Consider the following 102,177-nt stretch of genomic DNA (forward strand, 5'->3'; position numbering starts at 1 on the left):
CCCTCGGCCCTGCGGCGGTGTGGGGGCGCTCCAAACTTGGCGTCACGAACAGGATTTACTTAAGCCTGAAAAATCAGGTCATGTGTGCCTTGGAACTGTGATTTATTGTGCTTGGACTGTACTTTATTGAAAAGACTGTGCTGTGCCATTTGCCGCCAAAATTCGCCATTGCCGCGCGCGGAGGGAGGAGCCTTAGCTACGTGGGCGGGATCGGCCAAAAGAAGCGCGGAACGGAAAGCGCGGTGAGGCGCCCATTCCGGAAGAGGAACTCCGACCTCCAGCAGGTTAGTGGGAGGAAGGGACGGCCATGTCCGAGTCGGGAGGAGAGGAGGTGGCGGTCGCAGCCGCGGACGCAGGGGCAGCTCCGGTCCCCGCAGCGGGCGAAGCCGCGGCCCTAATACCACCACCGGCTGCCGCAGAACCCGCTGCTCCCATCAGCCAGTCGGACACTGCCGCTAATGCAAAAGCCATAATGCCCTTCTCCATGCCCTACCTGCCCGGAGCGGCCTGGCTCCCACGATACTCTGGGGAGGCGCATACGTTCACTGACTTTAAAGAAGGACTCTGCAGCCTGCTCGAGTTCTATCCCCTAACCGAGCCCCAGAAGGTCCATATGATAACCGGCCAACTCTTTGGGGCGGCTCTGAGAGAAGTGAAATCCTGGCCCGATGAGGATAAAGGAACTGCACAACAGATTTTTGCCAAGCTTAAAGCCACCTTTGATACCCGCACTGCTACAGAAATTAAACTGACTTTTTATGGATGCAAACAAAGGTCACAGGAGAGCTTGCGGGACTATGCTCTTAATCTCCAGGAGGCGATGCGGGCCATTAAGCAGAGTGACCCCGGCAGCATGCAGGATGAAGATAAAATCCTGAAGGAGCGGTTCATTGAGGGGCTCCTGTGCAGTCACCAGCGGGGCCAATTGCACTTCCTGGCCATGCAAAATCCAGACTTGACTTTTGCGCAGTTTAAAGATAAAGCTATCCAGGCATTGCAGGAGCGACAGCCCAGCCGCGCAGTACCACCCAGGCGCCCCGCTCTCACCTACCACCAGGAGGTGGCATCGGATACCCCAGTTGCCGCGGAGGCCGACGCCCAGAGCTTCGAGGACGACTCCCCTGCAGGACTCCGTCTCCAGATGCAAGAGCTAACCAAGAGCGTTGCTGCCCTGGCCCGGACGGTGCAGTCCCTGCAGGAGGCCCTCAAAGAGAAGATCCAGTTGGCTTCCAGCCCGGAGGATGTCCCTTGGATGCGACGGAGGAGGACTCCGCCGACCAGGAGCCGGCCCGACGATCGCTTCCACCAGGATGGACGACCCATCTGCCGCCGCTGTCACCAGGTGGGCCATCTTGCAAGGTACTGTCCTTTAAACGAGCAACCCCTGGGGCAAAGGGCCAACCCCCAGGAGTAGGACGGTCAGGCCCGCAGCATTGGAGAACCAAGTATATTGGAGGACGACCAGTTCTCCCTGTAGTGATTGATGGAATCCCCTTGAATGCTTTGCTGGACACCGGTTCTCAGGTGACGACTATACCTCACGTGCTCTACAAACGGTATTGGGAGGACGCTGATATTACTCGTGGCCCTGACGATGATTTCACCATAATCGCCAGTAATGGTCAGCCGTTGCCACAAGTGGGGTATAAGGAGGTCACCATCAAAGTGGGGCGGGTGGAATTGAAAGCCCAAGGGATTGTGATTGTAGATATTGATCGTCGAGAATGTAATCCCATGATGACTCTTGGTACTAATGTTATAGAAAATTGTCTTGCAGAAGTGATTGTTTTGTTGCAACAGGTGGCAGAAAACGCTGGCCACAGTGAGCAACGTGCCCTGCAGAAGGAAATCAGGGCTCTGATGCAGAGACAGCAGGTAGAGCTGACTGGTGGCGAGATTGGTCGTGTCACTGTAAGTGATTCAAACCCCATCGCGATACCTCCCAAGAGTGAAATGTTAATATGGTGTCGAGCAGCCATAGGCCTCAGGGGTAGGGACTACCAGGCCTTGGTAGAACCTGTATATTCAGACAATAGGCCTACTGTTCTGACAGCCCGGGGGGTGGTCGACGTCCGACAGGGGAGAGTGCCCGTACGTGTCCTTAATTGTGGGGAGGAAGAGGTCCACCTAACCAAGTATACCACGCTCGCCAAACTGTTCACTGTCAATAATAGTGTAATACAGACACCTGGACCCTTGGTCCCGTCAAACGTGGCGGAGAACAAAGGTTCTGCAGAGCACTCGAAAGACTGGTGTCGGGAATTGCATGTGGGCACTGACTCTACCCCATCTCATCAAATACAGGGGGCTTACAGGGTAGTACACGAGTACGAGCAGGTATTCAGCAAACACCCCTCAGATTTTGGGCAGGTGAAAGGGATCCAACATCACATCCCCACGGGAGATCACCGACCCATAAAAGAGAGATATCGCCCTGTACCCCCAGCTCATTACCAGTGTGCCAAGGACATGTTGCGGGAAATGAAGGAGGCTGGGGTGGTGAGAGACAGCTGTAGCCCCTGGGCAGCTCCGTTAGTCCTCGTTAAAAAGAAAGATGGTACAATGAGGATGTGTGTTGATTATAGGCAGTTGAATCGCATTACACATAAGGACGCATACCCACTGCCCAGGATAGAGGAATCTCTGGCTGCTTTAAAATCTGCTAACTACTTCTCTACCCTAGATCTCACCAGTGGGTACTGGCAGGTTCCTGTGGCGGAGGCGGACAAAGAGAAGACGGCCTTCACGACGCCAATGGGCCTCTGTGAGTTCAACTACATGCCCTTCGGATTGTGCAATGCTCCCGGAACGTTCCAGAGGATGATGGAGAGCTGCCTGGGACACCTGAACTTTGAAACCGTACTGCTATATCTGGATGACGTCATAGTCTTCTCTAAAACCTACGAAGACCATCTGAAGCACCTGGCCGAGGTGTTCGAAGCCTTGTCCAACTTCGGCCTAAAAGTGAAACCGTCCAAGTGTCATCTGCTGAAACCTAAAGTGCAGTACCTGGGCCATGTGGTGAGCGCTGAAGGAGTGGCCCCAGACTCCGACAAGGTCACAGTGATCAAGGACTGGCCAAAGCCCAGTGACCTCCACGAAGTCCGGCAGTTCCTCGGGTTGGTAGGTTACTATCGGAGATTCATTAAGGATTTCACCAAGAAGGCCGCACCCTTGCAAAATCTGCTGGTGGGCCAACCAAAGAAGACCAAGGGGAGGAAAACCCCCTTTGATTGGAACGAAGAGCTGGAGGAATCCTTCACCTGCTTGAAGTCGGCACTGACGGGAGAAGAGATACTGGCTTACCCCGAATACGATCAACCGTTTGTGCTGTACACAGATGCCAGTAATGTGGGATTAGGAGCCGTGCTGTCCCAGGTTCAGAACGGCAAAGAAAGGGTGATCGCTTACGCCAGCAGGAAACTCCGTCCCACGGAAAGGAACCCTGACAACTACAGTTCCTTCAAACTGGAATTCCTTGCCCTTGTCTGGGCAGTGACAGAGAGATTTAAGCATTACCTGGCCTCTGCGAAATTCACCGTCTTCACGGACAACAATCCGCTAACGCATCTGGATACTGCCAAACTCGGGGCTTTGGAACAGCGGTGGATGGCCCGGCTGTCCAACTATGATTTCACCATCAAATATCGGGCAGGACACCAGAATGCCAATGCTGATGCTCTGTCCCGAATGCCCAATCTACCAGAAGTGGGAGAAGACCCGGAGGCACTTGTTGAGGTGGAGCTGCCTGCCTTCCATCGCCCCAAAGCCACTCAGAGCTCTCACCATGTGAAGAACAGGCACAAGAACCAACCGGATGCCACGCTGAATCCCCTGCCCCACCACGGATGGGCAGAAACCCAGGATAGTGACCCCGCGGTCCGTCAGGTGAAGGAGCTCTTGACGCAGGCTGGGTTGCACCCTGGCCCAGATGATCCACAAGAAACCCAACAGCTGTGGAAGGGGAGAAGCAAGCTGTTTATCCATGATGGCAAGCTGTGCAGGAGGAGCATCGACCCACGTACTCATGAATTGGTGTGGCAGATAGTGGTGCCAAGGCGAGATGCGCCCATGGTTCTGGGAGCCTACCATGATGGAGCCGGACACTTCGGATGGAAGAAGCTAGAGAAGCTACTCCGAGGGAGGTTCTATTGGATTGGCATGAAGAGAACCATTGAGAAGTGGTGTCGGGAGTGTGGTCCATGTAGTCTGCGCAGAAAGGACCGTGACAGCCAACGGGCCCCCCTGCGGCCTATCATCACCAAACGGCCGCTTGAACTGGTCGCGCTGGATCATGTGAAGCTGACACCTAGCCGGTCGGGCTATATCTACGCCCTTACCATCGTGGACCACTACTCCAGGTTTCTGGTGGTTGTGCCTGTTAAAGATCTAACGGCCAGGACTGCCGCCAGGGCCTTCCAGCAGCACTTTTGTAGACCCCATGGCTACCCAGAGAAGGTACTGACCGACCAGGGGCCTGCCTTTGAAGCAGAAGTATTCCAAGAATTCTGCCAGTTGTACGGGTGTAAGAAGATCAGAACCACACCGTACCACCCTCAAACCAACGGGATGTGCGAGAAGATGAACCAGGTAGTAATCGATTTATTGAAGACCTTGCCTGTGGAAGAACGGAATCTGTGGCCGACAAAGTTGCCTGACTTGGTGGATATGTACAACCACATCCCAGTAAGTTCCACCAACTGTACTCCAGCGTACCTGATGCGAGGAAGGTCTAGTCGGTTACCCGTTGATCTGGACATGGGGGTCCTAGTACCTGAAGATACCTCGCCGGATGCGGATTGGGATGAAGAAAGGCAGCGAAGGTACCGCGAAGTGCAAGAGTGTGTGGAGAGAAGTCTCGCCCAGGCTAGGCAGAAGCAAGAAAGGGACTACAACCAACGCGCTCCTGCGATTCCCCTGTCACCTGGTGAGCAAGTGCTTAAACGGAAGAGGAGGTTACACAAGCTCGATGACCAATGGGAAGCGGAACCGTATACCATCTTGCCATCCGACTTCGACAACACTAAGGTCTGTCTCATCAGCAAGGACAAAGGGGAGACCTCGACAGCGGTATCCAGGGATCACCTTAAGGTCTGCCCCGATAAATTGAAAGAGAGGGGCACGGCCCCAGAGATCTCCCCGCCGGTGGAAAAGGAGAAAATGTTCCATACTGTCCTTGGTGACTTTCCCCAGTCCTGGACGCTGATAAACCAAGCCGTTGCGGTACCTGTTGTAATGTTTGAACAGCCGGACCCGCCAGAAACAATGGTGGTACCAGATCATCTGGCTCCACTACCTCAACAAGCCTTGCCTGAAGATGCCATGCCAACCATTGAACCGGCAAATCCTCCCTCTGCTATCAGTGAATCTGCTGTACCCACTGTTGATAATTGCAGCTCTGAGAGCCCTAACCTGCCAGTGCTACCCAGACTCACTAGAAGTGTAGTTAGAAGACAGCGCACTACACCAGCGGTAGCAAGCATAGCGGGCCCTGTTAGGCCAATAGCAACCCCTGCGCTGCGAAGGTCCACACGCAGCACTCAAAATCAAACTCCCCTCCGCTACAAACTTTGGAGGTATTAATAAGGGCTGCTATTTAATTGAAAATGTTGTATATATATCTTTTTGTTACAGGTTTTTAAATGGACAATAGAGTAATGGACGGTGAATTGCTCAAAAACTTTCAAAAGGGGGGCCCCTTTGTTTACTCGGGGTCCCCGCTGTTTCAATCACAGAACTGAGAGTCATAAACTGTGCATGACCTAACTTTTGCAACGTTCAAGAATCCTCACCTCCCGTAAAGGGAAGCCTTGTTATGTTCAATTGTTATGCTATTTCAAAAGTTTGTGTGTTTCCTGTTAACATGTATTATTGTTCTTGTTTTCCCAGTCCCGGAGTACTGGATTTAACCGGTGGGGAGTGCAGCACCCCAGAGTCCTGGTTGTTGCAGTACTGTGGCTCCGCCACTATGGGGAGCTGTGGTACGTCTGATTGCACCAAAGGAGTTTCTCTGACCAGGTACACTCACACCACACTTCACACTCCGGCCACCAGGGGGGGTGGTCCTATCTAGTAGGCCACTCCTCACAACTCTGGTAAAACTGGGGGTTGGACAGGAAGACAGGGAGAAGTAGCTGGGAAGAGCTAGTGAGAGGACCTGTCAGGGATGGGGATCCTGGCAGACTCCTCAGAGCAGAACTAACCAGTAAACAACGGGAATACAGAAAAAGGAGAAATACCAGAAGGGGTCTTGCTGTTAGACCGAGGCAACATCCTTCTGAGGCGCAAACAATCGGTGGCCGGAACGCCGAGCAAGTAAGAGACTTTAAGTACATTGCAAACCACGGCAGGACAGCTAATTACAGGTTGGCTGTCTCACTCAACACCTAAGCAGACAACGGAGGCAGCTGTGGGAGAGGGGCGACTCTAGAGTCCCGGAAGAACTCCAGGCCTACCCCGTCATACGGGTGCGTCCTACCATATCACCTGGAGGACGGAGAAAGAACAGTAGAGACAGAAAGAAACAGTTGTGAGGACTATCCCGGGAGCTCAGCAGGGAAGAACTACAACACCCAGCGCTAGAAGGTAGATACTGATTCCCACCTGTGAGGAGAACTCCTGATGTGTCGTTGGACCGGCCGGTCTCTGAAAACCCAGTTAACAGCGCTCTGGACTGAGGTCTCCAACATCTTCAGTAAAGAGGTAAAGAGACTGCAACCTGGTGTCTTCATTATTTACCGCGACCTGCACCGTTACAACACCGCTTATTGCACCGGACGTCCCCCACTGACGGACAGGGCCACGGACCGGGTCTAGCCACCGTGACAACCCCGAGACTGAGAACTAGAGGCCCGGCTCCGGGTACCCCTCGGCCCTGCGGCGGTGTGGGGGCGCTCCAGATCTGTACCCTGAGAGGGCAATGTGGTGGTCTGAGTCAAAGGAGCAGCATAGTACTCTGGCTGTGGCTGTGCATCAGTGCACTCCATGTCAGAATATACTTGTAATGGGCATGGCCTGTTAAATGTTTCACTTTCTAAGCCAGGGACGGTATGTGTAAAGAGCTCCATGGAGTGACCCGTTGTGTCGCCTGCTGCATCCTTCTCTCTTGTTGTAGTTTTTGCTGAGGAGGACAAGGAAGCGACTTGTCCCTGACCGTGAACATCCACAAGCGACGCGCTGCTTTTACATTTACCAGTTTCGGAAGAGGAGGCAAAAGAGCTAGAGACTGAGTCTGCAATGTAAGCCAAAACTTGCTGTTGCTGCTCCGCCTTTAAAAGCGGTTTTCCTACTCCCAGAAAAGAGAGCGTTCGAGGCCTTGTGTAGCCTGACGACGAAACTGGCTCCACAGCTCCAGACTTAGGTGGAATATTTTTATCCCCACGACCACCTGATGCTCCACTACCACTACCATCATTACCAGCTGACAATGAACGCCCACGACGACCTCTTGCACCAGACTTCCTCATTGTTTTAAAATCTTAACCAAAGTAACTTTATTTGTTGCTGTCAAACAACTTACACGGTGAGCTATAACTTCAGTATGATTTCAATATCCCTTAACAGGTTGGTGAGACCACAAGGAAAATCAGGCACAATGTTACACACTCTGTTTTCTGTGGCACAAAATCACAGAGATGACACACACGCAGGACTGTCACTCAAGCACTAATGTCAATATTAATCTCCCACCTAATTTATTTATTTATTTTTCTCAGGGAGACTTTAGAAACCAAATAATATTAAAAAAAAAAAAAAAAAAAAAGGCTTTCTATGGCCCACAATTAGAGAGAGAGAGGTGGCACACCCAGGAGTCAAGACTGGCGCACAAGCTGAAAGGGCAATATTACTCTCCCACTGTTTTTTTAAGTTTTTTTTTTATTTCAGGGAGACTTTAGAAACCAAATAATATAAAAAAAAAAAAAAATAGGCTTTCTATAGCCCACTGAATGAGAGAGAGAGGTGGCACACCCAGGAGTCAAGACTGGCACACAAGCTGAAAGGGCAATATTACTCTCCCACTGTTTTTTTATTTATTTATTTTTTTTTTTCAGGGAGACTTTAGAAACCAAATAATAAGAAAAAAAAATAAATAAATAAATAGGCTTTCTATAGCCCACTGAATGAGAGATAGCACACACAGCAGTGGCACACAAGCCCTGACTGAGGCCAATATTTTTCTCCCACTGATTGATGTAGTGTTTTTGTGTTGAGGTAGATTTTAGAACACAAATCAAGGAAAAAAAAAAAAATGCTTTCTATGGCCCACTGAATGAGAGAGAGGTGGCACACCCAGGAGTCAAGACTGGCACACAAGCTGAAAGGGCAATATTACTCTCCCACTGTTTTTTTATGTATTTTTTGTTTTTTAAGGGAGACTTTAGAAACCCAATAATATTTAAAAAAAAAAATAAATAGGCTTTCTATGGCCCACTAAATGAGAGGGAGAGAGGTGGCACACCCAGGAGTCAAGACTGGCACACAAGCTGAAAGGGCAATATTACTCTCCCACTGTTTTTTTATGTTTTTTTTTTTTTTCAGGGAGACTTTAGAAACCAAATAATATTAAAAAAACCAAAAAAAAAATAGCCTTTCTATGGCCCACTGAATGAGAGAGAGAGGTGGCACACCCAGGAGTCAAGACTGGCACACAAGCTGAAAGGGCAATATTACTCTCCCACTGTTTTTTTATGTTTTTTTTTTTTTTTCAGGGAGACTTTAGAAACCAAATAATATTAAAAAAAACAAAAAAAAAATAGCCTTTCTATGGCCCACTGAATGAGAGGGAGAGAGGTGGCACACCCAGGAGTCAAGACTGGCACACAAGCTGAAAGGGCAATATTACTCTCCCACTGTTTTTTTATGTATTTTTTGTTTTTTAAGGGAGACTTTAGAAACCCAATAATATTTAAAAAAATAAATAAATAGGCTTTCTATGGCCCACTGAATGAGAGGGAGAAAGGTGGCACACCCAGGAGTCAAGACTGGCACACAAGCTGAAAGGGCAATATTACTCTCCCACTGTTTTTTTATGTTTTTTTTTTTTTTTCAGGGAGACTTTAGAAACCAAATAATATTAAAAAAAACCCAAAAAAAAATAGCCTTTCTATGGCCCACTGAATGAGAGAGAGAGGTGGCACACCCAGGAGTCAAGACTGGCACACAAGCTGAAAGGGCAATATTACTCTCCCACTGTTTTTTTATGTATTTTTTGTTTTTTAAGGGAGACTTTAGAAACCCAATAATATTTAAAAAAAAAAATAAATAGGCTTTCTATGGCCCACTGAATGAGAGGGAGAGAAGTGGCACACCCAGGAGTCAAGACTGGCACACAAGCTGAAAGGGCAATATTACTCTCCCACTGTTTTTTTATGTTTTTTTTTTTTTTTTCAGGGAGACTTTAGAAACCAAATAATATTAAAAAAACAAAAAAAAAAAATAGCCTTTCTATGGCCCACTGAATGAGAGAGAGAGGTGGCACACCCAGGAGTCAAGACTGGCACACAAGCTGAAAGGGCAATATTACTCTCCCACTGTTTTTTTATGTATTTTTTGTTTTTTAAGGGAGACTTTAGAAACCCAATAATATTTAAAAAAAAAAATAAATAGGCTTTCTATGGCCCACTGAATGAGAGGGAGAGAGGTGGCACACCCAGGAGTCAAGACTGGCACACAAGCTGAAAGGGCAATATTACTCTCCCACTGTTTTTTTATGGTTTTTTTTTTTTTTTCAGGGAGACTTTAGAAACCAAATAATATTAAAAAAACCAAAAAAAAAAATAGCCTTTCTATGGCCCACTGAATGAGAGAGAGAGGTGGCACACCCAGGAGTCAAGACTGGCACACAAGCTGAAAGGGCAATATTACTCTCCCACTGTTTTTTTATGTATTTTTTGTTTTTTAAGGGAGACTTTAGAAACCCAATAATATTTAAAAAAATAAATAAATAGGCTTTCTATGGCCCACTGAATGAAAGGGAGAGAGGTGGCACACCCAGGAGTCAAGACTGGCACACAAGCTGAAAGGGCAATATTACTCTCCCACTGTTTTTTTATGTTTTTTTTTTTTTTTTCAGGGAGACTTTAGAAACCAAATAATATTAAAAAAACCAAAAAAAAAATAGCCTTTCTATGGCCCACTGAATGAGAGAGAGAGGTGGCACACCCAGGAGTCAAGACTGGCACACAAGCTGAAAGGGCAATATTACTCTCCCACTGTTTTTTTATGTATTTTTTGTTTTTTAAGGGAGACTTTAGAAACCCAATAATATTTAAAAAAAAAAATAAATAGGCTTTCTATGGCCCACTGAATGAGAGGGAGAGAGGTGGCACACCCAGGAGTCAAGACTGGCACACAAGCTGAAAGGGCAATATTACTCTCCCACTGTTTTTTTTTTTTTTTTTTTTTTTTCAGGGAGACTTTAGAAACCAAATAATAAGAAAAAAAATAAATAAATAAATAGGCTTTCTATAGCCCACTGAATGAGAGATAGCACACACAGCAGTGGCACACAAGCCCTGACTGAGGCCAATATTTTTCTCCCACTGATTGATGTAGTGTTTTTGTGTTGAGGTAGATTTTAGAACACAAATCAAGGAAAAAAAAAAAAATGCTTTCTATGGCCCACTGAATGAGAGAGAGGTGGCACACCCAGGAGTCAAGACTGGCACACAAGCTGAAAGGGCAATATTACTCTCCCACTGTTTTTTTATGTATTTTTTGTTTTTTAAGGGAGACTTTAGAAACCCAATAATATTTAAAAAAATAAATAAATAGGCTTTCTATGGCCCACTGAATGAGAGGGAGAGAGGTGGCACACCCAGGAGTCAAGCCTGGCACACAAGCTGAAAGGGCAATATTACTCTCCCACTGTTTTTTTATGTATTTTTTGTTTTTTAAGGGAGACTTTAGAAACCCAATAATATTTAAAAAAAAAATAAAAATAGGCTTTCTATGGCCCACTGAATGAGAGGGAGAGAGGTGGCACACCCAGGAGTCAAGACTGGCACACAAGCTGAAAGGGCAATATTACTCTCCCACTGTTTTTTTATGTTTTTTTTTTTTTTTTCAGGGAGACTTTAGAAACCAAATAATATTAAAAAAAAAAAAAAAAAAAAATAGCCTTTCTATGGCCCACTGAATGAGAGAGAGAGGTGGCACACCCAGGAGTCAAGACTGGCACACAAGCTGAAAGGGCAATATTACTCTCCCACTGTTTTTTTAGGTTTTTTTTTTTTTTCAGGGAGACTTTAGAAACCAAATAATATTAAAAAAAAAAAAAAAAAAAAAAAATAGGCTTTCTATAGCCCACTGAATGAGAGATGGCACACACAGCAGTGGCACACAAGCCCTGACTGAGGCCAATATTTTTCTCCCACTGATTGATGTAGTGTTTTTGTGTTGAGGTAGAATTTAGAACACAAATCACGGAAAAAATAAATAGGCTTTCTATGGCCCACTCAGTGAGAGATGGCACACACAGGGATGGCACTGTAGCAGAAATGCCAATCTTAATCTCCCACAAAAAAAACAAAAAAAAAACAGGGACTGTCCTACAATTACTATCTCCCTGCAGTAATGTAAGCCAGGTATGGCAGGCAGCAATAGGAGTGGACTGATGCACAAATTAAATAAAAAGTGTGGACAAACAAAAAAGATAGCTGTGCAGAAAGGAAGGAACAAGAGGATATGTGCTTTGAAAAAAGCAGTTGGTTTCCACAGTGGCGTACACACAGCAATACAGCTATCACGGAGCCTTCTAGGGCAGCCCAATGAGCTACAGCGCTGAGGGGAAAAAAAAAAAAAATAGCTTCCACAGTCCCTGCACACCGAAGGTGGTATTGGACAGTGGAAATCGCTGCAGCACAAGCGGTTTGGTGGTTAGTGGACCCTGCCTAACGCTCTCCCTGCTTCTGACGAAGCGGCAGCAACCTGTCCCTAAGCTCAGATCAGCAGCAGTAAGATGGCGGTCGGCGGGAACGCCCCTTTATAGCCCCTGTGACGCCGCAGACAGCAAGCCAATCACTGCAATGCCCTTCTCTAAGATGGTGGGGACCAGGATCTATGTCATCACGCTGCCCACACTCTGCGTTCACCTTCATTGGCTGAGAAATGGCGCTTTTCGCGTCATTGAAACGCGACTTTGGCGCGAAAGTCGCGTACCGCATGGCCGACAAGCACAGGGGTCGGATCGGGTTTCATGAGACGCCGACTTAGCCAAAAGTCGGCGACTTTTGAAAATGATCGACCCGTTTCGCTCAACCCTACTAGCCATTGCTGTATTTTATTCATCTGGTTCTCGGGCCCTTATATGTGAGGCCCATTACTGAGAATATTGTTTTGTGGATGTTTACGTTAGGACGGTTTTGTTTATTCCCCTTATGGTAACTATAATATCCCTCTTGTAGGATTTAATATGGTTTCTTATTCCTATTGTTAAAGTATGATGTATCCGTACTTAAATATACATCGATTCTATGAATGTGCATGAATTTGACGTGGGTTGCAATTGATAGCATAAGCTAATTAACCGGCCGGCTCATTTCAATAATGCATGTGCATCAATATGAAATCTTAAAAGTTTTATGGCCGTCAGGGATATAGTGACATCACCGGCTCAGTCGCATATTGGCTCTATAATGACGCATGCGCAGCTATATCTAACTTTAAAAACCTGGCGGTTGCTAGGGATATGGTGACGCAACCAGCTGGTTTACCGGCTTCTAACGACGCGTGCGCAGTTATATCTAACTTTGAAAGCCTGGTGGCTGTTTGAGATACTGCGACGCCACCAGAAGGTGGGCGTGTACCGGCCCCTGAAGCGCCGCATGCGCAGTAGCAAGCAACTTGGGGGCCTGAACCGGAAATGTGTCCCGACGGCCTCTTGTGCTGGAGCTGGACCGGACATGCGCAGTAGAAGGGTGATCCGGATACCGGAAGTACATACGCAAAGAGAATGGCGGTATGTAATCCACAGTGCCAAATAATGGCGCCGGTATACACATACAACATGTGTTTAACGGAAATGAGGTAGGACGCTGAACAATTAATCATATGAGCAGGAAATTATTTAAGGGGATTTACTTCCGTCCGTCGTCTCACCTTACCATAGTCCATACCCGAAATCAGGTGCACTGGACACATAGGAACCACCTCCCGACGGAGGGGCTCTAGCTTTAAAATAGAATATCCCACAATTTATATCTATATGTTCCCCTGATGAGTCTCCCTGATGGGAGAGGAAACGCGTAGGGAAGTTTACCTAGTTTGTGGTGGGTACAATTATTGAGCCTGACTTGGGGACTGCCCTTGTCAGGGCGGGAGCAACACAGGGGCACGACCGGGGTAGGATAGTAAACATTTCCCTTCCCCTGTGTACAAATGAAAGCTCCTGATAAGAGAGAACAAAAAGCGACTGATTTGGTGAGATAAAACCATTTTTTACTCAGCACTGGTATTTTGAGCACTGTTTGCACTTTATCACATTTATCGTCCATAAAACGGTTTTTATATTATTACCATTAAAGGCTATGTTTTATTTATATATAGGAGATTCCCCTGGCTATCTTGATTGTTTATATTAAAGGAGTATTTGGGGTATCTGTATCTGATACACCCTAGAGTTTTTGGGTTTTGCTATTTGCATGATAATTTAATCACCTGCACAGAATGATTCCAGCACCTTGTGGAATGCTAAGGAAATCTTGAAAACATGACCTGTTGGCGGCTCTCGAGGAATGCAGTATGACACCTCTGATCTAGAGGGCACATGGTACCACACAGAAGGTTCAGTAAGAGGGACACACACGACAGCAGTGGCTCAGCATTGAGGTATCAGCAGGAAAAGGAGTTTGTGCAGGTTGGGAATAGATAGGGACAATGCTGAAGATATGAGACATCAAATGTGCCTGTGTTGTAATCTCCCATTATTCTGTATGGAGCATTATATTGGACCAATATACTCTATGGAGCATTATATTGGACCAATATACTCTATGGAACATTATATGGGGCCCATTATACTGTATGGAGCAATATATGGGCCCCATAATACGTATGGGTCAATATATGGGGTCCATAATACCGTATGGAGCAATATACGGGGCTCATAATAATGTATGGAGCAATATAAAGAGCACATTATACTGTATTTAGGACTATGTGATGCCCATTATACTGTATGAAGCAATATCCCATAAGGGTAATATTAGTATTGTGTTTTTTATTAATGATCAGAATTGTAGTATTTGGTCACTATGTGGTGGTAATATGTGGTCGGGTCATGGTGTGGTGATATTTGTCCCCTGTATGGGGTATTATTCGGTCACTATGTGATGGTAATATGTGGCCTGGTCATGGTGTGATTATTTGTCCCTTGTATGTGGTATTATTTGATAACAAAGTGGTGGTAATATGTGGTCCGGTCAAGGTGTGGTGGTATTTGTCCCTTGTATGTGGTATTATTGGTCATATTAAAAAGGTATGTGACACATTCCCTTAAAGAAAAATAAATAAAACTATACCTAAATCGAGTTTTGGATATTTTAAGAAATGTTTAATAGGTTAGAGTAGAGTAGGGTCCGGCCAAAAGCGTCTATTTTGTCGTAGTGGCGGCTTAAATAATCTTTTGGCCTAAACAAAAGCTGATGGCTATGTATGTGATATGGTGTTCAATGGGAACTGATAATGTGTCATTGGTAAGAACATGGTGCAGAAGTGGAGTTTTTCCATTAGTGGGCAGTGTGACTGGAAGGTTCAAAGGGTGGAGGTGAAGCTGGGATGTAGCCTGGGCAGAGTCTCAAGGAGACCCGAAAATTTTGCCAGTATGGGGACCTGAAATTCCTGCTGGCAGCTCTGGGTATAACAACCCATTGATGCCCACCCAATCACGTGACAGAGGCGCCGATGGGTGGGATGTGTGACGCGCTGCCAGCAGGTTTGTTGTTAAATCCCATTGTCAGAGATTAACTGCAGGAATTAACTGGTTAGCAGCCGCAGGTGGAGCTCCGATCCCAGGGAAATATGCAAACTCAGTCCCAGAACCAGCATCAGAGTTGGGGTTAGGATTACCTTTACGATTGGGTTAGGGGTGTGTCAGGGTTAGGGGTGTGGTTAGAGTTATGGTTAGGGTTGTGATTAGGGTTAGGGGTGTGTTGGGGTTGGGATCAGGGGTGTGTTGGAGTTAGGGGTGTGGTTAGGGTTGGGATTAGGGTTAGGGGTGTGTTGGGGTTGGGATTAGGGATGTGTTGGAGTTAGGGGTGTGGTTAGGGTTGGGATTAGGGTTAGGGGTGTGTTAGCGTTACGGTTGTGTTGGGGTTAGGGGTGTGGTTAGGGTTGGGATTAGGGTTAGGGGTGGGTTGGGGTTAGAGTTGGAGTTAAAATTGGGGGTTTGCTGTTGTGAATTCTGTTCTCGGACTCCCTCCTGTGGTCATGAATGGTACTTTGGTTGGTTCTGCTCTTGGACTCCCTCTGGTGGCTTCGAGCGGAACTTCTGGTCACTGAGGTTGGCTTTATCAGCTGCTCTCGTTTATTGCTATGCTGCTTCCCTATTTAACTCCACTCAGATCGTTACTTCATGCCAGCTGTCATTGTTTCAGTATTGGTTCAGATCTCTCTTGGACTTCTCTGAGGACCTGTCTACTCCAGCAGAAGCTAAGTCTTTGCTAGTTCATTTGTTATTACTGCTAATTTCTAGTCCAGCTTGCTATCATGATGTTCCCTTGCTAGCTGGAAGCTCTGGGGTGCAGAGTGGCACCTCCACACCGTGAGTCGGTGTGGGGAGTCTTTTTGCTTACTCTGCGTGTTTTTTTGTAGTCTTTTGTGCTGACCGCATAGATCCCTTTTCTATCCTCTGACTATTTAGTGAAATCTGGCCTCCTTTGCTAAAACCTGTTTCATTCCTGTGTTTGTGACTTTCCTCTTAACTCACAGTCAATATATGTGGGGGTCTGCCTTTACCTTTGGGGAATTTCTCTGAGGCAAGGTAAGGCTTCTATTTCTATCTTTAGGTGTAGTTAGCTCTTAGGTTGTGAAGAGGCGTCTAGGGAGAGTTAGGTACGCTCCACGGCTATTTCTAGTTGTGTGTGATAGGAGTAGGGTTGCGGTCAGCAGAGTTCCCACTTACCCAGAGCTAGTCCTGATTTTGAATTTACTCATCAGGTCATTCCGGGTGCTCCTAACCACCAGGACCATAACAGTTTGCACTGTTTAGGCACAACAGGGGCTCTGCAAACGTAACGTGACGCCCGCAGACCATTCCATCAGAGTCTGCATTCCAAAACGTCACTACTTCCCTTCCGAGCCCCGATGTGCACCCAAACAGTGGTTTAACCCCACATATGGGGTATCAGCGTACTCAGGACAAATTGGACAACAACTTTTGTGGTCCAATTTCTCCTGTTACCCTTGTGAAAATAAAAAATTGTGGGCTAAAAAATAATTTTTGTGGAAAAAAAAGGATTTTTTATTTTCACGGCTCTGAAAATAAACTTTAGTGAAACACTTGGGAGTTCAAAGTTCTCACAACACATCTAGATAAGTTCCTTTGGGGGTCTAGTTTCCAATATGGTGTCACTTGTGGACGTTTTCTACTGTTTAGGTACATCAGGGACTCTGCATACCCAACGTGACGTCTGATCTCAATTCCAGCCAATTCTGCGCTGAAAAAGTCAAACGGTGCTCCTTCCCTTCCGAGCTCTGCCATGCACCCAAACAGTGGTTTACCCCCACATATTGGATATCAGCAGCATTCAGGACAGATTGGAGAGGGGAGAGTTTGGTAAGAGGGAGGTCAATTAAGAGAGAGTTACAATAGTCCAGACGAGAATGAATGAGTGAAACAGTAAGAGTTTTTTCAGTGTCGAAAGTAAGAAAAGGGCGAATTCTATAAATGTTTTTGAGATGCAGATAAGAAGAGCGAGCCAATGATTGGATGTGGGGGGTGAATGAAAGCTCGGAATCAAGGATGACCCCAAGGCAGCGGGCATGTTGCTTGGGAGTAATGGTGGAACCACAAACGGAGTTGGCAATGTCAGGCGAAGGTAGGTTATTAGAGGGAGAGAACACGAGGAGTTCAGTTTTTGACAGGTTCAGTTTCAGATAGAGGGAGGACATGATGTTAGAGACAGCGGTAAGACAATCACTGGTGTTTTCTAAAAAGGCAGGCGTGACGTCAGGAGAAGAAGTGTATAATTGGGTGTCATCAGCATAAAGATGGTACTGGAAACCAAATCTACTGATTGTCCAATAGGGGCAGTATACAAAGAGAAGAGGAGGGGGCCTAGGACTGATCCTTGAGGAACCCCAACAGTAAGGGGCAGGTGAGAGGAGGAGGAACCAGCAAAAGATACAGTGAAGGAGTGGTCGGAGAGATTGGAGAACCAGGAGAGAACAGTGTCCTTGAGGCCGATGTAGCGGAGCATGGTGAAGAGGAGCTGATGATCCACAGTATCGAATGCTGAGAGATCCAAGAGAATTAGCATGGAGTAGTGACCATTAGATTTAGCTGTTAGTAGATCATTAGAGACTTTAGTGAGAGCAGTTTCAGTAGAGTGTAAAGAGCGGAAACCAGATTGAAGAGGGTCGCGAAGAGAGTTATCTGAGAGATAGCGGATAAGACGGGAGTGGACCAGGCGTTTGAGGAGTTTAGAGAGGAAGGGAAGATTAGAGACAGGTCTATAATTTGCGGCACAGTTTTGATCGAGGGATGGTTTTTAAAGTAATGAGTGTATGATGGCATGCTTAAATGAGGAGGAAAAAATGCTGGAAGAGTGCATTAGACTATATGGGGTCCTATGGGGAGTACATTATACTATATAGAGACCTATGGGGAGTACATTATACTATATTGAGGACTATCTGGTACATTATACTATATGGAGGCTATCTAGCGGACCATCATATAGTATGGAGATTAGTGAGTGGGTCATCATACAGTGTTCGAGCCATCAAAACGTTTGGGAGTTATTAAAGGGTCAGTATACTGTGTGAATGGTACTATACAGTGAGGGTGCATTATACTGTGTATAAGAGAGCATCATACTGTGTATAGGGGAGCTGTAGGGGGGAGACTCGGGACATTATTAAATGTAAAGTGGGCACTTATTGTTGTAGGGGAACTCAGGTTAATGTGCCTGTCAAAAGGACACACAGGGCATTATTACTTTATAGGGGGCAAAATGTGGGCACTGTTTTCTAGGGCACTTGCACAGGGCAATACTATAGTATAGAGGTTTATTTTACCATCTAGAGCAGAGGTGTCAAACTGCATTCCTCGAGGGCCGCCAACAGGTCATGTTTTCAGGATTTCCTTGTATTGCACAGGTGATAATTTAATCACCTGCACAGAATGATTCCAGCACCTTGTGGAATGCTAAGGAAATCCTGAAAACATGACCTGTTGGCGGCTCTCGAGGAATGCAGTATGACACCTCTGATCTAGAGGGCACATGGTACCACACAGAAGGTTCAGTAAGAGGGACACACATGACAGCAGTGGCTCAGCATTGAGGTATCAGCAGGAAAAGGAGTTTGTGCAGGTTGGGAATAGATGGGGACAGTGCTGAAGATATGAGACATCAAATGTGCCTGTGTTGTAATCTCCCATTATTCTGTATGGAGCATTATATTGGACCAATATACTCTATGGAACATTATATGGGGCCCATTATACTTTATGGAGCAATATATGGGCCCCATAATACGTATGGGTCAATATATAGGGTCCATAATATGTATGGGTCTATATATGGGGTCCATAATACCGTATGGAGCAATATACGGGGCTCATAATAATGTATGGAGCAATATAAAGAGCACATTATACTGTATTTAGGACTATGTGATGCCCATTATACTGTATGAAGCAATATCCCATAAGGGTAATATTAGTATTGTGTTTTTTATTAATGATCAGTATTATAGTATTTGGTCACTATGTGGTGGTAATATGTGGTCGGGTCATGGTGTGGTGATATTTGTCCCCTGTATGGGGTATTATTCGGTCACTATGTGATGGTAATATGTGGCCTGGTCATGGTGTGATTATTTGTCCCTTGTATGTGGTATTATTTGATAACAAAGTGGTGGTAATATGTGTTCCGGTCAAGGTGTGGTGGTATTTGTCCCTTGTATGTGGTATTATTGGTCATTTTAAAAAGGTATGTGACACATTCCCTTAAAGAAAAATAAATAAAACTATACCTAAATCGAGTTTTGGATATTTTAAGAAATGTTTAATAGGTTAGAGTAGAGTAGGGTCCGGCCAAAAGCGTCTATTTTGTCGTAGTGGCGGCTTAAATAATCTTTTGGCCTAAACAAAAGCTGATGGCTATGTATGTGATATGGTGTTGCAGCGCCCCAGAGTCCTGGTCGTTGCAGTACTGTGGGTCCACCGCTAAGGGGGGCTATGGTACGTCTGATGGCACTGAAGGAGTTCATCTGACCAGGTATCACAGACACCAATACACTTCACAGTCTGGCCTCCAGGGGGAGCTAAGGGTTCTATTCATTAGGCCACTCCTCACAATCTGGAAAAACTGGGGGTTAGGCAGGAAGTTAGGGGAGAAAGCTGACTGGGTTGGAACCAGGCAACACCTTGTGGCAGAGGGTGTTGTAGGGGGAAGATTCAGAGGGGTCCCTGTCAGGGGTGGGATCCTGACAGAGGCCTAGCAACCAGAGAGAACGTTACGGGACCGCGCCTGCACGATATAGCGGCGGTACCCTAAGAAAGGACAAGAAGCGAGGTTTACTGTGCTGAGTGAGAAACGAGATCAACGCAACAAGGAGAATACCAGTAGGAGTCGTGCTGTAAGACAAGGCAACATCCTATTGAGGTGCATAACCGGTGGCCGGAACGCCGAGGAAGTATAGAGCTCCAAGCCAAGCTTCAAACCTACGGCAGGACAGTCAGTTACAGGCGGGCTGTCTCACCCAGACCCAGGAAGACACAGGGGGGTAACAACAGGAGTGGGGCGACGCTGGAGTCCCGGAAAAGCTCCGAGCCTCCCCGTCATATGGGTGCATCCTAACCGTAAGATCAGGGGGACGTAGAGGGAGAACATCAGAATCGAGTTGTGAGGGAACACGAGAAACAGACACAACAGTTGTGGGTGCTATCCCGTAAGCACAGCAGGGGAGGACCACAACACACAAGTGCAGGAAGGTAGGCACAGATTTCCACCTGCAAAGGGAACTCTGGAGGTGCCATCGGACCGGCCGGACTTGCGCAGCCCTGTTAACCGTATTCCGGATTGAGGACTCAGAAGCCTTCAGTAAAGAGGTAAAGAGACTGCAACCTGGTGTCCTCGTTATTGACCGCGACCGGCACTACACCGCACCATAACATCAGCACCATACCACCACCTTTCATTGTGCGCCCCTCAGCAGGGTCACGGACCGGGTCTAGCCACCGTGACAACCCCAGAGCAGAGACTCAGAGGCCCGGTACCGGGTACCCCTCGGCCCTGCGGCAGTTGGGGCGCTACAGTGTTCAATGGGAACTGATAATGTGTCATTGGTAAGAACATGGTGCAGAAGTGGAGTTTTTCCATTAGTGGGCAGTGTGACTGGAAGGTTCAAAGGGTGGAGGTGAAGCTGGGATGTAGCCTGGGCAGAGTCTCAAGGAGACCCGAAAATTTTGCCAGTATGGGGACCTGAAATTCCTGGTGGCAGCTCTGGGTATAACAACCCATTGATGCCCACCCAAACACGTGACAGAGGCGCCGATGGGTGGGATGTGTGACGCGCTGCCAGCAGGTTTGTTGTTAAATCCCATTGTCAGAGATTAACTGCAGGAATTAACTGGTTAGCAGCCGCAGGTGGAGCTCCGATCCCAGGGAAATATGCAAACTCAGTCCCAGAACCAGCATCAGAGTTGGGGTTAGGATTACCTTTACGATTGGGTTAGGGGTGTGTCAGGGTTAGGGGTGTGGTTAGAGTTATGGTTACGGTTGTGATTAGGGTTAGGGGTGTGTTGGGGTTAGGGGTGTGTTGGGGTTGGGATCAGGGGTGTGTTGGAGTTAGGGGTGTGGTTAGGGTTGGGACTAGGGTTAGGGGTGTGTTGGGGTTGGGATTAGGGATGTGTTGGAGTTAGGGGTGTGGTTAGGGTTGGGATTAGGGTTAGGGGTGTGTTAGCGTTACGGTTGTGTTGGGGTTAGGGGTGTGGTTAGGGTTGGGATTAGGGTTAGGGGTGGGTTGGGGTTAGAGTTGGAGTTAAAATTGGGGGTTTGCACTGTTTAAGCACAACAGGGGCTCTGCAAACGTAACGTGACGCCCGCAGACCATTCCATCAGAGTCTGCATTCCAAAACGTCACTACTTCCCTTCCGAGCCCCGATGTGCACCCAAACAGTGGTTTAACCCCACATATGGGGTATCAGCGTACTCAGGACAAATTGGACAACAACTTTTGTGGTCCAATTTCTCCTGTTACCCTTGTGAAAATAAAAAATTGTGGGCTAAAAAATAATTTTTGTGGAAAAAAAAAGATTTTTTATTTTCACGGCTCTGAAAATAAACTTTAGTGAAACACTTGGGAGTTCAAAGTTCTCACAACACATCTAGATAAGTTCCTTTGGGGGTCTAGTTTCCAATATGGTGTCACTTGTGGACGTTTTCTACTGTTTAGGTACATCAGGGACTCTGCAAACGCAACGCGACGTCTGATCTCAATTCCAGCCAATTCTGCGCTGAATAAGTCAAACAGTGCTCCTTCCCTTCCGAGCTCTGCCATGCGCCCAAACAGTGGTTTACCCCCACATATCGGATATCAGCGTGCTCAGGACAAATTGCACAACAACTTTTGAGGTCCACTTTCTCCTGTTACCCTTGGGAAAATACAAAATTGGGGGGGGGAGTGTAAATATCATTTTTGTGAAAAAAGTATATTTTTTTATTTTTACGGCTCTACATTATAAACTTCTGTGGGGGTTCAAAGTGGCCACCATCCACCTAGATAAGTTCCTTAGAGGGTCTACTTTCCAAAATGGTGTTACTTGTGCGGAGTTTCCACTGTTTAGGCACATCAGGGGCTCTCCAAACACGACATGGCGTCCTATCTCAATTCCAGCCAATTTTTCATTGAAAAGTCAAATGTAGCTCCTTCCCTTCGGAGCTCTGCCGTGCGCCCAAACAGTGGTTTACCCCCACATACGGGGTATCAGCGTACTCAGGATAAATTGTACAGCAACTTTTGGGGTCCATTTCTCCTGTTACCCTTGGCAAAATAAAACAAATTGGATCTGAAGTAATTTTTTTTTAAAATAGTTAAATGTTCTTTTTTTTTTTAAACATTCCAAAAATTTAGAATTTTAGAAAAAAAAGGATTAATAAACTTTTTAAATGTTGTTTTGAGCACCTTGAGGGGTGCAGTTTTTAGAATGGTGTCACTTTTTGCAATTTTCTATCATATAGACCCTTCAAAGTGACTTCAAATGTGATGTGGTCCCTAAAAAAAATGGTGTTGTAAAAATGAGAAATCGCTGGTCAACTTTTAACCCTTGTAACTCCCTAACAAAAAAAAATTTGGTTCCAAAATTGTGCTGATGTAAAGTAGACATGTGGGAAATGTTACGTATTAAGTATTTTGTGTAACATATCTCTGTGATTTAAGGGCATAAAAATTCAAAGTTGGAAAATTGCAAAATTTTTGCGAAATTTCCGTTTTTTTCACAAATAAACGCAAGTAATATCAAATAAATTTTACCACTATCATGAAGTACAATATGTCATGAGAAAACAATGTCAGAATCACCGGGATCCGTTGAAGCATTCCAGAGTTATAACCTCATTAAAGGACAGTGGTCAGAATTGTAAAAATTGGCCCGGTCATTAACGTGCAAACCACCCTTGTGGGTAAAGGGGTTAAACGGGTTGAAAACAATCTATCCAGAGATAGGTGGTAGCCGTTGGGACCGGCTACCAAAGAGCAGAGCAGCAGTACACATGCTCCACCACCACTACATTCACTCCCTATGGAGCTGCTGAGCGCTTCGCTGAGCTTTTTCCAGGAACCTCATGAAAAATAAATGGAGAGGCAGTTGAGATTCCAACCTGCAGCTTCATTTTATAATGGGGATAAAAGTGACATGTCAGGAATCTGTACGAGTCCCAGCGTTCAGACCCCCACCGATCAGAAAGTAATTCCTTATCCCGTTGATAGGTGATAACTCATTTAAACTCATCCAGTGTTGGAGTGGTGCTTTAAATGTAAGTCCCCTGCCACCGGTCATATACTTACCCTTCAGAGTCTTCACCGTTTTTCGGCGCCGATCCGGTCCCGTCGTGCAATCTTGTGCCTGTATCTTCCGATTGGCCGCAAGTCAGAAGCTACGACACAAACTCTCAATGCAAGTCTATAAGGGTCAGAATGAGGCTCTGATAGGCTTACATTGGTTAGTGACCTCCAGCGTGCACCATGAAACTGTGAAGGTTAAACTACGATCAAACCTAAAGGCTTCATTTTTTTTGCTTCTAACTCTGTCTTGTTTCTCATGAAGATAAAATTTTGTTACTTAATTAGGCTATGGTTCATAATTGGTATAAAGACCTTAAGTGTTCTGACTCGAGCCAGGGAGGGGACTCGGGGGTGTATCGCTACATAAGACTCTGAGGCACCTGTTAGTATGTTTTTTTATGCCAAAAAGACACATCCATATATGTAGTTTCCGGATTTTCTGTATCCTCATAGGTTAAGTTTTTCCTGCATTTTTATAGGTTGAGTGCTGAAAGTGTGTTTTTATACTATTGGTTGAAGTAGAATTTGCTAACATGATAAAAATGCAACACAATAAACGGGGCTTAAGAATCTCCTTTGATTCTCCCAAACAGAGATATGTCTCCGTCTGGTCATTCTCAGTTGCCCTGTTAATTAATTTGAAAATCATTAAGGTCAACCGTGAAGGGTCACTTTGGATCCTCCCTCAACAAAACAGTGGAGCAGCTGGCAGGTCACAAACAGCAGGAGACAGAACCGCAGAGGCGGTGAAAACAAATGAAAATGCGGAAGGTGAATGTCAAACAGGGGACAGGGGACTTGGATTTTCAGCACCACTCCAGCAGCAAAATAAAAAAAATACACTAGAGTGGTGCTTTACGTACGATCATAAAGTATTACCACTTTCTGCAAAATCAGGACTATCCAGCTAACCGTTGTAAAGTCCAGGTGCAGCGTAGCAATAAAGCTAAGGAAGGATTAGCCCAGCTCCATGAACAATCTTTTATTAGTGCAGGTACAACCTCTTCATCAATCTGCGGTGTCTTGACGAGTGGCGTGCGCCTCCCTGCACAAAGCTAGGAATCTCAATCCAGTTGGGTATTGCAGTGAGATTTCTGGCGTAGGAAACGCCACAGCTCGTCGTGACTTAGAGGCCCCCCCGTCCCGTCACAGTTTTGCCCAATTTGGCAGAGCTGGGAAAAGCCAATAACAGTTGCAAAATTTAGGCATAACTTTTGCGACTTTTCAAAGCTTTTTACGTCAGAATTCTGGTGTGAAAGCTTTGATGAGTTGGTCCATGTTTTTTCCCACTTTCTGGCACCCACACACTCATACCTTCTCTGGCCCTACAATAACTGAGCAGGCGACTCCGGTAATATCAGCAAACACAGGTCATTCCTAACAACTCTGGCACCCAACTGTTCAATCTGGATCCTTTAGGCTGCGGTCACACATTCAGTATTTGGTCAGTATTTTACATCAGTATTTGTAAGCCAAAACCAGGAGTGGGTGATAAATACAGAAGTGGTGCATATGTTTCTATTATACTTTTCCTCTGATTATTCCACTCCTGGTTTTGGCTTACAAATAACTGATGTAAAATACTGACCAAATACTCAACATGTAAACGTGGCCCTAGGAGAAGATACCAGCTTGGTTTCTTTACTCCCCCTTCACTACATTTTTTCTCTTCTACATTTGTTTGATGGCACTAGTATACTTTGTAGTGGTTATTATCCTCTTTGTATTTGTAAACATTAATAATTTTTTTTTATAAATTATAACAAAAAATACACAATGAATCCACTCAATCTCAAACCGTATCTTTATTGCACTGGCTTACAATTTAAATGTCTAAATATAAATATTTTTACATTTAAAGGGTAGGTAGCAAGATTAAACGCTACCCCTTATTCAAAGGATATGGGATAACGTCTCGATCACCTGGGGTCCAAACTAATCCCGATAATGGAGCTCTGAACTGTCCCATGAGAATGGATGCTAAGCATGCGCACCTCCGCTTCATTCATTCCTACTGAGACTGCCCAAGACATTTCAGGAAATCGGTGGGGACTCTTGTGATCATGAAAGTTATCCCCTAACCTATGAATCGGGGTTTACTTCTAATCTTGGTACATTCCCTTTAATACATTATAAGTGTGAAGGTTATATTGCATAGTGAAGAAATTCAAGGTATGTTTCCTGAATACATCTCCTGAAGGTCAAGATTCTATGAAGTTTTCCATTGTTTTCCTGGGAATATTTGGTCTTTTCTAAGGTTGTCCAGATTTAGTTTCGCCACAATCTCATGCTATCTGACCAGTTTGTGCATCCTCTGGTGTGCAGTAAGAGAAGCCTTGTACTCAAACTGCTTTATACAGTCAGTAGTGATGAGCGAGTGTACTCGTTGCTCGGGTTTTCCCGAGCACGCTCGGGTGACCTCCGAGTATTTGTTAGTGTTCGGAGATTAAGTTTTCATCGCGGCAGCTGAATGATTTACAGCTACTAGACAGCTTGATTACATGTGAGGATTCCCTAGCAACCCCCACATGTTCTCAGCCTGGCTAGTAGCTGTAAATCATTCAGCTGAGGCGATGAAAACTTAATCTCCGAACACTAACAAATACTCAGAGGTCACCCGAGCAACCAGTACACTCGCTCATCACTAACAGTCAGGACATATGTGAGGTGTCTCGGCCCTATGAACCTTCTGATGTATACTTAGACTATAAACTTCAGAGAAACCATCACCACAGTCCGAGCATCGGTGAGGCTTTTCCCCTCTATGTGTCCTTGTATGAACTATGAGACCAGACCTGTATGTAAACCGTAACCCGCACTTGTAACACCGATGCGGCTTCAGTCCACTATGAATTTGTTGGTGCACTAGAAGACATTGAAAATCAAATTTTTTTCCCAGAAACATCACACTGATAGAGTTACTTTTCACTGTAAGTCCTTTTGTGTGCAATGAGCCGGTATTTGTAGTTGTAGAAGATCCCACAGTCCAAACACCAATAATAGGTTTTGCCAGTATGACACCTCTGGTGTGCAAGACCACGAGATTTAGGCTATGTTCACACAGTGCAGATTATTTGCGGTTTTTTAGCGTTTTTGCGCTATAAAAACGCTATAAAACCGCAAATAATCTGCATACATTAAGCATCCTATCATTTTTAATGAAATCCGCACTTTCTGTGCACATGATGTGCGTTTTTCCGCATGAAAAACGCATTGCGGTAAAAAACCGGACATGCTCATTAATTTTGCGGTTTTTTCGCGGTTTTCCCACTGTCTAATGCATTTGGGAAATGTTTGGGAAAAACCGCGTCAAAAACGCGTCAAAACCGCGTCAAAAACGCGCAAAAAACGCGCAAAAAAACGCATGCGGTTTTTATGCGGAAATCTGGCAGAAATGTCCGGATTTTCACAGGAATTTTCTGCATCAATTCCTGAACGTGTGTATGGGGCCTTACAAGCAAATTGTTTTCCACATTCGTTGCAACTGAAAGACATCTCTCCCATGTGTCTTATCTTATGTTCCCCGAGGTGAGACATAAAACACTGTCCACAATGCTCGCACACATGAGCCTTCTGTGAGATTTCCACACCATTCAGAGTTATTTCTTTTGGTGCCCAAGAATTGTTATGCTTTTTCTTTTGAGTTGGAGGCTTTTTCTTAGATGCATCCCTATTTATCACATTGTTATTTACTGTTCAGATTTCACATTTCTTCTGAGGACGAAAAGATGCATGGCTTCCCTCTTCACACACCGATGAAGCAATAGAAGAGTTTCCTCTTCAATATTGATGAGACACACTGACATCATCTTCCATAGTCCTGCCTTGTGAACCTATATTGGAGTCTTCTGCCAGACCCTTGGACCCCAATTCATCTGTCAGAAATTAAAAGATAAATGGCACGTTAAAACATTACTCATGGGTATGAAAAGCACTATCTATTAGAAGGACCATAATACCAGATCACAAAACCTCATGTACAAAGATTCTGAAAAGTGCTGATAATATCACAGAGAAATGTGTGGCTTAATATCCCCAGAAGTTCTCCGAACTGGAGCATCTACTACGCATTTATGGCACTCACTGTGGATATGCCATAAATGTACTAAATGGAAATACCCCTTTACGGCAAACAAAATGTGCTTAGGCTTAAAGTGGTATTGCAATCTGATTAATCAGGTCTGCTATACCATTTAAAAAGCTAAAGCTAGAAATGGGAAATATTGACCCAATATTCAAGGTGCTTCAGCCTGCTCTGTAGCTTGTAAGCGCTGCACTGAAGCTGGCCAAGATTAGGAGGTAACCAGCGATCCTGGTTAGCTTCAAAACAATACTCATGAGCTCAATAGACAAAAAGCTTGTAAGTACTGCACAAGTTCTACTGTTTAGCAGTGGTGGTCGGTCTCTAAGACAATGAGTTGTAAACAAAAGAAAAGTCTTAATATTGCAAGAATGGCTGAACATTTTAATATGCAACAAATTGCAAAAATGCTTGTATTTGCAAGCACTATCTGACAATATTCATCTATGAAGATGGGAATAACCCTTTAAAATATGGCTGATCCTCAGAATAAGCGGCAGGCCTGTTCTTTCAGCACCGCTCCTTTCACTGTGTAGTGGCCTTTCCAAGTTAATGTAGGATATCTTTAAGTCTCTGATGGATTGAAATAAATTACACCCAGTATATAATATCAAGTAATCCCAATCTTGATCTCATAACCACTGACCAGCACATACAAGAGTTGAAGATTTTCCAAGGCACGGACGACATTGTTACCTGAACACCTGTCCAGTGAGAGCCCTTCTTCCAGACCCATATTCTGACAACAGTCCTTATGTTCTTCAATATAGTCCCATTCATCCATGGAGAAATAGACTGAGATGTCGCCACCTTTCACCGGTATCTGGAACAGGGCATAAACAGATATACAGATCAGGAGCCATACAAAGGCATACTGGGTGTAACGTACATAGGAAGGAAGCCTCACCTATCCTGTTAGAAAGTGCCTCGTACTGCGGGGGGCCTTTTTCTTTACTATGACATATTCCTGGGAGATAAAATGCATCACTGATCAGTTATATACAAGACCTGACCAAAAGTTTTAAAACGGACACAAATTTTGCTTTTCACACTTTGCTGCTTCAGGTGTTTCTAGATCTATAAGTTGGATGTTTCTATGGTCACTGAAGAACAGTTATTTCAGAAGTTTTTAAACTCTTATTGACAAATACACCAATTTTATGCAACGACTCAACATTTACAGTGTTGCCCCTGATTTTTTTAAGACTTCTGCTCTTTGCCCTGGCAGCTGGATATCAGCTTCTGGGCCAATTTCTGACTGATGACAGCTCATTCTTGTCTAATCAGTGCTTGGAGTTTATCACAATATCTGTATTTTTGACAGTTTTTAGAGAATTCATCTTGGAAGATTCCAGGTCATGAACCCAAAATTTCAGTATTTTGTTCACTGAGACACTTAGTTATCACTTTTGCCTTGTGACATGGTCGCCATCATGCTGGAAAAAGCATCGTTCACGACCAAATTGCTCCTGGATAGTTGGAGTTGCTCTTGAAGGATGTTTAGATCCTATTCTTTATTCATGGTAGTATTCTTAGGCAAAATTGTGAGTGAGTCCACTCGATAAGTGAAAAGCCGCCTTACATGAACGGTCTCAGGAGGCTTTACTGTTGGCAGACACAGGACTGATGGTAGCGCTTACCTTTTCTTCTACAGTCAGTCATGCTTCTAGATGTCCCAAACAGTCTGATGGGGGCTTCATCAGAGAAAATAATTTTGTAGGAAGCACAGAGATTGGACTGCAGAGGGCGGGGGTAAAGTTATTTTCTCTGATGAAGCCCCTTCAGACATCTGGTAGAATGATCGTCAGGAGAGGAAAAAGTGATTGCTACCATGAGTCCTGTGCCTGCCAACATGTGTGGGGGCTTTTCATCTATGGAGGGGGGCTCACTCACAATTTTGTCTAAGAACAGTGCGATGAATAAAGAATGGGATCTAACCATCCTCCAAGAGCAACTTCTCCCAACTATCCAGGAGCAATTTGGTGATGAACTATGTTTTTTCCAGCATGATGGAGACCATGTCACAAGGCAAAAGTGATAACCTAGTGGCTCAGTGAAGAAAACATTGAAATCTTTAGTCCATGGACAGGAAACTCCATAGATTTCAAGCCCATTGAGAACAAAAACACAGAAATTGTGATAAACTCTAAAAACTGATGAGACAAGAATGGACGGTCATCAGTCAGGATTTGTCCCAGAAGTTAATATCCAGCTGACAGGTCAAGGGGCATACGTTTTGGGAAGTAAGGGTGAATTCTGTAAATATTGAGTCTTTACATAAACTTCATGTATTTGTCAGATTTTCCCAACCAAAACCTAATGCAGATTTTAAATTTCGTAACCCAAAACATAAGGAAAATATTGGACCATGGTTTCTGGAGTCTACAAGTGTGGCAATGACTGGCAGTATTCTGCATCTGTGGCTCTGCCTCTGAAAGGGCATGCTGGGAATTGTGGTTTCACACCAGCTGGAGAGCCTCCGGTTGTAAAACTCTTCTGTCTCCATGTGATGATGTGGCTGCAATGTAGGAAGGAGGATGGACATCTCCAGGGTATTTTACCTCTCCAGTCAGCAGGTAGATCATGCCCAGTGCATGATTAAGGATCTTTTCCATCATCTGCTTTTTCATCTTCACCATCATTTCATTCTTGACTGACATCTAAGAAGACAATAGAAAAAAATGACAGTAACACGAAAATGTCTCGTGTCGTGTTTAAATAAAGTGTATAAACGTGATGCCAACAACGCAATGTAGTTCAATCAACGGCTCTAAAGAAATCGATTGGTTCTGTTCACATCATGGCTTCTGTCGATAAAGGAGACATGATGGATCTGTTTTCTGACAGGTCCAAAGGAATTTGGGCTCTAATCAGTGTGTCCATGGTCTATACGGACCGGTCGCAGTTATCCTGACCTGAACTTGACAGTCTCATATATACCCATGATGATGTTGAATTTGGATCGTGAGAGCCGTGGCTAGTGTGTGCCACAACCAGATGCAAGAATGCAGTGTTAAGGCACAGACGGCCATAGAAATCGGACAGAGATTGGAAAACAGACCGTCCAGCGGCTCTCCTGACCAGAGCAAGGCAGCTTCATGTATTTCTATGCAGCCGTCACACTAGGGTGAGGAGAGTCCCCGGACAGTTTGTGCACTGTGGTCTGATGTCAATCTGATTTTTATACAGCTGTCTGACTGAGGCCATAGACCAATATCAGGAATCAAGGCCAAGCCACATATCAAGACCAACCCCGCAAGCGAAGAACAGACCAGACAAGTGAAGAACAGACCATGCAAGTGAAGAACGGACCATGCAAGTGAAGAACGGACCATGAAAGTGAAGAACAGACCATGCAAGTGAAGAACAGACCATGCAAGTGAAGAACGGACCATGCAAGTGAAGAACGGACCATGCAAGTGAAGAACGGACCATGCAAGTGAAGAACAGACCATGCAAGTGAAGAACAGACCATGCAAGTGAAGAACAGACCATGCAAGTGAAGAACGGACCATGAAAGTGAAGAACAGACCATGCAAGTGAAGAACGGACCATGCAAGTGAAGAACGGACCATGCAAGTGAAGAACGGACCATGCAAGTGAAGAACGGACCATGCAAGTGAAGAACGGACCATGCAAGTGAAGAGCAGACCATGCAAGTGAAGAACAGACCATGCAAGTGAAGAACAGACCATGCAAGTGAAGAACGGACCATGCAAGTGAAGAACAGACCATGCAAGTGAAGAACGGACCATGCAAGTGAAGAACAGACCCGACAAGTGAAGAACAGACCATGCAAGTGAAGAACGGACCCGACAAGTGAAGAACAGACCATGCAAGTGAAGAACGGACCATGCAAGTGAAGAACGGACCATGCAAGTGAAGAACAGACCATGCAAGTGAAGAACAGACCCGACAAGTGAAGAACAGACCATGCAAGTGAAGAACGGACCCGACAAGTGAAGAACAGACCATGCAAGTGAAGAACGGACCCGACAAGTGAAGAACAGACCACACAAGTGAAGAACGGACCATGCAAGTGAAGAACAGACCATGCAAGTGAAGAACAGACCATGCAAGTGAAGAACAGACCATGCAAGTGAAGAACGGACCATGCAAGTGAAGAACGGACCATGCAAGTGAAGAACAGATCATGCAAGTGAAGAACAGACCATGCAAGTGAAGAACGGACCCGATAAGTGAAGAACAGACCATGCAAGTGAAGAATGGACCATGCAAGTGAAGAACAGACCATTCAAGTGAAGAACGGACCCGACAAGTGAAGAACGGACCATGCAAGTGAAGAACGGACCCGACAAGTGAAGAACAGACCATGCAAGTGAAGAACGGACCATGCAAGTGAAGAACGGACCATGCAAGTGAAGAACAGACCATGCAAGTGAAGAACAGACCCGACAAGTGAAGAACAGACCATGCAAATGAAGAACGGACCCGACAAGTGAAGAACAGACCATGCAAGTGAAGAACGGAACCGACAAGTGAAGAACGGACCATGCAAGTGAAGAACGGACCATGCAAGTGAAGAACAGACCATGCAAGTGAAGAACAGACCCAGACAAATCAAGAACAGATCATGCAAGTGAAAAACAGACCCTGCAAGTGAAGAACAGACCTGACAAGTGGAGAACAGATGCCACAAATGAAGAACAGACCCAGACAAGTGAAGAACAGACGTTGCAAGTGAAGAACAGACCCGACAAGTGAAGAACAGACCATGCAAGTGAAGAATGGACCATGCAAATGAAGACCAGAACCTGCAAGAGAAGAACAGACCCCACAAGAACAGACCCCACAAGTGAAGAACAGACCCCACAAGTAAAGAACAGACCCCACAAGTAAGGAACAGACCCCACAAGTAAGGAACAGACTCGACAAGTAAGGAACAGACCCCCCCAAGTGAAGAACAGACCCCCCAAGAACAGACCCGACAAGTGAAGAACAGACCCCACAAGTAAAGAACAGACCCCCCCCCCACCTTCCCAAGTGAAGAACAGAACCCACAAGTAAAGAACAGACTTGACAAGCCTGGATCCTGCAAGTGAAGCACAGACCCTGCAAATCATGAACCCCAGAATTAAATCTAAAGCCAGCTATAAGCATCAGATAGGGGTCTCTCGTATACACAGGGTGCTTGGGGAGCCGCTCCATGTCCTCCATTAGGCTCAGTGCTCGCACAGAGCCCAGTTTATGACTAGCGTTGTTCACCCCAGTCTTGAGGAGGAGATGGGGCGGAGTCAGACGTGTCATGAAGCGGTGCGCACCCCCATGAGTCAGGGGCGTCGGATGAGCGGTGCACATCTGTGTGCGGCTCGCCACAAACCCTGGTGCGCCCCCCGCCGGAATGTGATTTGTGGCACAGCAACCACCACCACTCCTCATGAATGTGACAAGATGTCGCCATGTCTCCCCCTCCAGTCCCAGCTGCTGCTCATTTTGTTAAAACTGGCGTGAGAACGGCAAAAGTTGCAAAACGTAGGTGTAACTGAGTGAAGGCTAAATTTTGAGACTTTTCAACATTTTTAAGCCAGAATTCCGGCGTTAAAACTTTGATGGATCGAACCCTGAATCTTTTTTCTGGATTTCACAGATTAGAAGCTCAAAGTATTTGGAGATATGGAGAGTGTGCACAGAGACTTGGGGTGCGTACACAGAGACGTGAGGCGTGTGCGCACACAGAGACGTGAGGCGTGTGCCCACACAGAGACGTGAGGAGTGTGCCCACACAGAGACGTGAGGAGTGTGCCCACACAGAGACGTGAGGCGTGTGCCCACACAGAGACGTGAGGCGTGTGCCCACACAGAGACGTGAGGAGTGTGCCCACACAGAGACGTGAGGAGTGTGCCCACACAGAGACGTGAGGAGTGTGCCCACACAGAGACGTGAGGCGTGTGCCCACACAGAGACGTGAGGCGTGTGCACACACAGAGACGTGAGGAGTGTGCCCACACAGAGACGTGAGGAGTGTGCCCACACAGAGACGTGAGGCGTGTGCCCACACAGAGACGTGTGCCCACACAGAGACGTGAGGCGTGTGCACACACAGAGACGTGAGGCGTGTGCACACACAGAGACGTGAGGAGTGTGCCCACACAGAGACGTGAGGCGTGTGCCCACAGAGACGTGTGCACACACAGAGACGTGAGGAGTGTGCCCACACAGAGACGTGAGGCGTGTGCCCACACAGAGACGTGAGGAGTGTGCCCACACAGAGACGTGAGGCGTGTGCCCACACAGAGACGTGAGGCGTGTGCACACAGAGACGTGAGGAGTGTGCCCACACAGAGACGTGAGGCGTGTGCCCACACAGAGACGTGAGGAGTGTGCCCACACAGAGACGTGAGGCGTGTGCACACACAGAGACGTGAGGCGTGTGCACACACAGAGACGTGAGGAGTGTGCCCACACAGAGACGTGAGGCGTGTGCCCACACAGAGACGTGTGCACACACAGAGACGTGAGGAGTGTGCCCACACAGAGACGTGAGGCGTGTGCCCACACAGAGACGTGAGGCGTGTGTACACACAGAGACGTGAGGTGTGCGCGCACACACAATACTTTAGAAGGGGGTGAACCAGCTTGAGGTTGCGCCGTCGTACTCGTCCTGAAGCATCCGTTCGCCTCTTTTCGGTGGCAGCAAAGGCTTCTTTCACACTTCAGTTGGTTGGCGTCAGTCTGCTCCGACATAGTGACGGATTGACGGATCCGTCAAAATTGTTGAGAAAACGGTTCTAACGGATCCGTTTTTTTGACGGATCAGTTACTTGGGGGTTGTCTGGGAAAAGAATCTACTTTTTGGAGCATGCACAATTGAAAAAGCGGATTGGGGCGACGGGTCCATCGCCCATAGGCGGCCATTCTATGGAATGGCGGACGTGATGGATCCGTCGCAAACTGCCATTTCGGCGCAGACAAAAAACGTTATAATGTCCGTCTATGTCTAGATGACGTCCGCCAAATCTCGACAGATCCGTCACATAGTGTATGGAACGGACGACCATCTGCCACAATCCGTCGCTAATGCAAGTCTATGGGAAAATAGCAGATCCGCCAAAAAAAACCGGCGGATCCGCTATTTGACGAAAACGGCGGATTCAAACTGACGCCAAAAGACTGAAGTGTGAAAGAGCCCTAAGGAGTCATTATCACAGGATAGCTAACCAACCGAGGGGACTACTAGTCCCAAAATGCTCTGCTCGTCTCGACTCTAGCAATGCATGCTGGGACTTGTAGTCTTCAAAGAACGGACTCATTGCGTAGTATGACCCTCATCGCGCTCCGTACCACACACCCTGCAGTCCGCCGATAACAGGCAACGTGAGCGTTTCACCATAACAGCGCAAGGGCTTCTGGGATTTGTCGTATAGCATTTCGTGACTGTGACATCGTTAGATCATCAGGATACTACACATCCCAGAACGCATTGCGCGAGTGAGGTCAGGCAATATAGCTCAGCGTATCACGTGACACGTTTGTCCTAAATAGCTGCGGCTCTCGGGGCATGCTGGGAGTTGTAGTGTCAGATAAGCTGAGAGCCGCTGTAATTAACAACTCCGTCTGTACTCCTCCCACCTGTCCTGCGATACCGCTATAGGATTGTTTATAAGGGCACAGAACCACAGTCATTAACCCCTTCCGCTGAGGGAGATTTTTTTTTTTTTTCTCCCTTATGTTTTTTTTTTCCTAGAGCCAGTCCGTCTACAAAGTTTATATTTATTTTTTACAGCAGTGTAGTTATTATTTATGACACCGTTTATTTAGCTAAGGTACTGAAAAAAAGAAAAATAATTAAAAGTGCAGTGAAATGATGAAAAAAGAAATACAATTCTCAGCAAGGTTTGGGGGATTTTAAGGACTTCCTTCATTGTGTGGTGGAAATAATGTCCGGACACGCACTACAGCTGGACACGAATATCGGCCGGACACGCATAACGGCAGGACACGCATAACGGCCGGACACGCATAAAGGCCGGACACGCATAAAGGCCGGACACGCATAACGTCCGGACACGCATAACGTCCGGACACGCATAACGGCCGGACACGCATAACGTCCGGACACGCATAACGTCCGGACACGCATAACGTCCGGACACGCATAACGGCCGGACACGCATAACGTCCGGACACGCATAACGGCCGGACACGCATAAAGGCCGGACACGCATAAAGGCCGGACACGCATAACGGCCGGACACGCATAAAGGCCGGACACGCATAACGTCCGGACACGCATAACGTCCGGACACGCATAACGTCCGGACACGCATAACGGCCGGACACGCATAACGTCCGGACACGCATAACGGCCGGACACGCATAAAGGCCGGACACGCATAAAGGCCGGACACGCATAACGGCCGGACACGCATAACGGCCGGACACGCATAACGGCAGGACACGCATAAAGGCAGGACACGCATAAAGGCCGGACACGCATAACGGCAGGACACGCATAAAGGCAGGACACGCATAACGGCAGGACACGCATATCGGCCGGACACGCATAACGGCCGGACACGCATAACGGCAGGACACGCATAAAGGCAGGACACGCATAACGGCTGGACACGCATAAAGGCCGGACACGCATAACGGCCGGACACGCATAACGGCAGGACACACATAACGGCAGGACACACATAACGGCAGGACACGAATAACGGTTGGACACTTATAAGGGCAGGACACACATAACGTCCGGACACGCATAACAGCAGGACACACATAACGGCAGGACACACATAACGGCAGGACACGAATAACGGTTGGACACTTATAAGGGCAGGACACACATAACGTCCGGACACAAATAACGTCCGGACACACATAACGGCAGGACACACATTACGGCTGGACACGAATAACGGTCGGACACTCATAAGGGCAGGACACACATAACGTCCGGACACACATAACGGCAGGACACACATTACGGCTGGACACGAATAACGGCCGGACACGCATAAAGGCCGGACACGCATAACGGCCGGACACGCATAACGGCCGGACACGCATAACGGCAGGACACGCATAACGGCCGGACACGCATAACGGCAGGACACGCATAACGGCAGGACACGCATAAAGGCCGGACACGCATAACGGCCGGACACGCATAACGGCAGGACACGCATAACGGCCGGACACGCATAAAGGCCGGACACGCATAACGGCAGGACACGCATAAAGGCAGGACACGCATAAAGGCCGGACACGCATAACGGCAGGACACGCATAAAGGCAGGACACGCATAACGGCAGGACACGCATATCGGCCGGACACGCATAACGGCCGGACACGCATAACGGCAGGACACGCATAAAGGCAGGACACGCATAACGGCAGGACACGCATAACGGCTGGACACGCATAAAGGCCGGACACGCATAACGGCCGGACACGCATAACGGTTGGACACTTATAAGGGCAGGACACACATAACGTCCGGACACACATAACGTCCGGACACACATAACGGCAGGACACACATTACGGCTGGACACGAATAACGGTCGGACACTCATAAGGGCCGGACACACATAACAGACGGTCACACATGATGGTCGGACACGCATTACAGCTGGACACGAATAACGGCCAGACATGGATAAGGGGCGGACACACATAACGGCCAGGCATTTTTTAAAATTATTTTAGATGCTTAAAAAAAGTTGAACTTTAAAAAAAATAAATAAATAAATGTTTTGTTGCTGTTTCCCTACTTCTTTTCCTCAAGATTCTGTCCAATCACAGCCGCATAAGCTGCCGGCAGTCTCCTCTGGCCGGGACAAAGATCAGCCATGTCAGAATCCACCATGTGCCATACTCCTTTACTCCAGCATCAGAGGGGGACGTTGGGCGCCACCATAGATGATTTCCAATATAAAGGGGGGGTTCTCATATTTTGCAGAATGGTGGCCATACACCTGGTTTTAGATGCCAGTTTGCCATGATAAAAGTGCAAAATCCATATCTGTGGAATCAGCACTTTTTTGTGTTTATTATATTCTGGAGCTCTTTTCTAAGTTTCAGCTTAGTTGGGTCACAGCCAGAATGTCCTTCTAGCTCACGCCAGGTTTCTCAGATGACCCCCAAGAACAGAACTCAATCCTGGAGCCCCATCCCTTCATTGTCTAAGGGACTGCTGGAGCATGCTCACCTTCACTCCGTTCATTGTCTATGAGACTGCTGGAGCCAGCTCACTTCCACTCCATTCATTGTCTATAGGACTCCTGGAGCATGAGCACCTACACTCTGTTCATTGTCTAAGGGACTTCAGAAGCATGTGCACCTCCACTCCGTTCATTGTCTATGGGACTTAAGAAGCATGTGCACCTCCAGTCTGGTCACTGACTATGGGACTTCAGAAGCATGTGCACATCCACTCCGGTCACTGACTATGGGACTGCTGGAGCATGAGCACCTCCCCTCCCATCATTGACTATGGGACTGAAAGAGCATGCACACCTCGACCCTCTTCATTGACTATGGGACTGCCAGAGCATGCACACCTCCATTTCATTCATTGTCTATGGGACTGCAAAAGCATGCACGCCTCCGCTCTCTTCATTGTCTATGGGACTGCCATAGCATGCACACCTCCACTCCATTTAGGATGGGGCTGCAGAGTTCTGTTCTTGGGGTTCCAAAGTCCCCCTCCCAGCGATCAGCAAGTTATTCCCTATCTGATGGATAGGAGATAAAGGGTTATTCCCAAAATTCAAGTTAAGTAGCATACAATGGGGGAAGTAAGTATTTGATCCCTTGCTGATTTTGTAAGTTTGCCCACTGACAAAGACATGACCAGTCTATAATTTTAAGGGTAGGTTCATTTTAACATTGAGAGATAGAATATCAAAAATAAAATCCACAAAATTACATTGTATAAATTATATAAATTTATTTGCATTTTGCAGTGAGAAATAAGTATTTGATCCCCTACCAAAGATTAAGGGTATGTTTCCACGTTCAGGAAACGCTGCGTTTTTGACGCTGCGTTTTTCCGCAGCGTCAAAAACGCAACGTCCAGATGTTACAGCATAGTGGATGGGATTTCATGAAATCCAGACTCCACTATGCGTTAAAAAACGCATGCGTTTTTGCCGCGAAAACGTATGCGTGGTGCGTTTTCGAAACGCAGCATGTTGCTACTATGAGCAAAACACGCAGGTACACCGCAGGTGACCTGCCAGTGACCTCAGGTGCAGTTTTGGTCAGGATTTTACCTGCATAAAATCCTGACCAAAGCCTGAAGCAAAACTGAACGTGGAAACATACCCTGAGGGTATGTTTCCACGGTCAGGAAACGCTGCTTTTTTGACGCTGCGCAGAGCTGCAGCGTCAAAAAAGCAGCGTCCAGATGTTCCAGCATAGTGGAGGGGATTTTATGAAATCCCGTCTCCACTATGCGTGGAAACCCGCACGCGGCGGCCCTGCGACTCCGGACATGCTGCGCGTCTTTTCAGATCGCAGCATGTCCGTACACCTTGCGGGGACGCGGCGTCCCCGCAAGGCATATCACAGGGCCCTATGGGACAGAGCGATCATCCCGGATGTGAAGACTTAACACATCCGGCATGATCACGTCCCAGAAAGGGGGCGGGGCTTAGCGCCGAGCGGCTTCGCCGCTGCGGCGATACCGCCGGCCATCCTGATCGTGGAGTCATACCCTAAGAGTTCTGTCTCCTACAGACCAGTTAGACGCTCCTAATCAACTCGATACCTGCATTAAAGACAGCTGTCTTACATAGTCACCTATATAAAAGACTCCTGTCCACAGACTCAATTAATCAGTCAGACTCTACCCTCTACAACATGGGCAAGACCAAAGAGCTTTATAAGGATGTCCAGGACAAGATTATAGACCTGAACAAAGCTGGAATAGGCTACAAAACCATAAGTAAGACGCTGGGTGAGAAGGAGACAATTGTTGGTGCAATAGTAAGAAAATGGAAGAAATACAAAAAGACTGTCAATCGACATCGATCTGGGGCACCATGCAAAATCTCACCTCGTGGGGCATCCTTGATCATGAGGAAGGTGAGAGATCAGCCTAAAACTACACGGTGGGAACTTGTTGATGATCTCAAGGCAGATGGAACCACTGTCACCAAGAAAACCATTGGTAACACATTACGCTGCAAAGGTTTAAAATCATGCAGTGCCCGCAATGTGACCCTGCTCAAGAAGGCACATGTGCAGGCCCATCTGAAGTTTGCCAGTGAACACCTGGATGATTCTGTGAGTTATTGGGAAAAGGTACTGTGGTCAGATGAGACAAAAATTGAGCTCTTTGGCATTAACTCAACTCGCGTGTTTGGAGGAAGAGAAATGCTGCCCCACTGTCAAGCATGGAGGTGGAAACATTATGTTTTGGGGGTGTTTCTCTGCTAAGGGCACAGGACTGCCTCACCGCTAGGACATTAAAAATGGGTTGGGTCTGGATCTTCCAGCAAGACAATGGCCCAAAACATACAGCCAAGGCAAAAAAAGGAGTAGCTCAAAAAGAAGCACATTAAGGTCATGGAGTGGCCTAGCCAGTCTCCAGACCTTAATCCCATAGAAAACTTATGGAGGGAGATGAAGCTCCAAGTTGCCAAGTGACAACCTCAAAATCTTAATGATTTAGAGATGATCTGCAAAGAGGAGTGGACTAAAATTCCTTCTGACTTGTGCGCAAACCTCATCATCAACTGCAAAAAAAATCTGACTGCTGTGCTTGCCAACAAGGGTTTTGCCACCAAATATTAAGTCTTGTTTGCCAGAGGGATCAAATACTTAATTCTCACTGCAAAATGCAAATAAATGTATATAATTTATACAATGTGATTTTCTGGATTTTATTTTTGATATTCTATCTCGCCATGTCGAAAATGAACCTACCCTTAAAATTATAGACTGTTCATGCCTGTGTCAATAGGCAAACTCACAAAATCAGCAAGGGATCAAATACTTATTTCCCCCACTGTATATTACAAAAATATTAATAATTACGGAGTGTATAAATAACCTAATATGTATGATACAGCTGTATACAAGACACAAACACCAGAAAGGTAGAAACAAAAGATTTATTCAACAAAATTGTCATTATGGCAGACATATTTAAAATGACTTTTTACAACAGTGTGGGATCAGCCTAGAAGTGTGAGAACCCGGATCCTATGTCACAAATATGCTGCACTGAAAACGTGGTTCCAATGATATCATGGAATACTCCTCGGTGCACCAGCCAGTCTGTAGCGAGCCGTTAAAGTAGAGGACCACCCTTACATCCCAAAGAGGATGGATATTGTATCCTGCTTCTTTCCTAACCCATCTTTACACTGGTTGTAGACCAATTATTTCTGTTATGGGGCTTAATATCTATTTTTTCATCGGTTTCCAAATGTAATTTAATTAAATTTACTAAAATAATTGAGAAAACTTGATGATGTCCCAATTTCAGTGCTTGTCCAGGAGTTCCAGTAGCCTCACTACAATTTCCCCCTCTCTGTTTTGATAATACACTTGAATGGGGCTGGCTGTCAGGCTCAGTTCATTAGTAAAGCCAGCCCCCTTCTTTTTCTATGTGTAAACGGTCATACTTATCTAGTGTTACATTTAAGGCATCTGTCTCAAGAACAGATCTCCTTCATATGCTGCTGTCAGTGAAGGTCTGGTCAAAAGTACAAATGAACAGATATTCGGACCGACCCTTCACAGACGTTCTCAGCATAGGTGCAGGTCGCATTGGTGGGACTTGGATCTACTGTACATTTACAGCATATTCTGTACATATGCTATAAATGAAAGATGGGAATAGCCCTTTAAAAAAAGGGTCTGGCTTAGCCCTTCATCATTGGTTTTGTTTATTCATTTAATGTTCATGTAGAAAGCAATGGTGACCTCTTTAGGGTTATTTCCAACATCGAAAGTGATGGCACCTCATCACAAGACAGGTGAATACTTGCAGATTGGAAGTCGGACCTCCGCCAATCTCGAAAATGGGGGCTCTGAAATAACTTGTCGGAATAAAGTCACATATCTGCACCACCGATCCATTCATTGTCTACACTGGAGATAGCCAAGCGCTGCACTCACTTCTCTCCAGTGGTCCTATAGAAATTGGGACAAGGACCACCACCAATCTCCAAGTCATCACCTATCCTGTGGATCACTCATACCACAATGTAACCCTATTAGTTTAGGAAAACATTATTTCCACACTGGTTACCCATCTTCATTCCTAACTTTAGAATCGGAGTCACATAAAGCAATGAATGAATGTGGTTTTCCATAGATATGAAGACGCCATAATTCGGGATGTCATGGGAGGTGTGGCTTCGTCCTAATCTATAACTATGAGAATGTATTAACTTGGGTATAACAAAGCGTTATCTGAAATAAAATGCATTTCTGTGTCCTGTCTTTCTATGTTCTACTCTAAAAAAAAGATTCAAAACTCTGTGCAGAGACATTTCCTGAGGCCGAGCTCCAAATTGCCTGCATAGATCTAGGTTAAAGATCTTCTCTGGAATAGGGACTTCTGGCCGCCTTTAAAGAGTTATACCCAAAATATTAAGTTATCCCCTATCCACAGGGGTGTGTCTGCTGGAACCCCTGCAATTAGTGTTCAGGGACAAAAAGAAGCAGGTTCTGCCAAGTCCCATGTTTAATTAAGCAGCGGTGCTCATACTCAATTTCAGCTCCATTCATTTTCTGAGACTGCTGGAAATAGGTAAACGCTACAGTCTGCTTAGTCCCATAGACAATGAATGGAGCGGAGGCTGGGTGTCACGATTCTACCTTCTAATGTGTCTGAACTTAGTAAATTACTGTCAGCACATCACAGCTCTAGATTGAATGGCAGAGCTGTCAGTATTTGATGGACAGCTCAGCTGCCCAATTTGATGCTGGGGCGTGCTGAGCTGTCAGTGTCTTGAATGACAGTTTAGTCGTCCAATCGGAGTGGGGTGTTGCCTGAGCTTCTTCCAGGTGTCTCCTATTCGGGTAATTACCTGGCTATTTAGCCAGCTCTCTGCCTCAGACTAGTGTCAGTTGCAGCTTCTTGCTCACTGTTGTATGTTTGCCTTGTTGCTCTGTGCTCTGTCTCCTGCTGCCTGACCTAGGACCACGCTCTGACCATCCGTTTGCCTAGACCCTTTGCTTAATCTGCTATCTTCCTGATACTTTGACCCCGGAACTGTGACCTGACTATTCTGTTTTTATCACTTCTCTCTATTATATACCCTTCTGGCTTTTGACCTCGGACCTTTTTGATTACCGAGCCTCACAGTAACTAGCATCACACTGAGTATGAGCACCGCTGCTCAATTTTAAAATGTCAATGTCATTTTATGAAAGTTTTTTTTATATATAGCTCTGGCAAAAATTAAGAGACCACTGCAAAATGTTCAGTTTGTCTGATTTTTCTCTTTATAGGTATATTTTTGAGTAAAATGTAAATTGTTCTTTTAGTCTATAAATTTCTGACAACATGTCTCCGAATTTCCAAGCAATAAATTTTGTATTTTTTTCTGAAAAGGAGAAATGGGCAAAATTTAAAAAAAAATAACCAGTGCTTTCAGGCCTCAAATAATGCAAAGAAAACAAGTTCATAATCATTTAGAAATAACAATACTAATGTTTTATCTCAGGAAGAGTTCAGAAATTAATATTTTGTGGAATAACCATGATTTTTAATCACAGCTTTCATGCGTCTTGGCATGCTTTCAACCAGTCTTTCACACGGCTTCTGGCGCAAAAATCTAAGCAGTTCTTCTTTGTTTGATGGCTTGTGACTATCCATCATCCTCTTGATTACATTCCAGAGGTTTTCAATGGGGTTCAGGTCTGGAGATTGGGCTGCCCATGACAGGGTTTTGATGTGTTGGTCTCTTAATTTTTTCCAGAGCTGTATATTACAGACGCTGCATAGTTTTTCTGATCGGTGGTGGCTGGACCCTGAGACCCCCTATCAATCGCTCAAAACACCGTTCTGAAGACGGCAACTTCTGTATGATCCGCACAAAGTGGTGTATTGACTCAATGGTAAGTCTATGGGTCTGTAGATCTCAGAGGGAAGGTATGGACCCATAGACTTACTAGTTAACCTGTTCACCACTCTATGCTTATGCTGCAGCTGCAGACTGCAGAGAAATGTTTTAATTTTTTTAGACCATACCAGAAAAACTGCAGCGCCTGAAATATATAAATTCATTCATTAAATTATATTTTTACTTTAAGATGGAGCGCAGCAGAGCCTCGCTCCTGGATTCCAGTCAGTAAGTTATCTGCTATCCTTTTGGGAATAGCCCTTTTAGACAGTATGGAGGAGTATAGGGACACAATGCTGAATGAACATAAAACTCAACTTTTCTATCTAAACCCGACAGGCCATGAATACTCACAGAAAGTGCCAACATTTGGCACTCTTCTCTGCAGCATGTCTCCTATCCAGAGATCGTCCGGCTTGGCACATCTCGGTGTCTTGGTCACTAGACTTGAGTTGTCCTCAATAACGTGTTAAGCACACGTTGGTCTTCACGGCCTGCATTGTTGGCAGTCCACTCGTGTTATTTGGTGAAATAAAGTGAACCCATCACACAACACAACGGATGATGCACTTCATGGTGTTCAGTTAGTCTTACGCAGTAGAATTTGACATTTACTGGACGGAAATTGAATTTAATTTACTTTACTAATTCGTAGTGAATACTACTCTTCACTGTGCGTAGGGTACAAGGGTGCACTATGACTAGATGCCGGATGCATCACTTATATTTGTTTCCTTGGTGCGTCCTCTGATGGGTGGTGAAAGTACTTTTGGAATTGAAGTGCTTGCCACATTCTCTGCAGACGTAAGGCTTGTTTTCTACATGGGTATTTTGGTGTTTCCGAAGGTTGGACTTGTCGGTGAAGCATTTTCCACACTGTGGGCAGACGTGTGGGCGCTCTCCTGAATGGATCCTCTGGTGAATGATTAGATACGATTTGTAGGCAAAGTTCTTTCCGCACAGGTTGCAGGTGTGTGGCTTCTCCCCCGTGTGTGTCCTTTGGTGCATAGCGATTTGTGACTTGTACGTAAAGTGTTTGCCGCACTCGTTGCATTGGTGAGGCTTCCCACTGAGGTGTGTTCTCTTGTGAATGGTTAGGTGGGATTTGGTGGCATAGCGCTTGCCGCATTCTTCACAGCCGTACGGTTTCTCACCTGTGTGACTTCTCTGGTGTCTGATAAGGTTAGATTTGTAATCAAAGGATTTCCCGCAGTCATCACATTGATGGGACTTTTCTCCTTCCTCTGCGTTTTGTTCAGTAGCCCGAGCAGACATCTTACTGAGCCTTTCAGACGTCTTTCTAGAATTTCTCACCAGTTTCTTTCCCACTGGTTTATCATGGTTAATACGACTATAGCTCTCAGTTAGGAGTGGAGACCTTGGCTCACGTTCTTCAGAAGCCAATGTAAATGTGATATTGCCTGTTTCATAAGAAGGGGATTCGGTTGGTAAGTCTTCTTCTTGAAAGCCATGAAAAATGCTCATATCATCATCGATGGACCCATTAAGCGAACAGGTCATGTTATATGGTCCGTCTTGAAGAGTTTTGTCCATGGAGTTCTCACATGGAACAGGGTGTACTGCGAGAGATCAGAAGAAGAAAATACAATAAGCAGGATTTAAAAATTTTATAATGCGCAAAGTGTTAAACTGGCTGTCTGGATATGTAATATGACCCTCACACAACATAATGGCCCCATAGTATGATGACCCCCCACAGTCCCCCTCACACAGTATAATGATCCCCACAGCCCTCACACAGTATAATCATCCCCACACACAGTATGATGACCCTGACACACTGTGATGGTCCTACCGAACTATGATAGCCCCACACAGTCCTCCACAAAGAATGATGGTCCCAACATACAATATGATAATCCCACAGCCCCCAAACAATATAATGGCTCCATAGTATGATGGCCCCCACAGCCCCAGCACACTATCATAACTCCCCAGCCCCCACACAGTATAATGATTCACACGCAGAGTATAGTGATCCCCACACACAGTAGTATGGCCCTAATACACTATGATAGCCCCCACAGTCTCCCACAAAGAATGATGGTCCCAAGATAAAATATGATAATCACACAGCCCCCAAACAATATAATAGCCCTGACACAGTATGGTGGTTCCCATAGTCGCTAAAACAGTATTATAGCTCCACACAAAAATGCTGTCCCCACAGCAATATGTCCCACACAAAAGTATTATGTCCTCACAGTCCCTCAAATAGCATTATGGCCACGACACAAATATGATGTCCCCATAGCACCTCACAAATATGATGTCCACTTACACAGTATTATATCCTCCCAGCTCTCTCCCACAATAGTATTATGTTCCCACAGCCCCTCAAACAGTATTATGACCCCTAAACAGGTATGATGATCCCACAGCCCCCACAAAGTATGATGATCACCATAACCCATCAAGCAGTATTACTGTATATCCACATATCCCCTCACACAGTATTATGACCCCCATATTTCCCCCACTCAAGTGCTAACAGATAACTTAAAGGAAAATAAATAAAACTACTCACCTCACCCCATTCCCTGCAATGTGCTGCTCCGCTCTGTACACTGTCTGACAATCGGCATCATGCCAACTGAGTCAAAACTCAGTCACATAGGTTGAACGATGGAACAAGGACCTGGCGGCTTCCTGTTCCAATATTGTATTTACCAGTATCTGCATCCTAAGGATGCAGATACCCGTGAAATTATCACGCAGACAGGGAGGGTATGCCACTGTATCCAGCCCTTTGACTGTCGCAGGTCGGATAGGAACCGCCAGAAGGCCAGATGTGGCCTCACCTTTTTCTAAGAAGCAATAGAAGCTCTGACAAAGGACCTATCAAAATGAATAGTCCGCCAGGCGGGAGGCACATACAGCGGGCACAAATATTGTGCAAAAAGCATGACCTTGAATGTGTTGAAGAGGTCATCTAGATGTAACTCGCTTACCTGCCCAAGTATCACCATGGATTTGCCGCTCCTGAATTCTTGCAAGGTGTTCGTTTGCCTGCCTATCATCAGATATATGACTGGGGTAATATTCACCTATGGAAAATAAAAATATACATAAAATTCCTGAAGGTGTCCTAACACTGCAAGTAAATATGGTTGACTTAGGGAAAGAGTTGCCCTAATTTTTCGAGACTGTAGACGTAGACACCTTTACAGCAACTTACCTAAATAGGTCTCCGAATTAATTTCCACTTGAAAAATATCATTTTCATTGGTCTCGCACTGTCCTTTCTCCGTGTGTAGAGATGTTTCCAGTCTGTCTGTAAAAATGTCTGGTACACTGACTACAAGACAGGAGGAAATACTGAACTGAATAAGACACGACATGGAAGCTTTTATTTTTTTCCAAAAGATTAAATGTTTTAACAGAAGGTCAGAATTGCAATTTAGCAGGATTTTCAAGTCAGTTTTGGGGAATTTTATTTTCCCGCTCTATTATCGGACAGTCTGGACTTATAACGTGAGCAACTCAAATATTCAAAGTATATATGAAATGATCTAGATTATAAGTGTAGGTGACACAAAGATGGACCTCTGCCTATTACTAGGAATAATAATTGCTGAAATAAATTATCACCTACCTGCACAGATCTTGTGAGGCATTTCTACCTGCTGACTGTTTCTACTTCCACTCACATCCTCAGCAAGAGACAAATTGTCATCGTATTCACGGCCATCTGTTTGTTGCAAAACAATGGTTATGAATGTACCATAAAGTATTCAAAGAAGGTCATCAATACATACGGTATTGAGCAAACGTTTTAGGCATGTGTGGAAAAAATGCTGCATATTTAGATGCAATAAAAAATAGAATGTTAATAGTTTATTTTTATCAATTAACAAAATGGAAAGTGAATGAACGAAAGAGAAACCTAAATCATATCAATATTTGCCTTCAAAACAACATCAATTCCTCTATTTACTTGCACACGGTTTTGAAATGTAGGTTGTTCCAAATACCTTGGAGAACCAACCACAGATCTTCTGTGTTTGCAAGCTGGTGTAAAACCTCGCCTCTTTGTGTCTCCTTTCCTCGGGTGAAGACCACATAAAGTGCTGCTTTTTTCATGTACCAGTGGTGAGTGCCACTCTCGTTTAGCTTTTCATGCTTTGTTGCTCATAACAAATTTGGAGCTAATCGGACACCTTGCTGATGGTATTTCACGATGGATAAGTATCTGTATTTCTCAGCATTGAGAACACCATTAATCTTGACCAAATCCACAACTTCATATGCTAAAATGCAGCCTCAAACATGCAGGAACCTCCACCATGCCTCACTGTTCCTGCAGACTCTCATTGTTGTAACGCTCTCCAGGCCTTCAGCAAACAATCTGCCTTCTGTTACAGCCAAATATTTCACAATTTAACGCATGAGTCCACATCAACTACTGTCATTTTTTCTCTACCCAAGTTCCTATGTTTTCATACATTGTTGGGCCACTTGTTCTTGTTTCCATGTTGAAGGTTTGGCTTTTTGGCACCCATTCTTCCATGAAGACCACTCTTGGCTAGACTTCTCCGACCAGTAGATGGGTGTAGCTGGGTCCCACTGGTTGCTTTCAGTTCTGAGCTGACAGCACTACTGGACATCTTACAATTTCAAAAGAGATGTGTCTCTCATCTGCTGCACTAATTTCCTTGGATAACTACTGCATCTAAGATCTTCAACGTTATCCATTTTGGGCAACAAGTCTTCTTTGAAATCTGCCTGAAAGAGATCCTGCTGATGCAGTATAACTACCTTGTGTCTTGTTGACATGCTCAGTCCTGCCATGGTGTTATGACCTGTGACATGATTCTGTCTCCTACAATCTTATCTTGGTGTAGAAGTAGGAGATAGTCGTTCTGGTAGACCGTTCTACTGTGAAAAATAAATAGTGTGGTAATACTTCAATTAGCTTTTATTAACTTGTTTCGGGTTTGAGTTTGTGCCGAACCATTTCTCAAAACTGAACTACTTATGACTTCATATGACGTAGTTCAGTTTTGAGAGCTTTTTACAAACGAGAAACAAGTTAATAAAGCTCCTTTGAAGTGTTACCACACGTAGAACTACTTCCTTTTCACAGAATTTCTATCTTTGACTTCTCAATCTACATTCAGAAGAAGATCCTCTTTGATCTGCAGAAGTGACTGCAGCAGCTGAATAATCTACGGGCATTTATTGGAGTTGTGATGTACACAACCCAATCAGTTGAGCAACCGCCTCAAGCCCCGATTTCATTTTTAAAATATATTACTACTCTATGGGCACCTGTCTTCCTTTTCTAATCTGATCTTTGTAGCAGAGTTTGGCTGCTGTTCCACACCCAGTTATACACCTGCCACAGAGCTGTTTCTGTTTCAGTTAATGACAATCCTTTAACCTATTATTATTATACGTTTTTATAGCGCCATTTATTCCATGGCGCTTTACATATGAAAATGATGATCAGTATCACCTGTTTGGTATGACTGGTCACTTACACACCACTCTGAGCTTGCTCAACTGTACCTAGAAGAACTGATGCTGTTTTGAAGGTAAAGGGCAGTGACACCAAATATTGATCTGATTTAGATTTCTATTTTGTTCATTTAGTTTGCATTTTGTTAATTGAGAAAAGGAAAATAGGATTACTTCCTGACCGCTGGGACTCTCAGGGTATGTGCACACGTTGCGGATTTGCTGCGGATCCGCAGCGGATTTTCCACCCAGAAACGCTGCAGAGCTGCAAGTGATTTACGGTACAATGTAAATCAATGGGAAAAAAAAATGCTGTGCTAATGCTGCGTAAAATTCTGCAAGGAATCCGCAGCAGATTATTTTAAGGACCATGTCAATTCAGTGTTTCTGCACCCATTCCATTATAGAAATCTGCGGGGTAAAAATGGATGAAATCCGCACAGAATCCGCTGTAAATCCGCAGAAAAAAAAACGCACAAAATCTGCAAAAAAAAGTGCAGATTTTGATCTGCAGATTCTGCCGAGCGATGCAGATTCCGTGCAGAAAATTCTGCAGGCAAATCTGCAACGTGTGCACATACCCTCACCGTTCCAGAGAATCGGGTCTCTGAACACCCTCGTGTGAATGGAAAAGTGATCAATCAGGAGTACTGCAGCTCCATTCAATGTTAGTGGGATGGCTGGAGATACCCAAGCGCTCCACTAACAAGACAATGTGAAAAAACCCAAGATAAAAACAAAATGAGCCTATACCCTGTAGTAAGTAAATAAATAGTAATAGTGCAGGTAAATAACATAGGGCACTTAGTTAACACTATTTTGTTAAAAAAAAAAAAAAACATCCTACCACAACATGGTGACCCAATCGGGATGGTCCTATCCTCTAGTATTAAAACCTTACCGACCTGAGTGTAGATGGAGACAGAGAAGGACCGGGGCCGACTGTTCAGGAACGGGGCCATGGGAGGCTATATAGATGAAATGCCTCGATCTGACAGTGTAACAGGACAGTGTGTACCTCCTCTGTCTTATTCTGAGCTCCTCTCAGCTGATTTATGGGCGCAGGTTACATTAAAGTTGAATGTGCAGGGAAGGAATAAGTGTGTAAAAGCAAACCGGTGCAAAATTTGTAATGAAACCTAATTGCAAAAATTATTGTTAGCCAAAAAAATGCATGCATTTAAGCTAAAAAAAATCCCCAAAAAGTTGCCCAAAGAATCACCTGCAATATCTTCTAAGATTTCAGATGAATGGGATATCTTTTGATTCTTCAGCGTGACTTCCTGGTAGAGATCCTTGTGTTCCTCTATAAAATCCCATTCCTCCATTGAAAAGTAGATAGAAATATCGCCACATTTTATCGGCACCTGAAAAAAACATACAGTTGTAATAAGGTATAAGCCTCGTAATTAAATTCTAATTCCTTATAAAGAAAAAAAAATTGTGATACAGAAGGGGACATTTTTAATAAAATCTTAAACCAGTGCTACATTACCATAATATGCAAACTGAAAGGATTATTCCCAACAAATCAAGTCATGCCTTATCTATAGGATAGGGGATAGCTTGCTGAAGGACGAGAGTTCCGACCGCTGGGATCCTCAGCGATCCAAAAAAATGAGGCTCGGAATGGAGTGGAGATGTGCATGTGTCGCCTCATTCTCTAAGGTACTGAGGAAAGTAGCCACGTTGTGCTCGGCAGTCCCATAGATAATGAATGGAGTGGAATCCGCGCTTGCATTTCCAGCGCCCCATTTTTGGGATTGAACATTGCGAGATCTCGTACTTTTTAGTAAAGGAGCATCGCATGCTTCATTAAGGGCTTGTTCACAAGTTGTGTTTTTGTCACGAAAAAAAAAAAAACACAACTGCAAACTTAAAGCTGTGTATATGTGTGTGGACATTGGTGCTCACCTCTCCCGTCAGCAGGTGGGTGGCTCGGTGAGGAGAATTCTTCTTCACAATGACATATTCCTAATCAATGAAAGAGAGAGACAGTTTAGATCTAACATCCAGGTAGAAAAGCACCGAACCATTATAATAATAGCAAATGTTTCCTATCCTTATGGATGACGCAGCTCGATCTCACGGCATCGCTCTTGTCTGGCAATGCTGTGCAGAAAAAGGTTTCTTTCTTGGCCCCATTCATATGTGTAAGGGTATGGGTATGTGTCCGTCCACGTTCAGGATTGCATCAGGATTTGGTCAGGATTTTTCATCAGTATTTGTAAGCCAAAACCAGGAGTGGGTGATAAATGCAGAAGTGGTGCATATGTTTCTATTATACTTTTCCTCTAATTGTTCCACTCCTGGTTTTGGCTTACAAATACTGATGAAAAATCCTGACCAAATCCTGATGCAATCCTGAACGTGGACGCATACCCTAAAGCCGAATATACACATCCATGTTTGTAAAGGGCAATACATGGATACAATGTGGACGGCATCTTTTCTGCAGTCTTTTCACATCGGACCAAACTCAAACAGGTTTCTGTCTTTTTTTGGAAATCATCAGTTCACAAAAAAAAGGGTGTGTGAAAAACATTGTCTATAATGTGTCTGTGAGTTGTACGGATACGAGAAAAACAACCATGTGAATGGAGCCCGAAGCTTTCCAAAAAGAAAACTATTCAGTAGGTCTGTAGCTTATGGAAGTTTCGCTCAAAGAGCGCTTCCTCAAGGGCTCGTTGCGTGAAATTGCCGTATCTGTTTCATCATACCGCGTGGCAAGTGCCAATTAAAATGGAATGTACTTTGCAAGTTTCATGTTCTAAGTGCCATCATGTGATTCAATTGACCCTTGATGTATTTTACTAGATTCTTACCTCTCCTGTTAGCAGGTAAATGATTCCCAGGGCATGATTCAAGATCCTCTCAGTAAAATTCTTCTTTTCCTTTCTCATTTTGTGACAGTGAGAAGCTGCAGGTATGACACCTGGGGACAAGGAGAGATTTTGTTTTTCAGTAACACTATCAGTAGTTAGTTGGGCCAGTACCGGGCACTCTATCAGCGACGCCACAGGAACAGTCAGCACCTCTCCAATTTCCTGCAGGAATTTGCTCCTTTTTAGACGCTTTAGCATTTGCATCCTTGTCTCTATGTTTTGCGCTATTTTTGAAGTTGTCATTCTTTTTTTTAATTTTTCCTCCACAATTTTGCCTCTTCCAGATGTTCTTGACAGATTCATGATATGAAACTTTAAATGTCTTTTTTTTTTTTTGTGCATCTCACTCCAGTCCCTATTGGAGTAAGTTTCACTTTGGTGCATTTTTGTAACCGTTGAAAGGTTTTGCGACTATTTGGTTTTAAAAAGCTGCAAAACCTGGTAGAAGACCCCAAAAATCTGCACCAAATTTATGAACTGCGGGAACAATTTGGCACAAAAAAATTCAGTGAATACCACAAAAGAAAAAAAGAAAAGGTGATTTCAATAAAATGCAAATGATGAATCGAGCCCATTAAAGGAAATCTGTGGACAGGATTTCACCCCCTATACTATATATATATATTTATATGCACCTGTAGCTCTTTCACAGACAAGCCCAGCAAAACCTTTACATCGTCATTGCATTCCTCCGCTGCTGAGAAATCAGTGTTTGACTTAATATGCAAATGAGGCTGAAGAGCTATGATAGATCTGAAGCCTCTGTCACTCCAGCTCTATTCCCCACCCAGCTCTGCCTCCTCCTGCTTGACTGACAGCCTCTATACTGTGTGACTTCAGGAAAAGGATCCATCAGACAAGCAAGAGGAGGCAGGGCTGACCGGGTAATAGAACTAAAGGGAAGGAGGCTTCAGATCTACCGTAGCATTTGCATATCAATTCAAACGCTGATTACTCAGTAACCGTGGAACAGACTGGCCATGTAAAAGTACCACTGCACTGCACATATAAATAGTCTGAGTGTGAAATCCTGCTGACAAATTCCCTTTAAATTATGGCACACAAAAGTGGTTATACACATAGGATGGCAAACTCACCAATCTCAATAGGAACAGATGACTAGTTAATGTATCCAGACTCTCCCTCAAAGATAGGTATTAGGGTGAAGGAGAAGTAGAGGTGTTGGATTTTAACATGCCTAATACTTTTAAAGGGATTTTTCCAAGATTAGAGCAGCATGGCTTCTTTCTTTCAGAGACATCACCAGTCATGGCCATGTATTGTGCATGGTATTGCAGCACAGCTCCATTCACTTCAATGGGGTTGAGTTGAAAAAAATAAAAAACAGACAAAACCCATGTTTTTCTAATCCTGGAAATCGCCTTTAAAGGGAACCTGTCACGTTCTTCTTTGATGTTAAACTGCCATCAATGTCTTGATAGTGATGCAACCCAGCGGCTCAGGAGCATGTGCACGTGCATCACTAACAACGTGTATCACTAACAAGACATCGGGGGCAGTTTAATATCAAAAGAGGACGTGACAGGTTCCCTTTAGGAGATATCTGGCTGCAGCCTCCACTCCCTATGTCAAAACTATATACAAGCTCAGCTTAGCAGAGCATACAAGTGTAGGCAACAGGAGGGGCAGGGCTTGGGAGGATTCACAAGTCCAAGTTTCCTGACTTGACTGCTTGTTCGTGTGGCCAGAACCCAACAGGGCATATATGAGATTGTTGAGTTTGAGTCAGTAAATCTTCTTTAGCAGTGACCTTTTGTGGCATACCCTCCTTGTGGATTGTGTCAATGACTGCCTTCTGGACATCTGTCAAGTCAGCAGTCTTCTCCATGAGTGTGGAGCTACTGAAACAGACTAAGGGACCTTTTTAAACCCTTAGGAAGCCTCTGTAGGTGTTGTTTGTTAATTATTCTACTTTACTGAGATAATGACTTTTGGGTTTTCATTGGCTGTAAGCCATAATCATCAACATTAACAGAAACAAACACGTGAAATAGATCACTCTGTAATGACTCTATATAATATATGAGTTTCACTTTTTGTATTGAAGATCTGAAATAAATTAACTTTTTGTTGATTTTCTAATTTTGTGAGAAGCACCTGTGTGTGTGTGTATATATACACTCACTGGCCACTTTATTAGGTACACCTGTCCAACTTCTTGTTAACACTTAATTTCTAATCAGCCAATCACATGGCGGCAACTCAGTGCATTTAGGCATGTAGACATGGTCAAGACAATCTCCTGCAGTTCAAACCGAGCATCAGTATGGGGAAGAAAGGTGATTTGAGTGCCTTTGAACGTGGCATGGTTGTTGGTGCCAGAAGGGCTGGTCTGAGTATTTCAGAAACTGCTGATCTACTGGGATTTTCACGCACAACCATCTGTAGGGTTTACTGAGAATGGTCCGAAAAAGAAAAAAAATCCAGTGAGCGGCAGTTCTGTGGGCGGAAATGCCTTGTTGATGCCAGAGGTCAGAGGAGAATGGGCAGACTGGTTCGAGCTGATAGAAAGGCAACAGTGACTCAAATCGCCACCCGTTACAACCAAGGTAGGCCTAAGAGCATCTCTGAACGCACAGTGCGTCGAACTTTGAGGCAGATGGGCTACAGCAGCAGAAGACCACACCGGGTACCACTCCTTTCAGCTAAGAACAGGAAACTGAGGCTACAATTTGTACAAGCTCATCGAAATTGGACAGTAGAAGATTGGAAAAACGTTGCTTGGTCTGATGAGTCTCGATTTCTGCTGCGACATTCGGATGGTAGGGTCAGAATTTGGCGTAAACAACATGAAGCATGGATCCATCCTGCCTTGTATGGAGCATCTTTGGGATGTGCAGCCGACAAATCTGCGGCAACTGTGTGATGCCATCATGTCAATATGGACCAAAATCTCTGAGGAATGCTTCCAGCACCTTGTTGAATCTATGCCACGAAGAATTGAGGCAGTTCTGAAGGCAAAAGGGGGTCCAACCCGTTACTAGCATGGTGTACCTAATAAAGTGGCCGGTGAGTGTATATATATATATATATATATATATATACAGTGGGGCAAAAAAGTATTTAGTCAGTCAGCAATAGTGCAAGTTCCACCACTTAAAAAGATGAGAGGCGTCTGTAATTTACATCATAGGTAGACCTCAACTATGGGAGACAAACTGAGAAAAAAAAAATCCAGAAAATCACATTGTCTGTTTTTTTATCATTTTATTTGCATATTATGGTGGAAAATAAGTATTTGGTCAGAAACAAACAATCCAGATTTCTGGCTCTCACAGACCTGTAGCTTCTTCTTTAAGAGTCTCCTCTTTCCTCCACTCATTACCTGTAGTAATGGCACCTGTTTAAACTTGTTATCAGTATAAAAAGACACCTGTGCACACCCTCAAATAGTGTGACTCCAAACTCCACTATGGTGAAGACCAAAGAGCTGTCAAAGGACACCAGAAACAAAATTGTAGCCCTGCACCAGGCTGGGAAGACTGAATCTGCAATAGCCAACCAGCTTGGAGTGAAGAAATCAACAGTGGGAGCAATAATTAGAAAATGGAAGACATACAAGACCACTGATAATCTCCCTCGATCTGGGGCTCCACGCAAAATCCCACCCCGTGGGGTCAGAATGATCACAAGAACGGTGAGCAAAAATCCCAGAACCACGCGGGGGGACCTAGTGAATGAACTGCAGAGAGCTGGGACCAATGTAACAAGGCCTACCATAAGTAACACACTACGCCACCATGGACTCAGATCCTGCAGTGCCAGACGTGTCCCAATGCTTAAGCCAGTACATGTCCGGGCCCGTCTGAAGTTTGCTAGAGAGCATTTGGATGATCCAGAGGAGTTTTGGGAGAATGTCCTATGGTCTGATGAAACCAAACTGGAACTGTTTGGTAGAAACACAACTTGTCGTGTTTGGAGGAAAAAGAATACTGAGTTGCATCCATCAAACACCATACCTACTGTAAAGCATGGTGGTGGAAACATCATGCTTTGGGGCTGTTTCTCTGCAAAGGGGCCAGGACGACTGATCCGGGTACATGAAAGAATGAATGGGGCCATGTATCGTGAGATTTTGAGTGCAAACCTCCTTCCATCAGCAAGGGCATTGAAGATGAAACGTGGCTGGGTCTTTCAACATGACAATGATCCAAAGCACACCGCCAGGGCAACGAAGGAGTGGCTTCGTAAGAAGCATTTCAAGGTCCTGGAGTGGCCTAGCCAGTCTCCAGATCTCAACCCTATAGAAAACCTTTGGAGGGAGTTGAAAGTCCGTGTTGCCAAGCGAAAAGCCAAAAACATCACTGCTCTAGAGGAGATCTGCATGGAGGAATGGGCCAACATACCAGCAACAGTGTGTGGCAACCTTGTGAAGACTTACAGAAAACGTTTGACCTCTGTCATCGCCAACAAAGGATATATTACAAAGTATTGAGATGAAATTTTGTTTCTGACCAAATACTTATTTTCGACCATAATATGCAAATAAAATGATAAAAAAACAGACAATGTGATTTTCTGGATTTTTTTGTCTCAGTTTGTCTCCCATAGTTGAGGTCCACCTATGATGTAAATTACAGACGCCTCTCATCTTTTTAAGTGGTGGAACTTGCACTATTGCTGAATGACTAAATACTTTTTTGCCCCACTGTATATATATATATATATATATATATATATACACACACACCAATGCCAGATTTAAACCAATACCAGATATAATTTTAGTTTTAATGTAGAGAAATATTTAAAGTGCTAATTGCAAAAATGATAAATTATTTCTAAAACTATAACCAACATCAAAATTGTATGAAAAATTATAAAAGAAAAAAGACCTACATAAGCCTGAACAATCCTATCATGTCCCTATTATTCTTAGCATGAGCATGCAGGACCCAGAGCAAGCAGAGCTGCAGTGGAGATGTGCAACCTGGCAATCTTAATCTCCATTCATACACACGGACGTCGACCCGTCATACAACATACTAGGGCGTATGTGAGTGCGTACAAATACATAGACCACACACACAAGCACTCATCTAACAAAGCATTTCAGCCCATACCTTGCAGCCAAATAGGATTCTGAGAGGAAGTGATGTTGAATGAGATCAGTTTGGGGATTGTGGGATTTGTAGTAGTTTCGCTTGGAGAAAGGAGAAGAGGGGCTACATTAGGACTGCATTACCCAGTGTTCCCTGTATGGGGGACTCTGACAGCCAATCACAATCTCACTAGGATTCAGGGAAAGTTCACGTTTCATTCTGCACGGACATGCAGCTTTCTTCTTCTTGGATGTTGAAGCAAATTTGTGTATTTCAGAAATGTTTGTAAATATTGATTAGATAGAATCTAAACATGTGAAGGCATAACTGAGTTTGTAAGTCCAAGTATAACCTAAATTAGGACTTGATGCTTTATAACAAAGGAGACATCGATAGCTTGCCAACTTTTGGTTGGTTATTGTGTCTTCTCAAGAAAGTTAAAAAAGAAAAAAATCTGAACATGCAATCTGCAAATATTGAACATGCGAGATACAAGATGACAATGTATTACTGAATCTGTGCACAGAGGATCCCTGAATGCAGCGCCCATAGAAGGGAGGAAAAGGCACATATTGTGGAGGGAGTGCAGGGCGCGGGAGGTCCTAGTAGTGGACAACCCCTGTAACCGTTGTTTTAATTTTTATTTTATAAAGCAATAGTACACTTGAAATTCAGAAACTTTGTAATAAAATCAAATTTGTCCAATAAGATCTTTCTCAACCTGGACTGATCTTTCATTTTCAAAATGCTCAATTCACGGGTAAGGCTGGTTTCACATTTGCGTTTGTTGCCGCAGCGTTTGTATTGCATATAAACGTATGCGTCGTGTTTTCCTATATTTAACATTAAAAACGCATGTGTTTTTTTTGTTCGCGTTTGACGACGCATGCGTCGTCTCGTCATTTGCGGCTTGGCGCGGAAATGCAACATGTAGTAATTTCTAGAGGCGTCTATTTGCCGCCAGGAAACGCATGCGGTCGATTGCGCAAGGATTGCGACCAAAAAACGCATTGCTGTCTATGTAAACGCATGCGTTTTTTTAGCACATGCGTTTGGTTGCATTTTTGAACGCATGCGTTTCAATTGAGAAAAACATGTCTAGACACTGATAAGCCACCCCCCACCATCAAGGTGATAAAAGGGAGGGTGTGGACAGTTGCAGGTCACTTCTCTGCAGACAGCCAAGCAGAGCAGACGGACCACAGTGGACAGCCAAGCAGAACAGATGGCCCACAGCGGACAGCCAAGCAGAGCAGACGGCCCACAGCGGACAGCCAAGCAGAGCAGATGGCCCACGGCGGACAGCCAAGCTGAGCAGATGGACAACAGCACCTTGGAGCAAGCAAGCCTCAGAACAATGTGAGTATTTCCTAGCCAATGCCTTTATTTTCTATTTTCTGTCTCTACATGTCCTAATTTCTGCCATTTCTTTCTTTCTACATGCATCAGAATGTCTTCTTCGGATTCTTCATCTGGTGAGGAGTTTCGGCCAGGACAGTCGGAAGTGGAGCATGTCAGTGAGGTGAGTACTTGCCTCGTCAGATTGGTAAGTATTCACTGTCACATCGACACATGTGACAATTTAAATTTTTCTTTTTTTTAGAGCTCTTCTACTGCGGCAGAGACAGGGCAGGAGCAGCGGAGTCAAGGTCCGGTGGAAAGACGACAGCGGGTACATATACAAGGCTGACTGTCCTCGTGTAATATTCTTGAATCTTCCTTTCTTTCCATTCTTATTTATTTACTTTTTTCTTCTGGAATCCTTTTGTATGTTGACTTTCCTATTCATGCCATTTCTCAGCATCTTTTTTCTTTCTTTTCCTTCTGTTAATTGAGCAAACTGTAATGACTTTCTTTAATTTTTAAGTTTCACAACGGGAGGATGATCTTATCGAGAATGACCTCCTCATCCCCCTGGCCCAGGAGAGAGTCCCGTTGTGGGACACCCAGGATCCACTGCACTCAAACAACGTGACGATCCGGCGGTTATGGAATGAGGTGGCCCAAGCGATGTGGGATGGCTGGGACAACGCCCCGACATGGGTCCGAAATGCATTTGGTAAGTATTGCACTGCAGTGTGAAGCAGCAGAGACCTTGGCCGTGGTCACTCGACTGTGTGTGATGAAAGAAACTCTCTGGAGTTTCTCTCATCACACACAGTTGTGTGAGCACGGCCAAAAGTACTTTTTCTGACCACAATTTTTTTTTAACAGTATCCAAAGTCAAAACACGTTGGTGTTCGATGAAGGACCGCTTCAACAAGGACCTGCGTCAAGAGAGCCGTGTTCCCAGTGGTTCAGGAGCAAGGATCAGAAAGTACAAATACCATCGAGTTCTGGCATTTTTAAAACCGGTCCTTGCCCAGAGAACGTAAGTATTTATCACGTGCATTAGGTTGTATTGTATTGCCATAATCTGTATTTTTACATTCCACAGGATTTTGCGTCTGTTAAATTTTTGATAGTAATTTTCTTTTTCCTTTTTTCACAGCACATACAGCACTACTGTTGGCCCAGGTTCTGGAGCGGTCCTTCATCCGACAGCCATGGACCTGTCCCAGCCATCCAGCAGCGCAGCAGCAAGTGGGCCTTCCACACTAACTGGAGACCAGGGAGCTGGTCCAGCAGGTCATCCCCTTTCGCAGTCCTCTTCCACTGCCCCTTTTTTTTGGGCTCCTCCCAGCAGCGGCAGAGGGCTTCGGACAGGTCACTCATGCCCGAGTTTTTGCACTTGAGCTCGGTTTTACACGAAGCAATCAAGGCTTTGGGTGACCGAATGGATGTTTCACATAGCCTCTTGAATGCACGTATCCAGGAGGTCAGCAAAAGCCTTGGTCAAGTGAAAGCCGACCTCCAGAGGCCAGCACATCATTTTTTTAACCAAATTGAGCAGGGCATGTCGGAACACCTTACTCCTGATCTCCAGCTGAGTGTCATGCAGGCCTGCTATGCTGCTTACGTGCAGGCTATGCAGCAGAGTCGGTATTTCCAGCAGACAGTGGGGGCATATCCACCTGTGCCTTCACTGTCACGCTTGACCACAATGTCGACCTCTGCTGCATCCCACTGCGCGGCCACCTCAATTCCTTCCACAGCCGGACACCACTACAGCACCACCACCATGCCGAGTGCAGTTGGACATCCCACCGCCACCACCATGACATCCGCTGCTCCTGCTTGGACCTCCTCCACTGACACCACGATGCAGCAGGACCCTGGCATGGCCTTCCATACCGCCACCTCAACAATGCAGCAGGACCCTGGCATGGCCTTCCGTACCGCCACCACAACGATGCAGCAGGACCCTGGCATGGCCTTCCGTACCGCCACCTCCACGATGCAGCAGGACCCTGGCATGGCCTTCCGTACCGCCACCACCACGATGCAGCAGGACCCTGGCATGGCCTTCTGTGCCACCACCTCCACGATGCAGCAGGACCCTGGCATGGCCTTCCACTCTACAAGCGCTATGGACTCTGGCATGGCTGCACGCTCTACAAGCATTATGGACTCTGGCATGGCTGCACGCTCTACGAGCACTATGGACTCTGGCATGGCTGCACGCTCTACGAGCACTATGGACCCTGGCATGGCCTTCCGCTCTACAAGCGCTATGGACTCTGGCATGGCTGCACGCTCTACAAGCATTATGGACTCTGGCATGGCTGCACGCTCTACGAGCACTATGGACTCTGGCATGGCTGCACGCTCTACGAGCACTATGGACTCTGGCATGGCTGCACGATCTACGAACACTATGGACTCTGACACAGTGCAGCCGGACCCTGACAGGTCACCCGCCACCACGCCACGCCATATGAGCCCACCAAGACCTCCCACAACCAGGCAAACAAAAAAAAAAAAACAGAAAAAAAAAAAACAGAGGACTCTTAGCATTCCTCCCCCTTCACCTCCCAATGTGTCTGTAATGTCAGGTTTGTCTCACCCTTCCAGTGCGTCTCAAGCCTCTCATGTGTGAAGCCCCATCCACGAACTTCCAGACCCTTCTAGTTTCATTGCCCCTTCTCCTGCCACCTCTGCGTCTTCCACGGTTAGCCAGGCCTCAGTTCTTCACACCCCCCGTTTACATCACTCTACCCTAAGCTGGCGCAGTAAATACATTTTTGAGTTGTTTACAAAATAAAAAAAGTTTGATTTGCCACAATTATGTTTGGTTTATTGTGTCTTCCGCCGCCGGCAACACACACCGTGCGCCAAGAAACTTCGCCACACACTATTTTTTTTGGCCCACATCATATCTCCAGTAGTTAAAAATAAAAAGACTGCAGCTTTGTGTGTCTTTAGTATACAGATATGAGGTGGGCCAAAAAATATTACATGTATCTCTATAATCTCTTTTTGTCTGTGCGTCTGTGCTTAGTGTGCCAGTCTGAAGAGAAAATGGTGGAAATACAGTACAGACCTCTACTGAACAGGTCAGGTGTCAAAAAACTCATTAGTTATGACACCTGACCTGTTGAGTAGAGAACTGCCTTGTATAACCACCATTTTCTCTTCTCTAGGGCTTGTTTCCACTTGCGAGAAACACGTCCGTGTCTCGCATGTGGAAACCAAGCTCTGGCGCCGGCACTTGGGAGCGGAGCTGTGCAGCTCCATGTGTTCCTATGCGGCCGCACGCTCCGCTCTGGAGTGCCGGCGCCAGAGCTTGGTTTCCACATGCGAGACACGGACGTGTTTCTCGCAAGTGGAAACAAGCCCTTATACATAATCTATTACACACAAATTGAGGGGACAATGGTGGTCACACACTGCATATCTATGCTCACCTGCACAGGTGTCAGAAATAGTGAATTCATGAGCCTGTATACAGTTAGGTCCATATATATTTGGACAGAGACAACATTTTTCTCATTTTGGTTATAGACATTACCACAATGAATTTTAAACAAAACGATTCAGATGCAGTTGAAGTTCAGACTTTCAGCTTTCATTTGAGCGTGTCCACATTAAAATTGGATGAAGGGTTTAGGAGTTTCAGCTCCTTAACATGTGCCACCCTGTTTTTAAAGGGACCAAAAGTAATTGAACAGATTCAATAATTTTAAATAAAATGTTCATTTTTAATACTTGGCTGAAAACCCTTTGTTGGCAATGACTGCCTGAAGTCTTGAACTCATGGACATCACCAGGCTCTGTGTTTCCTCCTTTTTGATGCTCTGTCAGGCCTTCACTGCGGTGGTTTTCAGTTGCTGTTTGTTTGTGGGCCTTTCTGTCTGAAGTTTAGTCTTTAACAAGTGAAATGCATGCTCAATTGGGTTGAGATCAGGTGACTGACTTGGCCATTCAATAATATTCCACTTCTTTCCTTTAATAAACTCCTGGGTTGCTTTGGCTTTATGTTTTGGGTCATTGTCCATCTGTAGTATGAAACGACGACCAATCAGTTTGGCTGCATTTGGCTGGATCTGAGCACACAGTATGGCTCTGAATACCTCAGAATTCATTCGGCTGCTTCTGTCCTGTGTCACATCATCAATAAACACTAGTGACCCAGTGCCACTGGCAGCCATGCATGCCCAAGCCATCACACTGCCTCCGCCGTGTTTTACAGATGATGTGGTATGCTTTGGATCATGAGCTGTACCACGCCTTTGCCATACTTTTCTCTTTCCATCATTCTGGTAGAGGTTGATCTTGGTTTCATCTGTCCATAGAATGTTCTTCCAGAACTGTGCTGGCTTTTTTAGATGTTTTATAGCAAAGTCCAGTCTAGCCTTTTTATTCTTGACACTTATGAGTGGCTTGCACCGTGCAGTGAACCCTCTGTAGTTACTTTCATGCAGTCTTCTCTTTATGGTAGATTTGGATATTGATACTCCTACCTCCGGGAGAGTGTTGGTCTCTTGGTTGGCGGTTGTGAAGGGGTTTCTCTTCACCATGGAGATTATTCTGCGACCATCCACCACTGTTGTCTTCCGTGGGCGCCCAGGTCTTTTTGCATTGATGAGTTCACCAGTGCTTTCTTTCTTTCTCAGGATGTACCAAACTGTACATTTTGCCACTCCTAATATTGTAGCAATTTCTCGGATGGGTTTTTTCTGTTTTCAGAGCTTAAGAATGGCTTGTTTCACCTGCATGGAGAGCGCTTTTGACCGCATGTTTACTTCATAGGAAAACCTTCCAAATGCAAGCACCACACCTCAAATCAACTCCAGGCCTTTAATCTGCTTAATTTAGAATGGCATAACGAAGGGATTGCCCACACCTGTCCATGAAATAGCCTTGGAGTCAATTGTCCAATTACTTTTGGTCCCTTTAAAAACAGGGTGGCACTGGTTAAGGAGCTGAAACTCCTAAACTCTTCATCCAATTTTAATATGGATACCCTCAAATGAAAGCTAAAAGTCTGAACTTCAACTGCATCTGAATTGTTTTGTTTAAAATTAATTGTGGTAATGTCTATAACCAAAATGAGAAAAATGTTGTCTCTGTCCAAATATATATGGACCTAACTGTATGTTTATCATGAATTCATTATTTCTGACACCTGACTTGATGAGTATAGATAGTGTGACAGTCATTGTCTCTTCAGTTTGTGTCCAATGGATACAGGAGAAGAGAATCATGACGCAATGACGTCAACAAGCTTACCAATAAAGCAACATGGCTGCCATAACACTAGCAGTATGTGCCCAGTGTTGTATATCAGTATTTGTAAGCCAAAACAAGGAGTGGAACAATTAGAGGTAAATTATGATATTAAGGAGCTTTTATCTCCCACTTATCTCCCGGCTTTTATCACCCACTCCTGGTTTTGGATTACAAAAACTGATATTAAATACTGCTCAAATATTGCAAGTGTAGGACAGCCTTGGTTTGTAGAGGAAAATTCATAGGAGACACGGTCAACACAACCAAAACTAAAGTTTATTAATGAGAAATATTATCATTGTAGAAAATTACTGGTACAGATGTAATTAAAACAGGACATTTACACAACGTTGTCCTGCCATGACACACGTCCAATATCTGAATCAAAAAAGGCCGCAAATTGGTCCCGCATGTGACCAACTGCTGCAGTTGACCGCAGCGGGTGATGCTGGAAATCGGGCAGTGGGTGTGAAACTGGCTCATCCAGTTCAATGTTGGGTTGCCCCTTAACCATTATATAATTGTGTAGAACCACACAGGCTTTGACCACCTCGTCGACTGTTTCCACTTTTAGATTTATGGCTGATGCAAGAATGCGCCATTTAGCGACCAGAATGCCAAAGGTACACTCTACAGTTCTTCGTGCCCTGGTCAGTCTGTAGTTAAAGATCCTTCTAGTGTGGTTCAAGTCCCGACTGGAATAGGGCTTCAGTAGGTTTTCACACATCTGAAAGGCCTCATCCCCAACCATAACAAATGGCATCGGTGGACCTTGAGTTGGGGAGAGGTTGTGGCGGGGGAAAATTGAAATTTTTGCCATACACACGGCGGCCCATATCCGAGTTCTTGAAAGTCTGGGAATCGTTGCCACGGCCAAAAGCTCCAATGTCCACGGCGATGAAGCGACAGTCAGCATTGGCTATTGCCATGAGCACAACAGAAAAATATTTTTTGTAATTGAAGTACTCCGATCCTGTCCTGGCAGGTTTGATAATGCGGATGTGCTTTCCATCCACCGCTCCTAAACAGTTGGGGAAATCACACACACTCCAGAATTTCTCTGCAATTTCTAGCCACATGTCCAAGGTGGGTAGGGGTATAAACTCATCCCGGAGTACATTCCACAAAGCCCGACAGGTGTCCACAACTATTCCGGACAGGGTGGATATTCCAAGCCGGTATTGGAAGTGGAGGGATGATAAACTCTCTCCGGTGGCCAGAAATCTGGAAGAAAAACAAACACAAAAAACATTACAATATATTCTTTTTATGGTGTGGTTACGCTAAAGAAAGAAAGGAAAATACCCCAAAAATACATGTCAGAAAACACTAAATTTGGACTGTCATTGGTTTAGATTTGTAACGTACCTTAATGTAACCAGCAGACGTTCCTCGGGTGGAATCGCTCTACGGAGCTTGGTGTCCTGTCTCCGTATGGCTCCTTGGACACGAGCAAGCAAATCCCGGAATGAGTCTTGCGACATCCTTGTATATTCATGGAATTTCTCCAGGTTGGCATTAAGCTCGGCATAGAGTGTGTGATAGGCTCCACGGCTCTCACGTAGTTTGATAATGGGGTGCCTCCAAAAACGCCTACGTTGTCTCCTTCTCCATCTTTGGCGATTTCTGTCTTGCTCCCAAGCGAAAGCACAGGCAAGAAACAGTTTGAAGCTGAAATCCAGGTTGAAATAAAAGCTCTCCATGCGAAGATCCATCATGACACAGGATACAGTAGCAAACTGTTAATATTTCAGTAGCCCTAGGGTCTATATATAGAGATCCCATAATACACGCCCTCTGTAGTCCCATTGGCGGTGTCTGGTTATCTTGATTTTTCTCTTGTGAAATTTCTCATCATGCGCACCAAAAACGCGAACGCACGAAAAAACGCATGTAAACGCGTACAAACGCGGCGTTCTTTTAACCGCATGCGTAAAAAAAAGCCGTTTTTTACACCACTTGCGGATGCGTTTTAAACGCTGCGGATTTAGACGCAAATGTGAAACTAGCCTAAAATAGTGAAAAGAGATTGTTGATTTTTATAAAATTCTATGTAAAAGGGAGGAGGGTAGAGGAGCTTTGCCTCTGGTTCTTCTCGTCCTCTCTCCCCTCTTCACTGAATACAGATTTTAAAGACGTCATTCACATGCTCAGTATTTGTTCAGTATTTTACATCAGTATTTATAAGCCAGGGCAGGGTCCTCGCCCTTCTGTACCAGTCTGTCATTGTTTGTTTCTTTACTGTAAGTGATATTTGTATTTTGATGTAACCCCGTCTCATGTACAGCACCATGGAATCAATGGTGCTATATAAATAAATAATAATAATAAGCCAAAACCAAGGGTGGGTGATAAATACAGAAGTGGTGACGTGTTCCTATTATACCGTACTTCTCTGATTGTTCCTCTCCTGGTTTTGGCTTACCGGTAGTTATTACAGATGTAAAATACTGACCGTGTGCCTAACCTCAGAACGGAGAATAAAAAATCAGTCCAGGAGGAGAAAGAGGCAGATTTCTCTGATAAGATAGATTGCGCTTCTTATTTTCATGTGTATTATTGATTTATAGAATAAAATTATAAAACACATTTTACTCTTTTGGGGTATGTGCACACGTTGCGGATTTTTTTTTTACGGTGCAGAAACGCTGCAGATCCGCAAGTGATTTACAGTACAATGTAAATCAATGAGAGAGAAAACCGCTGTGCAGATGGTGCGGAAAATCCGCTGCGGAAACGCTGCAGATTAAAAGAAGTAGCATGTCACTTCTTTTTTTGCGGATCTGCAGCGTTTTTGTACCCATTCCATTATAGAAATCCGCAGGGGTAAAAAACGCAGTAAATACGCAAAAAATCCGCAGCACATACGCTGCGGATCCGTACAAAAAATGCGACAAATCCGCAGCTGCGTTTTCTGCCAAGAGATGCAGAATCCGCACCAGAAATTCCTAAGCCTAATCCGCAACGTGTGCACATAGCCTCAGACTGTGAAGATTTCCACAAGTGTAAATGATAGTGAAGCTGTCAGATCTAGTTGGTTGCTATAGGTAACTGCTGAGTCCCTGGTTGGTTGCTATAGGTAACCACTGAGTCCCTGGTTGGTTGCTATAGGTAACTGCTGAGTCCCTGGTTGGTTGCTATAGGTAACCGCTGAGTCCCTGGTTGGTTGCTATAGGTAACCACTGAGTCCCTGGTTGGTTGCTATAGGTAACTGCTGAGTCCCTGGTTGGTTGCTATAGGTAACTGCTGAGTCCCTGGTTGGTTGCTATAGGTAACCGCTGAGTCCCTGGTTGGTTGCTATAGGTAACCACTGAGTCCCTGGTTGGTTGCTATAGGTAACCGCTGAGTCCCTGGTTGGTTGCTATAGGTAACCACTGAGTCCCTGGTTGGTTGCTATAGGTAACTGCTGAGCCCTGGTTGGTTGCTATAGGTAACCACTGAGTCCCTGGTTGGTTGCTATAGGTAACCACTGAGTCCCTGGTTGGTTGCTATAGGTAACTGCTGAGCCCTGGTTGGTTGCTATAGGTAACCACTGAGTCCCTGGTTGGTTGCTATAGGTAACCACTGAGTCCCTGGTTGGTTGCTATAGGTAACTGCTGAGTCCCTGGTTGGTTGCTATAGGTAACTGCTGACTCCCTGGTTGGTTGCTATAGGTAACTGCTGAGCCCTGGTTGGTTGCTATAGGTAACTGCTGAGCCCTGGTTCGTTGCTATAGGTAACTGCTGAGTCCCTGGTTAGTTGCTATAGGTAACCACTGAGTCCCTGGTTGGTTGCTATAGGTAACCGCTGAGTCCCTGGTTGGTTGTAATAGTAACTGCTGAGTCCCTGGTTTATTTAGGTAGCTGCTGAGTCCTTGGTTGGTTGCTATAGGTAACCGCTGAGTCCCCGATTTATATAAGTAATTGCTGAGTCCCTGGTTGGTTGCTATAGGTAACCGCTGAGTCCCTGGTTGGTTGCTATAGGTAACCGCTGAGTCCCTGGTTGGTTGCTATAGGTAACTGCTGAGTCCCTAGTTGGTTGCTATAGGTAACCGCTGAGTCCCCGATTTATATAAGTAATTGCTGAGTCCCTGGTTGGTTGCTATAGGTAACCGCTGAGTCCCTGGTTGGTTGATATAGGTAACCGCTGAGTCCCTGGTTGGTTGCTATAGGTAACTGCTGAGTCCCTAGTTGGTTGCTATAGGTAACTGCTGAGTACATACAATAGCTCCTCCAGCCCCTCATACCGAACTGTGCACCGCTCTTCCCTGATTGGCTGCCTCCACTCATGCGGCCTCATCGAATTGCACTCTGGGAATTGTAGTGAAACTTTATGCAAATCCCTAAAAAGTTAAGTTCTCGCAAACTACATATCCCAGAATGCACTTGGTAAAGCTCGCCGAGTCGCCACACACTTGTCCCCTACCTTGCAGCTTGCACAACTCTCCGCCAAAACTTCACTTCCTCCGAACACAACGTGAGTGAGTCCTGGAAGGTATGTATGAGCAGCTCTGTACGAGTCTGTCACATCTGTGTATGGGTGCTGTGCTGTTACACTGTGTCAGTGAAGGTAGTCCCAGGAACTGCTGTGGAACTATGGGTGCCAGCATGCCCTGTCACTGGAGGCTGTGGGGAGGGGAGTAGCAGCACTGCACCTGTGCTAACACTTGGAGTCATTGTCCCAGTGGGGTGTGATATTAGGAAATAGAAGTATAACATGAGTGTTTTATATTGTTTGCAGGTGTTGGGGTCTTTATGGCGGCCCGTTCATAGGATACGTACTCTCAATGGGGTCCATAATGTGTCCCACCTTGTAGACGTACCCCGCTGTGCACCGTGGCCGTTCCCACAGCAGCACAGAGTACTTAAGGGCTATAATTAATAGAAGGTTTCTGTGAGCCGGAGATCGGAGTTTTCTGCTTAATGGAAGACTTCTTGGGGTGGATTTCGGAATCTACCCTTCAGTTTTTGCAGATTTTATTTCTATTTTTGTCCAAGTGTCACCAATTTTCTCAATAAATAAATGGGGCAAAGTGAGATAAAGGGGCCAGGAGCAGATTTATTATCCATTTTTTTCATCAATGTGCTGGGTGGTATTTCATCCATGTTTTCGTTCCTTGTGTCCGTTCTTCCCGTCGGTTTGGCCACTGTTCCAGATTTCCACGTTTCTCCGACCCATTACATGATGTCTCCATCGATTGAGGGTCTCTGGACCCACCTCAGTGGCATGTCCGCTGCACTTAAATGGCTAAGCTTCCAATGTGCGCATGCACCTATCACCCAACCCGAGACTCCGATGTGGTGTCGTTGCAGCTGGAGATCTGCTATGTTGATCCTTCTATGAGCTTCATAGAAAAACTGCGATTTAGCTATCGTATATATGGCAGTAGAAGCAATCAAGTGGGGGACTAATAAATAAAGTTACAAAAAAAAGTTATAATATAAAAGTGTAATTCACTTCACTTCTCCCATTAAAAAGAAATAATATCTATGTATATATATATATACCGTATGTATGTATTTAATATATACCGTATATAATATATGTAATATATATATATTTGGTGTTGACACTTCTGTAAAAGTCCAATTTATCAAAATATACAATTATTTTAGCCAAAAAAAAACCACTCTAAAAAGCAATGAAAATATTATCTACTGCAAAATGGTATTGATAAAAAGGTCGGTTCAGCAGTCAAAAAATAAGCCTCAACCATAAACATTAGTTACAACTAGTGATGAGCGAGCGCTCGTATATCATGTTATCAGAGTATCTCAGGCGTGCTGGAATATTATGCCGAGTCCCCGCAGCTGCTTATCTTGCGGCTGTTAGGCAGCTGCAATGCATCTGGGGACTGTCTAACAAACAGCTAATCCCTGCATGCGTTGTCTGTCTAAAGGTACCTTCACACTAAACGATATCGCTAGCGATCCGTGACGTTGCAGCGTCCTGGATAGCGATATCGTTGTGTTTGACACGCAGCAGCGATCAGGATTTCGTCGCTGGATCTCCCGCTGACATCGCTGGATCGGTGTGTGTGACACCAATCCAGCGATGTCTTCACTGGTAACCAGGGTAAACATCGGGTTACTAAGCGCAGGGCCGCGCTTAGTAACCCGATGTTTACCCTGGTTACCATTGTAAAAGTACAAATAAAAAACCACATACTCACATTCCGGTGCCCGGCGTCCGCTTCCCTGCACTCCTCCTGCATCCTGTGTAAGTGCCGGCCGTAAAGCAGAGCGGTGACGTCACCGCTCTGCTCTGTGGGAGATGCCGGAGATGTTCGGCGCTGACACAGGATGCAGGAGGAGTGCAGGGAAGCGGACGCCGGGCACCGGAATGTGAGTATGTGTTTTTTTTTTTTACTTTTACAATGGTAACCAGGGTAAACATCGGGTTACTAAGCGCGGCCCTGTGCTTAGTAACCCGATGTTTACCCTGGTTACCAGGGGACTTCGGCATCGTTGGTCGCTGGAGAGCCGTCTGTGTGACAGCTCTCCAGCGACCACACAACGACTAAACAGCGACGCTGCAGCGATCGGCATCGTTATCTGTATCGCTGCAGCGTCGCTTAGTGTGAAGGTACCTTAAGGGTATGTGTCCACGTTCAGGATTGCATCAGGATTTGGTCAGGATTTTCCATCAGTATGTGTAAGCCAAAACCAGGAGTGGAACAATTAGAGGAAAAAGTATAATAGAAACATATGCACCACTTCTGCATTTATCACCCACTCCTGGTTTTGGCTTACAAATACTGATGAAAAATCCTGACCAAATCCTGATGCAATCCTGAACGTGGACACATACCCCAACAGCCCCAAGACATGGAGCTGTAGGGACTCGAAAACATTACTCAAGCACATTGAAGACACTGGGATAACACCCGAGCACTCTCGCTCATCACTAGTTACAATTACAACCTTAAAATTTGATTGTCGTAATTTTTATTTTATTTATTATTTTAATACAATTCTGAACTATTTTTATTTTAACTTTTGGCAGCGCTGTAATCACGCTGACCTTGCTAGCAGGTAATTACCGTACAATAAACTCAGTAAAAACAAAACCGAAAAAAAAAAGTTTTAGTTTTTAACTATTTTATTTTGAATTTATTTTTTTCCTGTTCTCTAGTACATTGAACGCTTGTAAGGTCTCATCACTTGTCTTATTATTCCCAGTCTCTTCTATCTTTTGATTGAAAATGGATAAGAAGCAGCTGACGGAGAAGATCCTGAATCACGCCCTGGGGATCATCTACCTGCTGACCGGGGAGGTGAGTGGCGGAGCTCCTATCCATATAGGCAGCAGCGGACATGGAACATCCCATAACCTGATGGGTAATGGGATTTATCACACATTTCCAAGTGCAGATAATTGGTATCAGCGGAAAAAAATACTTTTGCAATGTAAGGCTGTGTGCACACAGAGTGTTTGAGTTTTCGGAGCAGCAACTCAAAAAGTTTTTTTCTAAAAAAGTTTTGAAATTTGGAGGAGAATTGGAAGAGTTTTTGTCTTGTGGATTCTGCCTGGAATCGATGGATGTGGGGGTGTAGCAGGGCTACAACAGAAGGTGGTGGCACCCATAAGGTGTGATAGAACCTGATTCTCTGTATTCTGTAGGGTATCCAGTAAGATTTAGAGAGTGACAAGTAGAACTTCTGACACAGGGGGGCAAAATATATCATGTATTCTGCGCAAACTGCTTTGTAAATTCCATCTAACAATTTTGACAAACGAAACCCCCTGTTCTGTTCTGGGTCGCTTGGACAAAAAGGAAAACGGATTTCTCTTAGGGTAAGTTCACACTAGCGTTTTTTCAATGTTTTTTTCTGCAGCAAAACCTGATCTCTTGGCAGGAAAGAAGCTGCAGAAAATAATCATGTTTCCATTGTTTTTTTTCTTGCGTGTTTTGCTGCGATTTGGGCATTCTAGATTTGTCTTTTGTGCATGCTCAAAGTTTAGTGTTGGAAAGAAAAAGTCCTATTCTATAGAATCAAGGCTTGGCACAAAAAAACCGAAGCAAAACCTGATGCCTGCGTCTTTTTCAGCGTTTTTTCACCACCCTTTCATTTCAATGGGTGAAAAACACTGAGAGAAGTGACATGCTCCATTGTGCAAAAAAACATGCAAAGCACAAACTCCTGATGACAAAAAAAAACAATGTGTGTGCATAAGATTTCTGAAATCTCATAGACTTTGCTGATACTGTAAAAAGTAGCTGAAAATGCTGCATAAAAAATGCTGCAAAAAACACCTAGTTTGAACTCAGCCTTAAAGGGCTTGGCCAAGACCCAAAATGTATGTAATGTTCTTATAAACGTCCCTATAAACACAATATTTTTTTCTATGTGCACACGATGTATAATTTCCAGTTTCAACTTTCTATCCCCACTAACTAAATTTTCCATTTACATCCCCCCCACAGATCTCGACACCCTTCCCTGCCCTTCTCTACCCCCCTTTAGTGACGCCCATTCTTCCATCATACATGGACTCCTCGTAGACGCCCTGACCACTAGTCGCCTACATGTTGCCCCCAACACATCCCTTCACCCCTGCGGTCACTGGCCATGAAGCCCTTTACAATAGACATTTCCGGTATTCATGTTACACCCCAGACTCCCCCTTTAAGAAGTTGCAGCTTCTCGTCCTATCACTTTGTACAAATCAGATGATCTCACTACTCTCCATTTAACATGTAACATCTCCTCATACACGTAGGAATATGTGGTGATGAAGAAGAATTCCCCGCACGGCACAGCAGACCGGCTGAGCGGACAGGTGAGTTGTGCTGGTGACCGTCAGTGTAACATGTAACTGGTCGGCGTTCCATACTTGCTAATTATCTGCTTCCATTGGACATAGCCACTGCAGAACGTCTTTAGTGGAAATGCTGCAAATTAGCAGCACATTTTTTTTTTTTTTTTTTTTTTTTGCATTTCAATCTGCATCACTGTGCAATTTCTGCTGAATTTTTATTTTCTGCTATATCTGGATAAGATTTTGGAAACTCTCATCATCCCCGGGCTGCGGGTGTAATGTGCAGTGCATTTTCCAACTTAGTATTCAGACGATAAAATAATCTGTTTATGTGACCTATAAAATGCCAGCTTTCTAGGACCCTCACCTCTTTGTGGGGTGAGTGGCTGGTCTGCATCAGCAGTGTTTCTCACAAAAGATGGGGGTGGGTCCCCAGAACCAGGACCCACATTTTTTTAAGCAATTATTTCAAATCCTAGATAAAAGCTATTAAACATGTACTTGTAAAAATATTCACCTTTCCAATTTACTTATTAGAATTATGCACCAATCCCCTGATAATTATACTTTTAGTTTACTGGCCACCGCTTTAGCATGGCAGCAGTGGCCGAGCATGCTCACCGCTTACAAGCTCTTGTCTGTTAAACTTGTAAGCGCTGCACTGAAGCTATCTGGGATCACCAGAGCGCGCTGTTAACTCCTTATCCCCACCGGCTTCAGTGTCCCTTTGTTTCTCCTAAGCTGCCTAAAATAAGAGCATCAAAGGGCTCAAAATGGTGTCAGTGGTCCTGACTGTCAATCATGAGGCTGGGGAGCCGAGTGCTCCTCAAAAGAAAGGGAGAGCGAAGCCCTTTAATCCTTTCCATTACTTGGAATACCACTTTATTTTTATTTTTCGTCATGCTATTGAAGGTACCGATAAAATGTGGAGACGTCTCAATCTATTTCTCGATGGAAGAATGGGACTATATTGAAGAACACCAGGACCTGTATGAGGATGTGATGAACAAAAACCAGCAGTCCATCAGTGCCTCAAGAGCGCCATCAAATGTGGGCTCAGGTAATTCATCCTTACAAGTTCATTACAGCAGCACATGGCCGTGAGGGCATCCTAGGAATTGTGGTTCCATAGCAGCTGGAGAGGCACTGTATGGTGATGGCCGCATCAGATTGTTATGCAGAATAGGTTTCCTTTATGGCACCATAACCAGGTAGCTGAATTTTGGTCACAATGTCTATAAAAACTCTTCCTGTGACCATGTTGGATTGGTGTGCCCCCGACAGAGAAACTTGTAGCAGGGTTTGTAAAATTGTGCTCCTTTTTTATAAAGACGAGGAAGGTTAAATTGATTCCATAGGTAACAACAGTAATGAGCAAATGTTCTAGGATAAGGTGTTATCCCAGCATGCTCGGGTGCTGACCGAGTGTCTTTGGCGTGTTCAAATGATATGTTTGAGTCCCCGCGGCTGCATATCTCGCGGCTGTTCAACAGGTGCAACACATGCAGGGATTGTCTAACAACAGGCAATCCTTGCATGTGTTGCAGCTGTCAAACAGTTGCGGGGACTCAAACATATTATTCGAGCACGCTGAAGACGCTCGGTTAGCACCTGAGCATGCTCAGATAACGCCTTATCCGAGCACGTTCACTCATCACTAGTAATGACAAATCAGACATCCTTCTCAAGCTTTCACTTTACATATTCTAAAAAAAAAAATCCCGAATTGACGAATTCTGTGGCCTTTGGCTTCTCTGTTTCTGTTTGCAGATTTGCAGGAAGAGGATTTGGACTCTGCATCAATTGAGAATGGAGCAGAGGATGAAGGAAGTACTGAGGACACTGAGCCTCCAGAGCTTTCTGCTGAGATTGTTACTGGTGAGTAGCGGGATATTACAACATGTCTTACAGAATAAAATTCCTAACACATGACATGAACGAGAACATGATTCTGACAAGGCTTGTTTCATTGTCCGGTCTCAAGATATTAACGATATGTAGGATCAGTCATCAGTACCAGTATAGTAGGGTTCTGACTGCCGCACCCCCACAGATCAGCTTTCATTAACTACAACAGCAGCGAGATGTAAACATTAATCCGTGCTGCTCCATTCACTGTGTAGCAGCTGCTGCAGAACAGCTTGTACAGTAGTCTGTACTTATACCGTTGATCTGCAGTACTAAGCAGCGGCATGGATGGATGGATGAATGGAGCGGCACAGTGCGGCTCTGCTCAATGTGTACATTTCGCAGCTGATCGGTGGTGATGCGGGGTCTTGAAGCCCCACCAATCAGATATTGATGACCGATCTTGAGAGTAAGTTATCAGTATCTTGTGACCGGACAACACGTCAATCCTATTTTTAACTGCTGCTTGGAATCCTCATTTTTTTCCCCAAGTGACAACTTCAAGGCAAGATATGTAAAAAGTCAAAATTGTGCTTGCGTGTCTTACCACCAGTTTTTTCTCAAAATGATGTATTTCCATTTTTCTTTGTTGTATAATAAAACTTTGAAATGGAAAAAAGGGAAATCAGAAAAAATTCAGATTTAAAAATACGTTGTGTGTAACTGGCATGTTCAGCACTAAACTGTATATTCACAGGAGACGCTAACAGTAACACTCCAAGTATTGAAGAAATAGAGGAGCCCTTGAAGGAAAGGGAGGAAGAAGAGGAAATCATTGATGTTACAGGTGATGCAGACACTGTATATGGCCACATACATACATGCCAACAAGGTATCACCCAGGCACAAGAAAGGTGATAACTGCCAGATCACTGGGGATCCTTCTCCAGAATGGATATCCTGTGCACCCCATTTGAATGGAGCAGCAGAGCGCATGATTGACTGGCGAACTCTTCAGGGTCTGTTGGACTGACTCACATAGCCATGCACTGCACTGGTGACTAGTGGGGGTCCGAATGGTTGGGACTGACTCATATAGCCATGTATTGCACTGGTGACTAGTGGGGGTCCGAATGGTTGGGACTGACTCACATAGCCATGTATTGCACTGGTGACTAGTAGGGGTCTGAATGGTTAGGACTGACTCATATAGCCATGCACTGCACTGGTGACTAGTGGGGGTCCAAATGGTTGGGACTGACTCATATAGCCATGTATTGCACTGGTGACTAGTAGGGGGTCTGAATGGTTGGGACTGACTCATATAGCCATGCACTGCACTGGTGACTAGTGGGGGTCCGAATGGTTGGGACTGACTCACATAGCCATGTATTGCACTGGTGACTAGTGGGGGTCCGAATGGTTGGGACTGACTGCCATAGCCATGTATTGCAATGGCGACTAGTGATGGTCCGAATGGTTGGGACTGACTCGCATAGCCATGTACTGCACTGGTGACTAGTGATAGTCCGAATGGTTGGGACTGACTCACATAGCCATGTATTGCACTGGTGACTAGTGATGGTCCGAATGGTTGGGACTGACTCGCATAGCCATGTACTGCACTGGTGACTAGTGATAGTCCGAATGGTTGGGACTGACTCACATAGCCATGTATTGCACTGGTGACTAGTGATGGTCCGATTGGTTGGGGCTGACATACATAGTCGTGTATTGCACTGGTGACTAGTGGGGGTCCGAATGGTTGAGACTGACTGCGATAGCCATGTATTGCACTGGTGACTTGTGATGATCCGATTGGTTGGGGCTGACATACATAGTCGTGTATTGCACTGGTAACTAGTGATGGTCCGAATGGTTGGGACTGACTCACATAGCCATGTACTGCACTGGTGACTAGTGGGGGTCCGAATGGTTGGGACTGACTGCCATAGCCATGTATTGCACTGGTGACTAGTGATGGTCCGAATGGTTGGGACTGACTGCGATAGCCATGTATTGCACTGGTGACTTGTGATGATCCGATTGGTTGGGGCTGACATACATAGTCGTGTATTGCACTGGCGACTAGTGGTAGTCCATGCAGTTGAGACTGACTCGCATAGCCATGCACCTCACTGGCGACTAGTGGTGGTCTGAGCGGTTGTATTGCACTGAAAACTAGTGGTGACCTGGGCGATTGGGACTGACTCACATGCACTGCACGGGCGACTAGTGGTCATCCTAGTAGTTGGGGCTGTCTCACATAGCCATATATTAAACTGGAGACTAGCGGTGGTCTGAGCGTTTTGGACTGACTCACATAGCCATGCACTGCACTTGCGATTAGTGGTGGTCTCAGTAGTTGGGACTGTGTCACATAGCCATATATTAAACTGGCGACTAGCGGTGGTCCATGTGGTTGGGACTGACTCAAATAGCCATGTATTGTACTGACGATCAGTGGGGGTCCCAGCGGTTGGACCCCTTACTAATCTGGCAGTTATTTTCTATCTTGTGGATTGGTGATAACTTGGAATAACCCTTTCATTCCCTGGTCTGGCATATTGACGGTGTGAATGCTTCTGCCATCTATCAGATGTATGATTGCACTGAGGCCACTACTTATTTTACGTGTATGGCCGGACCTGCTGCCAGGTTTACCCACAAATCAGAGCTGAACGCTGGGCACTCTACACTTTCTAATCAGATCAAGGAAGCTTTCTAACACATTATCCAAAGTGAAGTTCACTTTATGGCACAAATAACATTTTTTTTTTTTTCATATTCCAGATCATTCTGTGATCAGGGGAAGTTTAGAAAAATCCCAACAAGCATTGTGTCTGGAAGAAAAAACTTTACAAACCCCATATGTGTCTCCAGAGTTCCCAAGAGAAGATTTCACTAATCATTTCTCCAGCGACGCTTACGACATGGTAAACTTTCTTTCTAACTCTGTCCCTGATAGACAGAAAGCGTTCTATCTGGGGGATAACTTCCTCCCCGAGAAGGCAGCCTGGGAAAATGTCCATGTCATTAGGAGAAAAAGCCGAAAACAAGACTTGCTTTCCAAGAATGATTACTTAGAATGCGAAGCCATGAATGAGGAGCAGCTGGGTGAATATCAGAATGACTTTTCTTACAAGTCGTACATAGCTTTACATCAAGAATCCTCAACTCCTTATATCTGTAGCGAATGCGGAAGAAGCTTCATCTCGGAGCCGTCCTTGGCTGAGCACATGATGAAGCATTCTCTAGAGAAACCGCATAGATGCAATGAATGCGGGAGAGAGTTCGAATTCAGATCTCGACTAATCGTCCACCAGAGAACGCACAACGGGGATAAGCCTCATAAGTGTGAAGTATGTGGAAAGGACTTTAACTACAGGTCTCGGCTTGTTGTCCACCAGAGGAAACACACGGGGGTGAAACCACATAAGTGCAATCAGTGCGGCAAACAGTTCGACTACAAATCTCATCTCCTTAGACATCAAAGAACGCACACATGAAGTGGAAGCGTCTTTTTACCTTCCAGATGTATTACTACAGGGGGTCTCTCCTTGCTTGCTGACGTGGAGACTGCCGACAGGGCATGGCGCATGCACAGAGACACGAGCTGTGCTGTTGTTCATGTACGCTGTGGAACATACCAGCTACCAATGCCGTTTGTGATTTGAGAAGAAAGGACTAAAAAGCTTTTCATCTGTGGAAGAAGTCCTGACTCATGAGAGGCCATTGTGACTGCACTGATTGACACTAAATGTTTTGGAAGCCAGTGCTGAAAAAACAAAGATCGACTGCCATCGAGTTGAACTAAACGTTGTAATTGTGACCCTCTTACACGTGCACTGCTTAGATATACATCATGACAGTTTGCAGAACAAAGCAGCAGCAATAAAAGGTTTAGTCGTCTTCTTTATAGAAAAGTGTTTATAGAAAAGTACAACCAAGTAATTTCACCGTAGTAGGTACAGTATATGGAGGCAAATGTCTGACTCAGAAAGGAATAACTATCGTATTTTTTATTACTGTAAGATGCACTCTTCATCAAGAAAAATTCTTGCTAAAAAGTTGCTGCGCCTTATAGTCGGGATGGCGTTATCACAGTGATCTCCTCTCCCAGCTGCCACTATCTGTTTGAAATACTGTACCACTTCAGCGTTTTGGGGTGTTTTATTTTTTTCAGTGTTGGAATGGTCCTTCTAATCTTGTGACCGCAACTTCTGACTGACCGTAAGTCAGAAATTACTTCACAAGCGCTCAATGTATCTGTAAGAGCCAGAACAAGGCTCTCCTAGACTTACATTGTACTTGACAGCCGGCAGGTCACAAACTGATGGAAGCGGCAGCGAGAGAAGGTGAAGACAGCAGCAGGTAAGTATGAGAGTAGGGGCAGGGAGCTTAGATTAAAAGCACCACTCCAGGGGTAGAATTAAAACAACACTGGAGTGGTGCCTTAACACTTCCAAAGGGGATCTGTCACCAGGTGTTTCCCATATAACGTAGGGCCAGCACCTGTACGCCCTCATATACAGCATTCTAGAATACTGTGTATATGTCCCCCAAGCCACTCTGCATAACGCAAAAAGTAGCTTTTATTATACTCCCCTATGGAAAGGTCCGATGGCTGACGCTGGTCATGGTCGGGTGTCTCCTCTTCTTCCGATCCCCGTCCTCCTTCTTCGCTTTGTGTAGATGATACAAGTGCTTCTCACAAGTTTAGAATATCGCCAAAAAGTTAATTTATTTCAGTTCTTCAATGCAAAAAGTGAAACTTATATATTATACAGAGTCATTACAAACAGAGTGATCTATTTCATGTGTTTATTTCTGTTAATGTTGATGATTATGGCTTATGATCCCCGGCGCATGCACAATATTATACTTTGCTGTGCCCTTGGCAGGGCAGAGAGAAATGCGCCTGCGCAGGGATGCTACAGAGGACACTGTGGACGACGTAGGATGCGTCATCCACACAAAGCAAGATGGAGGACAGCGATTGCAAGGAGAGAGGAAATGTCGGATCAACACCATTGCAAGTCAGTGCGCTGCTTCACATTCACGTTTTTACACACGGATGGTCTGCATGTAAAATGCTGCAGCATGCGCTACTTTATTCTGTATTCCAGAGCAGACTGGCACAAGTTAATGGGTGCACAAAAAATGAATCGCATACCGGTTACTGTCCATCCGTCATGCGTTTTTCATGGATTCATTACAATTATGAAGATTAGAAACTTCATTTAGCTTTTATTGTCTGCAAAAGCTGCATTATACATAAAGAAAAAAAAAACGCACACACGTTTAGGAGAAGAAAAAACACCTATAGAACACTTCACTTTTTTGTAGGAAAGAAAAAAAAAAAAACTATTTTGCATGCACTTGTGTGAACCCGGCCATTGATCTCACACACTGTGTCAGCATGCATAGTCCCCAGACATAGAAGGAAGACACGGCCATGATCCCCTGGTCTGGTTTCCAAACTGCAAAGTGATTTACTTTCACAGCAGGATTCTTGTTTTTCTAAGGGTACTGTCACACAGTACCATTTTGATCGCTACGACGGCACGATCCGTGACGTCGCAGCGATCGTATGAATATCGCTCCAGCGTCGTAGACTGCGGTCACACGTTGCAATCACGGCGCTGGAGCGATGCCGAAGTCCCCGGTAACCAGGGTAAACATCGGGTAACTAAGCGCAGGGCCGCGCTTAGTAACCCGATGTTTACCGTGGTTACCAGCGTAAAAGTAATAAAAAAAACAAACAGTACATACTTACATTCCGGTGTCTGTCCCCGGCGTTCTGCTTCTCTCCACTGTGTAAGCGCCATAGCCGGCAAGCACAGCGGTGACGTCAGACGTCACCGCTGTGCTCGCTTTCCGGCTGGCAGACGCTCACACAGTGGAGAGAAGCTGAGACGCTGGAGGACAGACACCGGAATGTGAGTATGTACTGTTTGTTTTTTTTACGTTTACGCTGGTAACCACGGTAAACATCGGGTTACTAAGCGCGGCCCTGCGCTTAGTTACCCGATGTTTACCCTGGTTACAAGCGAACACATCGCTGGATCGCTGTCACACACAACGATCCAGCGATGTCAGCGGGTGATCAAGCGACGAAAGAAAGTTCCACACGATCTGCTACGACGTACGATTCTCAGCAGGATCCCTGATCGCTGCTGCGTGTCAGACACTGCGATATCGTAACGATATCGCTAGAACGTCACGAATCGTACCGTCGTAGCGATCAAAATGGTACTGTGTGACAGTACCCTAAGTAAGGAGGTATCTGACCAGTTTGCCTTAGCAGGTATAGGTGGTGGTATAGACTTAAGACTTCTTTGAAGACACAATTTGCATATTTAATTTCCCCAGAGGCGCTCTGCATGTCCTATAAGTCTATTAATGCCATATTCGGACTCTTCACAAGAAGAAAGGTTACCGCTTAGACCCCAGTCAGAGGTCTCACTCAGCCAATTCAGATTTCGTGCTTTGTACTGATGAGGGGCAAACACCCCGAAACACCGTCTGCAAATGGAGTTTCAGGTTTGACTTTCATTCTAACTGGTGTCAAGGCTCGTTAAAGGGTCGATATTGACTTTTAGGATTGCTACATCCAAAGGGTGGTGCTATAGTTAAAGTTCTCTTTCTCTCTAAGGGTATGTGCACACGTTCAGGATTTCTTGCAGAAATTTCCTGAAGAAAACCGGAAATTTTCTGCAAGAAATCCGCATTTTTTTTTTTGCGTAATTAGCTTGCAGAATGCTAAAGTTTTCCAAGCGATCTGTAGCATCGCTTGGAAAACTGACTGACAGGTTGGTCACACTTGTCAAACATAGCGTTTGATAAGTGTGACCATCTTTTTACTATAGATACAGCTTTTGCAGCATCTATAGTAAAAGATAGAATGTTTAAAAATAATAAAAAAATGGTTATACTCACCCAGACATCTCCTCAGCGGCGTCCGTTCCTCTTCCTATAGCTGGTGTGTGCGCACAGGACCTTCCGTGACGTCACGGTCACGTGAGCGGTCACATGACCGCTCACGACCAATCACAGGACAGTGACGTCATCGGCAGGTCCTTCACCGCACACCAGCTACAGGAACCGAAGCGACAGCATGCAGCTGAGAGGCGGGAAGACATCGAGGGTGAGTATAGGACTATTTTTTATTTTAATTCTTATTTTTTGACCACTTATATGGTGCCCAGTGCATGGAGGAGAGTCTCCTCCGGTACCAACCGCACATAATCTGCTTACTTCCCGCATGGTGGGCACAGCCCCGTGCAGGAAGTAAGCAGATCAATGGACCCCTAGGTGTGCGGAATCCCCTGCAATTCCGCATTTTAATGAACATGTTGCTTTTTTTTCCGCGATGCGATTTTTTCGCGGAAAAAAGGCTACATTTGCACAAAAAATGCGGAATACACTTAAAATAATAGGAGGCATATGTAAGCGTTTTTTTCGCGTTTTTATCACGTTTTTATAGCGAAAAAACGCGAAAAATACTTAACGTGTGCACATGGCCCAAAGATTTGATTTGCATATTTTGTGAATATTTCACACTGATGGAACGATCTCTGCTTAGGAGCATCGCCACTGTCCATACATCAGAAATACGCTCTGACCACGAAAACGATCTCTGCAATACCTTCACTCCAGGGCTTCAGTCTGTACAACGTGCTGAAATACATATTTTTGCTTCAGTCTGAATAAAACCGTAACAGTACATCTCAACCCCTGAGTGCAATGCTGACACTATACCAGCTGCAAGTGCACCTTCATATGGGGCTCTCCTTGTAAATACATACACAGATCGCCTGTTCACAGGATACATATAAATGTACACTTCTCAAAAAAAATAAAGGGAACACTTAAACAACAGAATATAACTCTAAGTAAATCAAACTTCTGTGAAATCAAACTGTCCACTTAGGAAGCAACACTGTTTGACAATCAATTTCACATGCTGTTGTGCAAATGGAATAGACAACAGATGGAAATTATTGGCAATTATCAAGACACCCTCAATAAAGGAGTGGTTCTGCAGGTGGGGACCACAGACCACATCTCAGTACCAATGCTTTCTGGCTGATGTTTTGGTCACTTTTGAATGTTGGTTGTGCTTTCACACTCGTGCTAGCATGAGACGGACTCTACAACCCACACAAGTGGCTCAGATAGTGCAGCTCATCCAGGATGGCACATCAATGTGAGCTGTGGCAAGAAGGTTTGCTGTGTCTGTCACCGTAGTGTCCAGAGGCTGGAAGCGCTACCAGGAGACAGGCTAGTACACCAGGAGACGTGGAGGGGGCCATAGGAAGGCAACAACCCAGCAGCAGGACCGCAACCTCAGCATTTGTGCAAGGAGGAGCACTGCCAGAGCCCTGCAAAATGACCTCCAGCAGGCCACAAATGTGCATGTGTCTGCACAAACGGTTAGAAACCGACTCCATGAGGATGGTCTGAGTGCCCGACATCCACAGATGGGGGTTGTGCTCACAGCCCAACACTGTGCAGGACGCTTGGCATTTGCCACAACACACCAGGATAGGCAAATTTGCCACTGGCACCCTGTGCTCTTCACAGATGAAAGCAGGTTCACACTTAGCACATGTGACAGACATGACAGAGTCTGGAGACACAGTGGAGAGCGATCTGCCTGCAACATCCTTCAGCATGACAGGTTTGGCAGTGGGTCAGTAATGGTGTGGGGCGGCATTTCTCTGGAGGGCTGCACAGCCCTCCATCTGCTCGCCAGAGGTAGCCTGACTGCCATTAGGTACCGAGATGAGATCCTCAGACCCCTTGGGAGACCATATGCTGGTGCGGTTGGCCCTGGGTTCCTCCTAATGCAGGACAATGCCAGACCTCATGTGGCTGGAGTGTGTCAGCAGTTCCTGCAAGATGAAGGCATTGAAGCTATGGACTGGCCTGTCTGTTCCCCAGACCTGAATCCGATTGAACACGTCTGGGACATTATGTATCGCACCATCCACCAACATCGCATTGCACCACAGACTGTCCCAAGAGTTGGTGGATGCTTTAGTCCAGGTCTGGGAGGAGTTCCCTCAGGAGACCATCCGCCGCCTCATTAGGAGCATGCCCAGGCATTGTACGGAGGTCATACAGGCACGTGGAGGCCACACACACTACTGAGCATCATTTCCTTGTCTTGAAGCATTTCCACTGAAGTTGGATCGGCCTGTAACTTCATTTTCCACTTTGATTTTGAGCATCATTTCAACTCCAGACCTCCGTGGGATATTAGTTGTGATTTACGTTGATAATTTTGTGGTTTTATTGTTCTCAACACATTCCACTATGTAGTGAATAAAGATTTAGAACTGGGATATTTCTTTTATTGATATCTATATGCGGGATTTTAGTGTTCCCTTTATTTTTTTGAGCAGTGTATATTCTATTATAAGTGAAGGTCCATAGTGGGACAAAGTAAAAATCTAAAAAAAAAAATCACAAAATAATAAATTGTACACAGAAATTAATATATTATGAAAAAAACCATACACATTTGGTATCCAGAACGACCCAGCATATATTATTGTCTTACCAATTAACCCCCTCCGTGAACAGCATAAAAAATAACATGGAACAGTTGGAACAGGATAGGAATTCCACAGACTCTGCCATCAGACACCAGATAGAGAAGTGTGATCCATCGCTGCACAGAACACGTTGCCTCCAGAGTCCAGTGGTGGCGGCTTTACACCACTCCATCCGACGCTCGGTATTGTGCTTGGTGATGTAAGGCTGCATGCAGCTGCTCGGCCCCCTTGCTATGTAACATCACAGGGTCTCCACTTTGTGGCTGAGTTGCTGCGGTTCCTTCCTTGTCTCTGTAATATCACTCACAGGTGATGGAAGATTTCGGAGGGAAGAAATGCCATGAACGGACTTGTTCCTCCGGTGGCTCCTATTACAGGACCGCGCTGGTATCGTGAGCTCTGCACCACCAGCCACTATGTCACATGTTAGTAATGGCAGACTTCATGACGGGGGGCTGGATGCGCTTGCATTTTTGACAAGTATTTCTGTCTGCTAACTCTTTGTGGTAGTGTTCATTTTGGCATTTTTGGTGCTATGGTTTAGTCACAGATTCACTAAGTGGCATACAGATGCACTTTCTTTTCTCCTGCACTTTGTACATCTACACTTTGATATGGGGTGAGAAATATTTTCTTTTTTTTTTATTATTTATTTTATTTAAATTACTGGTTTGACACTAAGCTACTAAAATTGTCTTTTTCTTTTTGCAAACTTTTTTCTATTCCTACGTGAGTAAATTAAAATGTTTACGAGATGATTTCTTTTTATTATGATATATTATCCATTAAGGATTAATTAATCCTTAAAAATATATATTTCTAGGTATTATCTACGGAGGTTGTGCCTCCTGGGATAATACAATCGTTAGCACCATTTATAAATATTTGTCTTATAAAGTGAGGAGTATTTTGCGACTTGTTGACATATCACATTCTATACTTCTTTATTTCGCCACCACTTTTGACTTTTCATGTGGAATGTGAAATCTTCTCCCGACAAGACATGTTATAGTAAGTGGTTTTATATGTGATGCTGCTGTGAATCTTATTTTTCCTGAACAGCATGTGCCCGCCAGGTATGGGACATCAGTTGTACCAATGTTTGTGTCATTGTTCATATTGGGCTATATTCACACATCCATTTTTGTTTTTAAATTCGTGAAAAACATAGCTTTTCTTCCATGTGTCATCCATTTTGTATCCCTGTTGCTGACTCCCATCTTGTTCCAATGTTGTATACATCCACGTGTCGATTTTGTGTATTCTGTGCACGTTCTGTAAATTGTCACCGGTTTTATTTTTTTTTTCTTTAAGCCAAACCCAGAACTGGATGATAAAAAGACACTTCTCGTTTTTTTAAATTCCCCTTTTTAGGCTATGTACCAATGATGAGCATTAGGTGAGTTTTTGATGTCGCAGAGTTTCTGCACCCATTAAGTAAAATAAGTTACTTGTATTTTTTCGAAAATATGCAGCTAAAAAAACTCATCGTGTGAACATTGCCTTGGTTTCAAAAACTGCATCAAAACCTGCACATGGAGACGTACAATAAAAAAAAATAAAGCACATTTCAACAATGAGTCAATAAAAAAAAAAATAAAGTATTGACTCCGTATGGAGGTTTTTCATTTTTCACAGTTCTACAAAAGTGAATCACAGTGTGACCACTTCAAATAGAAGCTCTTTGGTGGCAATTTCAGCTTTGTGTCTGGATAACACAACAGTCGACCAAACTCTACCACCATACCAATAAAGGATAGTTGATCATTTATAGATAGATGATCTGCTGGGATCTCCACTGAGTACCAGAATGGGACACTTTTATTTCAGCCAGAATGGCGCTGCAGTGCGCATGCCCGACCTCCCCAACTTTTTCTGACGGTAACAAAATGAATGGAGTAGCTTATGAGCATGCGCGCTAACAGGCCTTTCTATAGAGGATACATGTTCCCTACTTTTGGGTTTGAAGGGGATTCTAGTGATTTGATCCCCCTCCCCCCCCCATCTCGAAATAATCACCTACCTGTGGATATAACGTCTACGTACAGGTGTACCCCTCTAAGCCTGCTATGGTTTATGGTTGGGCACCAAGATATAAATTAAAGTTCATGGGCTCTAATGTAAAAACCTTTTTACACAACCTCCTCAACTTGCAATTTTTACCACTAGAATCCTGTTATGTGGCATCGGAACTTGGGCCTTTTTCGGAGAATATGACTGCAACAACTAATCCTAATATACTAATACCGTACCTCTGGATATGCACGCAGCGCTATCACAGCAAGAGAATAATACTTAAAAAAAAAAAAAAAATGCCTAATTCTTACATGTCAGGGCTGTGGTCTCAGTAAGCCAAACTTCCAACTCCAGCTAGGACTTCCTAGTTATTGATTAATGGAAACCTAACTTAAACGTACAGCAGCACTCAAAGGTTGGACACCTGTTCATGCAATGGTTGTCCTTGTTCTTATGGTAATGTGCACATTGTAGATTCAGACTGAAGGCAGAAAAACCACAAATTAATACATGGAAACAAGGAGGAAAGAAACGCAAGTGAAACAAACCAGAATGTGTTAAACCTTAGATTCCTCAGAGTACCCCCCTTTAACTCTGATGACCTGCTCACACAACCTTGCCATTCTTTCAAGCAGCTTCATCAGGTGGACACCTACAATGACTTTCCAGCAGTCTTGAAGGAGTTGCCCGAAGTACTGAGAACTTGTTGGCTGGTTTGCCTTCAATTTACATCCAACTCCTCCCAAACCATCTCCGTTGGGTTGAGGTCAGGTGATTGTGGGGGCCATGTTATCTGATGCGGTGCCAAACCAGTTGTAACTTTGAAAAAAAATGGGGGTGAAACACAGGTCTATTACTATGGGTGCTGGCAGACTGAGCCATACAATACAGATTAGTATAAAGTGGCCATCTGCATGTGGCCTGTTATTCTTCCCCAGAAATGAATTGATATTCCACACAGCATAATTCTCTTTTAACCATTTTTCTTTCCAATTTTGCAGGAGGCTTGCATTAATGAATGTCGCCAATATGACAGCCGTGACCCACTTCATTATTAGAGGGATCTCTGATATTCCAGCGCTTCACGTCCCGACCTTTCTTCTAGTTCTAATGATTTATGTAGTCATCCTAGGTGGTAATATGACCATCTTTATGGTGGTCTGCCTGGAGCCCCCGCTCCATACTCCGATGTACTTCTTTTTGTGTAACTTGTCCATCTTGGACGTATTCTCCAGCACGGTCACTCTTCATAAGATCCTTAGTAGCTTTATATCAGGGGATAAGACTATTTCCGCTCATGCTTGTGTATCCCAAATGTTCATCTTTGTATCTCTAGTGGGCAATGAGCTGATGATGTTGACAGCCATGAGTTATGATCGCTGTGTCGCTGTCTGTAACCCGCTGCATTACTCTTCCATCATGGGCCCAGGCCTGTGTGCCGCTTTGGCTACCATCTGTTGGCTATTTGGCTTTCTAGAATCGACTCCTCTTTTTGTTTTAATATATAGATTTGATTGTTATAAATCAAACGTAATTAACCATTTTTTCTGCGACATAGTTCCCATCATGAACCTTACGTGCAGCGACACTTCATTGACCAATCTTTTAATTTTTATCTGTGGAATCTTCCTTTCCGTTTTTCCCTTTCTGTTCACTTTCATTCCATATATCTTTATTATCGCAGCTGTTCGAAAAATTCGATCTAGTTCCGGAAAACGTAAAGCTTTCTACACCTGCTCTTCACACCTTACGGTGGTCATCCTCCTCTATGTGACTCTTATCTGTCAGTACATGAGGCCGGTTTCAATGGATGGATTAGAATCTAGCAAGCTTTTCTCTCTGTTTAACACGGCTGCCGTCCCCATGCTTAACCCACTGATCTACAGCCTGAAAAACCAAGATGTGAAATCAGCACTGATACGTCTGCGTCATCAGATGGGAGCAAAATTAAATAATGATTTGTGAGTGCAATGCATAATAACGTGCAAGAGAATAGACAAAAAATGCTACATGGTTAAATTAATGATGGCTATGACCTAAAGAAGTATTCTCAAATTTGAATGTTGTTTTCTATCCAAAGGATAGGGGGCTAACTTTCCGATCACAGGGGATCTGACCGCAGTGGCCCCCACCGATTCTGAGAATGAAGCTGTGGTCGATCATGCGCACTGCCTCTCTATTAATTCTAATAGGAGTACACTGTAATAGGATACACTCCGCAATCTATGGTGCTCCCATAAGGAATGAATGGAGTGGTAGTGCGCATGATCAGCCACTGCTCCATTCTGCCCGTCCTCAGGATCGATACAGGCCTTGGCGATTGGACCCCAGCAATTGAAAAGTTATTCCCTATGACATTGGTAGGGGATTACTTTTAGACTTGAGAACACCCCGTTGAAGCTCACGCAGCTATCAGGGTTTGAGAACTAGCTAAAAAGGACTTTTAGGAGAAGCATTTAGGAGAAGCATTGAGACCAGTCTCAGTGCATAAATTCTTCCAGTCCAATCAAATTTGTTACATTGCTGTAGCGCAGAATCATGGTTGCTCTTGATTTTTGCAAACTTAAAAAAAAATATATATATATATTATGTATGTATGGATATAGATTTGTAAAATACAAATGAAAAAAAGGATAGTAATAAAATAAAAAGACAGAACTTATAGATCAATTGAATTGCTTTATTGAATCCCTTCCTGAACCCCAGAATATTAATTTGTTCTGGGATGCCCTTTAAGGCATACCTGAGAGGATGTTTATCCTCTATAATCTCTTATGTTAAGGGGATAACCACTGAGGAGGATGATAAGATGGAACTGCGACTAAAAGAATCGGAAGCAGCCTACTTATCTAGCCAGACTAATGAGAATAGAATTGCTTGGTTGACCTGTCAGAGGCTATATACCCAATACATGGATACTAAATCTAAACGTAAGTTATTTTTTACCCGTCAGTCTTACTTTGAACTGGGGAACCAATCTAGTAAGTTTTTGGCTTTTTTGGTGCGTCAGCACAACACATCCAACACTATTAAGATTCGGAGAGCGGATAATTAATTGGCGACCTCAACAGAAGATATACTTCGTTTCTATGATTATTACAGAGCATTATATGGCTCTGGGAGTGGCCTTGGTATTTCAGAATGTTTAGACTACTAGTCTGATATAGAGTTCCCTACGCTGAGTTCTACTGAACAAGCTTTTTTGGACGCTGATTTTACTGTAGAAGAAATTGAAAACGCTATGATGGATATGGCCTCTGGGAAGGCTCCTGGACCAGACGGGTTTCCCATTGAAGTATACAAAAAGTATAGAGATATATTGGCACCACTTCTGAAAGTATTTAAGGGGCTTGGGGAGGGGGACTATCTGCCGGATTCCTTCTATGAAGCGAATATCATTATACTTAAGAAAGAAGGAAAAGACCTCCTTGAGTGTGGATCTTATCGTCCCATATCGCTGGTTAATGTGGATTATAAGATTTTCACCAAGGTTCTAGCTACTAGACTAAATACTGTTATATTAAACCTTATACACCCTGACCAGACTGGTTTCATGCCCGGTAAAAATACCTCTATTAATATTAGACGAGTCCAATCAGTAATCCAATTTAGCTCTTTAGTGCCAGATAATAATTGGGCTCTGGCATCATTGGATGCAGCTAAAGCCTTTGACTCCCTTGAATGGCCCTTTTTATTTGCATGTTTGAAGAGATATGGCTTCGGGGCTAGGTTTCAAAAATGGGTAGGTGCGATATACGCAAAACCTAAAGCTCGTATAATTATAAATAATTCAGCATCTGAGTCATTTTCTCTATCTAGAGGGACACGTCAGGGGTGCCCCTTATCCCCAGCTATCTTTGCTCTTGCGATTGAGAGCATTGGCTATACGCATGCAGTCCTCTCCAAATATTGTGGGTATAAATATAGCCGACCGTTTAGAGACTATTGGCTTATATGCTGATGATATGATTTTATTCATGGATAGGGCAGAAGAGACGCTCCCACATGCGGTTACTATTATAGATAAATTTAGTAAATGCTCCGGATTATATATTAACTGGGATAAATCCGCCCTATTGCCTCTGTCATAGCCCAATGACTCACCTTGCTACTTTGTCTTCGCTGCCTATGGTGCCTCATTTTAAATATCTAGGTATTAACATATCCAAAGACAGTAAGCTTGATTTACAACTCAATATTATTCCTCTACTGGACTTAGTCAAAATTAAATTTGCCTCGTGGGGTAAACTTCCGCTATCTGTAGCTGGCCTTATAAACTTAATTAAAATGGTTTTACTTCCTAAGCTCAACTACTCCCTCCAACATAGTGCGGTGTTGATTCCTAAATCCTTCTTCACGAATCTAAATTCCTTGACCACGTCTTTCATATGGGGGAAGGGCAGACCCAAACTTAAACTTTCTACTCTACAGAGGTCCAAACAGATGGGGGGAGCGGCATTGCCGGATTTTTATTTATATTACCTAGCTGGACAAATTAAGGCTTTGAGTAAATGGATGCCCGACAATTACCTACCCAACTCAGAAAGTCACTTAATGCATGCTGCAAAGGTGGATTGCCCATTGGGTTTCTTAGAAACAAATAGACCTGGTGTCCCTCGATTACTACCTCTACTTAAATTAGCACGGTCAGTTTGGAGACAAATTAAAAAAGTCATCCACTTTGAAGATATCATAGCAAAGATGCCACTGTGGAACAACTCTTATTTTCCGGTGCTGTTGGGTCACCCGTCTGCTAATTTATGGGATATCACATAATGTTTTCTCGATTACAGATTTGTATGATAATGGAGTATTGATGTCCTTTGAACAAATTCAGTCTAATTATAATGTCCCGAGGTCCCAGTTCTTTCTTTTTCTTCAGCTCAGATCAGCTATCCAGTCACATCTACGTTCTGTGAGTTTGACTCAAATTATCTCATCTTTCCCTTTGATAGGAATTCTTAAATCACACGGTCCCCAGGGTCTCCTCTCAGCTTTATACACATACATGTTATCGGTGGGAACCAATTCTGCTATTGTGTCAATTAAGAGAAGGTGGGAAGCTCTTATTCCTGATGCTCAAGATGAGGATTAGGAGGAAATTCTTGAATCTCCGATTGGAGTGTCCCCATCAGTCAATAATAGAATGACCCAATTATATTTCATACATCAGTCATTTAACTCCATTGCGGCTCTTTAAGATGGGTCGGTTTCAAACATCGGAATGTTTGAGATGTTATTCGCTGGAAGCAAACTTTATACACATGGTATGGGGTTGCCCCATTAGTCAGTCTTACTGGAGCCAGATTACATCGCTGTTGACTTCTCTAGCACAATCCCCTGTTCCTCTCAATCCCTTAGGCTACGTTCACATTTGCGTTGTGCGCCGCAGCGTCGGCGCCGCAGCGCACAACGCAAACAAAAACGCGGCAAAACGCACGCTAAAACGCTGCGTTTTGCGCCGCATGCGTCCTTTTTGGCCGAAAGTTGGACGCAAAAAAAATGCAACTTGATGCGTTTCTTGCGTCCAACGCTTGCGGCCATGCGGCGCAAAACGCAGCACAACGCATGTCCATGCGCCCCCATGTTAAATATAGGGGCGCATGACGCATGCGGCGCCGCTGCGGCGCCCGACGCTGCGGCGCTGACCGCAAATGTGAACGTAGCCTTAGTCTGCTTATTTGGGGTGCTAGATTATGAAGCCTGTGGACACTATGTTAAGATTCTTCTACCTGAGACACTCTTTCTGGCTAGGAAGGTGCTGGGATTGCGTTGGATGGGTAGTGTACAACCCTCTCTCCGGATGTGGATAGAATTGGTAAACTCAATCATACTGTATGAGCAGACATTATATCAAAACAAGGGCTGTTTAAAGAAGTTTAATAAGATTTGGGACAGGTGGAACTCGTCTTGTCTTACTGTAGCAGGACATGGTGGCCTGGCACCACCATGAGGGTCATGTAATGCATTAACACATACTCCACGGCATCAGATAGTTATTATAATATATATAGATATTGGGCGGCAGATTAGGATAATATAGTTATGACTTAATTGGTTGTATACTGAAGAGGAGAGAGGAAGGAGAATACTTTTTTGTTTTTTTATTCCTTTTCCTCTTTTTTCCCTCTTTTTGGATATATGCTACCAGGCCGACATGAAGTTGTTTTCTGTTCACTTGACCAGTGATATACGATATAATATATATATATATATATATATATATATATATATATATATAGCAACATATGGACTTATAATACTGAAAGAGTGTGCATAATTTAATGCACAAATTTGTTGTCCATTCGTAATTACCTTGACAAGTGTACTTATGCTGGCTTGGATGCACAAATATGTATATGTTGTTACTGTTTTGGTTCATAAACGAATTAAAAAAAAATAAAAAATATATTCTTGTTGACCCAAACTTTTATTTCTTGTCGTGAAAACCTTAAAGATGTTGTCTGACCCCGAAATCCATATATTTTTTTTAAGCTTATCTGTGTTATATTGTAATATACAACTCCTCTATAAATTAAGCTTTTTGTTTCTGCCTTTGTTCCTTGCAGCTCTACCAATCTTGACAGCTCCCTGTACTCTGTTCTCTAACCTCACAGCCAGAGCTGGCACCTTCCAGCCTCAGTGTCCATCCCCGCCCTCTGCCCGCCCACAACACAATCATTGGCTGTCAATAATCTATATAATTATATTAGCACTCATTTTTTTATCATACCCTGGGGCCCGGTTAGCAGAATCACAAAAGGGGGACCCGGTCTGGGCCGCCCTTCTGTACTTCTGTTCACCGGGCCCCATTACAGCAATAAGGACAGTGATGCCCTGTTGGAAGCCCTGGGGCTCAGTCCCCAGCAACTTTTAAAGTGTGTTTTTCTCTGAAACGCTACAGGAGTCAAACATGCAAGGCTAAAATCATACAGCCAATGCCTGATACATTTATTGTAGTAGATCGGCTCACTCGGCTACTTAACGAGGTAATCACAGGAATACTTCTCATTAAAATTTTCAACTTGTTTATTAAAAAAGGGTTCCTAAACCAGTCCAAACAAAAGACAGACATAGTCTTCTTGACATAAACAAAACAACACTCACAATATTCCTTATAACTTCTGGTTCGCCGCACAGGAAACAGGATTCAGCTCTGTTTACCAAGAGCCCAGTTCAGGAGGTCAGCTCCCCTCCAAAGTACACAGAACCATCAATAAATCCAAAGATTTTACTTTTACCTCTTGGATATGATGAACAGCTGTCCCACCCAGCTCTTCACTGTTCATAATAGACCTGGCCCTGTCATGGCTGATTAACCTGTCTCAGCACATAACATGCTAGAGAAAATGTTCCAAGTTTATATCACTGAAGCTAATAACCTTAGCGAAACACATCACCCCTCCAGCACATTACCGGTCACCATTTTACAGTATGTACTGTATATACAGTGACGAGCAAAAGGGTAACAATGTTTTGAATTCTTGACTTTCAGGCCCCATATCTCACCATCCACTACTGCTTCAAACGTGTGGCTGCCATCATTTTATAGACAGTCATCTTGGCTATCTCATACATAAATTTGACTTGCAACTATTTAGCATATTATTAGTCATGCAGATTCTTCTCATGTCACTGAATTGTTATTGTTTTGCTCCAGGTGGTAAAAAAATATTTTTCTTCCTGTATACTACAAATTTCAATCTGTTCTGACCTTCCCTAATAGCTCAGAGTGTTATTAGGTAGATTCTTAATGAAAAGGTAAGTGGTTCGAATCGAGGAGCAGCCATGAAGATTTCCCACCAAAAGAGAAACCGCATCAAACAGCTCATCAATAGTGGTCTCTTGGCCAAGAACATTGCCAAACTGCATCATGTGAGCGCCATGACAGTTGGAAGACCATCCGTCCATTCAGAAGCCAAGAGGTGGACGTCCAGGCAAAATATCGGCGTCAACAAGTTGGCTCATCACAAGGTCGATCAGTTCTGGTGCGACAAACACGGCAGTGGAGGAGGCTCATATGCTTCATAACAGTGAGATCATAGACATCAATGCAAGCACTGTGCGACGCATGTTACACAAGTCTAGAATGGTGGCCCGAAAAAAGGTGAAGAAGCCTCAACTTCACTATTGTCATAAGAAGCATCGGCTCAAGTTTGCAAAGAAGTATGAAAAGTTCACAGATGATTGGAAATGGGTGATTAGAAGCGATGAGATGAAAGTGAATAGACTAGGCTCTGATGGGTGTAAATGGGTCTGGAAGAAACAAGGAAAAAAGGGGCAACGGATCGAGAAATTGAAGGAACAATCATGTTCAGCTTGATGATATGAGGTTGTTTCACAGCCAAAGGCGTTGGATACTTGACCAGGATTGATGGTTGTCACAATGCTGAGCTATATGTGAGTATCCTACAAGATGTTACTTCATACACTCAAGTACTATGGGTATGAAAAGGACGACATAGTGCTCCAACATGACAACGGCCTGAAGGAGATTGGTGAAGATATAGTTCAATGATAATGAAGTAGAGGTGCTGGATTGGCCCCACAGTCCCCAAATCTGAACCCAATCCAAAACTTATGGGTAGAGTTGAAGAAAAGCTGCATGCATACCCCAGTGAGGCGACCAGTATGCACCAACTCTAGGAATATGTAGAAGAGACCTGGGATCAGATTTCAGTCAAGACATGCTTGAATCTGATGGAGAGCATGCCCAGAAGGATTCAGGCAGTGCTAAAAGCCAAAGGTGGATTTATAAAATAATAAAAAATTAAATATACATTTTTAGGAGCAAAACAGTAACTGGATCGCCAGTAGTAGTAGGGCAATGGGGTACTCGGCACCCGGTCCTTCAGTGTTCTGCGGGGATGTCACGGTGGCCCGACCCGGTCCGTGGCCCTTTGTGGGGACGTCCGTTAAAAGGAATAGTTTTTATGGTTTGGGGAAAGGTCTTTAAAGGGGAAGTGTTCGTGACGCCACCTGTGGTATTCGGTCAGGGCGACCGACGCTGCTTAGGGGTACGCTGAGGTGATGTTATGGCAGCAAGATGGTATACCTTCCCACAGGTGAAGTGTATCCCCAGGGCTTCCCAGAAGTGTAGATGGTGATGGTGGACGATGTAAGGCGCAGTGAATAACGAGGACACAAGGTTGCAGTCTCTTTACCTTTTACTGAAGACTTCAGCATCCACAGTCCAGGGTACAGACCACAGGGTAGGCAGAGTCCGGCCGGTCTGAAGGTAAATCCAGAGTCCCCTTATCCAGGTGGAAATCAGTAGCCTTCCACTAGCGCCTGTCTGTTGTAGTACCTCCTTGCTAAGCTTCTCGGTAAGGTCCTCACAACTGTTGTAGATGTTCTAGATGTTATTTCTTCCTCTCTGTCCCCCAGATGGTATGGATAGGACAAACCCATATGACTGATGGCCTGAGGCTTGTTTATAGGGACCCTAGAGACGCCCCGACCCCCACAAGTTGCCACCGTGTCTTCTTAGGTATTAGGGTCGGGCAGCCAACTTGGAATTCACTGTCCTGCCGGTCTCTGAAGTAAAGCGTAGAGACTATTACTCCCTCGGTGTTCCGACCACCGGCTACGCGCCTCAGAAGGAGGCAGCCTTTACAGGGCAGAACTCCTCCCGGTGTTTTCTCCTTGTGCTATGACTTCATTTCTCACCCTCTACAACACAGTTCTCTTTGTGTCCTTTCTTAGGATGCTGCTGCACGAGGGGCAGGCGCAGCTCTGTGTCTTTCTGTCTAGCTAGGCCTTTGACAGGATCCAACCCCTGTCAGGGACTCTCTGTCTGCAGCTCCGATGTTCCTCTTTTCCCCCTGTCTGCCTGACAGGTGTTGCCTGGGCAAAGCCCAGTCAGCTTCTCTCTAACTTTCTATCCAGCCCACCAGTTTTACCCTTCTGTGAGGAGTGCCCTAGTAGATAGGAGCAAGGCTCCCCCTGGTGGTCTGGAGTGTGAAGTGTGGTGTATGGTTTGTGATACCTGGTAGGATGTTCTCCTTTATTGCCATCAGATGTAATATCACTCCCCCTAGTGGAAGAATAATATTACTGCAACGACCAGGACTCTGGGGCGCTGCATAACAATATAGTGACATGAGAAGAATCTGCATAACTAATCATATGCTAAATAGTTGCAAGTCAAATTTATGCACGAGATATCCAAGATGATTGTCTATAAAATGATGGTGGTCTCACATTCTAAACAGTAGTGGATGGTGAGATATGGAGCCTGAAAGTCAAAAGTTCAAAACATTGTTACTCTTTTACTCCTCAGTGTATATATTATAAGATAAATATATATATACACAGTACAGACCAAAAGTTTGGACACACCTTCTCATTTAAAGATTTTTTTCTGTATTTTCATGACTATGAAAATTGTACATTCACACTAAAGGCATCAAAACTATGAATTAACACGTGGAATTATATACAAAAAAAAGTGTGAAACAACTGAAAATATGTCTTATATTCTAGGTTCTTCAAAGTAGCCACTTTTTGCTTTGGTGACTACTTTGCACACTCTTGGCATTCTCTTGATGAGTTTCAAGAGGTAGTCACCGGGAATGGTTTTCAATTCACAGGTGTGCCCTGTCAGGTTTAATAAGTGGGATTTCTTGCCTTATAAATGGGGTTGGGACCATCAGTTGTGTTGTGCAGAAGTCTGGTGGATACACAGCTGATAGTTCTACTAAATAGACTGTTAGCTGCTTTTTTCTTGCCATATACAAATTCTAAGTAAAGAAAAACGAGTGGCCATCATTACTTTAAGAAATGAAGGTCAGTCCGAAAAATTGGGAAAACTTTGAAAGTGTCCCCAAGTGCAGTTGCAAAAACCATCAAGCGCTACAAAGAAACTGGCTCACATGAGGACTGCCCCAGGAAAGGAAGACCAAGAGTCACCTCTGCTTCTGAGGATGTGTTTATCCGAGTCATTAGCCTCATAAATCGCAGGTTAACAGCAGCTCAGATTAGAGACCAGGTCAATGCCAAACAGAGTTCTAGCCGCATACACATCTCTACAACAACTGTTAAGAGGAGACTTTGTGCAGCAGGTGTTCATGGTAAAATAGCTGCTAGGAAACCACTGCTAAGGACAGGCAACAAGCAGAAGAGACTTGTTTGGGCTAAAGAACACAAGGAATGGACATTGGACCAGTGGAAATCTGTGCTTTGGTCTGATGAGTCCAAATTTGAGATCTTTGGTTCCAACCACCGTGTCTTTGTGCGACGCAGAAAAGATGGACTCTACATGCCTGGTTCCCACCGTGAAGCATGGAGGGGGAGGTGTGGGGGTGCTTTGCTGGTGACACTGTTGAGGATTTATTCAAAATTGAAGGCATACTGAACCAGCATGGCTTCCACAACATCTTGCAGCGGCATGCTATTCCATCCGGTTTGCGTTTAGTTGGACCATCATTTATTATTCAACAGGACAATGACCCCAAACACACCTCCAGGCTGTGTAAGGGCTATTTGACCAAGAAGGAGAGTGATGGGGTGCTACGCCAGATGACCTAGACTCCACAGTCACCAGACCTGAACCCAATCGAGATGGTTTGGGGTGAGCTGGACCGCAGAGTGAAGGCAAATGGCCAACAAGTGCTAAGCATCTCTGGGAACTCCTGCAAGATTGTTGGAAGACCATTCCCGGTGACTACGTCTTGAAGATCATCAAGAGAATGCCAAGAGTGTGCAAAGCAGTCATCAAAGCAAAAGGTGGCTACTTTGAAGAACCTAGGATATAAGACATAATTTCAGTTGCTTCACACTTTTTGTTAAGTATATAATTCCACATGTGTTAATTCATAGTTTTGATGCCTTCAGTGTGAATGTACAATTTTCATAGTCATGAAAATACAGAAAAATCTTTAAATGAGAAGGTGTGTCCAAACTTTTGGTCTGTACTGTGTGAATCTACTATATAATTGTCTAAGGGTCACTTCCGTCTGTCTTTCTGTCTGTCACGGATATTCATTGATCGCGGCCTCTGTCTATCATGGAAATACAAGTCGCTGATTGGTCGTGGCAAAAAGGCCACGACCAATCAGCGACGGGCACAGTCCAGCGGCAAAATCGCCGCTCCTTCCTCCCCACAGTCAGTGCCGCTCCATACTCCCCTCCAGTCAGCGCTCACACAGGGTTAATGGCAGCGGTAACAGACCGCGTGATGCCATGGGTAACGCACTCCGTTACCGCTGCTATTAACCCTGTGCGACCAACTTTTTACTATTGATGCTGCCTATGCGGCATCAATAGTTAAAAGATCTAATGTTAAAAATAATTGAAAAAAATAAAAAATCGTTATATACTCACCGTCCGTCTGCCCCTCGGATCAGAAACAGGCCTTTCCCGCTCCTCGCGACACTCCGGTGACCGCTCCATGCCTTGCGGTCTCGCGAGATGATGACTTAGCGGTCTCACGAGATGGCTATGTCATCATGTCGTGAGACCGCAATGCACTCATGGGACCGGAGCGCGCGAGGAACGTCGGTAACCGCTTCGCCTGGATACAGGGCCAACGGAAGGTGAGTATATAACTACTAGCTATTGAACCCGTTCTACGCCCGGGTGGCGAGCATTTATATTGGAATATGGTCTCCATCCTGGTATGTGCTGCTCCTATCCTGTCATATGCTGCTCCATCCTGCGCCCCCATCCTGTCATGTGCTGCTCCACCGTGTCATGTGCTGCTCCATCCTGCGCCCCCATCCTGTCATGTGCTGCTCCACCGTGTCATGTGCTGCTCCATCCTGCATCCCCATCCTGTCATGTGCTGCTCCACCGTGTCATGTGCTGCTCCATCCTGCGCCCCCATCCTGTCATGTGCTGCTCCACCGTGTCATGTGCTGCTCCATCCTGATCCCCATCCTGTCATGTGCTCCCATCCTGCGCCCCCATCCTATCACGTGCTGCTCCATTCTGCGCCCCCATCAGTGCGGGCGGCTGTGCTGAGTGCGGGCGGCTGTATGTGGCTGTGCTGAGTGCGGGCGGCTGTATGTGACGTGGCTGTGCTGGGTGCGGGCGGCTGTGCTGGGTGCGGCAGCTGTGGACGGCTGTGCTGGGTGCGGTGGCTGTGCTGGGTGCAGCGGCTGTGCTGGGTGCAGCGGCTGTGCGTGGCTGTAGGCGGCTGTGCGTGGCTGTGGGAGGCTGTGCTGGGTGCGGCGGCTGTGCGTGGCTGTGGGCGGCTGTGCTGGGTGCGGCGGCTGTGCTGGGTGCGGTGGCTGTGCTGGGTGCGGCGGCTGTCCGTGGCTGTAGGCGGCTGTGCGTGGCTGTGCTGGGTGCGGAGGCTGTGCATGGCTGTGGCGGCTGTGCGTGGCTGTGCTGGGTGCGGCGGCTGTGCTGGGTGCGGCGGATGTGCTGGGTGCGGCGGCTGTGCTGGGTGCGGCGGCTGTGGGTGGCTGTGCTGGGTGCAGCGGTTGTGCGTGGCTGTGGGCGGCTGTGCTGGGTGCGGCGGCTGTGGGCGGCTGTGCGTGGCTGTGCTGGGTGCGGCGGCTGTGCGTGGCTGTGGGCGGCTGTGCGTGGCTGTGGGCGGCTGTGCGTGGCTGTGGGCGGCTGTGCGTGGCTGCGGCGGCTGTGCTGGGTGCGGCGGCTGTCCGTGGCTGTGGGCGGCTGTGCGTGGCTGTGGGCGGCTGTGCGTGGCTGTGGGAGGCTGTGCGTGGCTGTAGGCGGCTGTGCGTGGCTGTGGCGGCTGTGCATGGCTGTGCTGGGTGCGGCGGATGTGCTGGGTGCGGCGGCTGTGCTGGGTGCGGCGGCTGTGCGTGGCTGTGGGCTGTGCGTGGCTGTGGGCGGCTGTGCTGGGTGCGGCGGCTGTGGTCGGCTGTGCTGGGTGCGGCGGCTGTGCGTGGCTATGGGTGGCTGTACGTGGCTGTGGGCGGCTGTGCTGGGTGCGGCGGCTGTGCGTGGCTGTGGTCGGCTGTGCTGGGTGCGGCTGTGCGTGGCTGTGGGCGGCTGTGCGTGGCTGTGGTCGGCTGTGCTGGGTGCGGCGGCTGTGCGTGGCTGTGGGCGGCTGTGCTGGGTGCGGCGGCTGTGCGTGGCTGTGGTCGGCTGTGCTGGGTGCGGCGGCTGTGCGTGGCTATGGGTGGCTGTGCGTGGCTGTGGGCAGCTGTGCTGGGTGCGGCGGCTGTGCGTTGCTGTGGGCGGCTGTGCGTGGCTGTGCTGGGCGCGGCGGCTGTGCTGGGTGCGGCCATTTTCTTGGTCCTGCTCCCGGAGTCGGCGCCTGCGCAGTCCGCGCTTTCCGGCGCCATTTTCTTGAAGACACTGCAATGTGTCTTCAAGAAAATGGCGCCGGAAAGCGCGGACTGCGCAGGCGCCGATTCCGGGAGCAGGGGGACAGTCACGGCCCGGAAGCGCGTCGGTGGAACGGGTCAGGTAAGTATACTCACCCTCCGCCTCCTGGCTCGTCCCTGCTTGTCCGGTGGAGATCGCGGTGTGCGTTCAGCGCTTACGCATACCGCGATCTCCTGGGAGCGTCGCTCTGTGCGGTCCAGACTGCGCCGGCGCTTGCGCTTGCGCAGTCTATAGAGGCTTCGGACAGAGTGACGCTCCCAGCGTTATATTATAGATTTTTTATTTTCATTCTTTTTTTAACAGGGATATGATGCCTACATTGCTATATACTGCGTGGGCTGTGCAATATACTACGTGGGCTGTGTTATATACTACATCTCTGTGCTGTATACTATATGGGCTGTGCAATATACTACGTGGGCTGTGCAATATACTACGTGGGCTGTGCAATATACTACGTGAGCCGTGCAATATAATAGGTGTGCTGTGCAATATACTACGTGGGCTGTGCAATATACTACGTGGGCTGTGCAAAATACTGCTTGGGCTGTGCTATATACTACGTGGGCTGTGCAATATACTGCGTGGGCTGTGCTATATACTACGTGAGCTGTGTTATATGCTACGTGGGCTGTTATAAACTACGTGGCTGTGTTATATGCTATGTGGGCTGTTATACACTCTGTGGGCTTTGCTATATACTACGTGGCTGTGCTATATACTCCGTGGGCTGTGTTATATACTCCGTGGGCTGTGTTATATACTCCGTGGGCTGTGCTATATACTACGTGGCTGTGCTATATACTACGTGGCTGTGCTATATACTACGTGGCTGTGCAATATACTACGTGGCTGTGCTATATACTACGTGGCTGTGCAATATACTACGTGGCTGTGCTATTTGCTGCGTGGGCTGTTATATACTACGTGGCTGTGCTATATACTATGTGGCTGTGCTATATACTATGTGGCTGTGCAATATACTACGTGGCTGTGCTGTTTACTACGTGGGCTGTTATATACTACATAGCCAGCCACGAACAATCAGCGACAGGCACAGTCCGGCTCCTGTGTATTCAATGTATTATTCTAAAATCTTCCTAAATAAACTACATACATATTCTAGAATACCCGATGCGTTAGAATCGGGCTACCATCTATACAGTATATATATATATATATATATATATATATATATATATATATATATATATAATGATTACTATTTGTTTCTAATTAAACGTGAGGAAAAAAAATGGATTTGTGCGTCCTGAGACTTTCTCCCAAGAGTCTTGGTTCCTTCCCCGGTATAAATGCTCCTCATAGATATACATATATTTATATGGCCTTGCAGCATGGATTTTCCATATGGCGCCAATGATGCATTATAACTGTCAGTAACTTCCACCATCAGCCATTTCATACAGAGATACAAGCTGTCCATTTCTCAGGTCTATATTTTCTCATCACGGTCTGTTTCCCCTGGCTGTGTATTGAGCACAGTAATGTAACTCTTTAGGCCATAATGACACAACAAGCTGCTCTCATATACTGAATAATCTGATCCAGGAAACAGAAACCTCCTATAAATGTAAGTAAATGTCTAATTCCGCCAGCGAGCTCATCCTGACAGCGAGTTTGTACGTTTTTTTTTTTCTGAACTCCCGCGTGCTGATTTATGACCATGTCAAAGTTCAGCTAATATTTTATGAGGTCTGTAGCCATAAATTAGCTGATAGCAGTTCCGAAAAAGACAGATAAAAGAGTTTGGCTATGTGCACTAGACTCTTTACGACGCTGGTGGATCCTCTGAGGTTTTCCTAGGCGAAACCTAAAGAGACTTCGCTGTCAATTTTTGCAGTGGCTGCCTCACCGGCCTCTTTTTTTTTTCCTCTGTGCTTTTGCCTAAACTGGCGAGTGGCTTCCTAGTGGAGCTACCCAAGGATTGACCATGACTCTTATTTAGACCGCTTCATAGTTTCCCAATTCTGATGCAGTTAACCCATTATCTACCCATGTCCTTTTTTTGGGATACCTAATCTTTAGCTTCTATAATGAAAATTGCTAATTTGGCAAGTAATGGGTTAAGAGGTAAGAAAGACGGAATATGTGCACATTGCTGTACATTTTGCTTATTTTCGATGGCAGTTTTGCAATGCGCTTTTAGGCAACTTGCAGGCAGAATCCACCTGAAAAAGACACTGTGTGCATATCCCCTTACCATCTCCCAGATAGACCGAGCTCACTGATGGATCCTCAGCAAATCTCATTCAGCAGCCAGCACTGTGCAGAGATA

General features: G+C 45.0%; 3 protein-coding genes and 1 long non-coding RNA gene across 10 annotated transcripts; 2 read left to right on the plus strand and 2 right to left on the minus strand.

The window, feature by feature from the left end:
- Nucleotides 1-12,774: 12,774 nt before the first annotated feature.
- Nucleotides 12,775-79,433, plus strand: LOC143805788 (uncharacterized). Of its 4 annotated transcripts, none has more exons than XM_077285457.1 (7): nucleotides 12,775-12,958; nucleotides 70,572-70,666; nucleotides 72,115-72,174; nucleotides 73,066-73,213; nucleotides 73,924-74,031; nucleotides 74,759-74,848; nucleotides 76,795-79,433. In XM_077285457.1, exons 2-7 carry the CDS (start codon nucleotides 70,595-70,597, stop codon nucleotides 77,508-77,510), a joined length of 1,194 nt encoding a protein of 397 aa, XP_077141572.1. In that variant the 5' UTR covers nucleotides 12,775-12,958; nucleotides 70,572-70,594; the 3' UTR covers nucleotides 77,511-79,433. The 4 variants fall into 4 exon arrangements, with proteins under 4 accessions (XP_077141572.1, XP_077141570.1, XP_077141569.1 ...); XM_077285455.1 differs by lacking the exon at nucleotides 12,775-12,958 and adding an exon at nucleotides 48,470-48,928; XM_077285454.1 differs by lacking the exon at nucleotides 12,775-12,958 and adding an exon at nucleotides 67,762-67,884.
- LOC143805790 (uncharacterized) lies at nucleotides 25,762-35,010 on the minus strand. 4 transcript variants are annotated; one of them, XR_013221324.1, is made up of 5 exons: nucleotides 34,621-35,010; nucleotides 29,872-29,970; nucleotides 28,218-28,277; nucleotides 28,007-28,133; nucleotides 25,762-27,104 (listed from the first exon to the last, which is right to left on the minus strand). It is a non-coding gene; the product is annotated as an uncharacterized LOC143805790 (long non-coding RNA). The 4 variants fall into 4 exon arrangements; XR_013221326.1 differs by lacking the exon at nucleotides 34,621-35,010 and adding an exon at nucleotides 34,495-34,597; XR_013221325.1 differs by lacking the exon at nucleotides 34,621-35,010 and adding an exon at nucleotides 34,491-34,585.
- Nucleotides 40,389-56,894, minus strand: LOC143805787 (uncharacterized). Its single transcript, XM_077285453.1, has 8 exons — nucleotides 56,821-56,894; nucleotides 51,677-51,786; nucleotides 50,766-50,825; nucleotides 50,074-50,218; nucleotides 46,987-47,082; nucleotides 46,570-46,689; nucleotides 46,343-46,438; nucleotides 40,389-44,950 (listed from the first exon to the last, which is right to left on the minus strand). Exons 2-8 carry the CDS (start codon nucleotides 51,752-51,754, stop codon nucleotides 44,088-44,090), a joined length of 1,458 nt encoding a protein of 485 aa, XP_077141568.1. The 5' UTR covers nucleotides 51,755-51,786; nucleotides 56,821-56,894; the 3' UTR covers nucleotides 40,389-44,087.
- Nucleotides 79,434-82,242: 2,809 nt separating the features above from the next.
- Nucleotides 82,243-88,037, plus strand: LOC143805789 (olfactory receptor 5B21-like). The gene has a single exon (XM_077285458.1). The coding sequence runs from the start codon at nucleotides 86,598-86,600 to the stop codon at nucleotides 87,546-87,548; it is 951 nt and encodes a 316-aa protein (XP_077141573.1). The 5' UTR covers nucleotides 82,243-86,597; the 3' UTR covers nucleotides 87,549-88,037.
- The last annotated feature ends 14,140 nt before the right edge of the window (nucleotides 88,038-102,177 follow it).

Source organism: Ranitomeya variabilis, chromosome 2 (genome assembly GCF_051348905.1).
Source record: "Ranitomeya variabilis isolate aRanVar5 chromosome 2, aRanVar5.hap1, whole genome shotgun sequence".
Classification (NCBI taxonomy): domain Eukaryota; kingdom Metazoa; phylum Chordata; class Amphibia; order Anura; family Dendrobatidae; genus Ranitomeya; species Ranitomeya variabilis.

Bases quoted from the DNA above. Each gene is read 5' to 3' on its own strand.
- LOC143805787 (XM_077285453.1), bottom strand. From the start codon at position 51,754: ATGAGAAAGGAAAAGAAGAATTTTACTGAGAGGATCTTGAATCATGCC. The intron at 50,826-51,676 runs GTAAGAATCTAG...TTCATTGATTAG, and splicing joins TTTACCTGCTAACAGGAGAG to GAATATGTCATTGTGAAGAA. The intron at 47,083-50,073 runs GTGATTCTTTGG...TGCAACAAACAG, and splicing joins AATCTTAGAAGATATTGCAG to ATGGCCGTGAATACGATGAC.
- LOC143805788 (XM_077285457.1), top strand. From the start codon at position 70,595: ATGGATAAGAAGCAGCTGACGGAGAAGATCCTGAATCACGCCCTGGGG. The intron at 70,667-72,114 runs GTGAGTGGCGGA...TCATACACGTAG, and splicing joins TCTACCTGCTGACCGGGGAG to GAATATGTGGTGATGAAGAA. The intron at 74,849-76,794 runs GTGATGCAGACA...TTCATATTCCAG, and splicing joins GGAAATCATTGATGTTACAG to ATCATTCTGTGATCAGGGGA.
- LOC143805789 (XM_077285458.1), top strand. From the start codon at position 86,598: ATGAATGTCGCCAATATGACAGCCGTGACCCACTTCATTATTAGAGGG.